This window comes from Anomalospiza imberbis, chromosome 13 (genome assembly GCF_031753505.1).
Source record: "Anomalospiza imberbis isolate Cuckoo-Finch-1a 21T00152 chromosome 13, ASM3175350v1, whole genome shotgun sequence".
NCBI classification, from domain to species: domain Eukaryota; kingdom Metazoa; phylum Chordata; class Aves; order Passeriformes; family Viduidae; genus Anomalospiza; species Anomalospiza imberbis.
This window is the reverse complement of record NC_089693.1, coordinates 8,730,965-8,868,167: the sequence shown is the minus strand read 5'-3', so window position 1 is coordinate 8,868,167 and position 137,203 is coordinate 8,730,965. Positions and strand designations below refer to the sequence as shown.

Sequence of the window (137,203 nt, the reverse complement as noted above, 5' to 3'; positions counted from 1 at the left end):
TAATGAAAGATATGAAATTGCTAACATTTGGATGGAACTTCTTTGCCAAGTATATTTATAAACCTCATATAAAATATGATATTTATAAAAAGAATAAAAGCTCCTTTCACTGTTAAAAGGCAGCACTCTGAATGCCTGATTTCCTTTTGCTCTAAAAATTCAACTGAACTGACTTTACTTCAACAAGTTTTCTACTGTGTATAAAAGAAGTGAAGTAATCTTTTACCTTTAATTCAAGACCTTACAGTGAAGCACAAGAGCTATAAATAGAACTCCCAGGGTGATGCTGCCCATGACTTCATGGTTGAAACATCTAAAATGATGAAAGTTTGTGCCCAAATGGTTCTCTTAGTAGACGTCAGGACCTGAAGCATTCTGACTGTTGATCTCGGCAATCTAATATCTTGTTATATTTACAGAAATAGCCCCAGAAAGGGCAGCCAGGGCAGGAGGTGATGGGCTAATTCTGGCACTGGAAGGCAGCTTGTTGTCTGTGGGGTCTCAGCTTCAAACAACTCTGGGCCTTTACAATTTGCTAAACTGGGAGTGCTACTTACCCAGAACCCTTTTCATCTGGCACTGATTATTTTTTTTCCACATATATTCTATAACACTTCTGTTTTTTATTATAACACTTCTGATTTTTTATTATAATTATTTCTGATTTTTTTCCACATATATTCTATTAACACTTCTGTATTTTATTATTTATTCTACTTTTTATTATTATTTTCTGTTTTATTCTGTTTTATTATTCTGTTTTTATTTTAAAAAGGTGGAGGAGAATAGTTGCCAAGGAGGAAATAATATTATTAAAATTGTGAATCACTACTTTTATTTTTTTGAAAGTTTGTTTCATTACCTTGCTCGCATGCTTTTTATTGTCCCTTTTTGGGGCAGTGGAAATCAGAGGATTGCATTGTAATTGCATTGCAATTATATAACATTAATGACACTTAACACTAAACTGAAGAGTAACTACTCTTGAACTGTAACATATTCATTGATAGCGGAGAATTTTTTTCAAGCAGGTGGACAAAATGCCCTAGAAGACTTTGGCAGTAAAGGAAAAGGAGGATAAGTTTGGGGCTTTATTACTTAGTTTTTGCCCTGTTCCTTCACTACAGAGGCTGCTAGATTTGACCTTTATCATCATAGAATTTCAGGGATATTACTAGGTTTCCCAGGTTGTCTGAGGTTCCTAGGGTTTCTTGTTCAAATTAAAAATATGCCAGTCTCCTTTCTTGCAGAGAAGAGCAATTTCAACATACAAACAAAGAAATCAAATTCTGCCCACACAATCTTCCTGGGTCCACCATGGAAGTCCAAACCACAGTATCCAGGGGAGTTGCTGAGATGTGATGTGTGAACAGCGTCCCTTTGTTTTCTTCATCTTTTAAGGTAGAATGAGGCTGCACTTTCCAAGTCAGTGAAAGAAAACATGAACATGTGGAAAGAGGAAGAGGATCTGGAAGAGCACATGGAAGTGGGTGAGCACTGACCCATTGAAAGGGGGTCTTTATCCAATGGCAAATGTCCGGAGCAACCCCTAGCAGAAACTACAGGAAAAAGGATGGTTACTAACTTTATTGTACTTGCCTAATTCAGAAGTACCTTGATGATGAATTTTTCTTTTCCACTTGCTAATTTTTATTAAAAAAAAAAAAAACAAACATACAAAACAAACAAACAAAACCAAACACAAAAAGAACTCCTGGAGCCCCTTTTTATTTACTGGTCAAATACTGATAAAGCAACATCTTTCATTTATCACAGAATCAGATGATTTGTTAAGTTGGAAGGGACCCACAAGGGTCATCCAGCCCAACCCCTGGCCGTACACAGGACCCCACACCATGTGCCTGGGAGCACTGTCCAAACACTTCTGGAACTCTGTCAGGCTGGTGCTGTGACCACTTCCCTGGGGAACCTGTTCAGTGCCCAACCACCCTCTGGGTGAGGAATATTTTTCTCATATCCAACCTAAACCTCCACTGACACAGCTTCAGGTCATTCCCTTGGGTCCTGTCCCTGGTTACCTGAGAGCAGAGATCAGTGCCTGTCCCTCCTCTTCCCCACACAAGGAAGTTGTAACTGCACCGAGATGCCCCCTCAGGCTCCTCTTGTCCAGGCTGGACAAACCAAGTGATCTCAGCTTCTCCTCACACAGCTTCACATCCAGACCCTTCACCACCTTCCTTACAGTCCTTTGGATACTCTCTAAGAGCCTAATGTCTTACATTGCAGTCAGAAAAACTGCACACAGTGTTGATGCTAAAATTCTAGTCTCCAAGTTGTAGACCATTGACTGCTGGTTTAAAACACAAGAATGTTTGATACAAAAATATAGTAAGCCTTGAGTCTTACAGGCAGGGCAGGACACAGTCAATCACGCAGGGGAGGGATGCAGTATTGTGTGATTTTAGGGAGGAATGTTTGACAGCTTCCATTCAATGAAATGATCTTTGCACCTTCAATTGTAGCTCTATCTTGGTGCTTTTACTGCCAGCTATGCAGCTATCCTCACGCCTGACGCCGAGAAATCTGTGCTGATGTTTGAGCAGCACTGAGTTGCTGCTTTTCCACCTCATGAATCTTTCTGTTGTCTCCTCCTTCCCAGATTGGAATGGCTAAGACACAGTGTGCTCATCCGCCCAAATGTTATCCCAAAGGACTGCAGTGAGGAGAGCCTTTTTGGAGTCTTGGCTGCTGTGTGGGCTTCATGAAGCTTCGATGAAACATCTTCAGTTTGGGATTTCTTCTCAGGTAGCACATTCCTGAGCCAGGCTATCTCTGGGGGAGGCTGGAAGCACTGAATCACCACCAACTTGGAAATATTTTAGGTAAGCATGGTCTGTCTCAATGTGAATGACATCCTTGGCTCACAAAACACTTCTGCTACTTGGAACAAGAATGTGATCTGCTTCCAGTCCTCTCCACTCTTTCTTCTGACATGGTTTTTCTCAGCCTCTTCCAACAAAATCTAGGGAGTTTATAATCTATAATAAAACATAGATATGTTGGTGTATTGTAACATGTTCATTAGTATAAAGGTAGGAAGTAAGAAAATCATGACAACTGCTTATGATTCCATCAAATAAGTCATTTTTTTGGTGAAAATTATATAATGATGGTTGTTTGTTATCACAGCAACTAGAAATTCCTATGCTATTTGACCCTTTCAGTATATTTTATATACATCTCAGAAGTTGTCATGCCAATTACTTTTCACCTCCAGGCTTTTAGTACTTGGTCATTTCATCTTTCATCTTTCTGGAGACTGAGTTCTGATTTGAGTTCCTATTTCTCATTTGCAGTGACAGGGAAAAATATTGGTCAGCCTCACTTGGAAGTGAAATTCATTATATACATGTCCAAGTTGTTTCTTTATTATTTAATTTTTTATATATTATATAAATGTCCATAGGCTCCTTAAAAAAACAGAACATTAAAAAAAAATCCCAAATGAATGAATAGCTGATACTATTTTAATAAAAGATAATATCAACACAACACTGACAAATATATCATTGGTTTAGTCAAAATGTTAGCAGCATCACTGGTGATGATACAGACACATGCAAATTACCAGAGAAAATGTCTGAATTTCACATCTATAGACATAGCACTGCAAAGCTAATACTTCTCTTCTTTCAATCACATTCCACCTGCTCAGGCAGCTGCAGATAGATTAGAAATGCTGATGAAATCTGTACAAGAAATTCTGTTACAGTGACATTAGCTGATTTCCCTTCTACTTATAGAAGCACAACCTTTTTTTTTTTGGTCTGCATTTGCATCATTATATGTTAAAAATAAATTAAACACATGATACCTGTATTATTAAGAATGCATTTTTTTATTAAGCTACAGAAAATTATTGGCACTGAAATTTCTTTTCACATACCATTCAAGAGGTTAAATCTTTTGAAAACTAAAGCACAAAACAAACACAACCAAGAAAAACCCAATCAAACAAAACCTACAGCAGTTTTACATAGAGATATCTGCATTTCTGGTCAACTAAAGAGTGCTGCCTCCACAATTCTATTGTATGCCATGCTTCCTTTCTTTTGACTTTCTCTTCAGTTAATCATTTGGTTTCCTAAATACAAATGCATTATGACAATAATCAGGTTTTAATTTAAATTTAAATGCATTCCTTAGTGTATCCAGTCAAGCTGTCTTCCTTCCTTCCTTCTGATGTGGCTTTTTGGGGGAAAGTGAATGCAACTCCATAGAATTTTTTTCTGCCTTTGTCATTGTTTAGTCAGTCATTCTTTCAGAGACAGACTTTGAACCTTTTACAGTCATTGGCATGGTAAGGCTGTTGTCACTGACTGGTCTCATGGCGTAAGTGGCAGTGGAAAAGGGTCATAGTATAATGAATTTGTGATTCTGCACAGAAGAGTTGGGAGAGCTGGGAAGGGAAGACATCTTGAAAAATATGAAGCTTGAGGTAATTTCTTGTCTTATGCTGTATGTTGCTATTTCAAGAAATAGCAGTCATCAGTTGTTTAAAAGAGTAAAAGGGAAGAAAATATTTATCCCAGTATTGCAGGCTTCTTGTGCTTGTTTTTGTTCATGACTAAAATTCTGTGACATACTACAGTATGGCCCTTCAATAGCTGAACAGCTGACAAAATAGAAAACCAGTCAAAGCAGCTTCTTTGCTGGGTTAGTTCTCACCATACAGGCATGTTCTTTCATCTAAATTTCAAAGGTAGTACAACATTTTTCTTTCAAACTGTTGGAGCAGGGCTAATCTATAGTTTGTATGGCCCTTTTTCTGTTGCATGTTATTTCCAGCAAGAGGGGTGACTTTGCTTAATGTCAGCTGCCAACCCAAGAAGTCAGGCTCTGGACAGCAACAAGCCTCTGTCTCTGCCAGAAATATCTGCTGTGTGGGGAAGGCATGAAGTGGGGAGTGTCTCACGTGTGCTGCTTATATCCAGTGGCCCGAGTTCAAATAAATAATGAATTTGTATTTCTTGCTTTGATTTCCGAGTGTGCTGTTACTTTGTTCCATCACCTTGCTCAGTTCAGTTCAATTTACCTGTTTGTAAAATGTGTTCCATAATATTTGCTTCATTTACTGTGATTAAATCCTCTGTTATTAGTTTAGGTCCACTTTCTTCTTGTTACTTTATACATCATAAGAAATCAACTTTTCTTCTTTGGAGGAAATATTACCTTCATACATAATGTAAACAGAATAGCACAGAATTCTAAGATGCATTAGGGGAAGCTGGGCAGCTGGGAACACAGAAAATAACATGGACATTCTTTGCAAAGAAAGCTGGAAGTGTTGGTGTTGAACCAATACCTGGAAATTCATCAATACATGGGTTATCTGCTATTTCTTCTAAAGGGGCTAACCTGATTTTTTTAACAATTTATTAAAGCATTTTAGGAAATCCTTGAAAGTGTCCAAAAATAATTATATAAACCACATATCTTTTGTGTGAATTGTACAAAGTGAGCCATAAAAATCAATATCTGGTGAGAGTGGATTTTTTTTAACATGTATTTTATCAAATTGACAAATGAAAAACTTTGGTTTTTAAATTAAAAGAACAGCCAATTTGTAATGAATTTTAATATAGACTAACTCCTGACCTTTCCTCCTTGCATGTCCTCACATAATTTCTGTAATTGGTTTTAGCAGTTATGTACATTTATTTAAATGCTGTATCTGGAATCAAATACTCCTTTGATTTGGATATAAATTAAAAATACAGACGTTCTTGATGTTAAGCCAGCCTATAACAAAGTTCAGTTGTTTGGCTCTTATGAGACAGCAGTGTAACACTGCTACACGTGGGTTGCTTGAAACCAGCTACGGAAAGGTGCGCTGTACACGACATTTTCCTGGATTTTTAAAAACTGTTTTAGCATCCTGACACAGTGCCTCGTTGGCATAAACTGCTGCCAACAGCAGATACAAATTTAGTGTGTCCCCAGCCTGCTTTGTGAAATTATGGCACAATGTTTTGAAATTATGCCAGTTTAAGATACAAGGAAAAGTGCTGCTAGCGCTGGCTTGCTACTGTAAATGTAAAACATTAAAATGATGATTAATGGGAAATTGATGGAATTCAGTCCTGCCCAGGAAGACCTAAGAGGGAAAGGAGACAGAAATAGGTATCACAGTTCTGCCACTTGATTTGTTTTCTTGGAACCTCATTCTCCTCTTCCTGAAATCTGCTAGAAGTTAGGGAAGATCAATAACATTTGTTTGTGAGACTCGGGCAGGAAGGGAGAGCTCTAGGTTGTGTTAACATGGGATAATTTGAATTTGGTGATATTTTTCTTCCCCTCTCTTTTCTCCTCTGCCAAATTCACTTTGCTTTGAATCTGTTTGTGACCTTTTCACCTAACTTGCTTCTGGGGTTTGTGAGTTATTTTCCTTCATTACCACCATCATCATCTAACCCAAGTGCCACTGCTCACACGTCCTTCTCCAAAGGTAGGAATCAGAATTCAAATCCAGGAGAAAGTGCTTGGACAGCATTAACAGCTGAATCCCAGCTGGGTAAAAGTTACCAACTGAAGAGTTGGTCACCACTCTTTCCCCAGTTTTTTAGCACAGTTATGTGGCAGCTTGGAGACCCCTCATGGCACCAGGAGACAGGAGAGAGAAGAAGGAAAAGAAGCCTCTTGAGAGCTCCACTTTAATGTCTGAAAAGCTGTGCTTACTCTTATTTTGTCCCTGTAACTATTTCATCCTCCTTCCAAATGCCTCTGTTGCTGCCACTTGCCATCCTCAGCTGTAAACCAACAACAGCACATTTGCTTACCTGGTGCTGAGGTGATTCTTGGTTTGAAATTCCTCTGAACACACAAAGCATGAGTATTGCTTATCTGTTATTGCTTAGCTATTATTATCCTAGCAAGATTCCACCATGGGCATTAATTTTAATTGCTCCATATGTTTATTCATCAGAAATCCTCTATCCCTTGTAGTTTGGAAATGTGGATGTATCTGAATGGCATACAAGCAAAATCTGACTGGAGAAATGCTGATATGGACTGAAGGTATATTGATTTGTCCCTTTAGTGCAATGTTTATGACAGGTGATGTCAAGAGAAGAGAACCGTTATGTCACCTATGCAGAATAGCCTTCAACAGGAAAAAAAATCTTCCCAAGAACTTCCAGAAATACCCACAATTTCATTCTGATCCCACTGAGGTAACGTAATCCTTCTGTATCTGGTACTTTTTGCTTTGTTGTTGTGTTACAGCTGTGCAACAAAATTGTAAAGAAATTACTAGTGTGCTTGAGGTGAATTTCGTATCACTAAATTGAAGCATATCATTTCCTTAAAAAAGTTAACATGGTAAGAGAGTTAAAATGTGTGTTAATTTTAATAGATACAAATTACTGTAATCACATCAAGAGATAAATTACTATAATCGTGTACCCTTAAATCTTTCAGTGATTATAATGCCCATGGATCAGTGTCATGTTTCTAACCAGATATTAATTTCTTGTCATGTGTGGTCTTTAATGGGTATAACCCCTGTATGTTAGAGCCCATTGCTCTTGGGTGGGACAGCTATCACTTGCAGTGGCAAAAAACAAGATGAGCAAAGGCAAGAGAAGTTACAGTAGGTGGATGTGCAAATAGGATAACTTTGAGTCCATCCTATCCTCTCTGCTGGAGTTCCAGGTCATGCCTCCTACTGTTTTGGAAACAGCTGCAGTGATGGCACAGGGATACTGGAATCCAAGGAGGCATCCAATGCCAACGCTGACTTCTCCCAGCTTCATCAACAGAGGTGTGGGGAAGGGAAAATCTCTCATCCTGGAGGGCCCTGAGGTCTGTGTGATTACAAGGAGTTTTTTTTTCCTCCACTGCTGTAGAAGCATCCTGGAATTCACCAGCACACACACTACGCAGAGATCCTCTGCAGAGAAACCTGTGCCCACGTTACTGTGGGTATTTATAATGACAAAAGAAAATAGCTACAATAGTGGAAAGCACTGGTTTTTTTAATACAAATTTAAGAGTAAAATCCTATACTATTTAGCTCCTGTTTTCATCAAAATCCATGTGGAATTCTGTAAGCCAAAACAAGGGAAAGGAATCTGTTTTGTAACATTTTTGGTATGGGAAAGGGAAAAGGAACTGTTTTGCACGTGAAGCTTCTGCAGCATAATCAGAGGGGTGTTTGTAATTTATAGATATTTCCTCTATCAGGGACTTTTTCTCCTCTTTCTTTTGGGTCAATTTTTAGGGGAAAAAATTTGAAAAAAAGGAAGTGACTTTCAAACTTCTGATTTGCTTTTCATCAACTCCTTGTTTGATAACAGCTTTGACAACCTATAATTTAAATTACTGTACGTTTGAGAAATATATTGTCCAATTAATAGGGTTAATTTCTGCCTTACTTCCTCTTAATGACTGGGGCTGTTCATTGAGAATAAATATGTAAATAATGTTTTTACCATGGAGCAGAGTTAATAGCTTCTAAAGGCTTAAAACCTGTGAACAATAATGCCCATGAGGAACTCCTTACACAAATAGTCCTGGTAAACTCAACAGGAGTCTTCATGTGGTAAAATTACTCATACAAGTGAGTGTTTGAGAGGAAAATGTCATTGTTCCTCTCCCACATTCCTCCTGTTCCTCCATGAAAGAAAGCCAGCATATGAACATCAGAAGGCATTTTTGGTCTAACATGTCTCAAATAAGGATTTAATCTAGACTAAACAACTGTTTTGAGTATTTGCTGTAACTATTATTGAAAATGTTTTGAATTTTTTTATTCACTTTCTAGGTTTTGGTTCTTGATTTAAATCATCTGCAGTGTTCCCTCAGTGTGTTCAGTTGGTATTTAATGTTTAGAATGTCTGTTTAACACACTTTAATAACCTCTGCAGTTCAGCTGCATTTTACTTAAAAAGCATTCATTACTCTGATAAAGTTTTGGAATGAGTGATTCATTAAAGAAGCTAAAATAGCTCAATCTTATGTCCTGCTAACAAGACACAAGATATTTGTTTAATTTTAAGTGCATATTCAAAGCATTTACAATTAGCTGTAGCATAGTTATGAAAGAAATACTGTCTAGAAGGAACTGTCATTTTTGTCTGACATGAGGTTACTTCAAAGGACACAATTCCCCTGCAGGTACTGAAGTTATCCAATTACACTTCTTGTTTGTTTATTATAATTAGTGTGTTTTGGTAGAGGTTTTTCATGGAGAAATGAAAAATAGCTGAAAAAACAGCTATTTTCCTGAACCGGGTAATAAAACTGATCAAAATAGACCCTTGAGTTCTGGGAGCAGGTGTGCAAAATTTCCTATGGTGATTTTAGGTGGTTTCGTTGTTTGGGTTTGTTTGGTTTGGTGTTATCTTTTTTTTTCCTACTGTATAATCCTTGTTCCTAAATGTAATATAGCAACTACCTGCTTTTCATTTAGGCTGATTTTGAGTCAAGTCTGTATCTGCTGAGGAAGTTAGCTGATGCACCCTCTAAGAAGGCTCTGCAGCACCTTCCTCCTACACAAATGGGCTGGTGGATTTCTGGTTCTGTTCCTGTGGCCACCCGTGCAACTGAGGGACCCGTCTGAGTGACAGCTACTTCCATCCATTTGGAATTTTTAATCACAGCTTAACACTTGTCAGCTTCAAAGTACGCACTGTAGGGAAATCAGTGTCACATCATGTGACGCAGCAGTTGTAGGGCTGCAAAGAAAACAGATAGTTTGATTATTTTTTTTCTTCCATGGCTAAGGTTAACTGTCTGGACAGCTGCGAGTGGAGCCTTCAAGGCACGCTGCTTTATCTGATTGGTCTCAGTCTTGATCTGGCACATGAAAGGGAATGTGAGGAAGTTTCCAGCAGAGATCATTTTACAAGTCCAAAGATAAGGGCAAGGTCAAGTTCACTTGTGTTTCCACAGTATCTGGTTACAAACACTACCCCAAGTGCCACGCAGACAACACGAGTTTAGTCTGGCAGTGGTTTGCACCTTCAGCAGATTTGCCTTGCTGGAGTATTTTTCATGTTCTGTTTACCAGCATCAAAAAGACCCACCACAGTGAAGCAAGAGCTGTTGCCTTTCTGAAAAAGTGACTTTTCCTTCTAGGGACCAAACACGTGGTGATTTCATCCAAGTTTGGATGTGTAACTTGCACAGGTGTGGCCAGTCTCTCATGGGGCTGCAGGGAAACGTTGGTGTTTAGTTAAGGAATAAGTTGTCATTACCTGTGTTACATTATTTTAGCCCATAAGGTTTCTCCTGTAGGAAACGATCATTTCTTCCATGCCTTCAGAACTGTGGGAGTTACTGCAGGAATACATGAGGTGGAAAAATAGAGCTGTTTTTTTTGGTTTTTTTTTTTTTTTTTTAATTTATTTTTTTAACTGTGTCCTTTATGGTTAGACTAGTGTGTGAAATTTGAAGCTGTGGCCTGAGGGTGGAAGGAGCTGTCTCTGCCCCATGAGGCTCACCAAAAACATTTCCCGAGTTATGGATGAGCATTGCCTTACAAAACCCAATCCTACACACTGCCCTCCCTCTCAAAACTTGTTCTGGTCTCAGTGCTGGCTCCTCAATTTGTAAAAGTTTATCCTAATTCCACCAAAGTCTTGGTGAGATTTCCTAACTACTTTTTAATTTATTAATTACGCGTATTGTTCTGCTGCAATGCTTTATGGCTTTATGTAATCGTTTTTTCTTATGGCAGAGCTGTTGGTTAGCAGTGCACTTCAGCAAAAACCACAATTCAAATTTTTCTCATAGCTGTTGCTACAAGCGGTAAATTCTGTGGTTAAAGGAAGGAGCATATTGAGTGAGCCTGTGCACTCTTCCATTCAATCACCTGAAATGCTGTTTTGTGTATGCTGTGCCTGAGGAACAGGTCTGCACACTTGTGACTGCAGTGTAATGTGAAGTTCTCAACATCTTCCACTGAGAAGCAGAAGCTGTGAGGGTTTTTCTGTCCCCCCCCTTTTTTTTTTTTTTTTCCTGAGGTCTGCATTTTTCTTCATTTCAAAAGGGAAAGTTGTCATCCCCCAACTTAAAAATCCATACAGTCAAATAAGTTTCCCTTCCTTCATGAAAATGTTTGCTCTCTCTACCATGAAAACAGAAGATTCCAAATTGGCTGTAGAATATCTTGATAGCTCTCATGTCAATTATTCTACCACTCACATCAATAAGCACAGTCAGTACACTGGGTAGAGAGATGCCTCTGTGAATCTTTTTGGGATCTGTTTTCAGAGAGACAATTACAGTGGTGCAAACTATAATATAATAGTGAAATTAAGGTGAAGTGAATGATGTGCTGCTACACAAAGCTTGAAAAGATAGAGCATTGATCTGTTAAAAATGAGTTACGGTTTTATTTTGTTGTAAATTCTCCAAGATTCTAGTCTGTTTTGGATTTTGGAATGGGTGGGTGGTGGTAGTTCTTTTGTCTTTGGAAAAGCATATTTTATAATTAAAGAGGCATCGTCCTGGGATGCTCTGGTCACTTGGATGGTTCTTAGGGAGAGCTGTGTGCAAGCTGGCACTAAATTAAACCCTCAGTCCAAACCCCCACTGTGCTCTGAGAGGAGGTTCATACCAAAAGGAGCATGTCACGTCCTCATGTCTCCTTTGCTGACATTATTAAGGGCTGGGATGATTTCCTAGGCAATAATGATGGGTCCATGTCCAGCTATCTTGCAGCAATCAATCCAGAAGTGCCCTCCCTGGGAGCAGTGTGCCCAAAAGGTTCAGTGCTAGGTGTTAAGGCAATTCCTGCACTATGTTTATCACTTCCTTCATTTACAAATTCTAACTGTCTCAAGGCATTTCTCTGCTTTTCTGTTCTGTTTTCATAATTTTTTCCCAATACCATGAAACCGTGTTTAACTTCACGTACTGCTTTCTTCCAGGGAGAGCTGAACTCCATACAAATTTATCCTGATCAGTCTGTGTCCAATCTGTTACTGGCTTGATCAGATAGAAATGGATGATATTAGTGAAGCTGGCACATTGCTCCTAACCTTTCCTGATGGTATATTCAATACTTGAAAATACCAAAGATCTAAATTTAAAGGAAGATCTATAGAATCACTGTCCCTTTTCCAAGAGATATATAATATGTATCTCATGTCTCTAAAAGTCCTAATTTGAAAGCATGTGGTCTTTATTCCCATTTAATGTCTAGGGTAAGACGTATTCCCCCAAAGTACACCCCTAGCTTTCAACTTTTCCTCATTATTTTTTATGCCTTTTAAATTAAAAGTAACATGCATTTGCCTTTTAGTGAACCTGTCTTTCATTTTCAAAGCAGTGATTTTTTATTATTGACTTTCAAAGAGCAAATCAATCCCACTAAACTGCCACACTTTTTATCCTAATTATTTTTTCAATTGCTGTGTTTCTTATTCTACATCTGAATTAGTATAACTTTGGTTTTTTTCCCCTTTAAACATAACATTAATACTCATTTATGTCTTTTTACTTTCCAGCTTTATGAAGGCACTATTGACTCTCACCTTTGTAAATTTCTGCCCTCAAAGTTTTAAATGTTTGCAATAAACACACAATTTTGCTGCTATCATTAGCAGCCATTAGCCATAAATTAGCTGCTTCATTTCAAGTTTAACTTCCATTTCTCCTAAAATGCCATCAAGAATCCTTCTCTCCTGGCCAGCCTTACACTGGTGGAGTAGGGAGATCAATTTCAAAATTTTAAGAACTACATCAGTGTAATTTTGACTGCAGTCAGGAATATACCCTCCTTAAGTATTTTCTTCCTTTTTCTTGGCTCGTGGAAATCCTTTGGATATTTCTGACAGTGTATGCCCTCTGGAATGTCTCTGCTAAAATATCCAGACATTCCAAGACGTTGGTGGCAAGATCCTGAATCATAACTGTAGTAAATTTCTGGTGGGTGCTGCTGCCTTTTTAGATCTCTGTGGGAGATCCTACCTTTAATCCATGCAACCAGACTCTGCTGTCCTGACTGTGACTGGGCACGTGAAGAGCCAGTTGTCCAGTAAGACAATTTATTTCAGTGATGTGTTCATGTGATGGCTAATTCTGAGGTGAGAGCACTGACATCAAGGAGAATCTGGATAGATATGGGCTCTTATTTTGGTCCTTAGATAAATATGGCAAGTGTGCTGTAAGCATGGGACGGACTAGATGAAAGACAACACTGTTTGTGTTTCTCTGATAATCTGCATTTTTAGGTTCTTCACTCAACTGTTTGAGTTTGAAAAGCAAAGACAGCCAAAAGGAGATTGTTTTGGAGAGAAGTGATAGCCAATCTGGGACAGCAGTCAAGAAAACCTCAGTGGTGTCATGATTCAATTGCAAGGAGGTAAAAATGTTCTGACAAGGTCTTCCATGGGAACCAAATTTATATTTTAGAAATTCTGCATGTTATGTTGTTGATTTGTAATTGATATGTAGCATCCACACACGTTTATACCAGGTGAAGAGCAGAGGCTGCCTAGGTCTCCTGCGAAAGCCCCTTGCACAGCATGTACAGCACCTTTACCTCCCTGTAATCAGACTTTCCATCCCTTTCCTCTCAGGTCCGTGTGGATTCCTCACGTGCTGATATTTGTGCTACAGCTGTGTATCTTTTTCCAAGGTTTGGGAAGAGAAGTGTTAGCACCTGTCTGAGTTGGCAAGGTGATCTCAAAGCTGCAGAATAAGATTTAAAAGTCTTGGTCAAAGGGACAGGCCAGAGCAATATCAAGTCATCTTAGAAGATTTGACTGTAGCTACAGAGACCTGCTACCCTCAAACACATTGGGAAACCACACTGATAAGCTTTGTCAGGGGCAGTCTGTGGGGAGGTGCTGTAATATAGGCTGCTTCAGAAATCCAAATGTTTTGTTCTCTGATTTTTAGGGTTTTTTTCTGCATTCTACCCAAATTAATAACTTCTTTGATAAAGTTCCTCCTGATTTACTCACAAATGTGCCAGTCCCCTTCTGTTCCTGTCCATCTTAGAAGCATGAGGAGTTCAGCTTTTCCTCACTCAGTTTTTAGTAAAGCACAATAATTATTTTTAAATAGAAAATAGACTCAGGCTAGGATTTTGCATTTTGAAAGGCACCATTTAAAAAACCAAAGACAGATGGTCTCTTGTACCCATAATTTCTTCTTTTAAAATGCAATTTTAATTATTCTCGGTGGATTCAGAATGTCTTTTTTTCTAGGCATGAGTCTAATTTTTTTCCCTCCAGCCTACAGAGGAATAAACACTAGATAATAAATACTTGATGCATAATTTGTTGTTCACTGTGAGATGCCTCTTAAATATTTTGTTTACATTGTTTACATGTGCATATATTGCAAGATAACAATAATGCAAGCTATATTGAAAACTCATGTACATTATTCAGGTATTTTAGTGTATAGAATCCAACAATTATTTTACAGAATTGACAGAAAAAATTTAAGGAGGCAAATTTCCCAGCAAATGAATCCTTCAATATTTCAATATATGCTAGAGTTAAGGCCAGTAGGAAGGATAAAATGCCCTACAGTGGCCCTATCCTGGTTCTAGGACAGCTGTTGTCTGTGCTCTGAAGGCTGCTACACATCCATATCTGTCCTCCTGCTTTTACAACATGTACAATCCCAATGTTGATGCTGAACTTGACTTTTCCATTTTAATAAGAGGCAAATGTGTTTTTAAACAGTGATTGTGTTCAAGGTTCTTCTATTTAAAGGGTTTTTTTTTCCTCTTCTCTGAAAGGGCTTTCTGGCCTCTGATTTCTCCAAGTCCTGGAAGCTTAAAGCTAAACGTTCCCATTGGGGTGGTTTAGGTGGATATGGACTTTCAGGAGGGACATTCAGATGTGTTTCATGTTCAGCAGTAAGGAAGGGACACAAAACTCATGTCTCTAAGCCAATGGAGCCAACAGGCTCTTCCTCAGCAGCCTCACATGGGCTGACTTCTGTGTGGGGTAAGGATGAATCCTGGGACTGGTCTTTCTGGTGACAACAGAAACGAATGTTGGGAAAATTAATTTACTGTATTTCCTCCTGGGTCTTTCTTACGTCTCTAAAGGAAGCTGGAGGAAGTCCATACATGAAAAATCTACCAAGGGATATTTAAAAAAGACAACATCTGACTTGAAGTCCCTGAGCCAGAAATTGCTGGGACTTGGGAGAGGACACATGGGGAAGTGTTGATTACTCTCCTATTACATTCTTCTGTGTTTATCTTTTATCACACAAGATCATTTGGCTTCAACTAGTACAGCTGTCTGTATGTCTTGCAACTCAGGTTTACATGGATGTATTGATACATAGTGGACATTCACATGCCCATTTTAACTACTGTGTTATGCAGTTCTTCCTAAATCCTCTTTAGAGCCAAAGGGGAGAAAAATATTCACATAGAAGGTGTTTCAGAGAAACCTTGGGTTCTTTTTGTCCAGGTAATCCTCTCTGCAATGATAGCAGAGGGAGATAAAACAGCTGAGCTGGCTGATATAAACTGCATGGTGTCGTGTGGTTTCCTCACCACCACTGAATGTACCCCCTTGACACAGGACATGCACAATCTGTGGCAAAGTCCTGTGTAATGAAAATTCATTTTGTGCTGCTTCAAAATACCACATCAGCTTTAACAGCTAGTAACAATCACAATGCAATTGCTCTGTTTCATGGCTACCAGGAGAACAAGACACAAAGGGGCTTTTTGCTGGGGGGTGTGTGGCTTTTTTATCACCGTTAAGATGCAGTGTAAAATTTGCTCTATGAGAGGCATCTCCTGACCCTCCCTGGTGCTCAGCAGCTCTTTGTCCCTGTGAGCAGCTGCCATCCTGGTGGCTTTGCCTTTGCTGCCTGCACAGAGCCCAGCAGAGGAACAGCAGGCAAAGATTCACCCGAGCAGGGTGGGGTGGGGGAGTGAGGTCCCACAGTTTGGCAGCTCTGCTGTAAATGTTTGTGACAGAAATTGCCCCTTGAGCTGTGCTGGAGCTGCCACAGATCCTGGTCCCATGGGCCTCCAGCCCCGCCTGTTTTCTCAGTGTATGAGAGAGAAGCAGTAGAATAACAAAAGAAAATTTCTGACACTTTTCACTGGTTTTTTCCCCCCTCTCTCTTTGTCTGGGATTATGCTGAATATAACTTAAACCCTAGTGCCCTCTTCTGATTTTGAAATAGGTGTCAGTTCTCAGCACACCTGTCCCTGCAGCTCTTGCTCAGCAGCCAATTGTTTGAAGTTAGGCAAGCATCTGGGGACACAGATACTTTAATTTGTAATCAGGTTTAAAGCTTTAAAGCTTTCAACATTTGCTCTGATCAGAAACAGCAGCTTAAGCATAAATTAGCCTTTTCTAGTTAAAAAAATAATTTATTTTTGTCTCCTGGCAGGGGCAGTCAGCTTGATGTAAAGTCCACAGAAGTGAAGGGATAAACCCTTATCAGCTCTGGCCCAGCCCTTCACCCAGCACGCAGAGTCACTTATGCTGAAAGAGGTAAACTGTTATAAGATCTTCAAGGAACAAAGACTGACTAAGGATAATCTTGTAGAAAATGTTACCTTTTTTGGGATGTATTTAACATGGTAAATTACTGGTACGTGACAATTATACAATTCCTAGGCTTTTCAGTGCTAGTAACCCAAATTTAGTTTGTGTCCTTATATCCAGACATATGTAATGTATATTAGGTATATCTCTGACACTCAGCTGCAGACTGTATGAATTAGTTCATTCATCATTTCCAGGCTGCCACCTCTGGGATGGAAGGCAGCAGCTGGCAGGGAGCACACAGCAGTTCTGCACAGCAGCCTCGAAGCCAAGCCCTGCATCCAGGCTGGGTTGTAGGGTGGTTCCACACACAGGGAACTAGAAACCTCCTCTTTACAAAAACACACGTTTGCTTTCTAAAATCATATTTTTTACTGATAGCCATTGGAAAAAAAATACAATATTTGCCCATAAGACATATGATATATCCAAAGTATGCTAAATGTTGCTAAATCTTCTAACACTAAATTTACTGCAAAATAAGGTTATGAATTAATTTTCACAGTCCTGGCTTTCCTAGATTGTGGCTGTTTGCTTATGTTTTATAATATTCTGCAAACTGAGAGCTGTGAAACTGCAAATAAACATTCTCTACTGACCAAACTACTTGTTGATAATTTTAGATGGGAATTTTTGAGAGACTGATGGGCAGATTAACACTAAAGGCCTCTCTAGCAAGTGGTTTAGTAACACATTAAGCAACAAAAGGGATATTTATAGCTCTTTGCTGGAATATGAGTTTTCCAGCTCTCTATTGCCATCTTGAGTCCCTGACTGCCTTACACAGAAAAAACAAATTGGGGCGTAACACCAACAGAGACAAAGGGAAGATACATTTCCAGTCCTCATGACCAGAGCCCTCTCCAGTTATCAGGTGAAAGTCATGAAGTGTCAGAGAAATAACATTATTTACTTCAATTGAGATGATACACATTGTGGCACACACAGGGAGAGCTGAAGGGAAATGCCAGGGCAGTGTGATGTCAGTGCAAATTTGTTCTAAGGGCTTGCAGAATGAGGTTCTTGGAAAGCAGCTGAGCTTAGGGTCCACGGGGAATTCTTGGACATTTGCATCCTGCAGACACCTCTGGCTGTCAGAGGAGCTAGTAAGAGTTTAGAGTGTACTTGCAGGTGGATTGTAAAATTCTGAAAGGTCTATTCTTCCTCCTATGCAGTTGTTTTGATACCATTCTCTTTGCACTATAATTGTCCTTCACAAATTTCTCACCTTCCTCTGAGAATCACTGGGGTGGCAACTGCAGTACCTGATCCATCCTATGATATTTTAGTATGTAGTTACTACATACTAAACAAAACCTATGGATTTCCAAGTTCTTTGGGATAGGTGCCATGAAAAGAAGCCCGAGGCCTTTCCTGTGTGGGCATTTCTCTAACAACTCCTGCTTTCTACCTCATAATGTTCAGACTCCTTTTTATTGGTTTATAACTTTCAGAAGTCCTTCTTTTTATTGTTATTATTCCCTATTCTCTCCCTCTGCCCTATTTCACGTTTGGTAGCAGTGTTTTCAGCCAGTGCTCAGAGCTCAGTATTTTATGAGTAACGAGCGTCCCAGGCAGAAGGAGATCATTGTTACTAATTGAATTCTTGGTTGGGGATCTCTTCCCCTCCACTGAGTGCTTGACACAGACTGAAAACAAGTTGCTAAAACTTAATTCTAATAAATCTACTGCCCATAGTCTGTTTTAGAGTCTTAAGTGTATTTGGGCATAATATCAGTAATCACAAGTACTTTCCTCTTCCAAACAAAGGATGCTGTTTGAAGGTGCCATTAAAACTCCTTTTAGTAAACCTCAGAGTAGCAGCTGACACTAACACAGTTTTAATTGTTCTAGCACAGGGGTAGATTAAACCCTGATGAAAACAGCTTGAGCTGGATTTCACCCCCCTGCTTGCTGCTGCTGCTGTACTGCAGCAAGTATTGGCCTCCCTCTTGGCTTGTTGTCCTGGGGGTTTCTGCAGTGCCAAGCTGGTCCAAAGGGCTCCTAGACCCCCCTGCCTGGGGCTGGGCTGAGATGCAAGTGCCATTCCTCAATGCCCAAATGCAAGTAAAACTCTGAAGGTGTCAGGCCTCTGAGCTGTTACTCCATAGAATAATTGGCACAAGGGAAAACTGAATGTTTTGTGAATATTTTGTGCTGGCTGCTTCTGAACAGATGGGTGTCTCCCCAGGCCTCTGGGAACCACAGGTTATGTGGTTTTGTGCTCATTTCAGAATTGCTTTGCCCTCCTAGGATCTGGGTGGCTCCTCAGATATTGGTTATGTATCAACCTTAGCATTTCTTCAAAATAATGGCCTCATTTATTGGATAGTGCCTTCTGTACTCTGCTGGCAATGGCCTTCCAAAGAGGTACTTTGGCACACCCATCCTGGGCTCCCAGAATTCATAGAGCTGATTATTTTTAATAACATTCTTGGAATAATCTCTGGATGGTGTATATTTGCATTTGTATTGATGTCATCACACTGCTGCAGTTCTGTCTTCAATACTCCTTTTTATATATTTCCTGCAAGTGCCACATTAAATGATCATGGGATTCTTGGAAAAGCAACAGGAAATTATATAATGGTGCCCACAAGTCTGTGTATTGACTTTTCCACAGACTTGCTGGTCTCTGAGCCTAAAAATTGTTGGTAAAACAAAGATATTTGATCTTATTTTCTGTTCTTGATTCTTTTTACTGTCTGAGAAGTCCTGGTGTTTTGCTGTTCTATTAGGAAAAAACAAAAAAGATTAAAAGAGCTAATTATAGAGATTATTGTGGGTTTGGTTATAGGGATACATGTTTAATGTAGTTGCTTTATATTCTTAAGTAACTATCAGCAGGAATTCAGATGGACACACTCTGTCACCTGCAAGTAAGCTACAACTGGCACTGAGATGAGCAGAAACGTCTGTAATAGAATCATAGCTCTGGTACAAAACTTGTAGGACATTGAAAGAAATAATTGGTTTTTAAGTCTACTTCAGTACATTCAAGCTATAAAGCATAACCTATAAAAATGGAGAAAGCTACAGGGAAAACTGTTGTCTGTGGCATTGTTTCTCAGTTACCTTACACAGGTCATAAGCTGTGAAGGACAAGGCAAAGGTTTCTGTGGAAAATTGTAGAAAAACACCTGATGCCAGTGTCACAGAAACAAGAATAGCTGTAAGGCCTGGGCTTTTGGCCATGTCTAAGGGGTTCTCAAAGTGCTTTGTGGAATATTTTGAATATTTATAGCTGAGAATTCAAATTCCTTCTGTTTGTTGGCCTGAAAATAGCTTTGCTTTGAAGATACAGTGACTCTTTCTGGTTTGTGGTGATTTTACCAAATAACTTCACCCTCTTATGGGTTTAGTCTTTATCTGAGGGATAATATATCCCCTAGATGCAGGAAATAACCAACATATTGCTTAGAGCCAACATATTGCTTAGAGCCTTCCAGTCTCATTTGGATAATTCCTTCAGTAAATTCCCTTCTCATCTGGGATGATTCCTTGATCAATTTCCCAGGCTAAGTTGGGTTTCCAGCAGATTCCTTTGAGAGTCTCATCCCTGGGTGAGTCCCCAGCCATGTGTCAGTGTGGCACTGTGGGGTGGTGGCACTGCCCCCAGAGCTGGCTGTCCCTTGTGCCCTGCCAGGAGCCCTCAGTGCTACCAATGAAGTGATAAACTGATAGCCATAAACCCAAAGAAAGCCAAAGAACAGCCAGCCTGCTCGGAAACCTGCAATGGAGCCTTTCTCTGTGTTGAAATAACTCTGGTACCAGGAACAGTCTAATCTTACCAGGGCGAGGTCAGAAAGTGCTGGTTTACCCTGCAGCAGCATACTTGACTCCAGCAGCAGATGAAATTAATCTCTCCTGATCTCTCCATTGGGACTGCTGGATGGCTTCCAAGGCTTGGGCAGGCCTGTGGAGCATCAGCTCGAGTACTTCAGGGCTCCTGGGGTCTGAAGAAAGACACATCCTGTAAATGCTGCTTCAGTTCTGTGCTCAGCGCTGGCAGAGAGCAGAGCACAGGAGGCAGGGCAGACATTGGAGATTGGCTTTACTGAGCCTCTCACAGGACTCAAACCAAGTGCAGCTGCCCTGGTTAGAGCTCAGCAGTCCCACATTTCACCCTCTAGAACAGAGACACTGACAGTTGTCCTAAAGCATTAAGCTCTTACATGGTAATTTAAACAAAACCCAAAGACATTTGGGGTGTGACTGCTGAGAGCATTTTAACTCCACAGCAGGAGATTCTCACACCTACTGTAATTCCTGAGATTCCTACTTCAGAGTTAATTGAAATTGGATATTAATTTGTATTTTCTGAATGAGAACAGCTTCTCTGGCATTTATTTTGTTAAGATACACAACTTTCAACACAAACTTGGAATAAAACTGACAATGGCTCAATGTAGTAATATGCTGAGCAGAAAGTTTACTGAAAAATTGTTAATTTCCCCCCCCTCCAGCACAGAACCACTGTTTTACTGTGATACACAAGCTATTTGCTTCCTACTGCTTGGGAGTTTAGCCTGTTTGGAGAAAACTGCAAGTGAAAACAAAAAGTATTGGAAACCTCTAGTGTATTTCCTGAAAAAGTAATCCTCTTTAGTTGTTTACCTAAATCTTTTCCCAAAGTAGATTTTTGTAGCTGCATTATACTACTATCAAAAAGATTTGATTCAGCTGAGGAGGCAAATGAGACAAATGTGTTTTGTGATGCTTGAGAATGAAGAAAAATTAAGTTTTTTCCATTGCAATATTTACATGTTGGGTAGTGTAAAAATTTACTTTGAGGTATTTACAGTGGGAACACTGACTGTGTTTTAAATAGCCATAATGTTCTGAATGTTCTTGCTAAAGCTTAGTTACTTTTTCTTCTTTATTTTCTGACAGATTGTATGATGAAATGTCAGGTAATACACTTTCAGAGCACGAACCATCATCCTGTTTTATTGGTTTAATCGGTGTGAAAGGAATGATTTAATTCACTATCCAATTACATTCCTGAGTATGTTCATTTTAATAGGCTCAGTATTTCCCTAATTTATCTGCTAATCATTAGAAATGCATTTGGCCTCAGCACAGAGACTGCTGTGTCCTGGGTTTCAGGCTGGGATTAGCACAGTTCTAAGAAATCCAGAGCAAGTCTGAGCAATGGAATTAGAGTATTTTGCACACACTCAGGTGAGAGCAAGCGGGGCTGATGATTTGTGTGCTGAGGGCTGTGTGTGCTCATCTCCACAGGCACCCACAAAGGTCAGCATTTTCCCTGGCTGATAGAACTTCCTTAGCAGGGTATAATTACCAGGAAAAGTGCATACAGTGACAGAAAATCAGTTTATCATGTAGTTAAACTGGCCTTGCACTTGTATGTTTTTGAGCTGGGTGAGTATTTGTAAGCACTTTGATTGCCGTGGCTGTACTGTAAATGGATCTCTGTGTCTTCTTGGAATAAAAAATGTTTTTCTTAAAATCTACCACCTGGTAGGAGTCAGTAAAGGGTGAGATTTACTTGCAGCACTTTCAAAAACTTGTTCAGCACAAATCTTAAAATTGAATTTATAAATCAGGGATTAGTTTTGCTAGGATACTTTCCGAACAGCAAATTAAATGCCTTGAAAACATTGCTCATTCCTCTTAACTAGCAGAAAATACTCTTTATTATTTATTTATGGGATTATGGATAGTATTGATTTCTAAATTGTTATCATAGAATGTTTATTAGAAATAGGCCAAGCCCAAGCAGTGAAATTAAAGAGATTTTTTTTAGATGTCTAAAATTTGATCATGATGTCATTTGGACCATATACTGACACCATATACTGCCATAAAAACAGTATCAAGAAGATTTCTAATTAAAGTCTCTTATACTGCTACATAAGAACTTCTCTCAAGTGTAACCTTTTTTAATATATGATTAGGTGATTCCATAAAACCTTGAGTCGTTATTTCCCTACAAAATGCAGTGTTTGGACATGATATAATGTTCTGTTTCCTGTTTCCAGAGCTCTCCGGAAATAGGCTAATTTCCAAAAAGAAAAACTGACAACAAGAGTTATTAATGTCCCCAAAAGCAAACTCCTACTCTGCAAGACAAATTGAAATAGTTCAGTCTTCTGCAATAGTGTCAGTAGAGTTAGATAAGTTATAGAAGAGTCAGATAAGGTCTGGGGTCAAGAAAAAAAAGATAAATAACGAAAAGTCACCCTATAGTCAATATATTATTTTGTTACAGCTACAATATTTAGTAAAGTCCATGTAGAAACAACACAGTTTTGATACACCTATGAGAGAAATGATATAATTTTAACAGAGCTCCTTTAAGTGAAATATCTGTTTTGATCCTCTCTTGGGGAAACACATTTTCATGTTCCAGGATAAAACACTTGTTGCTTTTAGCTTTTTATATTTCTAGTTCTGCAGTGAGAGTTGATTGACAAACAGCAAATGCCATATGGCTCCTCCTCACCCTGCAGCCAGAAGGTTGGGGTTAAAAGTGAGAGGGAAAAATGGGAAAAGAATAAATGAGAGCACAAGAAATTTGGCAGCATCAGAGATCTGTACATACAATTGCTGAATGACACATTGAGGCAAGTCAGCTTAATTATAAATTATATGTGGTAAATTTCAGGATAAAAGCATTTAAGAAACTAAATCCCATATTGGTATGTTGCATTATCCTGAAATGACCCTGGGCAGCCAAATGTTCTTGCAGTCTGTCCTTGGCTCCTTTTTGCATTATACAGGTTCCTAAGCCAAATTTGCAAAGTTAAACATCTGAGCTGTAAATAAAGATCCCTAAAGCCTACTGCGCTTTCCTTGTTCTAAGAGTCCCTTCACAGTATGGCCTCAATTCAACTAAGTACTTAATATGTACTTAAATCCCACTTAAATCAATGGGATTTAAACATTTGCTTAAATGCTTTGCTAAATCATGGCCTATTAAACTGTCTGTGTTGGAGATCAGACTGTAATTTATATTGCTGTGATTTCTTCTCCTAGTGTTAAACATGAGACCCCAAAATACATTTCACTGTAGTCTTGCTTGATTGAAGCTGAACAGTTTAATGAGAATGTGCAAAACCTGTACTCCTCATGTGCAAGAAACAGGTTTTATTTATTTTGGTCATCAGCGGTTGTAAACTTATGCTCCTGATAAAGTGAAGTCAAATAAGCTCCATTAAGAGGCTGAATGTTTCTCACACACCATCATTTTGAAGATGAATGGCATGAAATTTTTCTTTTTCAGTAATGAGTGCAACTCCTGGTTAAACATGGGAACATACAGTTATTTGTACAGAATGTAGATACATGAAAATATTTGTAGAGGAAGGGGGAAGATTTTTATTCTTTTGCTGATTTGTTGGCAATCTCTTTCTGGCTTTTTTTTTTTTTTTTCCTGCATATGCAACTAGGGTTGACAAGAAAAACAGCCCTTTGTAGCTGAGGAGGCAGCAAGAAAAGGAGTTGCCAAAAGAGCTGTCAAGACTCTCCAAGTAATTTGATGTGTGGAGAAAATATGTCAAAATTATTTCAACTGCATATAGTATAAGTTTTTTAGAAGCAAGTCAGATGTTCCACTATGCCTGGGATGCCCATAGAGATTACTCTGGCCTTATCACTGTTTTTTTGGAAAAGAGTGAAGATGAATGGTGGGAAAGTGAGGACACTTCTTGACTTCTACTCTTCTCTGCTTGTAGTGGAAATCAGCCAAAAATCCAGCTCATATGCCAAGAAAGCCCAAATGAAGAGATGAGTGGAAAATACCAGATGCTTAAATTTGTCTTGGATTTTCTCAAAACTGCTAAGACTGGTTTTCTCCTTAATTAGCCAAATAAGGGATGGAGTACATTTCTTTTTCATGTACAGATATTTCTTGGATCCTATGAGTTAACCACCTCTAGGACACTGCTGTCCCTGTCAGAGGAGGAGACAGATGTGGCTTTTTAGACAACATTAGCAGGAGATGAGTGCTGTAGAGGACATCCCATACTCCTCACCCATAACATGCTGCCCTGCCAGAATTCCCCCAAGACTGAGATCCCTGAGACTGCTGTTGTCTGGAAGTCAGGTTACATTTCTGTCCTGAGAAGGAATTGCTCTCAATGCTTTTTTTTTTTTTTTTTAACTAGACAAGATTTATTTTCAGTCCAAGAGTTGTCTTTTCTTCAGTGCTTAGTTTGTTGTGTCACTTGTAATGACTACTGTAATATCTGGAAAAAGAGATAACTAGAAAAGCCTACGGCACTTGATTAGTCTGCTCAGAATATCTGATACAGCCCTTTCACACAGCAGATGTAAGTGGTATGAATGCATACAATTTCATAGTAATCTTAATATTCCAGTTATTTCCATAATTTTAAATTATATATGAATGCATACAATTTCATAGTAATCTTAATATTCCAGTTATTTCCATAATTTTAAATTATATATGAATGCATACAATTTCATAGTAATCTTAATATTCCAGTTATTTCCATAATTTTAAATGATATGCAGAGATATTAATATTGATGTCACACTCAGAAGAATTAAATACGTGCAGGATAGTTTATGGTTTAAAACAAATGGATATAAATGTAACATTTTTATTCATATTATATTTTAATAATAATTTATTACTAATATTTAAAATCCATGTGTCATTATTTGGGAAAGAAATCCTACTTCAGAATCTAAAATATTCCAAAACTTTCAGGGTTCATTGCTGATTTGAAAATGCCTGTCATGTATTTTATATATATATGTATATATATTAAAATTGTTTCTTAGCAGTTTTTTTTGGTTTTTTTTTTTTTTTACAGTCAAGCACAACAGAACTTCAGTGAAAGGGAGAAAACAGTAATTTTTTGAGCAGGGGAAGTAACTCTTTTCTTATCCATCATCTGCTGTTACAATATCTTTATATCTGTCTGTTTACTGATAAATCTTTATTTTCCAGCTTCCTTTGTTCCCAAGCCTGGATAAAAAATTGTAACTGCCTTTAAAAATCTTAGAATGTTGCAGCACACTTTGTTTCACCTCAAAGGCTGATTTTTGAATTGCACATGAAAGTGTTCCATGTTTTCATGTTAGTTTAAGATTTAAAGTTTCCACAAATATTTACAACTACCCACTCTTTTCTCACAACTAAGAAGTATAGATATAAAAATCCACCCCCTCTGATTTTCACACTCTTTATCACATTGAATTAAATTAGAAGGGAAATTGGAAAAGAGATTAAATTGCAATTATATTACTTTCTTCAAATGATCATAATTTGATTTAATTTCAAATAAAATATTAATAAAGTGCTAACTTTTCTTGCTGGGAAATGCCATTAATGGAACAGTTTCCCAGGGAAACTGAAGCAAAGTGATTAACTGTCCTTTCTGCTTCAGTAATGAGATCTTGCTAAAATAAACAGTTTTGCCTGGTTTGGCATTTGTCTCATGTATTTATGCCCAGTTCTAGAACCTCAACAAATATGGCATGTTCTGGACCTTGTTTGAGGGTCTCTTAACTCTCTGTCTTAATTGTCACACTTTTTAGAAGTTGTAAATTGCAAGCAGCTACAAGAGAATCCTTTTTAGATTCTATAACTAGAAATAGGGAAAAAAAATCATATACATGTCTAATTTCAATGACACAATGACTGAAATTATTTTTAAAAAATAAATGTGAAAGATGTCCATATGCAAGTTCTCATGAAAAGATTCAGAGGTTCAAAATTAGATAATTTTAATGTACTCTTATTGTTGGTTTTCAGTTAGAAAATTGAACTCCAGAAATGTCCCCCTGGCTAAATGAGGCTTTTGTAATGTTGAAATTAATCAATCAACTCTCCAATAAGAGCCAAGCCTCAAATCCACAAGCATGAGACAACAGCTAGTAATGGCCATGTGAATTGATTTCAGAAGGTTAAATGTGCGCATTCAGGGCTTAGAACAAAGTCTTTGTGGCCTTATCCAAAGGGGATATCTGTGTGACTCACATACTTTGCATACACTGTAATAATGAAAATTAAGGGACTGGGTTTAGATGAGGCCATGAAGGTTTATTCATGGTCGAAATTTAGACCAGAGCTTTTTTTTTTCCTGATGAACAAGGTCCATGGAAGTCTGACACTGAATAATTTTGTTCCCTCTTGGGGCAGAAAAAAAAAGGATGTAAAAAACCCAAATGTACTAAATATATGTGTGATGGTAGATTTTCTTTTCTTTTTTTTTTTTTTAATTGGTTAATGGTTGGGCACATTTAAAGGATAAAATAGGTTGTTGGCTTCTATGCTGAGGTTGTGGCTAAGCCTGGCATCAATTGTTTGTTTAAACTTTAGAAGAATCAGTCTGAAAAATGGGTTCATGGTAAAAATGGGGATGTAAATCTGTAAGTAATCATGCCTAAAGCTGGGCTGGGTAGGCTTTGGTTTACTGTTTAGCCAAAGTTTGCTCCAATATAGGCATAATTAATGGATTTGAACAAGTGTAGCAATTCTGAACAGCAGAGAAACCTGACAAAGAGGCAGGGTTCAACCAAGAGTGGGATAGAGAGGGATTTTGGAGAAATCATATGTAGGTTTTCTCCGTGGGACTTTCCAAACTAAGGCTGTTATTAGATATAGGCTAAAAAAGGGATTCTGGGTTGTTTGACATTTAATACCCTTTACAAAAGAGGTTTCCGGGCTAAAATCAGCACTGTGTCCTCAGAAAATTACAATTATCATAAGGGCACGTAGCTGTCCCTGGACTAAAGTGTTTGTGTTACCCATGCTCAAACTGTTCCAGACAGATGAGGCAGAACTTGGATTTCAGCTGTTGACACTCGGAGGGAGTGGGAGTCCTTGGCTGAGGCTGCTGTTTAGGTGCTGTTGATCTTCCTTGTCAGGGTAACGTTTCCAGGGCTAGGTGACCAGCCAAGCTTTTCCTGCTCAAGCTTGTGTTTAGAATTATGCATATGTTCCTTGGCTGAATTGGAGCTTAAGACCCACAGCTGGTGTCAAGCTAGGAAATGGCATGGCCAGTTCTCAAAAAATTCAAAATGAAAAGGAATGGGTGGTGTAGTGAACAGGCACCGTGAGCAGTGGATGGCATCCAAGCATGGGAAAGATGGGTTTCACAATCAGTGTAATTAACACAAAAAGCCTAATTGCAGAAAACAGAGATGCAGGAGCTTCAAAAGATCTTCCCCAAAAAAGACTGATTTCAAAAAAGCAGAAAGAAAAAATAATCCGATGCTGATTATTTGAATTGTGTGGAGTATATAACCAAAAAATGGGCAGAACAAAATGCCAAACAGGAAAGGGAAAAAAAAAATCTTAAAACCAGGAGAATTATTAAATTCTGTTTTGTTAAAAAAATAATTTTTAATGATGTTTTGACAAATGTCGCAAGGATTTGCATTTTTGAAAGAAGGAACTTCTTGCAGTGGCCACATGCATTTGAGGTGCTTTGAGCCCTGGAGCTGAGGGCTCTGCGCGCTCGCTGCGATGCCACAGCCTCTGCAGCCATCTCGTGGGGACACTGTGCCTGGTCACCCAGGAGAGCCAGGCTGGGACACTGAGCTGGGCAGCAGCACAGCCTGCCTGGGAAAGGCTCATCTCTAGGCTTTGCTTCCTTGTCACAATGAATTTTTTCTGGGGCACAGTCCTACAGCACGTGCCAGTGAGTAGTGACTGCACATACTGGTAGGTGATTTCTCACCTACATTCAAATCCTGGGTGTTTTCCCCCTCTCTCATCATCATAGACTTACTACAGGAGTAAGCATGCAGAGCCCGGGGCACTGGCTGCAAAGCAGGAAAGGTCCCTTTCATGCTGAAGCTCCATCTCTCGTGTCCTGGCAGAGCACACGACTTCCCAAAGGAGCCTTGGAAGGGTTAGCTGTGTCTGACAGCAGCACCAATAGGCTGCAAGGCTGAACAATCTATTTCTGTTTCCTCCTCCCATCAACTCAGATGCATTCTGTTATTCTGTTCTCTCTGATTATACCCTTACTGATCCCATCCTGCCAACTCAACCAGCCAAATTCAACTTGGGGACGGTATTTTCTTTTTCATAACTGTTTGACTGTCTTTCTCTCTATGTCTTCTTGGCAGTTTTCTGCTTTGCAAATCAGTGAAAGAAAAGCTGCTCATTTCACTGGAAATAGCAACTGTTTTCCTGAGGGTTTTGTTTCTTCAGCTTACAGAAAGGCAGAGACCAAGCAAGGTGATTTGTCCTGACAGGATGAAGTGATGGAGGTACAGGCCATTCACTTCATGGGTTCTTCTCTAAGGACTATTAATGCCTTTTGACTATGCTTATCCCACTGCCAGCAGTCAGCCTTTTGCTCCAGCAGGTGCTGTTAAATACTCCAGGCGAAGCTTCCCTTTCTGCTTCCAGTGATTCACCATCAGTTTGGGACACAAAGGTATCACAGGCTGTTCACCCAGCCAGGTAGAAATACATTCACCACACTGAATACAATTTTTTGAATCCTTAGGGGAAGTTCCTGCAGATCCCTAACAAGATGGCCCACCACCACCATTCCCAGGTGAGCTGACCATGTTTAACCATCCAGTTGACAACTGGAGGATTCCACGCCTCAGGTTAGGTTCTTGATGATCTTGTTTCCTTGGCCTGGTGGGCAGAGTGGAAATGATTTCTTGGTGATAAATGCCTGTGTTCTAAATGTATGGGAGGTCATGGCAAAAGGCTTTGTGAAGAGCAGAAGCTGTAGCCTTTGTTGCCTTCTAAATTCTCTGCCTTTGGTCCCCCACTGAAGTTTTTCTCTCAGCTGTGCTTCAGTTGACACACAGGAAAGGATTAAAAAAAAAAACAAAAACAAAACTACTTTTCTTGCAGTTTGATCAGGGAATTGCAGTTTATTGTAGCACTCATTTAAATGCTCAGAGACTATTATCCCCAACAGATGCATGAAAATCATTAAATGGCCAAACCACCTATGTTTGTGTAAAAAGCATCATAAATTGACTAAGCACTTGTCAACCAGATCTGAGATCTGATGAGATATGAGAGCTAAATAGAATTGTAATTTCCAGAGGTATAGTAATTATTTATGTGGCTACCCAGGTTTTCAAAAATTTTTGTTACTAGAAAAAAATCTTCAGACATCTCAACATTCCCCCTATAAATTCTGTTCCTAGGAATCTCTCAAGAATTTTCCTAATCTGACAATTTCTCTTTATGTGTCACTCTTGTTATTTGCTGAAACACACATGGTCCATGAACAACCATTGAAACTCATTGCTAAACGATCTTTCACATATTCTGAGATCTGGACATGTAGACAACACCTGTTTATCCCAGCAGTGTCTCAGAAGAACTCCTTTCAGACTGGTTTGGACATGGTGTGACTCAGAGCATCCTGGGTTCCAGCACTTGGTCTGGTGAAACCTGTTCCCCTCCATCCTTCCTGTTGCTGTCTGGTTGCTGCCCTGCTACATTTCCCTCTTCTGTCAAGTTGTACTTTGCAGACACTTCCCCTCGACATGGGACAAATGTTTTAGGCTTTTCTTTCATGCCTTGACTTTTCTTTCCACTATGGAATTTCCTGTGAGGTGCTGCACTGGCCACAGGGAGGATGTGACCTTCAAGAATGGGTGCTTGAGAATTTTTACCTTGTAAAATTGAGATGACTTGAACCTTTCCCTTTCAGGTATTCTTGGTTTCTAATTGATCTACAGCAAATCACATTGATGTTAAATGCTCCAGAAAATCAGTGTATGTCATCTCAAATGCTAGAATCTTGTTTAGCTACATTCATCTCAGATTACAGTTGTTTTGTTTCTGTGCATGTCTGTGATTTATTCTGTTGGCTTTTTTTTTCCGTCAAAGAAGTACAGGTTCCTAATCTCACTGATTTGGTTTCTTCATTTTAGGTCATGTTACAAATTTCAAATCAGATTACAAGAAAATTGGATTAGTTCCTTGTCCTTAAACAGAACACTTAAGTGTCTGGACTTGGTACTTAAAAACTTATGTTTTTCAGAATTTATATGGTTTGGGTGTGCAGGAGGAGCAGAGCACTTAGTATTGAATGCACCACCCCTTAATTTTATTTCAAGGAGACTTTTCACAATAAGTAAACAGTGGATTGTACTAATAGTCTGAGAAAGCAATTTTCAGAAGTATGCTTTAGTAGTTGAAATATCAGTGCTGTTTCAACTGTTTTATTTACCTTCTTCAAAAACCACTATGAATGTGACAAATCGCATGTTCTGCACTCCAAGCTTGTTTTATGTTCTGACACTTTCAATATATTGATTTTATTATTCATCATTACAAGAAGAAATAAGTTAGTTTTCTGAAAATTAGACAGTGGCCTCACATTTCTGGGAAACATTACTCATTAGAATCAGATGCCTGCCTCTAGTATCAAAAACATCTAATTTCTTATGAGAGCTTCACCTTTCAGTAGAAGACGTTATTTCTCTAAATGGGAGCCCAACTACCCCTTCTTTTTATTGTTTTGTTGAGAAATGTTAATAACAATATTTATTTTTCTAGTCACCTGTGGATATTAAGCACTCAATGTTACACTGAATAGTTATGCTATATGGAAGAAGTAGTGCTTAAAAAGTTCACTGAAGAATTAAGCAAAAAGGTTAAAGTAAAAAACATTCCATTCTTAATGCTTCTTATATTAAAAAATAATAACGTCAACCCTAAGCGAAAAAGTGGTGCAGTTTATATATCTCAGAGAGTAAAAAAGATAATAAAAGCATTTTGCATAATATATAGGCGGGGTTTTCCTAATTAGTGTCTCACACCTTATTAACAAATGAAAAGAATGATCTTTGATTTTTAAACTCTGATATGGACTTCGAGTGGGGATTTAACTGTTTCTAGACTTTTACATCATTTTCCCGTGCCTTTATTGCTCTCGGGTTTATTGATGGCCATCCAATGCTCCGCAATTAAACCAGATACATGTGACTGTATCTGGAGAATTTATTGAAGATTTTTTTTTTTTTTTAGCTGAAAACACCTTCTTTCCGATGTTTTGCTTCTTTCCCAAGAGTTAATCTAAATTTTCTTGGAGGTAAAACACCTTTCCCAGAGGGACTCGTTGACTCAGAGCAGCCGCGTACGCGGGAGCAGCTTGGCCACAGGGTGGAGCGGTCGGATCTCTGCAGGGAAAAATCCAAAAGCTGCCTGCCTGCCAGGATCCTCCAGCAGAGAGGGGCGCTGCAAGTCCTCTAAGTTCTCCTGGGAGCACCGATCTTTATGGTGATTTATGTACATACGTGCAACAGGGGTTGGAATGGCTTTTGCCCCCGCCCAGGTCTGGTAACAACATCTAATGGTGAAATTAATTAGCAGGGCGTTTCATTCAGGGCAGCAATTCCAGTTTGCCTCCTCGTATCCTTCACATGGAGGTGAAGGGGTTCTCATCCTCCTGATCACCCCTGGATGCATCAAATTCTTCACACAAATGCATTTCTGGTACCGATAGGGGCAGAGTGGTCTCCTCACCCTGTTCCCCCTACACAGCTCATGATGTGCTTTGCCTTCCTCCCGGCTCATCCTGGGCAGTGCTTGACTTGGACCACACGGAAGGGAAAGGCTAAGGACCAGCAGCAGATGCAGGAACTTCACTTAATAAATTGCTAATATATCCTCATTAACATAGAAGGCTTTCCAGAGTGGATATTAAGACAAAGGGCTTTTGGCATTTGTGCAGATTTAAGGGAACATCTGTGTTTGTCATGGCAGAAGATTCATTGTGTGATAATAAAAACAGAGCCTCAAAGGAAAATATTTTTACTCATAAAAAGTAAGACTTTTTATAAGAACTTTCACTCATGTTCTTTTTATAAGAACTTTCACTCATGCTCTTTTTGTGGTTTTTTTTTTTCCCCAGATGTCACCACTTTCATAGCTTTTTCTTTCCTATTGATAGATATGTTATCTATTTAAAAACAAGAACACATCCTGAAAGGACTAATTAAACCATAAAGCAATATTTTCAGTAGTTCCGTTCTCTTGTTCACCTTTATGTGCTTTGAAATACAATACAAATCTAAAGGTCTGCACAGGCTGAATTAAATAGCTTCCTATGTTGGAGTTGGTTTAGTTTAGCTCTTTGAGCACTTAAACCTGTTACCCAATTAAACAAATCAGTATTAGTTACAACTAAGATGACTTACAAGTTGTGAAGAGATTGTACTCATTTCAATAAACCTAAAAAAAAATATTTAATTATTTTGATATGTTTTCTGCATTTAGGTGTCACCTTAGAAATATTTTAAAATTAAGAATTAAATTTAAGATGTGCAGCGAAGAACTGCACATCCTAAAACCTTGAGAAGAATATATGGTGTTGTTTAAAAGTGTGAAAATTAAATACTGTAATGAGAACTTAATGATTATACCATAAGCAGAAAATACAAGAAAGAGGAGTGAAAAAAAAATCAGACTTAGTTTGTTGTGTAATAATAATGAAAAGCTAAATATTAATGATAGGTTGTGAGTCATAATTTTCTTATTAAGATTTAAACTGTTTTGCTTGAGCTGAGCCTTAGAGGCTGCTCATATGCATCTTCATAGCACATCTCAAATCTTAGATGGGTTAATTTAGCAAAGCCCATGCTGGCTATTAAAGAGCTTTCTCAAAACATTCCACCTACAGAGGAAATAAAATGTACCATGAGACCAGTGAACACAATAGATGAACTTACAAAAAACCAGCATGTGTTTAATGTGTGCTGGCAGGAAGGAGATCATTACCACAGTGACTAAGAAAGTCTCTTCACTGCTTTATGATTTGAGGCTTTTCTTGTAACTTTTGGCCTCCAACACTTGATGTCCATAACCTCAGTGCTAATTAATTCAGCAGCAGATAAAGGTATTTGCATGGTGAGATCCTGGGAAGAAAGGACTATTTGAAATATACATATCAAGATTTTGTTAGTGTTTACCTAATGTTTGTAAACTGCATTTTGTATTGTTTTTTAATGCTTTTGCACTGAGGGTAGCACCCATAAAAGTCTTCCAAATGCAAGCAACAAAAAAGTCCAAGATCCTCACTTTAAAAAATGGGTTAAGAAGGGATCCTCCCTTGAAGATGCGAGTGTTCCATGTGGTCTCCTAGGACCTGGGCTATGAGCAGTTAATGCAAAGGCTGTGGGGCTGACTTACCATCCACTGAAGGCAGGAGAAAAAAATATTATTTTATTCATCATTGCAGTGTTCCCACTGTTCAGCTGAATCCCATCAATTCAGAACACACAGAAGTTCCATAGCTGGGTCTTTTCCCTTTGAGACTGAAAAGCTATTATGAGAAAACTTGTTATGTTGAAAAACCGAGGGTGCTAATGGATTATTAAGTGTCTGGGTTAACCTTACTAGAGATGTTTTCATTGGGATAACTCAATTTAATATAGCATAATAGAATTTTCTAGTATATGTGAAAGTCCAAATGGTGATGTGTAAAAGCAAAGATGAAAAGTCCCTCTGAGAAATCTGTTTGAAAGCTGATTATTTGAAATCGCTGTAACCTTATAACTGCTTGTTCTAGTGATGAGATAATGATATAATTTAGATGTGGGAGGCTTAGTGATGTATGTTTCATTTAGATTCTTTCTAATAGGTGACATTTGTTGAAAGCTGACTCTTGAACTGTGCTGCATGCCTTTGCTATCTATCTCCCTTGGAGCTGTTGGAGAATGTAATTGCATTTTGCTTCATTTCCTGTATAATTTATGTGAAAATCCCTCAGTGGTAGGAAAGTACAAAGTCCAGATAATGAGTACGTGACGATGTATAAGATTTAGGATGGTTGTTTCTAGGCTGCAGCTTGAACTGCCTGTGACTCAGGCACTTTCAAGGTCATTTGATATTTAGTAAGCTCAGGCAGCACAGTGCTTCTTAGACTGTATAAAATTAATAACATGTTCCCTACTTGTAATAAACATCAATCTGAATATCATTCTTTTTAGCTGTAGAGGTGTGTCATTGGGGTAGGGTAAGAAGAAATGACCAATTTTATTGCATTGAGTAATTGCAGTATTTATAGCACACTGTGTGAAGAATATTTAAAGTGATTTTCTGCAAGGGTGTAATATTTTGAAGTTTCCAAATCTTTACTTTTTTGTTCTGTTACACTTTCAGAGTTTCTCCTTCATAGTTTCTTGATCTATTTTCTTTTACTAATGTGTTAGGTGCTGAATTCAGGTGATCATGTAACCACAGTCTGGTAGCCCCAGCCTGTCCCAAGCACAGTGTTGATGCAATATCCTGGAGAGCAAGAGGAATAAGCTCTTCTCTTTGCAGACAGTAATTTGAGGAACTGCATTTGTGGTCTTTTCTTGGACAAATGATGATTACTGTTTGCTAATGAGTTAAGTACTGTGTACCTAAACAACCTCCTAGGTTGTAAGAATTACTAACATTCCTTATGCAATGAATTAAGCTCATCTAAATTTCCTTGCACATTTTTTATGAGCATCTCCTTTGTGAAGATGTTTGTCAATAAATGTAGGTGAACTAATCTTACTATTCCAATGCCAAAGCCTTTAAAATTAGGGTGGGATTTTAGCCTGGGAAATTGAATGGATGTTGCAAAACCCAAGGAAACCAGAAATAGATTTTTATGGATGTCTGCTCCAGAAACATCCCATCTCTTCCAGGCTTTTGACTAGCAAGGTTGTCCCAGATATCATCACTCTGGAAAGTCCTGGCTATTCAGTTACTTTCTGCCATTGTCAGTTCCTGGAATTCTTCCTCTCCTCATCTAAAATGAGAAATTTCTTTTTTTTTTTTTTTTTAATTAATTTATTAAATAGTCTAAAATTATCTTCTTCATTTTCACTGACTCCTAGGTCTGGCTTGTAACGACTCATGTAAGTCTGGAAAATAATTTGGTTACAGTGCTTTCAGAAAGGTCTCTGGTGAAATGCACACATCTGTGGGATGCACGTCAGACTGCTGGCAAAGAAAATGCTGATTTCATCATTAGGCAAAGAAAATACTGATTTCCTCATAGCAGAAGAAGCTGCAGCTTATGTATTCTTGAAAAGTCAGTTTTCTGATGGTGTCTAATTACTTTTTTGCCACCGGAAAGTAGAGAGCTACAAGTCCCAGGGACAGTGAGCCAGGCAGGCAAGGGCAGGGCTGCAAGCTCTGCTGAACTGGCTGTAAAAGCTTTAATGCCTGTTCTGCTCCTCCATGGGTGTTTGTCTTGGCATGGGGCTGTTTCTGTTTGTCTTCATCTCCTTTGCTTCCCTTGGTTTTCTTCCTTAGCCTCTGTCTTAGCACTGGTCTCTAAAATGCTCCTGAAAATTTTCTGATTTCAATATATTCTCTTTGGAGTTGTACTCTTACAGAAATGTGTATTTTAATAGTCATGAAACTCATCCAAGAATAAAAATAGTAATCTTATGATGCTGTAACATCAGTTAACTGCACAGGAGGAGCTTTTTAAATGGAGGGGGTTTTTTTATGTGGGATGTGAATTCACAAAGAAAATTGAACTACAGTGGGAGCATTCCCCTTGATCCAAGTGTGGTAAATGTTAGCAAGAGTTATGAACATGCTGAAATTGAAGAGCAGAACCTACTGTATGAAATTAGACTGTCCAAACAATCTTAGGACGAGAGAATGATTTACCAGAGCTCAGTAGACCAATTTTATTCTCAGTAAGTGAACGATGGCTTTGGCACTGTTACCTGGAAATCCCATAAGTGCTCTTATGTCCAGCTGCATATCTGTGTTACCTCTGGGGACTAAACAGGTGAATTGAGATTGCAATTTGAGAATTAAATGTCTGTCTTTGAACTCTGAGGTGTCTTTTGATCTTAGTTCTTTCAGCTCTACAAGTAAAGGTCCTCCAGCTATGAGGAACTTCAATGTTTTCACACAAACCTGGATGCTCTACAGCATCATTAGCTGTCACTGGAGTCTGTGAATGTTTTCAGCACTACTGATAATTAGTCCACTTAAAGATACACAAGCTGTCTTGGTCAGTGTCTCCAAATGCTTTCCCCCCCTTTGTTTTCTGTACTTAAGGATGTGAGGGATAATATTCTCTTTTTCTTACAAAGATGACTAGAAAACTTGTCCCTTTCTTAATTTTTTTACCTTGAAATTGAGATCAGCGGTGTTCTGAATCTCCCAAGCAAGGAGATTTTGAGAAGTCCTGAGTTCAACTGCAGTGCTGGAATGATGGTAAAATTTAAACTCTACCTCTATGGGAATAGAGCATATGGGAAAGAATAAAGCCTACTGTTTCCTTGAATTGTCAGTAAGCAGAATTCACCAGCCCAGCTCTTTCCTGGGTAAGTGTTTGAACATGCAAAATGATCCTGTGGATCAAATATGAGTCTTCCTATTACACACAGAGAGCTGAAAGTTTTGCAGTAAAAGGCTAATGTCCTGTTTTACATCCAGTTAATAGCAACTGAAATCAAATCTATAACCCCTGTAGTATTCACTCAGACTAAAACAAACCCAAGCAGGTTTCTGGATTCAATAGAGCATATTGAAATGGGCAGCTGGGTGCTCTGGTTGCTGAACTGCTGGCTGAGTTGAAAAGCAAAACCAAAACCCTCTTTGTGATCTGAGTTAACACTTGAATTCTTTAGAGGCTGTTGCAGGGATCATGGACAACAGAGAATATTGCCAACTTCAGGGCTAAGTCCTCGAAGCCTGCTTTCCATTTTCCCTGCATCCTTCTGTCAGATGGGCTTGGAATTCATAAGTCTCTTGCTGCTCATTGTGCTTTTAGTGTTTGGTAGTAACTTCACATGATGTATGTGCCTCCAGCACTGGCACTATTAGAGCTGTATAAATGTCAGCTTTAAATTGTCCCTTTGTTTTTTTAGACTCTCAGCTTTATTCTAACAAAGGGGAACAAAATTTGTCAGCCTCATTGACACATTATACACTAGCCAATTAAATCCATGTAAATCAGTAATGTTAGTGTTTTAATGGGTTTGGTAGTGCTGTAACACCATGACATTAAAGGATACTGCTTTATTTGTGAAATAGTCATCTCTAGGAACTATAGATGATGTTAGATTTTAATCTCTCCACTATGGTTCCTTCAGCTGAAAAGCAGGACATTTAAAATCTCAAGGAAAACTGAGGCAGGAATGGAATGGTAGTACAGAAGGAGAGATATCTGTGTTTCTCTCCTGCAGATTTTGGAGATCTAGCTTATGTCTTCTGGGGAATTCAGACTGTTACTGTGTCAAAACCTGCCTTTTGGGACATTTGGGTGAGTGTTTATCTGCAACATGAGATTAACATTTATGCACATAGCTGGAATAAGCAAGGAGCTGATGGACTGTGGTAGAGTGGCCTGAGCAGAGGGGCACTTGTCCTCATGAGCTCAGGCAGCAGAACCTGCCCCCAGTGCTGTGCCACTGGCTGTGATGCAAAGGAAAATAACTACAGCCAAGGAAGGACAGTTGAACTAACATATTCCTGCTTTTAAATTATATAATTGAAAATGTATCTTGTGACATGTCAAAAAAAGTGGTGATGTGGGTGTGTTTGCAGTTCTCTGAGCATCAAAGCTTTAAAGGGTGTTCCTGGCATCCAGAATAGTTCTTTTGTTTTTCCAGCTAGGAAGAAGTGATAAGACTTTTAGAGGAGATGTGCTTCTGGGCTGATATCTTTTCCTTTTAGCTGTTTGCTTTCACTTGATGAATGGTCTGACAGGGAGAGGAGAGTGGGATGTTTTCTTTGTCCTGTAAACTGGAAGCCAAATAGGAAAGCCATTCAGAGGTTTGTGGATTTAGGAATGGTACAGGAAGACTGAGATGTCAAAGCTCTAACAGCCTTTGTTTTACAGACTTCAGACGAAAAAAAAAAACAAACCAAAAAACCCAGAACAGAAAAAAGTAAATTTTTCTGTGATCCATCCATGATAAGCTGAAAACTGGAGTCCAAAGGCTTTAGTCTCTATTGGTGCTAAAGGAGGTGGGTGCAGGAGATGCTCAGATTGAAGGTGGGACTAGAGAGTTCAGTTCACCGAAAAAGCCCCACATAGTAAGTGAGTTTTAGCAGGCTTTAATAGTCATTCATGACACATTCTGTGGTGCAGAATACAGCTGAACTCTGAATAGGGGCATTTGTTTACCATTCTGATTTGTGCTAATGGAACTCCCAGATTTCTAGGGAAGATTCACCCAGCTAGCAATCTCTAGGCTTTATTGTAAGATACATTTTGGAAATGCAGAATCATATTTATCTGGTCATCTCAGAAATTCAGTGAATTACACCAAATGGATTTACTCTTGCAATACTGTAACAAAAGATAAGGCTTGTGACCACTTAACCCTTTAGTTATTTAACTAAATAAGTCTAGGACAATAGACGGTAAAAAAGTGAAAAGTCTCACCTAGTTGCAATATTTCAGATTAATTCAGGATGGAGAGAAAAAGTGGCCTGTGCTATTCTCTACAGGAAATTTAGAAGCAAGAACTAAATGTTCTTTTTGTGAGACACTGCAAACAAAAGTTAACTACAACAGACCATTGATTTATGCAATCAAAATTGTTGCTGCACTGTGTACAGAACTATTAAGGAGAGAAAATACCAAGTTAGGAACAAGTAAAAACTCTCTGCAAACTCTTCCTTTCACTCCCACTTTTTGAGCATCAAATTATGGTTGCAGGAACTATTAATATCTAGTATTTTTTTCTCTTTTGCTGTGTTTTGATAATAGCACCAGAATATCTGTAACCTCTGTGATGGAGAAAAGCCCTAAAAATTCACTTCCCTTGCCCCAGCAGAACCTGGAGCAGTTTATTCTATCCTGGCAACCAAGCCCAGCATCACAGAGATGCTGACAGAGAGGTTGTGTTGGTGCTGACCATAGAAAGGGTGTCAGGGGACTCTCTACCACTAAAACTGGAAGCCCTGTGGGAGAATGCCATTGCATGTTTGTCTGTTGCTGAAGTCCAAAACACAAACCATCATGCTTTTCCTGAGCAAGAAGCTCCTGTCAAGCACAGGAAGCAGAAATGTCAACCGCACCTATAGAGTGTTTGTTGGCAACACCACCCAGAGCAGGCCAGTGCAGTGAGCTGGGTGGCACTCAGAGGGACGTCCCTCATCCACAACGAGGCAAATTTGGCTGTGAATGAAGGGTTGAAGCTTTGAAATTTGCTTCTCACCTTGATCTGGCCTTCGAGGGGCAGTGGTGGGGCTGCCGTGTGCTGTGGCTTTAAGGCACTGCCAGGCAGCAGCAGTTTCTCCAGGCTGGAGCACCAGGCAGTGATCCTCTGCTCCACAGGGCTCGCAGCACTCGCTGCTCTCTGCTTAATAACATTTGGCTGCTGCTGAGACGCCTGAGCAGCGAGCTCCAAGCTGCCTGCCAGCCCTGCAGGGTCCCACCTGCCACCATGGCAGCAGCACAGGGCTCCCCTGCCCTCAGAGCTGCCAAGTCCTGCAAGAAGCAGCGCACGGTGAAGCGGCAGACTGGCATCTACACCTACCAGGAGCCTCCCCACAGGTAAGGGATCTACCCTCTCCTCGAGGGCCAGTCTGCTTTGTCTAGCACACAGGTGGGATCTTGTCTTTTCACTTTCATGCAGACAGAGTGTGTATCAGACTGGGGAAGGTAGTCTGGTTTGAGTAACAGTATGGTAGCATGGAAATGAGTATGAGAAAAATCCTTCTCTGTATTTTAAGATGTATTTCAAACATCTTTGTGGGTTTTTTTTTATTTTGTCAAAGTCACATTTCATACTGAAACATAAACACGGTACAGAAAGCAAAGTAACTCCAAAGAGTTCAGGGTATAGCATGGTACAAAGGCTCTTTTTCTTCTCCTGTGTAATTATAAATTTCCCTTGAATATCACCTGTGACTGAAGGGACAGGACTGCGGACTTACAGATTAGTGTTCTGATGAAGTATGTCCTCCATATATTCTTCCATGGCATGGTTTAGGTTATGATTTATTTCTGTGTGATTAAAAGGCTGCCTTTTCAGCAAAATTGCAGGGAACTTTCCCAGCAAGTACATAGCAATACAACTGGGAAACTTCTTGGCTGGTGGCTGCCGCAGTACTTCAGATCCCTTTGTGTCATTCAGGGAGAAACAGTCACCACAGGTTTTCAGACCTAAGCCTCTGTAAGAATGGATATTGCTGCTGTTTCATAGACCAACAGGAAATTGAAAGAGCTGTAGCTTAGCAAATGAGGTGCCAGCATCAAAAAAGATGATTTAATAATCATCTACAGAAATCTGCATCAAAGCACAGGAATCTTTTCACAGGGACAAGTAATTCTTGGTATGTGCGGTCCCAAACCCCTGTGCCCCTCAGCAGAGAATAGGAACAGACAGTGACCATGACTGAGTCAACTTCTGCCCTCATTCTAAAAATAAAATATTTTATCATTATTGAAATAAAAATAGTGGGTATGATTCTAAAATGAATGTTATCTGCTCTTTCTGGAAATGTTTAGACAGCACATTGTTCCAGAAAAATATACAGGCAGTCTTGCTAGCATGATGTACAAGCAGAATGGCTGGAAATGCTTGGATGAGAAAAACTGGGATTCATGGTCTGGAGTGGGGATAATTTATGACTGACCAGCAAGTGGTGGGGAAGGAAAGAGGTATGTCCTGGAGATGTAGAAACCATCCAAATTATTAATCAACTTTAAAACAAGAAGGTGTTGTGAGTTCCCTCGCTCCCTGTTCTTACAATGCTCCAAGAGCTGGATCCTGTGCAAATCAATGCTTTGCTGGGAATCTTACAGGAATAACTTGTCTCCTTTTTGCTCTTGTGGGGTGTGTGCTGGGCTGCCAGCAACTCGGATGACGACGCTGGTGAAGAGAAGGCTGAGAGCCATGACCCAGAGCAGGTCTTTCAGAACATCCAGTACCAGAAGGAGATTATGTCCAACATCCGCTGCCGGCCGTGGCCGATGAGGCAGAAGCTGAGGGCACTCAGGTAAAGGTGCCTGCACAGAGGTTTTCAGGCTCACTGACTGTGACAGTGCTTCCAGCCTCGGGAGTGTTTCAGTGTAACATGGGAGGGTTTGAGCACGGGAATGATTTAGAGCTGCTAGGAAAGTGTCCCATGAGGATGCTCTGGGAAGATCTGAGGGCTGGCTGAAGGCAGCAGCCTCTGGGTGGACAGTCTGTAAGTGAAGTTGTCTCTGGTGCATGCCTGTGTCTCTCTTTAGAAAGCCACAGCACAAAAGAGAGCAAGAAATCATGCTTTGGCTATTAACTGCTAAAAGAGACTGTCAGCTATTCACTGGTCTCAAGGAAGGCTGTTGGTAATGCTCCATAATATGCTTTTAAGTTAAATTGTTTCACTGTGTCCCAAAAAGGAGAACCAGCCTGCCTTTTTTAAGGTAATTACATGGTATGATGACAGAAGCTGGTCATAGCTTCAGGCAACATACTGTAAATGCAGTAAATACTGGACACTTGTAAGTTTAAAAAGTATGGTCAGTGTAGTAAAAATGTGTTTCACGGTCTAGGATTTCAATTATTATAATTCCAGATTTCCAATGAAAGTGCATGTGACTAACTCTTCAGTCCACCTGTCTAAACTGTGTCAGGTCTTTCACCTCATGATCTGTGTGATGCTTAGGGTTTTTTTTGCCCTTTTCATCTGGCATTTTCTCACAAAACCCTGTATGGTGCTCAGATGGCAATGTAGCCATGAGGAATCCCTACCCAACCAAGAACCCTTGTGTCATCTGGGAAACAAAGAGAGGTTTTTCTCTCCTAGGCAGAGCCTGTGACTTCCTGTTTTCCTGTTCCTTTTGATCAGATCTTGGTCACAATCCACCTTCTGCTGAGGTCAAAGACTGTATGACCAGATGAACATGCACCTCTTTGCATCTCACAAGATAGCTACTCCATGCCTGCAGAAGAGATGTCACTATCCACAGAAAATTACCAGACTGTAAAGGGGATCTTGCTATTTTACTCATTTGGGTTGTACCATTTTAAAAGAAAGACTTTGAAACAAAAGGACAGAGAAATAAATTAGAGGAACAGAAAACTCTCCCTGCTGTCAAACTCTTGAATGCCAAGTTCTCTCAGACAAAAGTCTGAGTGGTTTTAAAGTATCAGTAAAAAGCTCAATAGTCAGAGAAAAAATGCATTGCCTGGGTTAGGGGCTGATGGTGGGACAGCCCAAGGCTGTATTTCAGAGCATTGGACCCGTCTGGTGGATGCTGCCTGTGCAGAACAGGAGATGTGAGCAATGGGGTCCTGCAGAGACTGAACTCCCCCTGTTGCGCAGGCAGGCGAAGGAGATCGTGCTGAAGTACGAAGGGAGGCTCACGAGAACCAGGGGTTACCAGGCTGCTGGGGCAGAGGTATGGCTGCTTTCTCTCAAATCTCTGAAATTTCTTGTTCCCACCAATAGCCACTTGCAGTTCTGATTCAGAGAAGTGTGTGTTTGCTATGCACTCCTAATATTTCAGCTCAGGACTGTAGAGAGAGAAAAAAGCAGTTAAAAGCTTATTTATTTTTTTTTCTTCTTTTTTTTTTTTCCCATTGTAATTTTAGTAATTACATTTTTGCAGACTAATTTCATGTGTTGAGGGAAGAATATCTCTCCTCTAGTGACAAATATCCTTCTGTTAATGCAGTATAAGCTTTCTTTTCAGACAGCCTACAAATATTGATGCCTGTTAGAGGGGGTGATGAGAATGGGATAACAACAAACATGATGCAATATCCTCTGAAGAGCTATTTCAACAAACTGGGGCCACAGTTCAATAGATTAGTATGAAAAATGTGTCTAGCTTTTAGTTTGGAAGACAATCCTACAATAGCTTATGTTAAATACATTATTAAAGAAGGGGTTTTGCTTGCATTATACTCAGAGAATTTGAATCAAATCTTAGCAAATCTATTTACACCACTGAAAATAGACACAGGCCTGAGTTTCTGGAAATTTATAATATGCAGGAAATTGTATTTAATAAGCAACCAAGAGAAGACTTTACTCATCTAAGCAGTCAAGAATATTTTTGTCGTCATACCAAGTAGACATTTAATTACTAATTTATCTTAATTCAAAAAGGCAGGGTTAGGCCAATAGAACACCGTGCATTTTATTCATGAGAGCAAGTGAAGAGCTGCACATGTATCTGGTGCTCTGAGATGCTGGCCCCCAGAAGCACTTTCCAATGTAGAAAGAGTAAGTTTGCCTTGTTCTGCCTTTGCATGTGTGGCAAATGCAGTGGAAGTAAAAGTGCTGTTAAAATAAACACTATTTTTTGCCTTTGATATGAGTGGAACTAGGACTTTAGTTAGGAAGAGAAGTGCTACATCAGAATGTCAGTAAATCAGAGACTGGGCTCAGTGCTTGTTCATATAATTCTTCCTATACAAACCCAAAAGCTTTTATCTTAGAGTTCACACTGAATAAAAGTTTGTGTCTATTCTAATTGCCTCTGTTGTATTTCCTTGAGGACATTCAGCACAGGGGTGTAATTCAGCAGTTAATTAGTACCACTCATTATGTGTAGGGGATCTGTATTCTTTTATCCTAGCACAAATTAGGGGCTATAGCCTTTACATTCGGGCTAAATTCAGCAACAGCAACAGAATGAGCTGCCTTTTTTTGGTGTGGGTTTTTTTTTGTTTTGTTTTGTTTTTTTTTGGTTGGGTTTTTTTTCAACTGGAAGAGATTTTTTTTCCCCACATACATTCTTATAAAATAGCACGGTGACCAAGGAGATAAAAATTTTAGCACAACAAAACAAGCACTACATCATCAAAATTAAGAACTCAGTGGTTTAACATGCTAAGAACAAAATGCAGCCACTAGGTGTATATGTATTTACATAAGTTTTTCAAATTTGCAAAATATATAGTGTTCAGGATTGGACAGTCCACTCATAGTATTATTTACGAAAATTGAAGTTAAAATACATTTTTACAATCTTGACACTGAAAGCAATTTTTTTTTTCAATTCAATTGTTTTACACTTTCTTTGTAGCTGTTTTTTGGAGTTTTTTCCCCAGTTAAAGCCAGATGCCCATACTGGGGCTTCTAAGACTGTAAATTGCCCATTCAACTACCTAGTAGGGAGGAGAAGAGATGATAGCTATCAAATGATAATTTTAGTAAATTTTTCTTCCCTGTGGACAGCTTGTTATTCTTTATAAATTTGTAGTGCAGCTGGCACAAGGTGCTTGAGTCCTTTCTCAGCCCTGTGAACCCTGTACTGTAAATTGCAATCCCAGAAATTTCCATGCAGTTCCCAGCATCTAAATTTCTTTAATTAAAATACTTCCACTTCATGCAATGAAATGTCCATATAATCATAAATATTAATTAACTTTGGCCAAAGAGACTGTTTATATTTTCAGTAATTAAAATTTTATTTACTCTTAAATTTTAGGAGATTAACTTATGTGATAAATATAGACACTGATTTTTAAAATGCCTAAAATATATAAGAGATTTTAATATCTAACTGTGCTAAAAATACTTTAATGCCTGGAATACAATTTTTTTTTCTGCAGGTGTTGGCTACAATACATAAAACTGAGAATATAGTTAAATTTGCTGCTGTTGAATAAAAAAGTGTATTTTTCCTCTCAGAGAATTTCCTTTGAAGTACTATGCTCCTAGTAAGACCTTAATCACCAATGTTTATAACAATTCTTGTGATAAAAGATAAGACATGAGCAAAATACTCAGCACTTCATTTTTAAATTTTTTTTTTCATGTGAAGAAGTGTCATATTTTTCTTCTTTTTTCTCAGCTTTGGAAGAAGTTTATTCGACTTGCATACAATTTTGTGGTAATCTTTATTCCTTGGGAAATGAGAATAAAGAAAATCGAGAGTAAGTACAAAGATGTAATGGTATTAGTAAAGCACTTGTTAAAATGCTGAGTCTTATGGTATATTCTTTTAAATGTACTGAATTAAATCATATTTGAGAAGGAGTTAAATGCATATTTTCAGCAGTGAATTCTTTATTTAAAAACTTGCTTTTTCATCTTTTCCTGGTGCCTCAGCTCTCATTGATAGTCTTAGTTGGGGAGTAACTTTCAAAAATGTCTATTTTGTCCCTTTGGGATTCTGAAAATGAAAAAATTCTCTAGTTTGCTGAATGCCCTCCATAAGAGAGGTTTTTCTTTTTGGCCCATTATTCAAACACTTAATGGGTAAGTGATGCAATCTTTTATAGACTGTGCAGGTCACATAATGGTTTTTTGTGGTTTAAGGTCATTTTGGGTCTGGAGTTGCCTCTTACTTCATCTTCCTGAGATGGCTGTTTGGAATCAATATTGTCCTTACCATAATGACAGGAGCATTTGTAGTCCTACCAGAGGTAAGAAAACACTGTTGATATTTACAGAGAAGCACTTACTGTTGAACTTTCCTTTCTCAATGGAATAAACACCACAATTTAAGTCATGCATAAGTTTGAAATGTACACTGTAAAATGAATTATTTAAAATAAATTCCCCTATTAAGAGGTTTTTCTCTGCCAAAGGATAACAGACTTTTTCTATTAGCATTTCAGTTAGTATTTTGTCAACATGGTACTAATGTTTTTAGAGAATATGTTTTTATTTGATTACTAAAATAAAAAAGCCATTCTTAAAAGATGTAGTGGGTGTTGAGTACACTTAAGTCCTATTAGTGTCATTTACACTAATGAGAAGTGTAAATGACACTAAGAAAAACAAAACATCCCTCTCCAGACTCTGGATTATTGTCCATTAGAAAGCATTTCCTACAAGTTCTGAACAGCCATAACTTTGTTTAGTTCTTGCATATGAGTAAGGCAATTTGTGAACTTTGTTAAATTATTCACACATATTATTTTGCCTCACCTACCCTGTGCTTTAATAGTGTTATCAGAAAACATGGGAATACCTGATTTTATTCTCACTGCACAAAATAAAAAAATAAACATACCTCAAACAAATAAAAAGTAAACTGGAAAAAAATAGATATTCACATTCATCTTTTACTTTTTAAGGAAAAGTAATTTTAATCCTGAACTATCATTTTGAGATCAAACACTGCCCCATTTAATTTAAAAATGCTCACATTGAAAGCATGGCTTTTAAAGCTGGCACAGTGCTGACAGAGTACTTGCTACCCTGAGAGTACCACATATGTGGGCAGCTCCTGATGGGCTCCCCTGGCAGCCCTGGCTCAGATAGGCTCATGAAGCTCCTGAGACCTCCTCTCTCTTCCCCATCTCCTGAGACCTCCTCTCTCTTCCCCATCTCCTGAGACCTCCTCTCTCTTCCCCATCTCCTGAGACCTCCTCTCTCTTCCCCATCTCCTGAGACCTCCTCTCTCTTCCCCATCTCCTGAGACCTCCTCTCTCTCCCACAGCTCCTGGCCGGGGCCCCGTTTGGCAGCACGGTCAGCAAGACCATTCCCAAGGAGCACATTGCATCTGCTCAAGACCTGGACACCATCTGGTCCCTAGGGGCAAGACTCAAACCACTCCTTGTTATTTTGCTGTCACTGTTCTGTTGTAATTGTTGGTTACTGCTCTTACTGACAGGCTCTGGTCTTTGCAGGGCTACCTCCAGTACTCTGTTCTGTTTTATGGCTATTATGGTCGGGACAGGAAGATTGGGAAAGCTGGATACCGGCTGCCTCTTGCCTACTTCCTTGTTGGAATGGCTGTGTTTGCTTACAGCTTCATCATTCTTCTAAAAAAGTAAGACTGCCCATTTACTGCTGTTCATAAACTTGTGCATTCAGGCAATCAGCAATGGAATTTACTCCTCTTCGTGTTTATTCTGTGTAGTTCTATTAACATGCTCACCTCTGCTAGTATCATGGAGGCAGACTGAGTTCAACTCTAGATTGCCCTTTATCTTGCTGTAGTCCTCACTCCCTGCTCCATTGCCCAGCCTTGAAAAGGAGGGCAGCACAGATCATCTGCAGGCTTTGTCTTGGTGCAGTTTAAGGCCCGACACCCACGGAAGTCCTTTCCCCTCTTTTCTGTAATAAATATTGCTAATACAGAAATTTATATTTGAAGCGTGATGCTTTCAGCATTATTAATATTCCCCTCTATTGAAATACAAATATAAAAGTGCCATCCTAGATGTAAAATCATTTGCATTGCTTTAGTGGGTACGTGGCATCCCATTGGAATGTAAGCTTGATTTCTTTGCTGGGGAAGAGAAGGAGTAGGAGTTACTTAGCAGAGAGAGCAAGACTGCCTGAGCTGACCATAAATCCAGGGAGGTGCAATGCTTGGAGAAGGGGCAAGGTCACTCTATCCTCTCCTGATTTGCTTTCTCTTCCCTTCTGGATACCTATTCATCTGGCACAGTGCAGTCCAGGGATGATTTCAGTGCTGTCTGTAATAGCTCTCAGTATTAAGGTCAAACCTTCCCTTTTCATTTATTTTTAATCTACCTGCTGGTTTGTGCCAAGGGTCACTGGTATATTTGACACTGATCTACACATCTGCAATTTCTAGACATGATCAGCTTTTCTTCTGACTTAGCTCAGTGATCCTTTGCTTAGCTGGGTACAGCTCCCCTTTAATGTTGTCCTTTCAGATGCCCTTTCTTTCACAAGCTATTAATCTTCATTTCATTTCCTATGTTTTGCAATATTCTGCCACCTTGCTCACCTGACATGAGTAGGAGGGGTTTTCTTTCTTTTCCCCAAGGTCTGTAAAATGGCCCTGGGTTTCTATTTGACAATTATATATATTTTGAGGTTTAAAACAGTACAGCAAACAAACAGACCTTGTGCACAATCACTAGTTATGCCAAACTAGATTTAATTCCTGTAACAGTGATCTTAGTGATTATATATTTCAGCTGGATCCTAACTAGAGGTTGTAAAACTGAAATAGGTGTAAGCCCACAGTTAGTAAGATTTATTTGCTTTATTTGTCAGTTGTAAAGACTGTAAATATTGAAATGCCCGTCCACAGTGAGTCATTTCTCTCTAGATGTAAAGTCAAGTTCACGAGCTGCACCTCATCCTGTTTTATGTTCTTCAGAAAGCTGCCAACAGTGATACTAATTTCTGCAACCTTTGGTAGCTCTAAATGTATAAACATCTGAAAACCATGAACCAAACCAGTGACTTCCTTCATTGCCATCTTCACACACCAGAAGCAGTTAAATACCTGTTATTTTTTTACAGAATGGCAAAGAACTCAAGAATGAGTTTAGCAAGTGCCTCTGATGAAAATTACACTTTCTGCTGGAGACTGTTCTGTGCTTGGGACTATTTGATAGGAAACCCTGAGGCTGCAGAGAGCAAAGCTGCTGCCATAGTCAACAGCATCAGGGTGAGCAACTGACCTTTGAATAATTTCAAGTTGATTTACTTGTTAAACTGTAAGCCATGTAAGTTCTTCCACTCATGCCCTTGCACTTCCTATTGTTTTTTTGTATTTATTTGCATATCTCTTTGCCTAGGGGAGGGCTAGTATCACATCTGTGTGGTATTAGAGACACATAATATTTGCTGCCATCCCAGCAAGGCCATTGTGTCCTTCCTTGGAAGAGTTTTATTTAATGTGCCTGTATGTGTGACAAGAAGTTAGATAACCAGAAACAAATCTGCTAGTGATGAAATTTCATTAAGTGTTGGAATCAAATTCATGTTAACAATTGATCTGGCAGAAAAATAAACAAATCTGTACATTTATAGAATGTATAATTGTTTTTATGCAAAGAAAGAGTTTTATGCCTCAAGGCATCCATGTACAACAGCTCATATTTTACAAGATGATTTTTTACATGATAATAAGTTTTATATCTCTTTATTTCGTTTATAACTTTCTGCACACAATTAATTGTTCTTTCTTCTTTATTTTATCAGTTATTAATCAGGCTCCCCAGGGAAGTGGCCATGGCATCAAGCCTATTGGAGTCCAAGGAGCATCTGGATGATGCTTTTAGTGAAATGGTTTAGTTTTAAGTATTCCTCTAAGTATTAGGAAGTTGGACTCAATGGTCTTTATGGGTCCTCTCCTACTTGAGATATTATATGATTCTATAGTTTATTTCATATCTCCATAACAAATGGAGGGACATTTTACAGGTCTCTCAATATTAGAAAACTGTTAAAAATATAGATGTTTAGCATCTAGAATTTAAGAGCATATGTGCTTTTATCAAAATGAATTTATTAACCAAATTTGGTGTATTCTCATTATCATTACACAAAAATTACTTCAAACTGTGCCAAGAGCAAAATAATAAGTTATGTTATTTAGTTATTTCAATAAATGAAGATAACCTTTGACAGTACTGTATTATATTATTGACACCCAGATTTTAAAGGCACATTCTGCCAAAAAATCTGGAAGCGTAACCCTCATTTTGTATCTCCTTGAACATGCATGGCTGAAAGTGCCCGAGAATCTGATTACTGTGTATTTGTTTCTCAGAAATCTCCATCACTTTTTAATATAACATATCAGTGCTACAAATCAATGAGGACAGTGGTATTTATCTGTTTGCACCTCCAGGATGTGATGTTTTTTTTATTAGTATACTTTAATTTCTGTGAAAGATATGTGTATTATTTTTGCTGAACATTATTAAAATGGTAATGCTGTGTTTCTTTCAAGGAAGCTATATTGGAAGAACAGGAAAAGAAGAAAAGCAAAAACTTGTATGTATATGAGATAAGAGATACTTTTCAAGGCACTGTTTCAATGCAGATATCAGTGCTGATCTGCTTGTCTTGTACTTCCAAACCCTGTTAGAAATGACCCTGGTGCCGTAAGACAACCTGCTGTATTGGTTATATCTTCCTTTTTTCCCTAGGGCAGTGACCATAAGCTTAAGAATTATTGCAAACATCCTCGTGCTTCTGTCCCTTGCGGGAAGTATTTACATCATCTACTTTGTTGTGGATCGATCCCAAAGGTTAGAGCGCACCAAAAAGGAATTGACTCTTTGGGAAAAAAATGAGGTACTGTCTTTATGCCACCTGTGTTAGAAGCAGGATGGTTGTCTGGTGGCTTTCTGTAGCACTATAGTGCACAGAGGTGTAAATAGCAAGAGATGAGCCAGGAGAAATGAGGAATTAGTGGGCAGACCTGGGTCTGCCTTGGTGCACTTGCTCGCTCAGCTCTGCAGCCAGGTGTTAGTGCAGCTGAACTGGGTAGAGTGGGGTGCAGGTGCTCATTTCACAGACAATGCAGTTCTAGCAGGTCCCTATTTTGTGAGCACAAAGCTTAATCTCTCCTGTCACTTGTAAATCTACTTTTACACCCAGGTCTGAGCTGAGCAAACATGGGGCTGATGGACTAGAAAGGAACTGACTTTGATAACAGTGACTGATTCAGTATCAGGGGATACTGAAAGTTCTGTGACTATTTCATTCTGTGACTGTTTCATTCAGAGGAATGAGCGAGAGTAGAAAGTGAATAGTCATGAAGAAGCCACTCACCCATTCCAGAGGAAGATGCTAGCACCATATTTCCTACATGATAACTTTTAATTTCAATTATTAAAGTAGAACTTTGAAGCTACAATATCTGGAGTAAGGATTCCTGAGTGGTATTCCAAATCTATAATTTTTGATCATAACTACTGTTATTACTAATGTCAATAATAACTTTTTTAAGCATCTCCTCCAAGAAAAGCAATCACCAAAGCATGTGCCTGAGCAGTATTTCAATCAGCCCAAGATTCCACAGAAGACCTTCATCAAACACTGCATGTTTCTGATCCACAGGTCAGTGTAGTTGTGTCACTGATCACAATGATTGCACCCTCTGCTTTTGAACTTGTGGCAGCTCTGGAGATGTATCATCCAAGGACCACTCTTCGCTTCCAGCTTGCCAGGTATGGGCATTATTCAGTGTAAAAAATAGGTGGAGAGAAAAGGAGGAAAGAAGTGTGTTCTGGTTCATGTTTTAGTACAGCCAAACCAGAGAACGTATGAGAAGTCAATGGTTACCAGTGCTGGTAATCCATATTTTATTCTCTTTTCAGGGTTCTTGTCCTATACCTGGGAAATCTCTACAGTTTAATCATTGCCCTCCTGGATAAAGTGGACAGTATGAGTGTCACTGTAAGTTTAACTTGGTGTTTTCTGATGTGTAAAGCTAGTAGACTTCATAGAAGAATTCTGTTTATTGTGAAGTATATGAAGTTAGAATTGTTTGAAATTGATTCTGTTTGAAATTGATTAAAATATTATGGGTTGATAGGATTGTAACGTTAAGTTTAGATAGTAATGTTTATTTACAACTACTTATAGAGTCTTTTAAATTAGTTTTTAAGGATAACTGGATCCATTTGATTGCTGATGTAATGAGATAAATAGATTTCTGTGCATTGCTGAACTATTAAAAAAAACCTCATCACTGTAGGTCAAATATTTCCACCTTTAAGCTCTGCCCTTTGGTGTTCCATCTGACCCTGTCCAATGACAGCTGTTTAACAGTTACCTAACTGCTGCTTGGAAATATATGAAAAAATGTCTGTGTGTGTGCGTGTATGCTATAGAAGGTGCAGACATCTGCACCTATGTACGGTCAAAAAGTAGCTTTTGGGACACTTATTATTTCAGGACTCTGATGTGAACAACAATGCAAGTAATTCTACCATCTCCTTAGCAAGCAACACTCTTTCTAAGGACGACAACTTAACCATTCCTAAGGTACAAATTAAGAGAAATGGCTTTGCCACATTGGAAGAGCATCGCACCCAAGGCCTGACAGACTCACTGGTTAACCAAACAATTTCTTTTAACACCCAGAACCCACAGGATCAGTGCTGGGAGACATATGTTGGTCAAGTACGTAATTGTTTTATTGTCATCAACTTACTCCACTTAATTCACATTTGACAAAAAATTAAAATCGTGTTGTGTTGTATTTAATTTTAGAACTTTTCTTTGTATAAATTCCAGAATTCAGCTAAGAATGATGCAGGAAGAGTAAAGACTGTGCTACGGCCACAGAGAGAAGCTTTGGGTTTTGTTCAGTATGTTTAGTGCTGTTCAAATGTTCTTTTGCCAGGTTTCATCTGTCTTCAGCTCTGCACAGGCAGATCTGTACAGATCTGTGATATGGATCCTATTTTAACAGGGTACATCCTTCTAACCCCTACAGAGAAACAAGGCTATAAACACATATTAGCAGCAACATGCACTGTGTGCAGATTCAGACTGCTGCCTCAAGAGATGGAGATGCAGACCTGAAACAAGCAGGAGACTGTGCTCTTGGTCATTTGTACCGTATCAGAAATCTCTATTCATTCTGCCTCAATAAATCTCTAGACAATCAAGTGCTCTTCACTTTTTCAGAGGGAGAGAGAACAATAACAAAAGGTTTCAAACTCCCATCAGTTTGTAGGAATGGGGACACTTGGACAGCAGTGCCATGTTCCCACCTTTGGGGTGCAGAAAATCTGCAGATTTAGTATGACACCTCTTGATTCCCTACATGTGAATGGTACATTGCTTATGACTTCCAGGGGCACTAATACATTCAGAGAGAAATTTTAACCACAAAAATGCAGATGTCACTGATCCATTTGAGATTGTGGTCTCTGACAGTGTCACACACATGTCTAGGCCACTGGATTAAGAACCATGTTAGTGTGCTTCTCATTTTCTGAGCTTCTTGTTGCAGAATGAGGAATATTAAAGGTTTTGTTTGAACATCAGGTGGAAAAGACCCCTCTGAGGTTTATTAGCCTGATTTCTATTCTTGTATATCCCTTCTGCACAATCTCATAAAAAATAGAGACTTTGAATGTTTGCTTTTTTCCCCAGAATGGCCTAGAGATGTATAGAACTGAATCTTTCCTATTTTAATTGTATATTTTTAAAGCTCAATTAAATACAGGATAACCACATTCTTTTGTAAGCACTAAACAACTATTATTATGGCTCAATGATACTATGCCATTGGGTTGTGGTTTTGTCTGAATAAGATTTTCTCATTGTGAAACACTTTGCAAACACGTATTACAAGAGTCAGCTTAATGAAAGAATGGGTGCAATAGAAAAAACAACCCATTTCAGTTTAGCTAGATACATTTTTAGAACATAAAAAAGAACGTCATTAAAAAGGAATTCTGATACCATCATGACCAGAATTTTACTGCTGCAAGCAATAAAAGGCACCCTGGAAGCTTGATTATATTTATTCTCTTTAACAGAACAAAGACAAGTAAGGGAAATGTCAAACAGGAAAATTTTAAAAGGAAATTATTCATATATTCAATTCATATTTTATCAGAATACTGAGTTTGAGCCAAAAATACAATTACAAATGCAAAAGAGCCATATGCAGTCCATTTGCTTTCAGAATGACTCAGTATGTATGAACAATGTGTATTTCAGGAGATGCTCAAGCTTTCAATTATCGACATGATTTTCACAGTTGCAAGCATCCTGCTAATTGATTTTTTCCGTGGACTGTGTGTCCGGTATTTGAGTGATTGCTGGTGCTGGGATCTAGAAAGCAAGTTTGTAAGTACATCCCTTATTTTATCAAGCTAAGATCTTGAAGATGGGTAGGCTCCTTCCCTCAGTACTAAATGTCCTTAAAGTCTTTCCGCAGAGGAGTAATTTCTTGGTAGCGCACATCTAGAAAGGCACAGCTCACACTGAGCTTAAATTGGAGGGTACAGGATAAATATTGAGATTAATGTTTTTCTCAAGCCTACTCACATGGCTCTGATGCAAAAATTTTTGGTTTTCACAAAATAATATCATAGAGCAGTTGTCACAGTCTAATGTGACACAGAGGGCATGTAGTTGTTCCCCACATCCTCTTTTCTGCAGCTGTAACATCTTTATCTAATGTAGGCAGTGGTCCAAGAAACAGTAACCAACAGCACACAGCCCTCTAAGAAAATTGCAGTGGGTAATACTTGGTTAGCAAGAAGCTGTTGGCGTGAAATGCTGTGGACTGTTTGTTCTTAAAGATGAGAAGTAAACTAAAACTTGGTTAGCAAGAAGCTGTTGGCGTGAAATGCTGTGGACTGTTTGTTCTTAAAGACGAGAAGTAAACTAAAACTTGGTTAGCAAGAAGCTGTTGGTGTGAAATGCTGTGAACTGTTTGTTCTTAAAGATGAGAAGTAAACTAAAGTGGAAAAAGTTTGTTTAATCCCTGGGTGTGCTCCCACTGCCTGCCAGCAGCTGGTATTTGATCTGGATGTTTCAGGCCATGTACTGTCTGCAAACTGATTCAGTCAAATGCACCTAATAAATGGCCTGAAAACAAGACTAAGACAAAGGTATTCTTCTTACACTGTGTTTCTTGTAGCCAGAATATGGAGAATTCAAAATTGCAGAGAATGTATTGCATTTGGTCTACAACCAAGGAATGATCTGGTATGTAGTCCTTATGTGTTTCTTCTTGTCCTTTGTTGGCTGATTGCTAAGTCAATCCGATTATTTAAATGAAAACTATTTAATTAGAATATTGACAGTGTAGTCTTTTATATTAAGAGATCATCTGTAAATAGTGAGCTATTATTCTGTTTACCTGGTGTGAGATTTGAGGGTTTTTTTAGTCTATTCTATTGCTACCAAAATGGCTTCTGGCAACACTGAGCACTGACATGATAAGATATGATATGATTTTTCCAGGATGGGAGCTTTCTTTTCACCTTGCTTACCAGCATTCAACGTACTCAAGTTGATTGGACTCATGTACCTGAGGAGCTGGGCTGTGCTGACGTGCAATGTACCACACCAGCAGGTTTTCAGAGCATCTCGGTGAGTCAAAATGAGAACAAAAGATAAGGAAAAAATCAAATGCAGGCAATGGAAATCTCTTTCATCAATATGAAATTACGGGAGATTTTAGCTCTAAAAGTTGACAATCAAATTTCACACTAACAGTGAAAGCAAAGGTCTGAGGAAAAAAGATATAGTTACTGAGAAAGTGGAGGGTTTGTGAAGGATGGTAGTTGAAGATGTGCAAGAACTAAAACATATGTCAGAGAATGTTCCTAGATAGTTATTATGGCCTAACATAAATGCTTTAATTGCCTACAAATCTGACAGAGCACAATAACCTATATGTGTTAACTGCTGCAAGTCTATTTCTTGATGTTTCTCTCTTCAAGAGCTATGCAATATCTGCTTTTGTCCATTGCATTGCACAACACATTTCCTCATTTTTTTTTATCATGATGAATATTTTAATTGTTTTTTCAAAATGGAAATAATTCTGGGCATCTTTAATTCTTAATAAGCAGTCATTTCTAACATTTTCTTAAGATTAATTGGCTTCTGATGACGTCCTTTTTCTCCCCCAACACAACGGGGCAGTAAGGGCGGCTTTTGTCAAAGGGTGCAGTAACCAGTTCTCTGTCTGCAACAGTGGTATCTGGAAAGCAGTGCAAATAGAATTTTGATCATTAAGAGTCTGTTTAAACCATTTCTGTTCAGACTTTCTAATTATAGCAGAATGATTTTAATCTTTCAGACATGTTGATCTTGAACTGGATAGGTAGATTCAGACTTGCACCTTTTATGTTGCCTCTGGCGTTCTCTCTGACAAGTATAATCTGAAACATGTTACACTTTCTTGCAGATCCAATAATTTCTACTTGGCCATGTTGCTGTTTATGCTGTTCTTGTGCATGTTACCAACCATTTTTGCTATTGCCCGATATAAGCCATCCTTAAGCTGCGGCCCCTTCAGGTAAGGTATAATGGACCAATGAAAATAGCAAAGATTTTACTTCCCCCTCTTACAATAAACTTATCGTGTTTCATAATACACAAATTACAAATTTTGAATTTTTTGAATTTACAAATTAGATGTAAATTCAAAACAAGTTGAGAGGACAATGCTTTTCTGCTACCAATATTTTATTGTTTATGGTTTAATGAGGTGAATAGGTCAAAGTTCTGTGTTGATTTGCTTTATATACATAATTTAGTTTGTTTATATTTACATAATGTAATGTGCCACTGAGAAATCAGCCAAACATCACTGTCTTGTGTCTTCATTCAAGCACCCTCCAAGCTTGTTTATTATGCAGTGCAACACTGCTTAACAAATATACTCAGGATTCCTTACAACTTAATTTTACTTTTTTTTCCTCCCACACCTCCTATAGTGGTCAAGAAAAAATATATGATATTGTTTCTGAAACGATTCAAAATGATTTTCCCACATGGTTCAACACAGTGATTACTTACATCAGCAGTCCTGTGGTTGTCCTCCCTGCACTACTACTGTTATTGTAAGTACTTTGGTTTTTGTAGGCAGGTTGAATGGATTGCTTTAATACTGGCCTTATCTCTGGAGAGTCAAATGTAGATACTGAGGAACAAACATTGCACTGTTGTAGTTTCATTAAGCATAACTGAAAAAAAAAATTCCAGCACCTCACAGAACGTGTGGTATATGGACCAGACAGGAATGAAAGTATGTTAAAAAGACTGTCAAAAGGAATTTCTCCTTCTGGGATACTTTGTTAGAGCATGTTCACTGCATTGTGTCAAGGCTTGCAGTGCTGATGGTTCCAGGAAGTTTCGGAACCTTTTTCCTCTTAAGAGCTTCTCAGAAATAAATTTTCCATTTCTCCATGGTCATTAGTTCAGGTTCTGACAGTGAGTAGGGCTCAGTCTGTTGTTTAAAGACGCTACTCAGTCATCCTGATTTATGACAAGATAAAGCAATTATGAAGGTCTGCTCTTAAGTGTTAATGTAATATAACTTGCTGCAGACTCTCCAGTGGAAGTCTTTTCTTATTTGGGTTATAAATAATTATTCACAGTTGGGAAAAAATATTGATTTTGACCTGTTTGAAATTCACTTTGCTTCTCTGAAAAGTTCTATTTTGTTTTGCTTGTATCTGTACCATTTTCTTCCTGTGTAAATTGCAGACAAAGGCAGAGTTTGTCCCACCAGTGGCTTTTCAAATCAGAAAGACCAAAGCAACACTTCTTATTTGTAACTTTTTCCTCTAAGGTCCCAGCCATGTAATATTTACAAATTTAAGCATTCCTTTTGATGCTTCAAACTGACACGTAAGCACATATGTAATTGTTTGTGGTATGAAATTTAGCTATAAGACTTTGTCTGAAAGCCAGTGCAGTCCATTATGTCAGGCCATAATCTGCCAGGAGCTGATCTCATCTGTGCCAGGGTAAACAAGGTGTTATTTCTGCCAGCCAACAAAATTGCATTGGTATGGTTGTGCAAACTCAGCTGTAACTATGGTGTGTCTGTTCTGTAACCTTGGACTGGGAAAAAAAAGACAAAACAATATCTGTCAAAATTATTTGTCTAGAATTAAAAAAATCAAAACAAAACCAATTGGAAATGCATCCCAGGTTACACACATCTGCAAAAAACTAAGGTCAAATTATAACTGCTGTTAAATCTGTTTTCAGTGTCATTTCTTTCATCTATGTTTGCTTGAAAGAAGGCTGTAATCCATTTTTACAATATAAGTAAATGCTACAGAGCAGTAGCTGAACTTGTACATCATTTTGACCAACAAACCCTCAAAAGAAAACTGTCAAGAATGTCTGAAGTGACTCATATCACCCCTTTCATTTCTAGCATGCTAATCTACTACCTACAAAGTATTGCAAGATCATTAAAATTCACCAACAATCAACTGAGAATGAAGATACAAACAGTACGTATGGTGAAAAGCACTTTTACATGTAATTTGAGGGGTCTTCAGTAAAGCATAAGCCTAATTAAATCTCTAAAGTCATTTCTAGTGTTTCACAACATAAAACAAATCTTGTATTTTTCATCCTTACAGAACAGGGGATTTATTCTCTAATCCATAATAATTTACAAATTCTCATTCTTCTGAATGTATTTTAGGAAAGAACTGAAGATAAGAAAAAGGTGGTTCAGATGGCAGTAGGTAAGTTGACGACCTTAGAAATGCCACAATTAATAAAGCATTTGGACCTAAACCCATTTTGATTTCTCATACATATAGGGAAGTAAAATTACATTTTTAAAATTTTATATCCTGTAGAATCCTCCTTTTAGATGGTTTCTGAGCTCAGTTTGACTTAATTTTGGCAACACTGAAAGATATTGTGCCTAGTTTAAACCTGAATTCACCTAGAATCTTTGGAATGGGTATTTTCCTGCTTTTATCACCAACAGGGAAGAACCTGGGATGCATCTTTGATAATTCAAATAATCTCAGACTTTGCATGCAATTCAGAGGCTGGTAGGCAGAAGAAAAATTGGCTTGTTGCCCCTTTTGGAATCCTACAGTGCAACATTCAGAGTTTTTTCTGTGTCCCCAGTACTCCATCTGCTATGTACTGCAGTATGAACATCTACCCCTTTATCACCAAGTCTCCCAGCGTGACACCAGTTTCTCTTTTCTGAACATTGGGGATTCTGTCGGCCTTGGATCCCTGACTGAAGGGGGAATTTGAGCCACTGAATTTGCACAGCAGTTTCTAAATGTCGAGACCTGGAAAGTTCCTATAATATTTTTTTTTTCCTAGCCAGAATCCAAAATCTGGATGCTAATGACAAAAGACCAGAGCAAGAAACTGATATTATCAGCCAGGAGTCTTCTGTTCGGTCCTCAACACCCCGAAAGAATGGCAGTGTCTTGAACTTTGAATCTCCCGTGAGCAAAGGCACCAGAATACAAACCATTTCCCAGTCTGTGCCCCAAGCTGTGCCAACAACTGATGTTGTGAGACCTGCCAACGCAACTCCCACAACTTCGACCTCTTTAACACCAGCTCCCTCTGTGTCAAGTGTACAGAAACCAAGAAATGATCATATCACAAACAGGTAAGACTGCTTTGGTTTTGAAATGGCATTTATTCCAGCAGCTCCATGCCATACCTGTTCATTTACAAAACAGCTGTGCATTCAGACTGTCTGGAGCTATAAGACTGCAGAGGAATTTTTTAAAAGCAGATTCATTCACGGGTACTATTGATATTGCTGGTGACACCACAGCCTTAATTCTCCCTTAACAGAGATGGGATTAAAAACCTTTTGAAATTATGTAGCTGATGGAGTTTACACACAGCTCAAGCAAAGGTAAATACTAGACTTGCCCTCAGGCACATAACTAAAATACTTTGTGCAGGGTACCATCTCCATGAACAAAACAAATACAGAGTGAAGGAACTCTCTGCAGAATGTCTGTGCAGCTTTAGTTGTAAAACAACCAGTCTGGCATATCAGTAGATGCATGCTTTAAACTACCTGTTGGGTTTTTTCCAAGTGGATAAAAAAGAATTCTCAGAACAATAAGAAAACAGACAGGGAATATAACTTGAGAGGACAATTGTGTTACCTCTTCCTAAAGAACAAATATATCTCCTAATTTCTAGGATATGTTTCTCAAAATGGTTCTAAAAGTTTGGAGCAATGGAGATATGATAATCTCCACTTTTTCAACCTAGTCTTTGACTTCCAGAGCAGTGAATTCTTTTATATGTTTCAATTCCATTAATTGATAAGTGTGTATATCAATATTTCCTCTCTCTTCCTTCCTTCCTAAAGATACCCAAGTGTTGTTCATAGGAGTGCGAGTGAGCTGTGCAAAACAAAGCCCTACGCACCAGTGACTTTCAAAAAGCACACTGAAGATGTTCATTCTGACCCTCTCTTCAGAAAAGCGATTCGGCAGGTAAATTCGGATGCCCTTGGGGCACGGGCTCCTGTATTTTTGGGATGTAGACCATATGCCACCAGGTATTTTTTGGTTAATGAAAACGAGTCCCGCAAAAAATCGCTCCGTTCTACCTCCCGACTCCAAAGGCATTTCAGAAAGGAGGAATCAGGAGACATTATTGAGTTGTATCCACGCCACGTCAGAAGATACGTGGTCCGAACACCACACCAGATGTATTCCCCTCATCCCAGTGAAGATGAGGAGGACGAAGAAGAACTTGAGAAAGAATTAATGAACAGATCCCATCGCCCTCGTTCACTGTCTGACCTTCGTCCAGCGTCACGGTTTTACATTGGAGATCGTGCTGATGGCCACATTCTAATGAGCAAAGATCTAGGCAGAGTGCATTACAAATCCTGGGATGATGGTTTTGAGCTGGACCTGGACAGGCCTCCATATGCTTACAAGAAAGTACACCTGAACTATCCTGAACCACGTGTGAAACCAAAATCAAAGCAAAAGCTGGAGCAATCTCTAACAGAGTCTGATTCCATTTCCATTGAATCCAGCAGTGATCCGCAGAACAGCAGCAATGACCAGTACATCCAGGTCATTCATACCAAGGACAAGTACCCAAAAACCGGGGCAAAACTCACCAAAAAGAAATCTAAAAACAGTGTGGATCTAAGAATGTCTGAGCCTAGTGAACTGGTGTGCTCAAATGTCTGAGAAAGAGCCCCAGCCTCGCTGTGTTTTGAGCTGGTGTATGTGCAGTTGTACTTTACTTGCTGTTGGAGGTCTGTCAGAGTAACTGCAACGTAGTTTTTGTAAGAATGGTGGATGCAGCCACTTGAGGTGGGGAAATTCTTGTGTTTTACTCTTTATTGTACCTTGCTTTAACATCACAACTGTGATATGTCGTGAATTTTAGAAAAGAAGGTTATTCCAATTTATTCCCTACTGTTACGCTGTCAAAACCCCAAATCTCTGCCTAGTGGAAAATCAAAATCCATGTATTTGGGACACTTCAATTAAAACAGTACAGAAATACATCAAATGAGGCTCTTTTTATCCAACGCAGCCAGAGCTGAAGATGCTTCCTGAATAAATTCAGCAGGGAATCAGCTTCCTGTGAACGGAGTTGCTACTTAAGTAGATCTTGATGTGCCTTGTTTGAATATGCTGTGGCCCAAACAAATCAGGAAAAATATTAACTAGAGAAAATAGTGAGTTTCTTTAGAGTGTATCACATGGGCAGGGGAGTTATTTGACAACACAACTCAGACTTCTAGATTAAATCCTAGACCCTTCTATTAATTTTCTGGTGAACCTCAGACCAGCCTGGTAAACTTCAGAGTGGTAAACTTTCGATCCGTGGCCCCTAAAAGACTCACTTCATTACTCGTAGTTTCCAAATTCTATCCCGTCTTTCATACACCACTGCAATTTCGCACTTCCTTTAGATACTGAAGATTGCTTGGTTGGTTTTTCGCTTGTTTCTCTCCGCGTCGCTGGGACTGGGATTACACCAGCGACGAGCACGGGGAGGGCCCATCTCCGAGGAAGCACTGTTCCGCCTCCGATCCCACACACGTTACCACATTCCCGCTGAGCCTTCCCCGCAGCCCGGGCTCTGCCGCTCCCCAGCCCCGCGCTCGCTGTCCCGTGAGGCGCGGCTAGGCCGGGCCGGGCCGGGCCGGGCCGGCGTCACCCTCAGGTGAGGGGCGGTGCCGCCATCGGCCCAGGGGCGGCGCGGCGCGGGCGCTCAAAGCGGCCCCGCAGCGGCCCCGCCCGCCCGCCATGGACCGCGCGGGGCGCGCTGAGGCGGCGGCCGAGCAGCTGCGGCTCTACCGCCGGGACCCCGACGGCTGGCGGGGCTGCCGCAGCACGGTGGGTCGGGGGCCGGCGGGGCTGCCGCAGCACGGTGGGTCAGGGGCCGGCGGGGCTGCCGCAGCACGGTGGGTCGGGGGCCGGCGGGGCTGCCGCAGCACGCCGGGTCGGGGGCCGGCGGGGCTGCCGCAGCACGGTGGGTCGGGGCCGGCGGGGCTGCCGCAGCACGCCGGGTCGGGCGGCTGCGGCGAGGAGGGGTTGGGAGCCGGCCCGGCGCGGGGACTGAACGCTTCCCGTCCCGCAGAGTGAGGTCGCGGTGTCCTGGAGACCCTCGGCGGAGTTCGCTGGCAATCTGTGAGTACGGCTCGTTCCGGGGCGCGGGGTCCTGCCCGCGGTGCTGCCGGGGCCAGGCAGGGTAGAGCAGCGCCGTTGGGTTTCGTTTCGTCCCCCGCAGGTACAAGGGAGAGGGCATCCTGCCCGCCAGCCCGCAGAATGTCTGGGAGTGCATAAAGCCGGTGGCCGGCGGGCTCAGGACCAAGTGGGACCAAAACGTGAAGGACTTCGAGGTCATCGAAGCCATCAGTGATGTAAGTTCCTTAAAAACTGTTCTGGCGACATTTATGCAGCACTGGGCCTTATGAGACAGCCGATGTTGTGTGCAGGGAGGTAGCAAGTCTTAAACTGTACTGTGTTTCTGGGTGGATCAGCTGAACGACGCTGGGTTAAGAAACCTTTTTTCCTTTGGGTTTTTTCTTGGGTTTTTGTTTTTGTTTTGTTTTTTTTTTCCTTTTATCCTTCTCCATACATTTTTATTAACATAGATATGTGTATGTACAATAGCTTATCATTCTGAAAGGAAAGGAAGATAATTCTTGGCTAAATACTGTGTAGTTAAAATATGCAAATGTATAACATATAAAAATATGTATAACATTAAATATATAACATTAAAGATTCCTGCACTACATTGTTGTTAATGCTGCAAATCAAGCTAAGCATGATTGTTTTTAGCAAGCTCAGTGTGAGGGAAGAGGAGGTTTAGAGAGTACACTGACTTAGCTAAGCAGTGAAGCATTCACGTCATCAGCCATCAATTCAGGCCCCATCTTTCACCATGGCAGCAGTGACGCTGCTCTGCACATCACACCCTGCCTTTAGCTGGCCTCAGCAGCCAGTGCTTTGCATCTGTCATTAAAATGGAGATGCTGCACTCTGAGCAGTCAGATAAGCAGGGCTGTGTGTGAGCAGCAGCTTCTGCTGCCACACTTGGACTAATTCCTTGTTTTTTAAAGCATGTGGGAAAATTAAAAGGGCATTAGATTTAGATCCCCAATCTGAAGTGGTTGTATGTGCTCGGAGGCAGCCAGGTGCAAACACAACCAGTCCCAGGAATGGTTGTGGAAGTTCCAAGAAGTTTATTTTTCTTGGGGGAATCCTGTAGGCATTTAGTATTCACTATAGACAATTTCAGGAATGCTGCAGCCTGCCACTTGAAATTCACAGACTTGCCAGCACCTACCAGTGTGGTAGAAACTCCTTTTTGGGAGCCAGTCAGGGAAGCAGATGGTACCATTAATGTTTGTGCAGTGTAACAAACTGGGTTATCAAGTTGTATCCTGTGTGTACTACACAAAGAAGTTACCTTTGCTACCATCCTAGGGAGGACAAGGGTTTTAACTGCCCTAGGAGCACAGATGTGCCAGATTTGCATTTCAGCATCCCTTGTGGCATCTGTCCCCTCTGAACATGGAAGCAAGGCCTCGTCACTCTGGTATTTTCTTGTCCTTGATTGATCATGGTAGTGCCTTTTGACTGTGCTGATTTACATTTTGTTCAACAAAGGATGTAGAACAACACCTTGACAGAGTTTGGAAAGTATAACTAAAAGAGTGCCAGAAAGTACAGGGATTTTTCTGCTGTACTTTTGAAAACATCAACTGACATAACTCTGTTCTGTGATTTCCAGACTGTCTCTATATGCAGAACCACGACCCCTTCAGCTTGCATGAGGATTATTTCACCGAGGGAGTTTGTGGATGTAGTAGTGATGAAGCAATACGAAGATGGGACGATGCTGTCTGCTGGTGAGGCACTTGTGTTCTGAACAGGTTCATGTTACATTTGGAGATAACCAACAGCTACTGGAAACAGCTATAAAATAAAGCTACCAAAAATAAACATAAAATTAAAATTCAGTAACAAGCTGTTCAGTAGTTGTTTACCTGATCTTGATCAGAAGAGAAAATAGTAACCTCTCTACACTGTTGTTCCTAGAATATATAAATCATCTTAACACTCAATCATAAGACTGGTCTATGCTTTGTTCCCTTGCTATGCTTTTGAGATTGAATAAGTATTTAATGTACTGTTAAATTCTGGGATATTTTGTGTGTGGTTTTTTTTTGTTGTTTTAAGAGTTTACAGAACTTTCAAAAAGGAGTCTCATTTAGTCTAAATCCTGTTTTAACATTTTCTGCACAGGTTTCAGTAAAGCCATTGAATAAAGGTACCACTCCTGTATGTGAAAATAATTGGTTTTATGAAAAAAAAATAGTGCTGATTTTTAAGGGGCTGCTACTGTATAGAAGGATGTTTCTTTGGTTTTTCACTTTCATTCTGTTGTTTAACTGTTACAAGTCTGAGCTTTTATTGCTCAACTGTTCAGGTGTCCCATTTTTCTATCCTGTTCAGAAAAGCCTTATCAGGAATTTATATACTTGCTAGAGTGCAGCTTTTCAGCAGCTAAGTGATGTATCTGTGTGATGTGGATATATTGGAAGCAGCCCAAATGACCTCACACAACATGGGCTTGATGAAACTGTGTCAAATGTCAATGCTTCTTCCTTCAGAGCTCAGTAACAACTGCTTCTAAATCAGCACTTCTTTGATTTCCCTATTCTAAGTCCAGAGTGGTTCCTTCTAATGGTCTTTTCTGACCACTTGTCAGCCCCACACTGAAGAGGTTTTACTGCAGTTCTTTTTAAATACATTTTGAATAGTGAGCTTGCTTCCCATCTGGAGTTTTGCCTACCAAGGACTCTTTCCTGTGTTCTGGAAGAATGACACTTTCCTTCAATGCTTTTTCTTTCAGCCACCAATGTGGAACACCCACTATGTCCTCCTCAACCAAATTTTGTGAGAGGCTTTAATTATCCTTGTGGCTGTTTCTGCATACCTGTTCCAGGGTAAGAAACAACCTGCTTGAATGTTATAAATTCTAAAGCTCTCCTTATCCATTTTGTGGTGTATTTATGTGTATGTGGCCACATGTGACCTGCAACCATTTGTCAATGGTATGTTTCTGCCTTCCCAGTAATCATTATGACTGAGTGCCCTTCTTGTTCTCATTTTTGTGCAACAAATTAGTTTATCTTCATTACTTAGATGATGTCTTCAATGTTACAGAAACTGTTACCATAGTGCAATTCTCCCTGACCTCTTGACAATCAGAAATTCAGCAAAACATACAAGTATGGTCTTAATTTTTGGTAAATGATTATCTGGTTGATTTGCCATAATTTATAGACAGTCATGTAGGTTATTAGGGCCTAGATAAACTTTATTTTGTAGCTACATTCACTGAAATTTGTCTGTTTTGCTTAAAAAAAGAAAAGCTTTTGGAAGTATCTGTTCTAATACAACTAAGAGTCACTGAAAAGTTCCTAATGCTCTTAAACCACTGTCTATAAAATCACTTTCATTGTCTTTGCAGGGAGCCAGACAGGACCGAGCTCCTCACTTTCTTTCAGACAGATCTTGGTGGCTATCTTCCCCAGACAGTGGTGGATTCCTTTTTTCCATCTAGCATATCTGGATTTTACAGCAACCTGACCAAAGCTCTTAAGGCATTAAAAGCATGATAGGATGAGCTGCTGACATCACCAGCTGAGGGTAGGAAACAACCTGTCAGCTCAACAAAATACAAAGTTGGTCTCAGGGCTTTTCTATCTGCTAAGATAGAAAAAAAGATGACGTGAAACAACGAACTGAGTACAATACATTTTTAAAACAGCATTTTCTGTCTGACTCCATGCAGAACAATTAATTCTTATGTAATATGAAAATCTTCACTTTAATGATTAGAAAAATACCACACCCAAGGCTGGAAGAATCCTGGAGGCAGCGGTGGTAACCACAGGGAGGAGACAGATAGATCTGTTCATGCCCATTCTTTGTCAGTGTCTGTGTGGTGAAGCATTGCTAAAATCCACTTAGCACCACAGCCAGGTGCAGGTCAGCTCTGTTTGGTCTCTGAATCTCCCTGTAGATTCCTGTGGAAAAATGTTTCTCCCCCAAAAGATGTATCCCTCCTGCTGCCAGCACTCCTAGAGCTGCTAGGATGCCTCAGTGAGTCCAGCCAGCACATTGTGAAAGCCAGAACAAATGGGATTATGTAGAGGATTTCACTTGTTTGTTCCAACAGACATCAATACTGATGGTAAATATGCCGTAAGTGCTTTTTTTTTCAAGTCGAGGTCCAGCAGTGCTAATCAATGCACAGGTGTGTGGGCTGGCAGACACTCGCCCTTTCCCCTCTCTGGTACCAAAACCAGTGGTTTCAGAGTGTCATGACACAAACTGAACCAACATAGAGGCAATAAAATAAGAAGATTAAGCACTTTACTTGCCATTTTTTAAAAGGCATATGAAATGACCATTTTGAACTGTATTTGAATGTTTTTTTGGTTTCCTGTGGGGAGAGGTTTTAACGGGTAAATAATCTTTTCATTAGCTTTGCCTTGACAGGGATAAGGACGATGCTTTTTTCTAAGACTGGTTTGCCTCCCAACATTACATTGGGAAATCAGCACCTGGTTTTGTGTGCCAAAGTGTGTCCATTTTAAGAGATGTCTGTGGTGCTGGTTGCTGCAGGAATGTCAGACATTACTATGGATTATAATTACAAAAGTAAAAATAATTGGTGAGTGAGGAAGTTAAATGCAGGTTGTGATTTTACTGTGGTGACTCAATTATTTAACAAGGTTTATATGCTCTGCTTTCTGCCCCTGTATTTTTTTATATTTGGTATAGGGCATGGACTTGCACAATAAGTTTCCCACTGTAAACCTCACCCTATGGACTAGTTTTTCAAGGAAACAGTTTTTAGTCCAGTTTCCTTTGTATACAAAGATGTAAAAACCTGTGTGAGTGTGGTGAAATAAATATTTTTTGTGCTACATCTTTCTGGTTTTCCTGAATCATCCTTTGAAATGGTTCCTCATACACCTGTTCTACCATCAGGGAAGCCAAACAGCTGCTTAGACCTCCAGCATCTCTCTGAATTTAACGCAAAGAGAGGGGAAAAGGGGACATCCCTGATGATGCCTACTACCTAGGGAAGAGGTGTTTTAGTGAGAACACTTATCCTCAAGGTTCTCTGCCCTTTGTTGGTCTTTATTTCCAATTGCTGCTTTCTATACTTAGGAGGAATAACAAGTTCACTGAGAAATGATGTGGGCCTTGATACTACAGAGGCTTATACATATTTTTGTAAGTGTACTGAAGTTTTTAGGCATGAATTATAATATCTTTGCAAGTCTTGCCAGGATTATCTTGCATTTAATTAGCAGAAAGTTCAAGAAGCGCAGCTGAGATCGCTGCTCAGTATTTTTGCAAGTAATGCAAATTATTTTTGCAGATAATACGGCTTCCTATTACCTATTTATATTTTTTTTATTGCTTTGAGCAAGAAGGCGGTGAGACACTTCATGGAATAACTTAAGAACCCCTTTTCTAAGGGCTCCAGAAATTAGGGGTCCTTCATATTCAGACTTCTGCCCTTCCAAATTGGAGTTGGAAATGTTTTGGCAAAGACTTTTATTTGGATACTAGTATAAAAAAAAGTATAAGAAGATTTGCTCTCACATTTTTCTCTTACTTTGGTTGCTACTCAACTAATAACATTTTTGGTGTGAGATGTTATTTTTTGGGAAAGAGAGCTTAGCTGAGTAAGTGTTTGGAAGTGTGGAGACAGATGGTTTGTCAAGAATCTTCTTTCAAGGATTAATTTACAGTTGCCTTGTGAGAAAAGGCCACAGCAAGTTCAATGCCTGGATTTAATTAATAACTTCTTCTGCCTATACTCCATCTCTTTCTCTTAAAAGGTTTTGAGGCATTTTGAGGCTGCTTTTGAGACATTGTCTTAAGTATATGGAAAACAGCCCTGAGCTCCTTTACTTCTTCCTGGTGAAATTAGGTAACTGAAGAAGGGTACACAAAATTCCCATCTCCAGGAAGGTGAGCAGCCAAGGATAATAACCAGATCAGCCATCTGGCTTTCAGGGAGTCACTTCTTCCACCCTGCCCTTGCATCTCTCTCTCCCTTTTTTGAAGCAGGTCAGAGAAGAAAATGTGGGTGTATGAGACACCATCTTGCGGTAGGTACCTGTGCTGCTGGTAGAATTCCATGCAGTGCATATAGGAAGCAGTGTTTGAAGCATAGATTTGTCTCCCAAGTTATTTAGCCTTTCCAGAATAAACATTTCAGTTCAGAAGTACTTGGATTCACAATTACTCTCGCTGGTACTTACCCTTGCAAAATTAACACAGACATTTAAAAGAAAAAAGTGATGTTAGAAAGTAAGATTTTGTTTTGAATGGCCTTGTTATTCTCCTGCTGTAGTCCTCTTGAGACCTCTGGCCAGAGGAAGGCTAGGAAAACTTCCACTACATTACACTCAGCTTCCTGCCTGGCCCTGAGAACTCCTTTCCACCCTGTGTTTGCCTGCTGCAGTTGAGATGGCTCTGTCAGCTGCTAGTAGAAAGTCACTTTTACAGGTTTTGGCTGTCTTGAATGTTCTGTGTTTTTAATAGGAAAGCTGGAATTTTCTAGGGAATGTTGTTTTGACACACAAAACTGCAACTTTCCTTTCTCTGCCATACCCATTCTCTAAGGCAGTGTTTAGTTGTAGGCTCATAGACACATTTCTTGTTGCTGGGAAAGGAAGGTAGGGAACAGGACTTGGAGAGCAGCACTGAAAATTTAGCACAGGATCTGCTTGTGATACTTGTTAAGTTAATAGCTTAAAATAGGAGAGTACTACAGCTGTCATGTATTTTATTACAACCATTATATTATTAACAAAGCCATTGTTTTATAATTATACACTTTTTGACATCTGTTTCTGAAGATTGAAATAAGAATCATGCCCATTTCCTGCACGCTTTAGTTAATCCCAGACAGATTTCTCTGTAACTGGCAGTAAGATCCAGTGTACTCCTCGTGAGTGCTTTCTGAGTATCTTGCTGTGCCAGCCAAGTGCCTGCAAGTAATGAAATCGTTTGTTTGAATTTTGGCAGTAGTCTAATCCCTCCTCTTACAAAGTTTTGGATGACTTGCTGGTAACAGAGCTGCCATTCTTCCTCTTGATGATGGCTGTGATGGGCCCATCAGGTAATGCCTTGATTACATTCCATGCCTCAAAACGAGTGAGTCCTTGCATGGTAGTTGTGTGCACTTGTAGGAGCTCATCGCCAGGCTGAACTGGGCTGCTCTGTTCCAGTGCAGTCCCTGGGGACAGAAAATGAATTTCCTTTAATTCTTTCTGTGGAGGAAACTTTAATGGATCTTTTTCACTTACTAGTGAATGGATCACCAGCATGTTTGCTGTAAACCACCTGGTCCCAGCAGGCAACAAATTACTGGCACTGAACAATATAATGCTGCATTTGTAAAAATAACATTCCATAGTTATAAATCAGCAGTCAGTTATGAGCCCCACAGGTCAGCCTGAGTTGGGAACATGTTAAGTGTGTTTACCTTTAAATATCCTGTTGATGATGATGGGTTTATCTCCCTGAATAGAGCCTTTCCCTCCTTCCAGACTGAATCCTAAACCAGCAGATGTTTTTTCTAGAGTTACAGTACAGATTGTATCTCCAGTGGCTGGAAACAAATGGAAAGTTACCACATGGACGGCACACAGTCTAAAAAGCTCAAACATCTGTTACAAAAAATTAACTTTTGGATTGTTTGTAAAAGTCCTATAAACTGCCAAATGAAAGAGAAAACTAAAGCTTTTAATTTCTCATTTTGTCATTTTAAGGCACTCTGGGAAGCTCGGGAAAGAAAGTTATGTTTGAATTAATGGGAGAATGGAAATGTATGACATTTACTGGAATTATAAAAATCTGTTAAATGAACAAAACCTAAGGGATATATTCAACTTCATATTAGTTATGAAGTTGTTATTGACTACAAAGCTGCTAATTTGCAGTATGGAAATAAAGCTACAGATCTCCAGATCATGCTTTAGGAAAAAACAAAACCAAATCAAAACACAAAACTATTCTGAAAGTGAAATATTCTGCAAAACTCTGGCCTTGCTGTGTTTCAGATGTAGCCACCTGCTATATCAAACAATAGTGTATTGTTTGTTCAAACTGAAATTCTCTTTCATTGAGAACAAGTCTTGTAACAATATTAGAATAAAGAATCACTGTTCACTGAGTTGTCATTATACCTTCAATTAGATGGTGTGCTACAATAGCCATCTTTGTACATCTACAGAAATCCACATAGAAAATCATGCTTGGGTTTTTTAAGGTGTTCTTTTATTTTAGAAATCCATTAATTCTTTCCAATAAAGTTATTTTATATATTTCAATATCTATTTCAGGAATATTTTATTAACTGTGCTGTCTTTAATCAGGGTTCACAGATTTATGCAGCTACTGATAGTTTTATGAACACCTTGATTTCAGGTGATGAGTAAACACTTATCAAGTGGGGGCTGTAAGATAATGCCACTAAACTTACCAGACTCTTGTGAGGCATCACTTGCTACTGATGATGTACTAGAGTTGATTGAAACGTTGAGATTTTTTTCTCCATCTTTGGATTTCCTGGTGACAACAACAGCTTGTCTGGCTTGCCGGGCCTGTCGCATGATTGCTGAGGCATCACTGTGAGTCGCACCTTTCAGAGACTTCCCATTAATGGAGAGTACTTCATCTCCTTTCTGAATAGTTCCTTCCTGACAGGCCAGTCCATTGGGAAATACTTTGTGAACCTATTGAAGAGCCCAGCCACCACACACACACAAGGGAAGAGGGAAAAAGGACATCACTAAATCCCTTAGTTAACACTTTACTCCATGTGCATTCTTTATTCTTTGCCAGAAATAAGTTGCTTCTATCACATTTCAGGACAGAGAATGAATAAATTTGCACAGAGAAGTTTTCCTGTGCACATCCCTCCTCAAGCAACCAGGAGAGCAGTTTGGCTCTGGTACCAGATGGCTAAAGCCATGCTACCTGTGCTATGTACCTTGCATATTCTACTTCCTGACCCTCTTGCTGCTCGTGAGAGGAAGGTGTAACACTTATCTCTAACTTCCAGACCCCTGACATGTTTTCACCCATCCCGTTCCTCCAGACCATCCTGCGTGGTCTTCTATAAGCACGTGAGTAAGGTGTTGGTTATTTCCTGCTGAGGGCTGTGTGTTCTGCCTCAGCTTTCAGAGCTGTTAGGGAGGAGGTGCCCAAGCAAGCAGGACACTGCAACCAGACACCTGGAGAGGCAGCTCTGTGCAGAAGGAACCTGTTTTCACCCACTATGATCCTTCCAACCCTATCAATACAGCTGCCTGCTTTGATTATCTAAAAGCCAAAAACTGTAGTAGAAAACCAGTAAGGTACATTATTTTTAGATGGAGAGTTGATTTGAGAGTATTTTTTAAGATGCTACTTACTGTTACCACTTTGTTTTCTAGATCAATGCCCCCTGCCAGGCTGAATCCAAGTCCAGTATCATCTTCTTTATGCAAAACTGTAACATGAATATCATCAAGTTCCTAGGCAGAGAAAAGAATAAAGTCAAGAACTTCCCAGAAGATATGTCACAATGATTGGAAAGTCTGTTGTGCATTTTTTAATGAGACTTAGTGGCATAAGCATAACATTAAGTTTCAAAGTTTACCAGACAAATTCACTCTACAGCTTTCTGAAAATCATGCACAAAAAAAACAAAACAAAACAAAACAAAAAAAAACCCAAAAAACAACAGGTTTACCTTTAAGGTTTCTTCGTCTAGAGCTTTGACTTCCTCTATAAGCTTTGCCAGCTCTTCAGGGGAAAGCAGAGAGATGACTGACTGCCCCAACACACCGGATGCTTGAGGTGAGTCCTGTTCCTGTTTGTCTTCCTTCTTCCCTTTGTCTGCCAGGCTCGCCGTGTATTCTCTCAGCTCTGAGAGGCTGTCCCATTGTGACAAGAACAAAAAAGAAACATTGAGCTATGAGAGAACATACCCACTAAAAGGCAGTTTTGGAGCAAGTTCACTTAAAGGAAGTAGAATTCATTGCATAAAAGAATAAGAATAATTTAATGGCCTCAGGCAAAGGCACTTAAATGTGCTTTATCATCGAGATACTAGAAATAATGCTCCTCAAATAGGAGGATGTTTGAAATGTGCATGTACAGATATAATACAAATTAAAACCAAAATTAACAGTCATGAGTCATTTAACGTTTGTGCTCTAAAATGTTCTTAACTTCGTCTGTGCTTTACTTCTGTGTGCTGCTACCTTAGAACTTTAATCTGTCAGTGAATCAGTGCAGCTGCTCACCAATGCTGATGTGTAAATCTGAGCTTTAAATATGGTATCTTACTTTAGTGAAAACCCAGTGTCCAGGCGATGGTTCTCACTCGCAAGTGAGGTGGAAGCCCCATCCTCCTCCATGGAGTACTGAGACACTGTGTCCAGAGTTTCCCATGCACTGTTTCCAGAAGAGGCTGGGGACTGAGGAAGGCAAAGCAATGATTTCATTAAAGCAGATGACACCTGGCTGCTGATGGAATAGATTTTGCTACACTTCTCATCATAGGGCTTCATTATCTCACAAGCCTGGGCAGCAGTGAGAGGGAAGCTTCGTGACCTTAGGCTGTGCGCTTTCGCTACGGACACAAGATGGGAGTTAACGGCTCCTGGAGTTAAGAGACTCGATGAATGTTCAGTGCTGGCATTGCTGCTTTTCTCTGAGCTGGTTTTCTCTGGTCTGGAAATACTCTCCCTGCGAGAGGAAGATCTATCCAGGCTTTTTGTAGCCATGGCCACGGGTGGCTGTTGGTGGCTGTTTCCACTATGTGGGAGGAGGGGGTGGTTTGAACAGGCTGGAGCTGCCTCTGCCCCAGCTGCAGGGCGAGAAGGTTCTTTCTGCACCGATGGTTTTAGGCTCAACCTTCTGGGGTTTTTTTCAGGTGACTGTGGAGCACTCAAGGATTCAAATGAGCTTATTCTTTGTTTTATTGATGATCCTCCAGGAGACACACGAGATAAGCTGGATTGCAGTTTTTTGCTGGAAATACTGTCATGGTTGGGAGGACTTTGATCTGCCTGTGGTTTTAGATCTGAATTTGCTTTCCTCAATCCTTTCAGACTTTGGCGGAACCAGGTGGGCTTTGGTGCAACAGGTGGACCCTTTTTCACATTGTCATTTTCATCTGATTTTAGCACTTTGGAACCAACTAATTCAGATTCTGATTTCTTCAGAACTGTCTCTGAGCTGCTTCGATTTTGAGTCTCTTTTTTTTTGTCTATGCCAGGTTGCAAATCTAAGTGGACGTTGTTTTCAGTCATGGTAGGATTAAATAAGCTTTTTATGCAGTCAGAAATTTTAACCCAGGGGTCTTCTGTTGTATCAAGACTATAATCTACCCGTGCTTGTCTTTTAAGTACAGGCTTTTGTATTGATGAAAGTGGAGTCCCTGTAATAGAGAGACATTGATTATAAACAACCATCCATCTATTTCTCCATTCCTTCTCGCTGCATCATTAATTCAATAACCTTGAATTTCATTCAAGCCTCTGATAATTTTTTTTGAAATTTCTAAAAAGTTTAAATTTTTAAAAATTCATAATTCTTGATCCATAAGTTCTGAATCCAGACACTGAAAGTAACTGAAAAACAAGGCTCTCACACACTTAAATACAAGATTGCTTTTTTAGAGGGTTTACAAATAATTATGGGGTGCTGAAATCTTGATACAGGCTGCAACAACTAAAATAGAAAGTTAAAATTGCAATGTTGTTTGCAGCCTAGAGAAAAAGCTTGTGTTACAGTAAATTATTTTAAAAAACATTTATTTTCTACATTTATAACTATATCCTACTCTAAAAAGATTTTCATAGTTAGATCTTCTACATTTATGCTTCCTCAAATTTCCTCAGGCATTTCCAGTTGATTTTTCTGATACGTAAAAACTTGATTTTAATATGGGAGTATTTTTTACTTCAGAGAGCAATTAAGCATTTTAATGTTAGATATGGTGGAGCAAACTTCTGTTTGTGCAGCTGCACAGGTACTGTTTTCTGCTTCAGCATGAACTGTTTTAAGGCAACATTTTTACCTTTTTTAATGATCTGAGCCATAACTTACAGAATTACACAAGCTTGTATGTTGTAAGAGAGCTCTTGAGATTGTCTTGTTCCCTTAACACTAAATTTCCTTAATTCTAACTAGCACAGCAGAAAAGTAACTTATCAGTGGTTTGTACCATTGCAACACTAGGATCTTGAAATTGTGCATAAAAATATCCTTTAGAAATCCTAAAACTAAGTGTTAATATGAGATATTCAGTATAACTAAGCAGTTTCATCTGAAGCAATACAGAAACACTGTACCTGTCCATTAATATTTTTTACAATAAATCATCTCTTATGCTGCTTTTGATCTACTTTCTTTTTACAAAGATTAATCAATATATTTTTTAAATTACAATAAATCATCTCTTATGCTTATTTTGATCTACTTTCCCTTTCTTTACAGATTAATCAATAATTTGAAATTTCATCTGTTCATCCCAAAATTTAGAGATATGGTTTGAAGACTACATTTAAAGAGAAAGTGAAGTCAGCTCAATACCCATTTTGGAATCCAAACTAAATACTATATATTTAGCTGGGGGGGAAAAAGTACATGGAATTGAACATACCTGATTTTTCTTTTCTTTCTTGATCTCTGCCCACTGGAGCAGCAGCTGTGTGTTCCTTATCATATGCAGTAGCAGAAGTGTTGAAGACACTGTGGGTTACATCGGTTTGATGTCCTTCTAGCATTGCTTCTCCAACTTCCTGCTGAACAAACAGGAAAGAGAAGTGTGTCAGAATGCAATTATGCAAACCACACTATATATGAATCTGAAACAATATATGAATCTGGAAAAAACCAGAAACCTCATTTAAAATTGTGGTATGCAGGCCTCAGACTGACTAATACAAAATTTCTGACGAATAAAGTTTAAAAAAAATGTAAAAGCACTAATAAAACCTTCTCTTAATGATCTGAAATACATTCTGACAAGAAACTTTCTCTCCTGGGTATATACAGATATACAGACTGTCTTAATAGAGGAAGTTGTCTTCCTGAACAGACCTTGATTTTTCATGGAATTTATTGATCTTAAGATTTAGGTTTTTCTCACTGTCATTTAGAATGACTAAGTACAAAGAATAAGAAGTTGCAGGGAGTGGTAAGTTCAACAAATACTTATTGCCCTTAATTTTACTTCTGAAAGTTGATTTTTTAGCAGTGGTTTCTACTTAGGGATGGTAAAAATGACCTTACCTCAGATGCTTAACTTAAATTTTCTTGGATATTAGGATTACATGTGGACTTCAGTTTTCTCTATGTAATTTGTATTGATCTTTGCAGCTTGGGAACTGGTTGGAGGGGAGGGGTTGTGTTTTTTTGTGTTTGGTTTGGTTATTTGTTGTTTTGTTTTAGTTTTTTTCTGTGTTTTGGGTTTTTTTATTTTTCCTTTGCATTGCATTGAGAACAGTTCATTTCTACTGCCATATTACTAAACCTGAGGAAAAGAAGTTTCGGTTTTAAACAAACCACAATTTTGTTTCAACATGCAGATCTCACAATCCTTCACGCTCATGCAAAAGTGAAACACTCTCTGTTGTCCTAGATAAGAGAGGGAACTGAAATTTAGTAATGTACAAATGTACACCGTGTTCAAATACTGTAGCTCATCAACAAAGATGTATGTGCACCACAATTTAAATGGTTTTATTTAATACCTCCTGGTCTCAAGACATATATCTGAGTGCAAGATTCCCTGCTGCACACAATGTTAGTGCTTTCTTCCAATAAAAACCACTACTGAAACAAAGAAATTATTGTTTCATGACTAATTCATAAATGATATGACTTTGTGACACAGGTGGGGTGAGCCACACCAAGCTGGCATCAGAGGCTGTGTAGACCCCTCCAGTCCTAGCCTAGGGCATAACCCTGGAACCAGAGCATGCCTGATGGCACACGCTTGTGAGGAAAGGCAGGGACTCAGATTTGTTCTTGCAGCTGCTCTCACTGGGATTTTAGCTCAGATACTTTAGTATGGAAGATTTTCTTCAGACAATTCTCTGCCTTCTGACCTTACTTTGAACATAACATCTTGTGCTAAACTGGCTTCACTAAGACACACACCTTATTTTCAAAACAGAAGAGCCTCATCTTCTTCCCCCAATTCTCATGTGTATATACATTTTCTCTTTCTTTCCTACCCTTCTTCCTGTTGCCATGCAAAGCCACTTTGCCTTCCTCCTTCCCCTGCCTCACAAATATGCAGACACAAGAAAAATGTTGTAAATTTTACTTTACCTGCACACTTGCAGAAGGTGAGGCAGCCACTTCTGATACAAGCTTTTCTTTCCTGTCTGCATTACCCTGATCATCACACATGCAGTCCTGCTTGAAGTATTTCCTTGGTGGAGGTTTGGGCTTTGATGATTTAGGTTTTCGAACAAGGATCTCTGATGACTTCTTAGTGTTTTGCAAGGCTCGACCACCTTCACTACAGGTGGGAGGAGAATTTCTCCCTGTATTATTGGCAGAGAATGAGTACAGCAGCCCAGGCTGCTGGGTGATTGGTACATCCACACTGTGTACTCTTGCTTTCAGGTCCGTGAGCTCGTGCACAGCAGCAGTGGCACAGGAGGCCCGGGGGTTGTAGCTGCTGTCGCTGCTGGAGCGGGTCATGAGCCGCTGTGCCCTGCGGCTGCAGCAGCCCACGCTCCTGTCCATGTGCTTCTCGCAGGGCTGCCTCCCGTGCCAGCTCATTTCCAGCCTCTTAACACCTGTACCGGGAACAGGGTCAAAATGTCTGTTCAGTACATGCAAAGCGCTCGCTTCTAAGAATCAGCTGGTGAAATCTGCAGCTAAATATCATCCTCAGTGGATGCAAAGGTGTCATTTATGCATTGAAGGCTTGTAGGGTCAAGAGTCAACAGCCAGGTTCCCGAGCAACCAAATAGCATTTTCCTTATATATGTCAGCACTATAGTTTTACTGATGATGACTGTTACCTATTGGTTCTTTAGAAGACACTCAAAGGAGTATCATTACTGGGAGAGGATGTCATACCTGAGCTGGGCAAATAGCTCCAGCCATGACTGCATTTCCTCACAAGAAAAGGAATTAACAAGGTTTACCCCTAGGACATCACCTTCATAGTTCCTTGTTGTCATAGTCCTGTCACCTACAGACAGTGGTTTGAAAAGCTCTAAGCAGAGCTTGTGAATTGGAGAGGATGAGCAACTCTAAGAGGAAGTTTGCACAAAAATTTTTGTTGATAATCAGACAGTCTTGCTCTGTTCTCATTACCCTGGTAACATATCATTGGAGACATGTTAGGAGGGCTGTCCTGTGAGGTTTCCTCCTCTTTCTTTCTTTCTGCTCTGGGTTACTTGACTGTTTTCAAGGATTCTAATACAGCATGTACTCATCCTCAACATCTTTTAAGTCAAAATTACCATGTCTCAGTGAATGCATTTATTCCCTTACCTTCGGTACCCCACTGGTGTCTCTCCTTTCCAAATCTGCTGCTTTCCACAGCTTGTGCAACAGCTTCTTTTAGCTGTTGCTCAGACACCTAGGAAATATCATGCCATTTTACTCTCATGAGCTGAGTTTATTGCACACCATTATATTTGTATATTTCCCAGTATATATGAAGTATATCTATGGATGTGCTCTATTTAGTGGCTGTTTAGGTAAAATGGGACCTTTCAAAGACAAACATTCTTTTGCAGATTTCCCTAGAAGTGGAGTCCTGGATTTACTAGTATAAGGTAACTCAATACAGCATGCTTTATGTAACACTTTAAACTTAATAATAATTTATACAGTATTTGGTGTTATGAAGCATTTTGTTTAACAACCTTGCAAGAATAAGAGATTGTACTTCAATACTAATTTAATTATAAATATTGGCAGGACAAGACTTCCGTTTTAATTACTGAAAGAGAAGTGTATAAATACTTATTTCTTTTTGGGGAGGTATGTTCCCTCTTTCAAATTATTTACTTATTATTGTCAATTCTTTCTTACATAAGATCTATGTTTTGGGTTATTCCTTAAACGTTATTTCTGTCATTTCCTTATTCACTGCACAGAACCTCATGTAAGACTATCACCAGTGATCTTCAAATCTTAAATGATTCTACTTGAGACAGTGCATATCTCAGATTTTTTTTGTGTGCAGTGATGATCATAAAGAGATAAGCTTCTTTGTAGTCAACATTTTTCCACCTGTATTAGATGCTCCCTCTTAGTTGTCAATACGTGCTATATTGAAATTCAGAAAGAATACAGACTGTGATACCTGTGGTTCAGGGTGTCTGCTAACAATGATTTGTACTGCACCAGGATCACAATGGCTCAACACAGCATAAACTTCATTAAGGGTTGTATTTTGTACTGAAGTTTCGTTAATTTCAAGAATTTCATCTCCACACCTAGAGAGATATTTAAAAACAAAAAGAGAGATGATGTGAACCAGAGATTTTCTCCTGACCTCGTCTCCCCCATGTGAAAACATGCAAAAAGCAAATTCATTAGGCCAACCTCTAACTGTCTTAGATATTAAATCTGTCTTTCTGTCCTTTTACAGAAAATGGAATGGGAATGAGTTGGATGTCAAGGGCTTTTGATCTGCCATGTTGCATGCAACCTCTGAGCTTTCTGCATGCTCAGCTGTGCACACTTGGTGTTCTTTCTGCTGTCTGCAGCTCAGCTGCTGCTTCCACCTACACTTTCCTTCCTTCCTTTCTAGTTAACACCTCACTTTTCATGTCTTTATATTATGTTAGAGCTATTTAAGGTCAGAAAGGGTGTTATGTTCCTGCTACATATGTGAATAACTCATTAAAAAAATCCCAATGACAAACTATCAAAATCTGCTAAACTGGATTTTTCTAGATGAAATCCAGATTTGGCTCACATGGAAACTGAGATTGCCTTGCTCTGCTCTAGTTCTCACACACATTAAGAGCCTGACTGAAGGCACTGATTTGTATCATTCAAATATTCAAATAATTTAAGACTATAGTTCTTTCAGCTAAAGTATTAGAGAGGAGGATTACAGAACACCTAAACTGAAATCAAAAAGACTTCACTGAAACTCCTGTGTTCTGTTCAATTCTCAATATGTTCAACATTACTAGCTGGTCAAAAACCTTTGAAAGTGAATTTCTACATTCTCACTAAAGCTCATTTCAGCAAATCTGTTTTTCTATTGGGTAAGAAGTAATAGAATTTGAGGAGCTTGTATCAGAAAAAATCTAGTGCTCAAACAAGCCAAGTTATTTGATATGCTTAGGGTTTTCTAACTACTTTCTCATTTTGAGATCTCCTCCAGTAGCAATGCTACAAGCTTGTCTAAGACTTTCAAAGTCAGCCCAGCTTGGGCAAGAGGCAGAGATTTCAGTGGGTTGCTGTATTTCTGGAAATCCCACATATCCTGAAGACACATGCTCCAACCCTGAGAATAGCACGTGTGCTCTAAACCCCAAATTCCCAGAAACCAGTATTTCTTCCTGTCCAAATAGGTCAAAAATAAACCCATAAAACAGATCAATGAGAAACTTGTGGCATAAGACAGGCAGCCTTTCTCATCCTACCTGAGTCTCCCATCCATATGTGCCACTGAGCCTGGCGAGAGGGTGTGAATAAAGATCCCTGAAATACACTGGAAGTAAGGGATGCTACATAACCCAATTCCAAGGCCAACACCTGGCTCTGAAAGAATCAATAATAATTAAAAAAACCCTTAAGAGATAGTCAAAGCAAACCATTTAATAATCTTTTTAAAAATTAATTACATTTAATTATTTTTTCTGCACAAACCAGAACCAAAGTCTCATATTCATGAATGTTGCACATTCAGTATTTGGTGCTGCTTCCACTGCATTTTTCTATACCTTTCTATTGTTTTATTGTGGGGTTGTTATGGGGGCTGTTCCCCCCCTCATTATTAAAGTGTTACAGATACAATGGAATGCAGGTTTATTTTGCAAAATATCTGTCAGTACAGAAGAATTCAAATAACTTTACAAGGAGACAGAATAGAAAAAAATTTAAAGAGCAAAAATTAAGAGGGAAAAGAAGCTAAAATTAAGGATATATGGCTACTGTTAGCTATATCATTTCAGTCCTCCCTGTGTGTTATATAATACAGCTGAAGACTTCTGTGTGTTTACCCTCTTTGCTCTGGACAGTCACTGATGTCAGATTCCATCCTGTGTGTTTGGTAAGTCACTGGTAGCTCACAGAGGCTTTGCTTTGTTTGGTGCTCTGATGTTCCCATATTTAAAAGTTTATTTCATTGTGCCAGTGGTTGTTTATAAATAGAAGAGGATGACAGTTTGAGAGGAGGTGAAAGAATTAGAGGAAGATATAGATATTTTATTTGGTTTTAAGCCTTTTCAAGAGTGAAATTAACTGCTTGCATAATTATGGGTAAGAGTTGCACAGTCTGCTTAATAAGAGGCATTTGTTGACAAGACCGTTACCTTTTCACATGAAGGATATGAATGTGACTCTAATGTTTGAGAGCAAAAAAAACCCTCAATGATTGGCTCTTGAGGACAGATGGTGTTCAAAATCCTGCTGTTGACAGACACTTGTTAGCACTGACAAGCACCAAGATCTAATTAGTGTATTAAAAAAACTTAGTTCAGGAAAAAAATCAGGTTAGTGAAGAAAGACAGAGAGCAAATGAACAGTGGTTTGTCAGTCAATGCTTTGTAAGCAGTGCTCAGTTAATGTCAACACTCACCTTTGTTTAGGGTAACTTCCATTATGACCCTGTCATTGGGCTTTGTAGGATTTAAGGAGAATGATGCATTTTCTGAACTGAAAGAACTGTTTTCCTTGGTTATGCATGTACTGGAGCCCAATGACTGACACAGGAGGGGTGACTGACAGCTGGAAGCAAAATGTGGTGTGCTGAAGCTTGTCCTGACTGTAAGTGTCAGAAGACCCTTTTTGGCCTGCTGGAAAGAACAGACAGTGAGTGAATGGGTTGAGCTCACATGCACATTATGTCTAAAACCAGAGGTTGTTCTGGAAGGAGAGTACATAACCTTAAATTTCTGTAAAGCATCATAATGTGTTAATCCATGCATGGATTCTCCATTCAGTTCCAGGATTTCATCACCTGTTTTGAAAGAGAAAAAATTATATTACTATTACCGTATTCTGCAATAAGTTACATGATAACATACATGCACTTCAAAGGATTCTTGCAAATGCAAAAAAGAATGCAGATGTAAAAGTCACTTATGGCTCATTTCAGCCTCAATCTGTCTTTCAGTGTCATTTTTTGGGAAGTGGGAAAAGGGAGAGAAGAGGTATTTTCCACCTTCTTGTAGCCTTCCATCAGCAGCAGCAGCTCCACCAGGAAAGATGGTTTTGACATAGATGCCTATTGGTCCATAAATGCTGTCTTTACCACCAACGATACTGAAGCCCAAACCCTAATTTATGGAAGAAAAAGTGTGTGAGAACCCATGTTCAGTCCTCATAACACTTCATTTGCAGTTTCTTCTGCATTACCTACATGGGCAGTATTGTCAGTGGAGTAGTATAAAACATGAAAAAATAGTCAATCACATTCCTGTAGTAAGCGGGAATTTCAGCGGAATCCTCTCATGTTTTGCTTTTTGTTTGTTCCAATCAATTCACTATTATATGCACATAGAAAGGTATCTAAATGATTTTTTTTTTCTTGGATATGAATTGGCAGCCCAAAGTAGCAACCTGCAGTCACTTCTCTGCACTTTGCAGATCACATTTGTGAGATGAAATAAAACTCAACAGAGCCAGTCTTACCTTCCCTTGTCCTTTCATCAATACAATGTTTGAAATTACTGAAGCCTGTGAGCCACAGGATGTGTGCACTAGTTGTGCTGTACTTAGGGATCTAGATGGCCTCGAAATTGCCTGTGAATTTAAAAAAAAACAACAAAACCCACATTTTTTTAATGCATAAGCAGGAATTCTGGGACATACATTGCAGCAACTTGTTTATTTGAAATTTTCTTCCTTATAACTGATGGTACTAAAAATTCTTTTTAAAAAAAAAAATCTTTCTAATTTTCATAAGCCATTTGTTATTCAGAAAATTGCTGCTCACTGAATTTGTCCTGTACAGACTAAACTGGAGAAAAATTAGGATGTTGGTCCTTGAAGTGGTGCAATGGTGTAGAAAGATAAATTTGTGCTCTGGCTTGAGTCCCCATGCCAAAACCCCATTTGTGGTCATTAGGGAACATAAACAAGTATTATCATTTTTGCCTTCAAGAACTGAACTAGAATCAAGACATTCAAAATTTTTCCTTCATCTAATGACTAAAAACTTTATCTTGGGACATACCAAAACTTTTTAAAGCATTTTCCCCAAAATATGAATTTGTGCTGGATTTCCTAAGTTCAGCCTCTGAGATTTGTCCCATTTTAATGAACCTTTAATGACATATTTAGTGAAATGTTTAATGAAAACCTCCTATTTCAACATGGATATGGGTATTTCAAGATAATTTAAGCACTGACAGAAGTCATTACCCAAAGCTAACTATGCATGAAGTTCAGCAGGGTCAGAGTTAATTGCACTCATTATACATCTGAGAGAGTTCAGCACTTTTTTTTGCTTTTTTTTTAATGCAGCAAAGTGAAACTAGCAGGTGTTGAAAAGTGGAAGATCAGCCAAAATTTTGGCTTCTGCATATGCAAGACTCTCAATTTTGACATTAAAACCAGATTATCTATTCAACACAGGATTGGGAATGGGATTAAGAGATGAACAGGTATGCAACACCAAAAACACACTCTCCAAAATGTATTTCTCTGTCAGACCAGGGTGATTGTTTATTTTGGGTCTTCTGAGTCTGAAATGGGAAATTTTCTTTTTTTTTTGCTTCTGTGTGAGAAGGTGTATTTTAAATTCTGTTTGTGGTGGGTAGCAATACCCAAAGCCAGGATGCTGCCAAAGAGCATCTTGAAATGGGCAGCACATGCCACGCAGGAGCTTTGAGGAGAAGGAAACCCAGGGAATCCTTGAGGATCTGTTTGTGCCCTCAGGTGTGGTTTGGTTGGGTTTCATGCTCTGGTTTGCAGCCTCCTTGTTCCTGTTAAAGCCCTGGGTCCCCCCGGGTGGGCCAGGAGAAGGCAGGGAGCCACAGGGAGGGAGGTGGGAGCTGAGTGTGAGGAGCTTTGCCTCCATCTCCCTCTCCAGGTCTGAGCCTGGGGGCCTTTGGCCATAAATACCCCAACCATCTCCCAGCCTCTGAGGTCCCTTATCATCCATCTGGAGAGCACAGGAGCCAGTCTCCAGCCTCCTTTAACAGGGTGTTTAAATCTGTCTCTTTCAGCAGGGACCATGGTGATTCTGTACCCACTTGTGGCCATGGCTGGGCAGCGCTGGGGACACTGGTGGCACTGGGGCTCAGAGCAGGGTGGTGTAAACCACCCTTGGGAATTTAGCCACACCATAGAACCTGCTGGGCAGTGGGAAGGAGAACCTGGAGAAATGGAGGTTTGCTGGCAGGGCCTTTGCTGCTCTCCCACCCGTCACAGAGAAAATGCTGGGGGCAGAAAGCAGAGGAGGCAGAGTGACCATCGCCCCGGCTGGGCCTGCGGGGCAGAGGGGATCAGGCAGGAAAGCGGCTGCAGAGAGCCCTGATGGGGACATCTGAGTGTTTCTCAGGTGGCTCCGCGGCACTCACCGGGGCTCTCCCCGCAGGGCAGTCCAGCTGCTGCGACAGCGATTTTCGGCTGGCGTGGAGGGCGTGGGGCTGGCGGTCCCTGAGCGGCGCCGCTCTGCGGGGCGCCGGGCCCTCCAGAGCCCCGGCCCCGGGCGGGCCCGCACCTGCCGGGCGGGCAGAGAGGCGAGTTACTGCACAGGGCTTGCGGCGCTGGCACAGGCCTGTCAGGCGAATGTTACTCAGAAATGGCTTTCCCTTTGTACGAGAAGGGATTGATGTTTCCAGCTGTCTCTTAGGCAGCAGCAATTAGTGTTAAATATAGTAAAAAGCATGCATTCCCTACCAAAACAGTGTTGGCCTATTTAGAATACACCATTAAAAAAAGCCCCAAACCGTAAAATGCAAACCAAACTGGGATGCAGGATGTTGTGAACACAGCAGCTGATGATTTTATGCATCAGCAATTCTTAGCTAAGGATCCCAGAATAAATTTGGACAACATTCAACATTTCTTCTAGCACCATAGTACCATCACACAATGGGGGCCTGTGAGCTGCACTCCCTGAGCGTTACAAGAAAACAGATTATTGCTCTGCAACTTACTGGTGGAGTTCCTGCGAGTGCGCTGACATGCAGCCTTACCGTGCAGAAATCCATTCTGTATTTCCAAAGGCCTTTCCTTACGTGTTGGTGTTTCCTAAAACAAAACAGACAAAAACCCAACAAACAAAAGCCTTTGCTATGCAAGAAATTTCCAAAGTGATCTAGTCTTAAAAAACAAATTTCTTCTCATTTGGCTCGCACAGATTTCAACCTGAATTAAAAAAAAAAAAAAAAAAGGGAAAAAAAAAAAAAAAAGCCACCATAACTATGGAGCAAAATTCATTATTTAAAATAAATAGGAGGATAAAGGGGAATAGGAGGATAAAGCTCAAAATTTTGCTATAAAAATAATTATAACAAGGTAATAAGATAGAAATAGATTCAGGTCCTTAGACAAAATGAACAGAAAATTAATCAGACACCCCCAGCTGGTCCAGACAGATTGATGGATGGGTAAGATATAGCCATGCTTATCTAATTTCTGGAGGTAGCTCATACTTTTCAGGTACTCAAGCACCTTAGGGAGATGTTAAATTCAAGAGGAAAATTCTTCATCCCATCTATGCAATGGTGGATAGGTGTCTAACTTCTGATTCAGAGGGATGTCTTTTAGTCAAAATACAATCTGAGCATTTAAAAACCTCTGAGGACTAAGTTTAAGAGTTTCGAAAAAAAAATTGGTACCTTCCAGTTGGAATCTCCTGTTGCTTTTGAAAATATGGTCCCTAATTCTAGCATTTAAAAACCTGTGGATTAAATATTCAGCTTTCTAAATGCAGGTTTTTAGAACTGTTGGAAAATAAGTACATGATCACATCTGAATAACAGTTGATTTTAGGAATAATTTCTGGGTGGTTCTTGCCTGATTCTGATTCTGATCCTGCTTCTGTGAGGCAATTATTTTGATCCTGAGGGAATCCTGGTTAAAGGAAGAACATTACTAAATACAGACACCATATGGAAAGTGATATAAATAAAACAAAATGCCAAATTTTTGCTCAGTGTTATTCTGCAGGAGCTGAGACAGGAGCAGTGTCAGAGCACGAGCTGTATGTGCTAATCTAACTGGAGCCAGCCAGGACAAACACTGTTTCAGAATCCTGATTTCAGGAGTTCTGTTTCGAGATACAAGACCTATGGGATGCTAATTTTCCTTTTGGACAGCAGGTGGGGGTATTGCCAAGTAGCAAAATCCTACTAGGGCTTTCCAGTCCTATTCCCTTTGGGAGCTCTTCAGAATAAGAAATACGGAGAAGATCTTTAAAGATGAATTTTGAAAATTATTTTGCAGCGTTTCTCTTGCCAAGCTAGCTAGCTTGAAAAGTCTTTGCTATTAACTATAGATCCTAGATTCACCGAATTACTTTGTTACAGGGGCTGCTCTCTGGCTTCTCTGGGATTCGTGGATCTTCCCTTAAATCCATTTCTGCCTTTCTTCAACTCCTAAATGGAAAATTAACATTGGCAAGCTGTGTGTTTCTAAAAGAAGGGTTTAAACAGCCCTTGCTAGAGTTTCCCAGAGACTTGGCCTCCCCACAGCCTCTGTTTATCTGGGAAAAAGCTATGCTGAAAGTCACCAGAGTCTGACCACAAGAGGTTTTGGGTTTTGTCACGAAAGGCAAAACCATCTTCAAATGTCTGATGAACAAATTCCCCTCCTCTCTAAAGTAAATGTCCAATCACCCCACAGTTGCTCACGCTTACTTTGTGAGCCATCATGTTCACCAGATGTGTTGTTGGGGGAATGAGAGACTCAGCCTCCTTTCTGGACAGGTCTTTCAGTGATTGTACATTTAGTGTTAACAGTTCATCCCTTGGGCTCAGGCAACCATCCCTTAAAGGAAAAAAAGAAACATTTGTATATTATTTCACACAGAATAATATGTCCCTGTTCCATTTGCTACCTTTCTCGCTATCTGAGGAGTCAGCTGCAGTTCTCCCTTTGCCTTGACCAGAGCTGCCATGGAGTGCCTAGGTGTGTGATACACCCCATCCCCTGCTAGGATTTTTCCCCATTGCTGCTCTCTTCTGCTTAGTCCTGGTGATCACTGGCTGCCTGGTGATCACACAGCTGACATTCAGGCATGATATTCCTCCCTTCTCACCATCTTGCACTCAAAAATTGATCAAAGACTACATTTACTTCCTGTCAGGAACCTTGGCTCACATTGCTTTCCAGTGGCCTTGTGGGACTGATGCCACCCTACACTACCCTTTAACAAGGCATCACCGTCTGAAAACCTGATGTTATGTACACTCTCTCATTCTTCCAGGTTTTATTTCTTGGTGTAATTGAGCAGCACAGGTCCCTGAGTGGCCACGGTTTTATTTTTCTACAATCTTGACCTGTGTTTCCAACAGGAAGCAATGTAAGCATTGATTCCCAGACATCCCTTCTTTTGACTGGAACTGAGCTTCAAGGCATAGCTTGTCACAAAAAGCTGGTTGTGCAAAATCCATGCAAACAAATGTCTCAGTAATAACTTGCTACCTCCACATGTACTGTACCTGTTTGCTGGGCCTTCAGCAGGCACGTGGCTGCCTGTTAACCCTTTCCAGAAAGATGCACATCTTGGGCTCCTGGAGAGCTTGGTTCCTGAGCTGCTGTTCCCTGGTGTTGAACACAGCCTGCAGATGCAGCTGTCCTGATCCACAAGATGAAAGGTTGCATGAACAAAAATGTACTAAAGCTGTTAAAAGTTACTTACACTTATTTTTAAGAAAGGCTTAGAACCAGGATGCCTCCCTGGAGAGCAGGAGCCTTTAACACTGTCCATTTGAGGAAAAACAATGGTATTATAGAGTCAGTGCTTTACAGAAGTTATTTTTCTTAGGACTTCAGTGGCTTCTGGCTGAAGGGAGAAGAATTACAATATAGTGTCCCTTTGCATGAGGGGAAGAGAACAGAAAACAGACATTTCATAGTATCTGGGTAAACTTTGCCTATGCTAACTATTGTAAGAAAAGACAGGGAGGAAAATAAACACACGCTAGAAGATTAAATACTCTGGAAAACAGAAGAGGTCTAAATGGAAAATAAGTAAAATAAGGGTATACAAAACACTAGAAGCTCCACCCCTGCTGCTGACTTGTTAAGTGGGGGCAACGGACCAGAGAGGTCTGCAGCAATGGAAAATTCTTTGTCCACTCCAGACTGGTTGAAGTTGCTGCAGTCTGCATTGCATCTGGAGGACTAATTTTTAGCATATCTTTAATGCAGTTATGAATCATTAACACAGGGCCATTCAGAAGGAGAAGTAGTGCTTTGAGACATATATGGAAAGCAAAGAATGGAGCAACTAAGCACAGGAAGCACAACACATTTGACTGGGAAATACACTCCTGTGGCACAAATGTGAACACCTAGACATTTTAAAGGGACGAGGAAAGCTGGAAAGCTAACACACAATTCCTTTTTCATTTGCTTAGTATTTCTCCTGATTCAAGAGAATCATTCATTTCTCACTTATTCTGCTCCCAACTGAACCCACCTCCTCTGCCCTCGCCAGCCTCTCCATACTCCACAAAGTGAAGAGGGCTCTCAGTGTATCCTGGATCCAGGCTTGTTCCCAAGAGATTTGTATGACTGAGGTATAGATTTCTGAAGGGGAGGCAAATTTCATATGTTAGGACAGGCCACAAAATGTAACAGTGGTCAACTGTCTGTGTTGCTTCCAGGGCCCCTGGTCAAAGTGGCATCAACTATTTCCAGTCATCTGTAGACCTCTGAGAGCACAAGGAAAGCTGTGTAGCCATTTTCACCATCAGTAGGGCTTCATTTCTGCCCTAGGCAGAGTTCATCCAGCCCTGATGATGAGAATCATTGTTCTTCTTCACCAAAAATTAATAGTTATTGCATCATTCCTGACTGGCAGCAAACACAAAATGCAAGTTTACAGCAATGTCAATAAAGTTCATTATCTTTCAGGCTGACTGCTGAAGCCTGGCTCCCATTCTGAAACCTGCCAGAGTAAATCTAAGGCTGTGAATTAATGAAATATTTAACTTGGGGCCCTGGGCTCACTGTAGGCTGAATTCAGCAGGTAATGGCTAAGTGCTATACTTGTATTGACTGACTCGTTAACTCTGTGGGTTTGCTTGCATTCCAGATTGTCTGCCTTGGATGAGGAGCGTCTGAATTTTACGAAGCCTTTTTTGTTCATGAAGAATTCTTCTAGTGAGTAATATGTTGGTAAGGATATAAGCATGGACAGAATTACAGAATTCTATCTTAACCAGTTGGCTTGAACTCTAATATTAGTTTTGGAGCTTTTTATTTACTTTTGACCCAAGATAAATATCTTGGAAAATACTTACTTGAAATCAGGATTACATTATGTTCTTCTTTTTTTTTTTTTTTTTTTTTTTAATCTTATGGCAGTTCTTTGAAGTCTTTGGCACAGTAACAAAATAAAGGTTAACATTCAGATGCCTTAAAATTTGAGATCTTGAGTAGCAAAAAATGTGAGTTCCCTTTTCTGTTTGTTTGCACTGTCCTTTATTTCAGGTATGATTATGACATTACAGGTCAGATTCTGCATACATGGAGCATCCATTGAAACTCACATGGTTTTCAATAAGGTGGTGTGCTTGTAAAACACGAAAAATGTAAGATAGATGTTAAAGGTAGGAAATTATTCTGCCATTTGGCTGAGTATTTCTGAGATCTTAGCTGCTTGTGGACTGGGGCTGTTGTGAGAGAATAATGGTATTTAAAACTCATTGTTTAAAAAAGAAATTTTCTTTCTTTTTCCTGTAGTCAGAATTCAAGTTTGGACTTGCCAACTTCTCTTCTTAGGAGTCCCTACTCTTGTGAAATGTTCCCTTGAAAGATACACATATCTTCTCACAGACACCTGTCAGACACACACACACACAACTTTCCAGAACTGTTCTCCACACTTCATTTTCTTATTGATTTTCATAGGCCTTTTCAGACTGTCCCCAACTCATCTCTGTTAAAAGCTGAGTCCTATAGCTTGTTCACAGTCTATAGCTACTGCGCTCATCATGTTTATAAACATCCTCCTAATTAATTGTCCAAAAGTGTTGTGTCTCTGCCCAGTTTCACAGGACATCACAGAGAGCAGTGGGTTTGGCTCTGAGGTTTTTCATTGCAGCACCATGTAAGTCTTTTGGGGAAGAGATTGTGTTTTGTACAATGGGACACGTGCCAGGCTGGAAATTCTGGGTTGTATTGGGACATCCATGTGAAACATCACCAAATCCAAACTGATATGAAGATCCTTCCAGGAACAGTAAGTTGCATGCACTTAGTCACTAGAAAAGTAGATGTTAAATCCCTTGAACACAGCAGAAAAGTCCTGGGAACAATTTTTGTTTAGATTTGTAGTCATATTACCCATTTGGGCTACATTTCAAATTAGCTCTGTGTCTCAATCATTGCTGCAATTCATTTAGGTGAATTACTTTAAAAAAATAAGTTTTTATTGGTCTGTGGACATGTGGCAAATATCTGTATGTTGTCAACATTTTTATTTTTTGGGGCGTGGATATAGATCATTCTATTCATATCCAAGTTATTGCAACATGACAGAAAATTAATAAAAGCTGTTCTTCAGAAAAATAAATGTTTGACCAATTCTTGTGCCCATAGTCAATTTGCTTTGGGTTTAGTTCTTTAATATTTTTTTCCTGTCTCTGATTATTTTATGCGTAGAAATACTGCTGATGGTTCCAAGAGTAAAGACAGTATTTATTTTTACATCCTTTTCCTTTGTAAAGCGTCCTGTTTGTTTTGAAAGGTGATTTGTAGGTCTGAATATAGTGAGTACTGAAAATTTGCTAAAAGAAGTTGTCAGGTTTGAGGTGGGGGCAGGTGGATCCTAGACCAACCTTGTCTCTTCATTATTAGAACATATATTTAAACATATATTTTCTGCCAGTGAATAAACTCTCTGCTTTTTCTTCCAGCATTTCAGGACTCTGAGGAAACTTTTATCTGCATTGCAAGTTCCACTCAAAGCAAAAATTGCATTTAAACTGAGTGTGCTTGGCTGAAAGATAAAAATTAAAGGAGTTTAAAAGCCTTCTTGAATTTTCCACAGGTGAGAATAGATTAACTTTTCTTGTGTTTTGTTCTGGAAAAGTAATTTGTACATCCAGGCCAACTCCTTCTTCCCATTTTTTGTCATCTGAAATGCAAATCTTCTGAGTATGTTTTTTATCTGCCATTTAAAAGATTCCTTTTTCCTTCATGCTTTCATTAGACATTTCTAACCCAGAGTCCCATCTCAAAACATCTAATTCCAGATGTTGTTTAGAAATAAGGGTAACCATGGCATCTGTGGAAAACTGAAAAACTTTTGTGCACTCTTAAAGTAAGACACAGTAATTAGATTGTCTGAATTGAAATGTTATAAAAGGCTAGTTCAAGTAAGGTCTTGGACTCAGTTAACCAAGTGCCTGACAATGAGCTAATTGACTGCTGGTTTAAAAAAAAAAATAAAAAAAAAATAAAAGGAAAAAATATATCCAACAGCAGTACAATAATGTAATAAAATATTTAGTTTTTCTGGTCTTTCACAGCCTTATGACTGTGAAATGGCTGGGATTTCTGAGACAATATGTTCTTGGGGATTTTCTTCAAGGAGCAATTTTTTCTGCATCAGTTCTAACAGAAAGGGCCAGAGTGTCTCTGGCATAAACTCACTCCACTGGCTCTGACATACCCTAGCCCAATGCCTTGGTCTTTTAAAAATATTTATCGTAGATGTAATACATTTTCCCAGCAGCATATTCCCTTTGAAACCAGTAAAATGGCAGAAGCTGGAAAGCCAGGCTGATGCAAGGAGCAGGGCATGAGACCAAGCTTTGCCCTAGACTGACAATTCAGCACATCAGATGTTACAGAAGGACCTTTCCCCCATCATCTGCCCTTTGGTGTGTTTTCCTGGGAGCCTTTGCTGGCCTGCATTTTGCAGCACACGCTGTATTAATGGAACAGCTCCTCTCCCAGCTTGCTCTGAGGATGACCAGGGTGATGTGCAGCAAAAGCAAGAAGGCTGGGCAGACAGAAAGAGAGAAGTATAAAAATTGAGGAGAACACATAAATATCTAAATAAATGCAGTCTCTTCTCTTGGCTTTGGTTTTCCATCCTGCCCGTGGGCTTGTGTTTGAGACATTACAGTCTGTTGCCATAGCACTTGTCCTGGTACCAAAGGGCCAGCTAACTGGTGTTTGCATCAAGGCAAGTTAATAAAATTATATCCTGCTGATTACCAAAGGAGAAAAAATACCTTTTGCCTTTTCTCTCCTTCAAGCAGAGGGTCAAGGACCAAAGGAAGAAAGGGTGCAGAAGTTTCTAGAAACAAGTAGAGCCATGCAGTCAGGTCAGCTTAGTTCCCATATTTATTTCATCAGAATTCAGTCCTTTTTTATTCTATTTTATTCTAGATGCTATTTCAACCCTGCTACCAGCCCCACTGGTAGCTCTCAGTGCTTCCCAGGGTTTTGGGAGTGTTGGGAAGATGTAATGGAATGCTTTTTGGAGCAGTAGAAGTGCTTCTTGCAGCAGCTCTCACACTCAGCAGAGCCTGCTGTTCTCTGAAGGAGCTGATATCATCAATTCCTGCCCAGTTCTCCAACAACTGGAGTGATTTCAGTCTGAGCAGGCAAAGACATCTTCCGCAGTGTTTGCTGTGTTCATGCTCAGGGTATCAGATACTGCTTACCATTTCTTTGGTTTCTTTTCTTTCGGGCTATATGAAAATTGCTGATTTTGTGAGAAGCAAACTGTAAAGAAGATCTGTTTGTTTATACATAGACCAGCTGGCAGTCCACCATACCACACCAAGTACACCTCATCTCAGAAACTGTCTGAACAAGTGACACCAGGGTAACCCTGGGCCTCTAGACACAGCAAGGAATAGTCAGTATAAGTGAATAGTGGGTCACAGAAGCCAGATTAATTAAAAGACAGTTCATCTGCTCTCATTGCTGACAGAATTTTAGAGAAGGGGAAAAAAAACTCTGTTATGTAGTCCTGCAACACTGATTTGCTAATCATTTATTGCTTATGGTGAATCCCATGCAGTCAGCAGAGTATGGCTCAGAGAGTCACTTAAGTTTTTCAACAGAAAAAAAGGAATTTGCATTTTGAATACTGGTGTTGCAGGTTCCCCCTTACTCTGGAGAAGAAATGCACAGGGAGCATTAAATCGTGCAGCACTTTTAAGCATTCTTCTCTCCGTCCTTGTGACAGCAATATTAAGTTGTTCAGTTCTGTGGGAGTTATTAACACCTTCAGAGTCACGCTTAGGGCTGGAGGTGCTGGAAAGCAGAAGAATAATGGAATATCCTCAAGAACACCACAGAAAGAATGGAATCAATTTTCTTGAACAAAGACAAGGATTCTTCAGCTCTGAGTCACACATCATGAATTTCTGAAGTGTCACATTTAGATGGAGAGAGAATTACACTGGGACATGAAAAAATGCCTGTTTGACTTCTTAAAGAGAGAAGGCTTAAGCTTTGTAAGACATGTGGTACAGGAAGATTGTTCTGACAGGCTTGTGCCTTATGGAAGGTAGAGATCACTGCTTTCATACTCCATACTTCCATACATGATGGGGAAAGCCTTAGCAGCAGCAGCACAGGACAGGGTTGGTGTGGCTGTTGCCAATGTTCATCCTACTTAGCAAGCCAAGATAAGACTTCAGAATCACTCATTGATCCATGACTCTGAAAGTTATGGAAGATTAGCAAGTAGCATTTGAAGAGGTTTAGATTGCTATGAGAGCTCTGGAGTGGGAATTTAATGGTACTCATAGTGTACAGCAGCACTAAGCGACCCAAATGCTGCTGTGAGGGACTGAGCTGCTAATTCATGTCAGCATCTGACACATGTTCTTCAGCAACACTGATGCTTCAGCCTAAGAGTGGATTTATATCCTTAGCAGTTCTATTTTATGTGTGCAAAGGCATTGTGGGACTTACTCTGTTCCAGATCCCTGTTCCCCAGATCCCTGTTTTAGCTGCTTGCTAAAGCAAGCAGTAATTAAACCAAACTATCTAAACTTCCAGTCTGAGATAAGATACTGAGGAGTTGCATGTGGATATGGATCACAGCAGTTATTGGAGCCCTGCACACTCAGGAGATGTGCAAGGAAATAAACTGTGGCAGCTGACACACACCTAAGGGCTTTAACTTTTGAAAAGATGGGGGAGTGCACAGAGGCCAGCTCCTTCACTCATAGAGACATCAGCAGGGTGCCTAAGGACTGTTTCCAAACAGGAGGAGTTGGCATGGTTTTGCAGGAGACAGAGTAAGTTTTGGGACTTGGGTCTTGTTTTCTGTCAGAATGCCACAGCAAATTGGTTTGGTTTTGTCTTCCTGCTGGGACTTTGCCAAGGGTGGAAACACCTTTCCTCATCCTGCTGCAGTCTTTGTGATGCTGGGCATGCTGTGGTCATTATCAAGGGTAAGGGGAGATTCTGATTTTCAGTAGCACTTGTGCCACTGTGTGTTTAGACATAGATGTCTAATTTTAGCCAATATATATTTTATTTTATATAAAGTAAAATAAAATATACAAGAACAACTATTTTGGTGAAAGAATCAGTTCTTTCACATAAGCATGTATCTGCACAGATAAAAGGCATGTAATAAAGGAGGTGCCAGGATGCCTCAGGTGCCTCAGTTGCAGGGAGGTCCCTATTACACATCACAGCAACAGGTAGAGAGAAAGTGGAAAAATTAGGCTATCCTACTGATAGGATTTTCTAAATCCATCTTAATTTTCTAAAGCCATCTAAAATATATTGCTCAGACAGAAAATTGTTCAGATTTTTAAGATTCACATAGCTGATTAAAGAATAACATTGAAATATGAGGCTCTTAGACTTTTCACATCTCTAGGAAATATGACATCTCTGGTGGTTTTAGAGGCATCACTGCCTTCTTCCTGAATCAGAGGGAAAGAGCATCTGCCTACTGAATCTCCTGTATCTGACACAGTATTAATATAATTCATGCTTGCATGGCTTGTGAGATAATCATGATATCACACTACAAGAGCACTTTGCTACAATGACAGGTTTATATTTTGAGCTGAAGAGTCTCTTGTAGATAGAACACGCCAGCTGTACTTGTCTGAGCACTGACAATGGCCTAGAGGCACTAATTTCAGCAGACTGTGCATCAGCAGAGTGCAACAGCACAGCAGGGAAGCCAGTATATTTTCATGCCTTTTATGCAGAGCAGGAACACTGCAGGTTCAAAGGCTCTGAAAAAGCCAAGCAGAACCCTAAGTTCCTGAGAAATATTAATTAATCCATTTAGGAGCTACTGCAGTGGGAAACATTGCAATACACGAGTTGCCTACCTTGGTGAGGAACTTTCTTCTCGTGTTGTTGCAGTTCTCATTTGCTGCAGCTTTGGACTGGAGAATGCTGGTGACCACACGTGGAGGATCAGGTGGGCTGTCCTCTGCCTCTGATGTGCATGGCAGCTGTGTTCTGGGACAGCATTCAAAATCCTCTTGACCCCAGCTGGTAGAGATCTCAAAGGGATCAGGACATTTCTCGTCGGGACTTGACCCATCATCGCTGGTTTTGGCATTGCAAAGTATAAGTGATCTTGAAATGGAGCGAAACTTTCTGGACTTCCTGTTCCCAGCATTGTTCTTCTGATCCATCTTCAGAGAGCTGCTGCTCTTTTTCCTATCATTCTCCCATTTATGTGGCATGATACTTTCAATAATTTTCTCTGCTTCTGTGGTGCTAAATATCCTCCAGGAAAGGAAATATAAAAGTAAGTTGTAATATACCCCACTTTCTCCCACTTAATAACCTACGCTACTGGAAAGCCCTAATGAATAAATCGAATCAACAGAGCCTTTCAGTCTGAGAACAGCCACGTGATATCTCATGACTTGCTAATTCTGCTTCTGTGCAGAGCTCTCCTAGATCCTCCTTCACCTTTTCATTCTCTTACCATGTTACCCAAGCAGAGTGGAGTGCTTTTAATAAATGTTTCTGATGCTGCCATTGTCTGCTTGCTTTGGGCATCTGCTGAATTTGCATGTTGAAATCCCAAATTGAAAAGGGAGATACTTTAAAAGCATTACTCTATCCTCCTAATTTTATTTGGAAAGAAGAAGCTCCTTCTGAAGTTTGATTCATGAAACCACTATAATTCAAAGAAGATTAATCAAATTGTCAACTCTAAATTCTCTGCCTGGCACATCCGAGTTGTAAGTGGTTTAGCAAAAGTCAGTCTTAGCCTTGAGAGAGTAAGGAATGTAAGGCTGCCATAAAACTTCCACCTTTGCAAACCAGAACTCACTTAAGACTGTGCATTTAAGAGTAACAGAGAGATCCAGTGAAGCACTTAAGACGTGAATATCTGATTAGGAATTGAATTCAATAAAGGAATACAGCTCTAGTACATCAATCAAAAAGTGTCCTATTACAGAAATGGTTTGTTTCAGCTCATTGATTCAACATATAAAATTAAGATAAATTGAAAAAATATATGTAATCAAAATATAGCAAAATTTGGAGCTTTTGTGAAATGAGTAATGTAATGAGCATTTTAAGATAACAAAGGGGTTAAAACTCTCTCAGAAAATGCTTTCTAGAAATGCTTTGGTAGGTATGTGTCAGCACTGAAAATTCAACAAGAGTATGTCTAAATTAATTACTTTGACTCTCTCACCTAAGTTTTATCATCATATTTACTACACAAACTTTTCTCCTCACAGAACCTAACGGATACCAATGTTGTCATTCTAGAGAAAATAGCAATTGAAACGTAAGTATTTGCATAAATCAAAGACACTGTAGGTGTTATACACAAAACTGAAAATCAATGTAATTTGGAAAGCACATTTCAGGTATCCTATTGAGAGAAAAAGATTGTCCATTGTGTTCTAAACTGGATTGTTGTGTTTGGTTTGGGTTTTTTTTCCCTTGTTTCTGTGCAGAATTAGGTAGATATATATGTACTTTGTACCTGAAGTTCCACTGATGATACAGAAAGAAAGATTTTATAAAGGCTCCTTACAGCCACAACAATAAACACAGGCCTACAAACTCAGACCAAGCCAGATTTGGATAATAAATACAAGTCAGCATTGTAATAAAGCTGCAGGATTGTTTTTCTTGGTATTTTTTTCTTATACAATTAAACAGGAAAAACAAAAGTAGATGATAAACACTATGCCACTGAGCACCTGCCTAAAGGAACTCTATGACATTGCTGGAGAAATCCACAGTTCAGCATGAATCTGAATTTGCTTGAATTTGTAAAATTAAAACAATTTTCAGGTGCAGCAGAGATGTCCCAGGGAGAAGGATGTTTATTTGTGCAGTCTTTTTGGTGTTTTTGAAAGGTAATGCTTTTACATCTTTCCATCATTACTTATTTTCTATCACATCACTCCTATTATTGCTCTGCTCCCTTATGTCTCTTTTTCCAAAACAAAATCCCTAACACTTCAAAAACTCATGCCCTGATTATTGGAACTCCAGGGATTTCCTAGCAAGACACTATTTCAGGTCAAACTTTGAAAGTAGCCAGAATATGTGAAGTTCCCCAAAGCTGGTGTGCTTTCTGTCCCTCTCTGTGTGTCCTGGGGATCCTCTCTGCTCCTGTGGGAGGCTCACCCTGCTGGATTGGAACAGGGGAATGGAAGTCACTGGGCTCCCAGCCTCCCTGGCATTGGCAGGAGGGAAGCTGTCAGGGTCAAACTGGACTTGCATATTCTCCATCCCCTTCAATTCACAGAACATTCTACTTTTTTCTTTTTTTCAGAGTAGCCTCTCTTATGACAAGTTTGGTGTGATTGAGAACTGCCCAGCAGCACAGCCACTCTCTCTTCCTGTGACACAGAGCACATGAATGTAAGGTTTGGAGATCTTGTTTGTGAAATTTTAGAAATGCACTTTTTAGTGTTTTGATAAGCCTAAAGCCTTAGTCTACCGTCATATACATGAACTAAATTTTTGAACTCTTAAATCCCTGTTAGCATCTTCACTGTATTAGAAAATTAATCTTGTTAAAGCCTATGATGTTGTGGATCCTGTATGTCTAAATGTAAAAATGCAGTCTGGCCCATTAGACCAGAATGTGGAGTTGAAAAAGAAAGAATGGCTGGGATAGAGAGAATTTCTGCAAGTCTCTACTCTCAGCACCTGGGTAGGAAGCAACAGAGCTGGAGGTGAGTGGAATGTGCATCACTGGAAATCTGCTATAGGGATCAGTGCCCCTTCTGTGGTACTGGCAATTGCTATTAGACACTGGTAACACCGTCACTAATGTACTCAAGCTGCACATTCACACCTAAACAATCCTGCCTATGTGGGGAAACTAAAAGAAAGAACACTTTTCATTCAAATATTTCAATTTTGTACAAACATTAAACACACTCTTACTTTTCTCAAAGAGGAAGAATTTTAAAAGAGCTATTAAGCATTTGGATAAGCAGACAACTTGATATCTTAATGGTCAGAATGCAGCTCTCTGGAGACTGGCATGCTAGAATGAAGTCCTTTCTTGCTCTGCCTGAAGCTAGTGGGCTTAAGGGAGCCTTCAGTACTAAATGTCCAAGAGGTGCCTCTCTGACTCTGCTAAACATCTGGGATGCAGGGATGATGGAAGCACCTGTTGAAACAGTGAAGGAAACACGGGTCTAAGTGCATCCTGCTTTCCCATCCCCCTGTAATGCTCCTGAGGAATTTTATCTTATGCAAAGAGAGCTCTTTGCCCTGCTCCATCAGCTGTTTCCTCCTCCCCCACCCCCATGAGAGCTCCATCCATTCAAAGAGCAAGTTTAACCCTGAATGACTTACCCAATCCCACAGTGAGACAGGGCCTGACGTGAAAATAAACCCACTAGACCTGAAGACTTCCAGTTAAATACTTGCTCTTGCTATAAGTATTAGATCACAAGTCCTAACTAAGGCAACATTCTTTCCAGAGCTGCTGATTCAGGGTTGCATAAGTGACAGAAATACAGGAGGTATCAAAAACGTAATTTATAAGTTTTCCAATAAAAATATCCAGAAATGTTATTTAACACAGCATACAATATCGCAAGTACCAGAGAAGCTTTATGATTCATTGCCATCTTCCACCAAATTTAATTTGAGATATTGATGGCATGGACAATTACTTCAAAGTCAATTCTCCAAACCATTCATCTTTTTCTCCAGTGCACTCACTGCTTGTCATTTTCTTTTGCCATTCTTATACCTCCAGCTTGCCTGATGGAAGCTGTCTGTGGTTTGTAATGCAAACCAAATGTTCCTTCTCTGTTTCATTTTTTTTCCCCCAAGCTTTATTTTTCCAGCCTTAAATCTTAAAAGCCCAAACTCAGACTGTCTTCTGCAAACAAAATACATGATCTGAGCTGTAGCCATTTGGTTCAAATTTTTGGTTGGATATTAAACCAAGCATTTACAAGATACAAATAATTTGGTGTAGCTCCCAGATTGAATGCGAATGCTCTGCTGTTAACCAGACAGTAGGAAATAAAGGACTTTACTAGCAAGAACAAGATGAGTTTTACATTACCAAGTGCTAGCAGCATCCTCTTTTAATCTAGATATTGCATCCTAATTTAATCTAGATCTTGTGATCTTATTCAGATTCATTCCTGCGCAGTACTGTTAGCACTGAAGTATTGCAGATGTCTAGGGTTTCCCCACAGTAGGTAGAGCTAAAGATGTGGAAGTTTTCTAATAAAGATTAAGAAACTCTCAGAGAGTAGAATTAAAAAATTATAATTAAAAACCCTAATGGTAAAATAAAAATTTAAAAGGAGGAACTTACAACAGCGAGGCAGACAAACCTGACTCCTGCAGAAGGCTGTTCCTCTTCATAGGCCTGGCAAAAATAGACAGAGTGAATAATTGAAAACACACTCTCCTGGTGCCACGTGACTCAGTTTCAGTAATTGTGCTCAGTACATTGGAACGGAGCTATTGTTTCCTAATTGAAGAAAATGTCAGCAAGGCTAGATAAACAAAAGCAATGGGATGCAGTACTGGGGAAGCTGTTTCCAGTAGGCTCTCAGCTACCTGGACATGGCAGGACCATTTAAGGAGTTTGTGTCATTTGTTTTCACCCAACACTCTCTGCTCCAAGGTTTGATGGGGTTCAGGCATGTTAAACCCACCTGAGGGGAGCTGGGGCAACAGCAGAGTCTGTGCTAATCCAGTGAAGGTTTTCTGTTGGAGGCTGAGATGGCAAACATACTTCTTGTATTTTTCAGCTGATATTTTAACATTAAAAAACCATTAAGCTAGTAAGAGTTAACATTAAGCTAGTAAGAGTTTCATAGACAAATTCTGTTCCAGGAGCAAAACATAAGAGGTGCCACTTTTGAATGCCAGACCCCTGTATTGTTCATCATGAGCACAATTTCTTTAACCTACCAGTTCTTAAATACTTTCCCCTTTATGGGCTAGACTGCAACTTTGTGATCCGACCTGATCAAGGACTCAGAAAACTGTTGTTTATCACACAGATCATGTCAGTCCTCACCTGTTGATCCTCATTTGTGCTCAGACAGGTAACAAAATTGCTGCAAAAACCTGCGTGCTTTCAATAAAATTGTGTGATAAGATTCATAGGGTGTTTGTTAATTTAAAAAAAAAAATCCCTAAAAGAAAGCATTGTATCTGAAACAGTTAATGTTAGTTTATTGAAATAGTCAGGCCTCTTTAGAGTGTTCTCACAAACCATAAATCTCATGCTTTTCAGGAAAATGTAATCATAAACCTGGCCCTGTCTGGTCATGGAAATGGTCATTATGAGAGTGCTTAGACACCTGCTGCCCTCTGTGTTCTGTATCTTAAAGGTTCTGGTTTTATTGCTCTGTCAGTGACCTTGTAAAGGAGGGAGAGGAATTATAGAAGAGGTTTAAAGTATTGCACAGATAGGGGCTCATGTTTAGTGATCCTATCACTTCTAGGTAAAACATGGACTGTAAAGACAAACATCAGTCCAATGAGAATGATTCCATACTGGGAGAAAAAGGGAAGATGAAATCTCTGCTCTGTACAGTGTCTACAGGAGTCCTGGAAAACGCTGTCCATGATAATACAATTGCGGGCATTCTGTATTTTAAACGTTTATTGAGAGAATTTGACATTATTTTCCTAACATCTGTTATTAGGATATTTGTTCCCCAAAGGAAATCTTCTCTAAAGAACAGAGGTTTTACCTGACTCACTGGTTAACAAATGACATGGAGCATTATCCAACTCTTTCAGAAGAACCAAGGCTTGGCACTGAGTAGTGATCAACAGTTATGAAGCAGCTTTCCTGGAAAGGAGGAGAAACAGGGAGCTGACTTTGTATTTTGGCAAAGAGTTTGTCACTGTATTTGAAGAGAGAGTACAGTGGCCTTGTACATAAAATGGGGTTTTATATGTAGTGCTAGTACTGTAAAAGAGAAATATCAACAAGGAAGCAAAGCCACAGACTGTTTACCACTTTACTGTCTTTCACTACCACACACACATGTTTTTGTTTAGCAATAGAGAACTCATTCACACAAAATCTCAACAGTCCCTGAGTTCTGATCCAAGGTGATTGAGCTGAAAGCTCAAAAGCATCGGAAAACTTGCTTTATTTCTTCCCATTGTCACATGCTTTTGCATTTCCTGACTATGCGCTGAATAATGTAGTCCCTAAGCCATTGGGAGTTTTGTTCATTCCAAGTCTGGACTTCTGCCAGAGCCAGCAGCAGAAACATAAATATCACAAGGAGGGGCTGTTTTTTCATGTTGCTTTACTCTAACCTTTTGCAGTTTTTTTCATCTTCTCTGTACAGTAGTTGTTCAGTGCCCAGTGGTGAACAGAAAAGCAGGTTTTTAGAAGCCATGAGGAAAAGGAGAGGGAGAACCAGTGCCTGCCACTTGCATTAATGGTATGCTTTGATATTGGATACTGTGGTCAGTCTTCATTACTTAGCTCAAAGGTATTGTAGCAGGAAAAGGGCAATGAACACTGATCAGAGGCTGGAAATTTGTATTAAAAGATTGAAATTATGTGGACTCTCTATGCAGAAAGGAACTACAATGATAAAAGTTTAGGAGATAATAGGAAATATAAGACAAATCAGTGTTGTTCCTTTATTTCCTTCTCATGTGAGGGACAGGAAAAGAATGTGGTAAAATAAAGAGTGTTCAAACAAATAAAATGAAATACTTAAAATCTAAAGCATAATGAATGTGTGGAACACGAAGGCAGCAGAAATCATGAGCACTTTGATGTTAGCTGTTTTGTCTTTGATTTCAGTCAGACAGAGATTTCACCTCAGGAGGTGAATTGATGAAAATATATATCTGTAGATAAAGGGAATAGCATGCAGAAGAGGCAGCAACTCCCACTCCAGAATGAAAGTCAAACAATGCAGTTTACAGATAGAGTGATCCTCCAGCCATGGGATAGTTACCATAAAATAGAGTAACTCTTCTGATGTCTGGAGTTAGTATCTATTGGCAGTGGGTAAAGCAAAGAGAAGAGCCACTGCACTTATTAGTTACAGCAATTCTTCTCTTTTGCATGACTAAAATCAGGATGTGTCTGGAACTATAGCAGATACAGGAGCTGATCCCTCTTTTTTCCAAATTGTTTTCCACATACACAGGTCTGGATTCTAGAGGACAAATATGCAGACTATTCAGTACTAAATATTTTGCCTGTTGCTACTGGTGATAACCTTTTCCAAAAAGGAACGTATAAATTTAAACAGGACATTAGTACTGAGCAAAGCAGATCTAAGTAATGATGGAACAGCCTCAGTCCTGATCTCCACCCAACCCCAAATACTGCTTGTGTTCATATGAAAGAAAGCCAATAATTTGGAGTGTTCAAGTTTTTATCCCGTCCTTACATTGTTCAGCTAACTGATAATTTACTTTTGCCCTAAATACAGCCACAATTTTCACATTTGCCATGTTCCAGACTACAGTTATGTTGCACAGGACAATCCATGCCTTCAATGCTGCTAAGCCAGGCTGGATTAGTCATCTCTGTCTTGGGTTTCATGACTTTCACACTGCCCTTCCATCCATGAAAACATAGCTACATGGCATGCTGAGTCACCATATCAGCCCAGCTAATCCAGTATCCTTCTCCAGCAATAACTGACAGCAATTGTTTTAAAGGGATTAACTTAAAAAAAAAAAAAATCAAGATAGAGTTTGCTTTCAGGAAGACTTTCTGAGTACCTTGGTAGAGTAGACTGGTAGGATGCGGTTTTGTATATTATTCCAAAATGCTTGGACATATCATGTTATGACATGACATGACATGACATGACATGACATGACATGACATGACATGACAGTCTTGTTTTAGCAGAAGTTACAGCTGCTCCATCTTGGATAAGTGTTTCATAATGTCAAATTAGGTATATCCCTTTTTAATTCCTTTCATTACTTAGTACCTAACTTATGCCTGGAAACACAAAGATATTTTTTACCTTCTACACATGAAATGAATCCTGTGTTATAGAACTGTAATTTATCCATTTTTGGCTCCCATTAAGCTTTTCATTTCAAGAGTATGCACAGGCAATTAGTTTCATGTGTTACATATAAATGTACTTCCTTGAAATTGTTTGAAATTTGTTGCCTCTAAGATTTGTTCAGTTCTTGTACTAGGAAAAATATTCAGATCTTCACATCTTGTGGAATACTTTTCTCATTGATCTCTGTACTGATGTCATCCTCTATCTTCTGCATACTTTTATCTATTTGTCTTCTGTCCCTCCTTTCAGCTTCACACTGCTTTCATATGTTTGGAACTCCTCCTTTTGCTTCAGATCCTTTTTGAAAAAATTCACTTCCTTTTGTGAACTTTATTACCTGACTATTTTATGAAGGTATCCAGCTCTGCAACCTCCTAGACTATTTTCAAGTGAATTGCTTTCTTGTGAATTAATAAAAGTTCCTAGACCTTGTCTTGCCAGAAACATTGGTGTTTCATGACTTTCACTCCCACTCTGTGATTACTAACCTCTCTTGCTGAAGTGCCCCAGAGACGAGCAGTAAAATACTGCTTATGTAGTTCCACGCAAGAGGGTCTAATTCTAAGTGTACACCCATACAAAGTATTTTTACCTCATCTTAAGAACATATCCTTGAACTCCATGAAGAATATGTTTACAAAGTAGCCCATGTGATTTTCATAAGTGATTGTGTTAAGAGTGTGTGATTGAAAAAGTACAGCACTTTTGTGTAAGTGTAAAGTGTAAAGTTTGTTGGCTGTAGCCATGGAGGGGTGCATGAAGCAAGAATGGTACCCTTTCAGCTAAGTGTTGTGTGCTGTATTTTTATTTTAATATTTTTATAGTGTGTATATAGGCTATGTGTGACATTATGCTGGGCTTTGAGAAACACTAAATATTTATGTCAGCTATGAAGTTGCTAAATATCTGGTAATGAAGGAAACGTCCATCTCTTTATTTTTTAAACCATCGACCAATACACAGTTTATAACTTAATGCAGCACCAGAGTAGTAAGAGCATTATGTGAGCTCTCCTGTATAGTGTCATTCAAGTTTAAAGAAATATTTTAAAAAGTTATGACTTTACCTTCGTTCCACATAATGCTCCTTTTTCATCTGACTTAATATTTCCTTTAATTTATAGTTCCCTAAACTGTAGGCAGACATAAGGGCCCTTTAGGCTGAATGAAAGGAGAATTATCAATAGCCAAACTATGATTTATAGGGAAAGAAACATAAATGGCAAAAGAAAACTGAATTGACTCTACCTTCAAAAATGATATGAAAATTTTCTCTGTATTTTTCATGAGTTCAGTTAAAAGGTGTCTTTAGACCTGTCCTTTTTTTCAGCCTGTTACTGTGAATCCATATTGGATTTTGTCATAATTGTTGCTGCTGCCTCCTTTACTTCTTGAACAGCCAGATGTGAATGAATGGAAGTACTGAAAAGGTGAATATACTTAGTCCACCTGAGAACCAGTGGCAGAATTTGCTCCATATTTCACACTCTGGTCCAGGCACCACTTGCTCCAGCAGCCTGATCTCAGGTTACCAGAGTCAGGGGCTTGTCGTCCCCTAGCATTTCACAGGTAACATGCATGGTCCTCTCTGGGTGGCTGGGTTGTTTGTGAGGGCTTTTTGAGGGCGAGAAGGTATTGCAGAGTGTTTTGGGGTGTTGTTACGGTTTGGTTTGGGCTTGCTTTGTTTGTTTATTTCTTTGGGTTTTTTTCAGTTAGCTTTGTCAGTGATTGGTGATGAATTACACAACCTCTTCTCTTGGATATTAGTGTCTGAATAAAATGACTTTACCACATTTGTAGAGTTGTCATTTTAAGCACAAGGTTTAAGCAGTAGCTATTTCTGAGTATTTGTCATCCCTGGAGCTTGGCAGAGGCAAAGCTACTTAACACAGGCTTTTTAAGTCTGCATTAGAAAAGTCTTGAGGACCCTTCACATTTCTGCTGCTGTACCTTATCTCTAAGGCTATGACAATCAGAATGAAGTTGAGCGGACAGGTTTTGTGGTGTTGAAGATAACAGTATAAAATTCCAATGGCAGCTCTCTTGTTTTCTGGCAATTCTGTAGCTTTTAACACTGACTTTAGTTGAAGTGCAAACCACATATGTCACTCACCAGCATTACAGAAAAATCAGTTTATTTTACAGGTTTCCCATGAGGGAAACAGTATAATCTGTCACATAAATAGGTCCCTGGTAAGGCACAAAACATAATGCTTCTGGTGCTTCATGAGATCTGATGATACCTTGGTCATAGGTATGATAAATGGTGCTGGGGTCAGCTGCAGCATCCCAATCAGTCTAGGATTTAGTGTCTGTTGGAATTTACTTTTCTTCCACATTTTGAAATCAGCCTACACCTCCAGAGCAGAGCTTATCTAATGTTAAGCAGTTTAGAGCTAGTGGCTGAGAGATCTCAGCTGAGGATTCCTGATTTTGGGTTTTGATTTTACTACAGAATCAGTTCTCAAGCCCAGAAGTTGTTGTTCTAATTAACTAGTATGATTAACCTGTTGAAGAGAAAATTTTAACCTGTAATTTCTGTACTGATGAAAATAATTCCTGTTCCAGCTAAAGCTTATCTTTTAAAATAAGCACTAAATCTGAATGTAAAGACATTATTACACCAGTCTTGAAAACTTGCTATAAACTTTGATTGTTATGCTGCTTAGTTACCATTTCTTTTAAACATCACTGTGTCCTCATTTGCCTTTATTCTATGTTGGCCCAAAAGAGCTTGACTATTGCTGTTATGGCACAGTAAATACTTATGATCACTTCCCCAGAATTTTTTATGAACATCAGTAGGAGGACCATGGAGCGAGAGGTGTCATGGAAGAGCAGCAATAAACTGGGTTGTGGGACAGATGTTCTGCCTCCGGACCCGGGGCTGACTTGTGAACTGACTCTCTGGAAAGGCAGGAGACACTCAAAGAGCTGGTGTGAAACAGCGTGCTGAGGTTCAGCACAGTGCCATCTCCTAGAGCAGGCTTGGTGCACCTGGCCACTGAATGCCCCTGACCCTGCAGCAGAAATGGGTTCAGGAAACTCAAATTTTCCAGTATCCTTTCTTATGCATGCTCAGTTTTGATCCAGAGAATACCTAATACTGATTTCCATAAGAACTGTATGTATATAAATGTATATTCTTTGCCTCAGTTGGATTTCCCAAAAGAGGCAGCCTATTCTGGGATGTAACTTCCAAGTAATTGTCCAAAATCATGTTCCAAGACAAAAATATGACCACCAATATTACCCAGGATTTTCTTTCTCTGGTTCTTTCTTTTTTATTTCAGCACCTTTTAAAGTGATTATAAATGTTGTCTTTTTATTCATTTACTGAATCTTTAAAGACTTGACTCAAATAAACACTCAAGAATACCCAGACCTTTGAGGGTTGCCTAAGCTGAGGAGCTTTTCTCTTATTTCTGTCATAAGGAAAGGACCCTAAATAAATAAAATTAGTATCTGAAAAATGTTAAGACTTTGATAATATCAGTTTAGGCTAAGCATTAATCTTGGGCAAAGAAGTAAACTACCCATAACTGAATCTTACCAACCACATCTAATGCACTATAAAGCAATTAAAAATCTGCCCCAGCTCATTTTTGACGGAACACTCTAATTGAGTCTGGAGATCTCCTTCCAGCTCTGATGGTGACCTGCTGGTTTGATCCAAGGCTTGCTTTCCTCACTTCTGAATCCTTGTTCTCACCAAAGAAAGAGGGTTATGGCCTTGTGGTCACCTTTTTTCCTGGGCATGTGGGGTGAGAATTTCTCTGATGAAAAGTACTGAAAGATAATTAAATGCTCGTTGTTTGTTTTTTTTTTAATGGGACAACGGACAAAATAATTAACAGCTACTCTTAGAAAACAACAAGAATTTGCTGTTGTCAAGTAATAATATCCTTGCAACCCATCTCCTATTAAGCAGAATCTATTGCATACAAAGCTTATCCTTATGATAAGGCATGCACAGGGTGCAGTATGTGCCCCACTGTAATACATAGAGCAGAAATATTATAACAGCAGGGGGCAAATAAAGCAGCAGATCTCAGCCCTGGTGCTCTCTAAGAGCAAGGAGCTGTAAAAGCAACAGAGCCCTCGCCTGCCAGGTCAGTCCTTCAGCACAAATCGGGGCAATTTGACAGCCACACAGCTTTATGTCATCTGTTCCCAGGCTGCTGCAGTGGGGGAAGAGGGGAGGTTTTGTCCCCAGCTCCACCCTGGGAGCAATCCCCCTGCAGAGAAGCAGCAGGCGATGCCCCAAAGCCCCTGCAGTGTCCCAGGGCTCTGCTGGCCAGGAGCTGAGTGCCCAAGTCTGGGCTCCCCAGCTCCACCAGCCAGGCTGCACTGGCAGCTGGGACAGCACAGCACCAATACCCTGTGCTGCACCAGCCTGCACCTCTTTCTGTGGGCTCACACTGCTTGAATCAGTTATGAATGAGGTGCAAAATAACAGATACTGTTAAGTGAACACTGCATTAATAATGCTGGCAAGGTTTCAAGTCTACAGATGTTATTTATAATACATGACTAAACAAATATGTATCCCCTTTGAGACTCAGACTCAGGAGCAATTTACTGATTTCCTGTACAGGCTAGTTCATACAGAGATTTGAGTAAATACTGCATTTGAATGTCTTGCTTGGATCTAAGCTCTGAAAATGTAATAGTATTCATATTAATGTTTAATTTTAAAATTGTTTGAAAATTTATTTTCAGATTATTGGATACTGGCCCTATCTAGTTCTCATGGAGGAATGTATTTTTCTGTATTGCTTCTTTAAAGAAAAAAAAATATTCAAAGAATATAGCCTTCAGTTACACAGCACAGTGGAAATGAGTAGAAAGGTTAGAGAAAATTCTAGGAAAAAATGCACTTAGCAGAAGCTAAAAAAAAAAAAAGAATTAAAACTCCATATCCTCTCCTTTCCATCTGGTTTTGAAATTAATTAATCTTATTTATGATGTTTATGAATGAACTTATTTAATTGCCAATTAGATATTTTGTAGTTTTAAAAATGTTTCTTTGTAACAAATCATTTGATCTTGATATGATTTTGTTTCTTTTCTACCTCCTATAATATTATAGGTATACAGGGGCCTTCAAAACTGAAGAAAGCTGTGAACTCACAAAGGTCTCTGGTCTCTGCAGGCTTTTACATACATCAAGAGAAAGAGGAGAAATATTTTACAGCAAGCCAGAAGTGTCCTAAATTAAGGTACTCCATGAAGAGAATCTTTGTTCAATTCATAATGCTGATCATTGAACAATAATAATTTGCTTCAAATATGTCAGACAATGAAAAGCAGTGATAACAGTGAATAGACAGACAAAAACGTAATTTGTGACATACCTCTTATCTGCTTAGTCTTCTCTTTCAAATTCTGAAATTAAAGCAGTTGAAAATAATACATACTGGCATGTAAAAAGAGCTGACTGCATGATGCCTAAATAATTTGCTATAAAAATATCACTTACCATTGACATTGCCAATTATCTTCTTATTTAAATCTGCTGTTATCATGCCTTTTTGGATATGAAATACGCAGCATAGTCCATTCCCAGTGTGTTCAATACTTGAGAAAATAATAAATGCAGTGTAACTCCACAGTGTTTGGATATTTGACCGTAACTCCTAAGCATTCAAAGTGACTACTCAATATAACAACTTTCCTCTGCAGAAAATGCCTTGCTATTTGCCAGCAAATCTTTAATGCTTTAGATTGGGTATTTCCAACTACCGCCCTACTTGCTAGGCAGATGTGTATAAAAGAGATGTTATTTCACTGAATCAACCACTGAGATCGTAACCCTTTTCCTGTACCACAAACAGAAATATAAAACCTCAGACTTTCCTTTTGGACTTTTACTGACTTGTGTCTGTTGTAAGAAAGCAAAACACAACTAATCCGAGCGCTAGTATATGGAAAATGTGTTAAAACATTTTAGATCATCTCACTGCTTCTCATTCCTGCAACACATTGGTTAACTGGCTCCTTCTGTGTTTATGTAGTTGCATGGTACAAATACAACACCTAAACTTCTCGCCCAAAGTTGAAATGATTCATTTATTACTATTTATGCCACCCCCAGGAAAAAAAAAAAGAAGGAAGAAAGAAAACACACAGTGCTCATTTAACCCAAGTGAGTGAAAACGTCTTTCATAAGGTCTGTAAGGGCTTTGGGAGGTTTTTCTTTGGTGAATAAAGTCTGTGTAGTGGAGGGAAGAGTTTTGTCTGAGGATGGTAGAATTTAGGCTACAGCAATCAGACAAACTAGAATCCTTTTGCTGTGAGAAAATAAGATAATAGTAAAGGAGGTGCAAATGTTATTTAATCATTAGATCTATTGAGATGGAGTCATTGTTTTGAGTGGAGGCAGGACTGAGAGAGGAGGTATTTTTGTGAGGGTAGTGAGTGCCTTGCTCTCTGGAATTATATCAGTATTTATTTAGGTCCTTTAGTGAGGTAATTACCCTAAATAGATAATACATAGGCCCTCCATCTTCTGGGTGCCTTTAAATATTAGTTAACCACATTAATTATAACCACAATGGGGAAAGCACAAGCAAAACAATAAATGAGGGCCATACTAAGAAGTGGAAAACAGGATTAAATGAAGACATTTCCTCTGCTACTTTTTCTATAATGCAGAGAATGGGGCTATGTGATAAGGCACTCTTCCATAGGATGCACCACCCTGATTTCTGATAGTGCCTGTGGATCCAGCCACTGTCAGACAGAAGGGATTACCGTGGGTAACCCTTGCTCTCCCAACAGCTCTGATGGGACAGTTACTCTTCCTTCATTCATCATCCTCTGCAGATGGACATTACAATTAATCAGGTTCTAGCCCTAACAGCTTGTTTCAGGACCACAGCTGGAATCAGCATGTCTAGACTGATTTATTCCTGGCTCTCAGACCTACGTGCATGCTACTATTCCATATGCTTCCTGTTAGAGAGGTAATAGTGCCATTTCACAGTATAACTTCAGTTTTTCTTTCTTCCTCCCCTTTTTATTATAATTAGATATTATTTTCCTTATGTAGGAAAATGTCCTGCCCCTGCTCTGAAACAGATCAAACTTCCAGACAAACAAAATAAAGTTCACAAAGGAAACAGTTAAATTTTCTGACTGCCTTCACTGTCACAGAAAATGCTAAACACATTTGTAAGTTATATAAAACTGTGTAAGTTCATATTTTCCTCTCCTGGTTTCACAGCCCAGAACAGCAAAAGGACCTTGTGACATCTCTAGGCTCTCTAGAGTTTAGTAATAAAAATAAAAATAATCCTCAGCAGAAAACAACACTCCACACCCTGCTACTACTGAGCAAATGAGTTTCCCATTTTCCTCACTTATCCTCAGACTAAACAATGTTAAATTTACAATTCTAACATCTATTTATAGCAGGCACTCTACCCTAAGAACCACAGAGGTTGGTGTATATCCTTGTCCTTAATCCACAGGCCAGCTTTCAACTTGGCATGTCACGTAATTAGGAGGGAAATCTGCCTTAATTAATATCTAAGCAATTTATGCACTGAAGCATGTTAATGTGGGTGGTGTGTGTAGGGGTGGAAGGGGACGTTCATCTGCTGTGAATTAACCTCTGATTGTAGTATTTCATGTTTACTGTGAATAGTAACTGATAACATCAACAGCACCTTGGCTTCTGCCGGGGGTCTGCAGAGCCTGGGAAGTTCCTGTGGGTACTGCAGGGGAGGGAATTCCTGGGGGTCTGACAGTGCTGATAATCCTGACAGCACACACTGGGGGAACTCAGCTGGGAATGTGCCTGCAGGAGGGGAAAGTGGGCTAAAAAGCCATGGGGGGAGCAGGGGGTAACTGGTGTGAGACTGTGGAAGCGGCAGAGGGTGATTTGGGGATGTAAGTTCAGGGGCTGAGGGGAAGGAAGGGATTAAAGGAGGAAAGAATTCAGGTTAGGGTGCTAGGTTGGATTTCAGCAAGTGGGTAAAAACTGAACACAAGTTTCTGGGTATAGACATCAGCTGAGCCTAATCTGGATAAGATCCAGAACTGGATTGGGCTCTGCAGACTGGGTTTAGCAGGGCAGGGAGGTTCCGTGAGGAGCTGACCCTTTCCATTTTTCCCTAGAGCAGCACAGAAATTACATTCAGGCCTCGTGCTCAAAAGAAGCTCATCCATAATCTTTATGTCACTTATCTCAGTAGACATGACAAAGGGACAGATATGCTCCTGCTAACATTTTTGCAAACTCAAGGATTGAGAAATAGAGAAGTTGTTTAGGAAAAAAAACCTTGATTTGAAGTATGTCATAATTTTGATACCTTTTAAATATCTTTCACTTTGTACTTTATCAACACCCCTAAATCTCATTTAATTTCTTTTTCTAGGTGATTCCAATTTCATATAATGAAAGCAAAATAAGCTAATCTTAAAATGAATACTTTGTTGATGTATTTGGTGGTATTGTTTTTCTTTCCAGTGTTATTCTTCAGTCCATCTTTAATATAGCTTGACATTTTGTTTGCTTTTTTTGACCACTACTGTGCCCTGAGTAGAAGTTTCCATTAAGCTGTCTACAGTAACGCCTAGATCTTTTTCTTGAGTGATTTTGCAAACCATCAAGTGTATATGAGTAGTTCAAGTTGTTCCTTTTAGTACACGTTACCTCATGCTAGCCTACACTGAATTTCAGCTACCATCTTTTTTGGTCCCTTCTTTTAGGCTTTTGTTTGTTTTGTTTGCTCTTGGCACTTTTTTTAAGTTATGGCTTTTTTTAATGATCACATCATTCCCAATTATGGTGTCTCTGCTACTGTATGCTTCCTTTCCAGATGACTAGCAAATAGATTAAATTAACCTCATTTTTGGTGTAGGTCTTAGGATCTCTACTTGTTAATATGCTTTCCAGCTCAAAATAACCATTGATTTGTATTTTTTTATTTAGTCTTCACAGCTTTCTGAGTCATAATATATTTCTTAGTCCTCTGCTATTCTTTACCCTTAGACATTTTATGACATTTAAAATAAACACCTAGGTTATACCCCTAAAATTATACTTTTATCCATTATTCTAATGTCTTTTAAAAATAATTTAATCACAATTGGCTGTTAAAACTTGCCAGGGACAAGTACAGCCAGAGCAGCTAAAGTCAAAGCTAGAGTTTACCTAGATGAGCAGAATGGCAGGACAGAGGAAGTCAAAAATCTCATTTTGCAAGAAGAGTCTATTTCAGTCTTTCCAGAGCAGTGTGGAATAATCCTCTCACAGCTGAATTCAGAAAAGCAGCTCCCAGGTGCTCTTAGTCTAACTTGTGAGCTCAAGCCTGCTCTTCTGTGTCCCAAATGTCACTTCTCCATCCTCCCCTCCCTGCCTCGTTGGCCGCAGCGGAACAGCTTGTTCTGCTCTCAAACTGCTCAAGCAAAAAGAAATGGGAACAGGAGTGGGGTTTGAGGAGGTAACTCTTTTCTCCAGATATCCCCAGGCCACCCACCCTCACTGAGGTCTTGGATGCAGCCTTGAAAATGGATGCACGTGCCAAAAAGCATCAAGGAAGAACAGGATCCTTACTACTGAATAAAGCATTAAATGAGCACTCCATGTCCAATTCTGGCATCCACTCATTTTAGCACAGATGGCAACAAGGTGGGAAGAGTTCAGAAAACCATTATAAGAAGTCTGAGGACTGTGTTTTGCAGTAAGAGACCAAAGAATTTGTTTTATTTTCTTCCAGCAGATTGTTGCAATGTGATGTCTTTGCAGTCTGTGCACATAACAGCATGAGGCAGAATTCAGAGACTGGAACATGAAGGCAGATGCATTTGAATCACAAATATGGTTACATAAAAGTTCATAATTAAGGTAATTAGAACTTCCTGGAATGTTTATTCTGCTCTATGCAATATATCACAGCAGTGATATACTGGTTTTGGCAAAGTGGCTGATCTCATCTCAACATTTAATACCCTCCTAATCAATTTGGGGAGCTATGTTTCTGTTTAGATATTTTTTCAAAAGCCTGCTCAGTCATTCAAATTTTGCATTAATAACTGGAAGAATGCAATGTAGTAATTGGGAAGATCAGGTGAAATGAATTCACCTCACTAATGGTTTGTTTTCTTTACCTAGGTGAAGTTATTAATTGTAACATACTATGAATTGTCCTGATTGTACTCAACATACAAATGTTACATAGCTTAATGAAGGGTGAAACTTAAACCAAATACACTTTTCTTCCATAACCAGTGACTTTATCATACTAGAATATTTTTTGCAGTAACAGGAACTGTATGAGACAAACTGTTTTTAACTGTGGCAAAGGTGAATCCTCTTTGATCTCTAAAATGCTCTTCCAAGCAAACCTTTTAGCTTCAGTGAACAAGAGAGAAATATATCAACACAAAACTTTGTAGACTGTTTTTGAAGAATATAACTGTGGCTGTATTTGTCTACTAAATTGTAATGATATTTTTTATTTCTGTGGGGAAAATAACCTGGGTTCACCTGTAGAAGCTTAATACCATATTGGATTCTCCACAGGGAGAGGTGCTTCTGCAAGTTGAAATATATTTTGAAGAGCTTTAGTTTGTTTTCTTTTTCTTTCTCTTTCTCTGTAAATTTGGTTTAATGGATGGTTTCTGAACTCTTTAAGAACTCCTTTCTTGCTTATTATTTCAGTTTCAACTTCATTGTCCCACCCTCAGGAAACCTACCAAACATGCTGTTATGTTGAAGCACATAGAATTCCAGGTGATGAATACTCCCTTTATGACAGTTACACAGGAGGACTGTTCTCATTTAATTACACTCCTCATTTGCAAAAATTGCTGACCTACCCAGGCATGATAAAAAGTTCTCTTCTGTGTAATACCTTCAAATATATTTGAAAAATTATTATTGTGCATTAATACCAATTCTGACATATTTTGTTATAGCAATAACCTGATATTATTGCAAAAAACCTAAGATTATTACAGATTACATGGACTGACCAAAAAACCTTCACCACTTGTTGGATTATATGTAGTGCTTAACTTCTAAAACCAAACAGCAAATGGTTGTGTCATGTAACAGGCCAAATGTGTGGTATAAATTGACTTTGCCTCAATTCTTTCCGTGATGAATGAACATTCTGTTCTCAGAAATAATTGCTTGGATGAAAAGGTCGCACACATCAGCCATGGAGTGCAAATGGTTAGTCCCCAAATCCTTGTTAAGTTAATTTCATAGGAAGCAGGAATTTGTGTTGGTGTTTCTGAATGCTGTATAAAGCCCAGTGTTCAGAAGAAACCATTCAGTAGTCCCAAAGTGTGGCACTGTTTAAAATCAGCACTTACAGACAAAATTCCATAACCACCCAACACAGCAGAATCAGTTGATATAGGGTTAGATATTAATTAGCAAGGGGCAGATAAAAATGTTGAATTTCAAGTACTTCTGAAAGCACCAAAATTTTCAACAAGCAATGAGAACAATAAGGTATGTTGTATCAAAGGTCATGCATGTGATGCCATACAGGGGTCATGTAATTATTGAGATAGCTACATGCATTCCTTTTAAACAAATTGTAATCCATTTCTGAAAAACAAATGTGGAGAAAAAAAGACAAGATACAGGGAACTTGTGTCTGGATAAATTTATAATTTAATAAAAATTATTAATTTGATTAATTCAACCAGTGGAATTTGGTGCCATTTGAGAGCAACTATATGCAGACATATTTTATAAAAAACTTTGGAATGCCAACATACTTAAGAACAATGAAAAAATTTTCTTTGCAGTATTTCTTTGTTTTTCTTATTAGCACCTAATAAACATCCACAATCTACTTCTTAATACCTTTATGAAATAGCTATGCCCAGGAGGGTAGTGGTGCACAGATAGAGTAAATGAAGGGAGGACACATGATACACACATGAGGAAATGTAGAGCACTACACATTACCTGGGACAGACAGGGAAATGGAAAGGCTTGTCTTCCTGTGAAACAGTGACTGGATATACAGAGCTCAAGCAGAGGGGATTTTTGGCTTGGCTGCTCTATGATTTATACCTCTACCATTACCACTGAGTTCCAGTGTTGCCATAAAAACAGAAGAAAAAGTTAACTACTCCTTACCTCAGCTACAGCAATTTACCATCTATGTAAGAAATGAGCCCAGCCCCCATATTTGTAATTATTATCTATTAGACAATTTACTTCACAACAGGGATAAACATGAATTTGTAATGCCATGCAGCTGTGAGTGGGTGTCTGGGTGATTACCATGCCTGACTGCTGCCTTCAAGGTCTTGCCAGGCCAAAGCTAACTGCATTAAGACTCTTAAGATTTGCAGTTTCATACCCTTCCCTTCTATCCTGATTGGCTTCCCCTTCCAAGGCAACAAAGCAGGAGGCATTCTTCAGTTGCTTTCAAGCTGCCCATTCCGCCCAAGAGCTTGAATGCTGATGGTTTCAACTGTGCCTGCTTGGGACTCCCAAAATGCATTCAACTAATACCACAGCAACCTGATTAAATTTTTAATATAAGTTAGTTTGATTCAAGAACTAAAAATGTTTTATTGTTCATAAATTTTTTTCCAATATGGTGACTTCTGGCAGAATTCCTGATTTGATCCAAAGCTGGTGTTTCAATAAGAAAGTCTTAAAAGTAAATTTCAACTGTCGTTTTGGCAGCACATTCACAAAACAGAGTAAAATAAATTGGGAGCTTATCACAGAAATTACGCCAACAAGGTTAAAAGTTGCTTTTGTTTTAATTATGAATTATTGACCACAAAGTGATCTAGGTCCTCTGCTCTATATGCTCTGGAGAGAATTGTCACCCTGACTGGCTTGGGATGAACAAAGAGCACAGCTCAATATTCTGGGCCATCTTTAGGCAAATTTTTAGTTTCTCTGTAAGACCGTGAGTAGAACCTAAGGTCAGCTGGATTTGAGGACATGTGCAGAAAGCAGAAAAGGGAATGAAGACAGAAAAGAAAAAAGGTACATGGTGAAACAATATCTAGAATGTTATTCTGGATCACCACGTGATGCCATTCATAATCAGACCTGAATATGCTCTTGACCACTATAGATTACACTGAAAGAACTGATTATTTCAGGTAGCTTCCAAAGAAACCAGTAAATTCTCTTATATGAGGAAAGATTTTTCTTCTGCCTATGCTGAACTGGATGTGATTTCCCTGTTAGCATAAAAGTTTCCAGAGTGTGTATGTGTATATAGCAGCAATTCATTTAAATTTCTCTCTATGTGTTTATTTTCATGGCATAGATACATTAACTGGTTATTTTTGAGACTATAATACATCTTGGGTGTTCTGGCTAAACTGATGCTGCCAAAATTGTCAGCAAAAAGACCGGAAAAGCTGAAGAACCTTAAACTTTACCCCAAACAACTGCTCAGTTGTTTCTTCAGGATATGGAAGAGGCAGAAAGTCCAAGCAAGAGGAGTGGTAGGAAACCAGGGAGGAAGGATAGAAATTTGTCTGATGTGGATTTCACAAACCTCTGTGTTTGATCTCTTAGAGACCCTAAAACAATTATCGACAGTTATTAGCGTTTTTGGAGTTATGAGAGATTTGAATATAAAGGAAAGGTAATTCAAACTTCAGTTCAGTGCTCTGCTTTTTCTCTAGTTTTGTGCTTTCATTTTGCATAGGAATTTAATATCTTTATAAATTGTACTGGTAATGTTTTCAGGAACATCTAAACATGATTTTTGAAAATTATCTTTTAGACTAAGATCTCCAAGAGTATGTGCAACATAATTCCTGACAATTTTAACATGAACAAACTGAAGAAACAGCTCTTCAGTTTCTCAGGACTAGTGTCTCTTTTGCAAATGGGACTTGTGCTAAGAGCTGGTTAGGTATTTTTAACTTGTATGCCATATAATTAAAAAACTAAATGCATAAAAATAAATCCTACCATGGATAATTCTTATTCCCCTCTGTGGGTTTGTCAGACCCACAGGAACAGCACTGTGGTTTGTGGGATGTTCTCCTAGCAACTTCTACTAACATCAGAATTACTTGGGCAGCTGAATCTTCATACCCCACACTAAGAGTTTGGTCCTTGGCACTACTTTATGTGCAGATTTCATATGCCCATATCTCTGGATATTCACACCAGGTTTACTTGTTTCTTGTCATCATACAAACACTTTTAATAACAGCTTTATGCTATTACTTGCTGAGCTTCTCTGCTGTAAAATACAAATACAAATTCTTTGTATTTGGAAAAAAATGATGAAGATGAAGATATGGTCCCTCCCCCAAGGAGGCTATAATTAAAACAAGACCAGCATTATAGAAACATATATTCTAGCTGGCCTCTAACTGGATGGTCTGTTTAGTTTTGTTTTGACGTATTGTATGAAGCAGCATTCAACAGATGTGGGGAAATTAGCCCTCTGAGCTTCTTGTATAAACTTAAAGCAGAGATTCATGTGTATGAATTAATTTCATCACTGAATGTGGGTATTAATGTCAGCAGGCGTTTTTAAATGTTTGTGCCTATTCTGCTGTACTTTGAGTCCTCCTTGCCAGAAAATATAGAAACTTCTCAAGAGAAAGTGCCTCAGTTGTAGCAATACTTTCTAGCACCGTACTGACAATTTTCTTCTGTTGAGTGAATGTTGCCTTGGACAAGCCCAGCAGTGTTAAAAAAAAAAAAAAAAAATTGTTTCCTTACATACCCTCTGCACACAGTGTTGACCAAAAACAATCCCCCAAAACCTCAAAGTGGAAGGGTGTCCCTGTGTCTTTATGCCAAGTTATCCCTCTTCTTGTCAGTAATGTTAATTTATCATGCAAATCCTGCAGTTTATATCATTATGGCTGCTCATATCCCTGCTGACACAGCACACACCCAGCAAGGTGACAGATTTTCCCACTGCTCCTTTTTGCCAGGAGAATCGAGTGTTGAGGATTAGATTCCCTTTTACAGCTTCCAGGGCAAAGTCAAACCAGCACGAAGTGGGGAGCTGACAGAGCAAGGCTTGTCCCTCTGTGCTGTACAGGCAAGGAGACAAGGCAGGTCAGGCAGAGAGTGGATACAGGACCTGGGACAAAGCCTAAAGCAGAATATAGTTAGAAGAGAAGTGTAGCTGACAAACTGACACAGAGATTTCATAATTTCCTCCTGTATTTAATGTATTTTGCATATCACCTCTGTATTTTTTTTTATTTTGTGGCCTCCTTAGTTTAGTTTTCATACACTGAAGTCTTAAGTGTTTCTAAAACAACAGCTATGCTTTTAAAAGATCATTTCACACCCACCCCACTCAAATTACAACAGACATGCAATATTAATTTAGGGTGAGTGGGCACAGATGTTATCAAAATCACCCTCTTACCTGCCAACTCCACCACATTTTCCAGTGCTTGGATATTTTCTTCCACTGATGTGTAGAATTTTATTGTAATGTTCTCTGTGCCTTTTTTCCCCCTCAGATGTTTTATTCCATTATTAAACCTGTGTATGGCTTCCTCCTCTATCAGCTGTCTGAGCTAAAACAATACTTCATGACAATCACTGAACTGAAAAACAGCTCTGAAGATACTAATGTGATCAGGTGTGAGGCCAAGAACTTGTGCTGAGTGCTAGAAGAGCACTTTATAACCACAGTAAATCAGTACATTTGGGCTAGACAACATGGCAGAGAAGTGATGTGATGTGAAATATGAGCTGGGGAAGAATGCATAAGAGAGGGACGTAAAAAGGCATATTTAAAGTGGATTTTCGTTTTCCAGTGTTAAGTGTGAGTTAACCAGTCAGCTTTTCTTTGCTGACTCTGAGTTCTCTACTTCAGTATTGTGCTGCTAACACACAACTGCACAGCAAAACGTGCAGATACGAGCACTCTCTGTGCCTCAGGCCTGTGAGAAGCTATTGTAACACAGCACTAAATTTGGACTAATGCCCCCTGGCCCTCAGCAAGGACCAATAGCTCAGGATCACCTTCATGCTAACAGCTTTTGAGCTGTCTGGAATGGAGGCAAAGTGAGTTTCATCTTCCCACAATGTACTTTGTGGAGCTATCCATATTGGGTCGAATTTGGAAGAAGCATTGAAAGCTTTTTAAATACATGATTGTGCCATACACCTACAAAAAGCAAAGTGCATTGCAAAGGAGGGAAACATCACAGCCCATATTTCATGATATGCTGTATTAGGACAAGAAAAAGCAACACAATGTCAGTCTGGGGTTGTGGTTCAGGTCTCCATTGCCTTATCCACCAGAAATATTGTGACTCAAACTGGCAATAGCAGGATTGTTCATATTCTGCACTAATATTCAATCCCATAATTCTTTATAATAAATCCCGTGTTTATCAGCATGTAAATGGATAAATTACAAACCCCACAGTGCACTCTACAGAGCCAGATTTTTCCTAGTTTAATGCCTACAGAATCAAATCAGAATTATGTCAATCTGTTGTGAAACTGGAAATAATTTTAATTTTTGTAAATTGGCAAAAAAATAACAGTACCCCTATAAAAATATGCATTGCTTGTCACACATCAAGTTTCATATCTGTACATAAAAAGTGAAAGAGAAAGCTTCTAAGTTCCTCTAATTATGCTTTGGTTACAAATGACTTAATGTTCTAATTAATATAAAGAAGTTGATTGTATGCAATAAACAATGTCCTGCGTCGCTCTGTCTACCTTTGTGCTTAACTTTATTTTCCAAAAACATGATATAACATTAATGACATATCCTAGCCTAGAATTCAAGTCTGTTTTAACTCAGTTTCCTTCTGTGGCATTGTTTCAGGGACTCATTTGGCTTTAAACATCTCAGGCTGTTTTACAGACACGGTAGGAATTGTGCTGTTTAGAAACATGTGCTGCCATCGTGTGGGCATAAGAAGAATATAATATTAATAATAGAATATTAATATAATTATAACAATATAATATTAAGATAATACAATATTAATATAATTAATATAATAATATAATATTATTATAGTAGACTATAATAATAATGTAATATTAAGAAGTGCAAAAAACCAGCTTATTAAAAAACTTGCAAAACAGGTAAGTATCTGTATTTGTTATTGTAAATTAGATTATAAATATATATGATATAAGAGCTATGCACAAATCTGTGGGTTTAACACTGCTAATGTAATCAGGAACATTGATTCAATCTTGTTTATTTTCAGCTCAAGAAATCCTTTCCAATGAGCACAAAATGACCAAAACACACCAAATTAATCAGCACCAAATTCCAACATTACCTATTTTTTTACTCATTTCCATATCTGTTTATCTCTTTGTTTTTCCTCTAAGTCTTTGCAAAACTTGTTTTGTACAGGGTGCATTGCTTTCCTTCCACTCACACACAAACACTCCTACCCAAAACATCAGCCAGCCCAGGCACCCTGCCCACACAGTCCCCATTCCTGCATGAGTTCACACGAAGCTTTGTTTCAGAAATGGTTTAAATCCTCTTCTTGTTTCCCATTTTTGACCCAGAGTTAAGAGACTTAGAGTCGAAATAGCTGCATCTAATGCCAGTAAAAGTCCACAATGGCCAAATTAGAAACACTACGGTGCATTCATGCAGTTTAAGTCTTCCTAAACTTAAATGCCTACAAAACTTTATCTACTAAACTCTAATGTCTACAAAATATAAGCAGACTTATGTCAATCCATTGTGAAAATCTGCAAGTTTTTACCTGTGAATGTTGGACTATTAACAGACCCTCTAGAAAAACATCACACATCATGGTAATTATGCTTACATAGAAAATGAAAGGAAAAAGTGAAAGAAGTTCCTGAAGATAATTTCCTCTGTAACAGCACATCTGTAATAGGTCTGTAAAGGTTTGCACACAAGGAGTGTGATTGTAAAGCTGTCCTCTGCAGTACAGTCCCTCAAAGCAAACCTGCATGTCACAGCAGCATGATCTGCCTGCTGCTCTGAGATCCTGTATGCCAAATGCCAGTTAGCTGAGGCTGCAGGCTGCTGACTTAATTTGGCATTTACTTTCATGAAATTTGTGGGTGCCCAATTTTCTTTGATAATTTTACCTTACTCTCAAACTTGTTAGAAATTACTATGGATTGAAAAATGCTGTGCGAGATAGGTAAATGGGACATGGTGATACATGGAAAAGGCTGTTGTAAGTCTCTAGTCTGTATCACTGTGCTCAAGGTCTTGATTACTTGATATTAAAGTGTTTAGAATACATGGACAAACATTAAAAACTCAATTTATATCCATGAATTAGAAGATAATATCAAGATAAAAATGTCTCACTTGTGATTTAATAATTGGCAATGTTGTGCTAGATGGAGGGTGGAACAAACTCAACAACCAACTTTCTTTCAGATGAACTTTAAATGTCAAGGCATCCCATGATGTTTGGTTTTCAGTGTTTGGTTTTCAGTATTTTGGAAACTGTCATCTCACCCTTTTAAAAATTGTGACACTGGTTTGGCTTTGGAAAAATTGGTTAAATGTACTCTGAGAGCCAGTAATTTAATGAGAATCTATTAGGTTTCTTGAGTTCTGACAACTTTTGTCATCCGTAAATGTGAAAATGGGAAAAAGAGCCTTTCCTGATTTGCAGTTTTTGAAGTGTTGTTCATCAAATTTTAAGAGTTTTTTGCCCATTATAACCTTGATGAGTTAATGAGATTATGCAATATTATTAATGGCAGACTTTAATTTCCATTTTTAAAATAAACATCTCTAAAACTAAAATATAAACAGAAAGAAACAATAATCAGTCTCATCAGCCTCTCCTGGCTGTGGTCTTGGGCTTTTATATCCTCTGTCTTTTCATGAAACTAATTTATTCTCATACCCTTCTGGGAGAGCTTTGGGTCTCTCAAGCATTGTACCATCTTCAGGACCAGGATTTCCTGTAATTATCTCCCAGTAATTCTTATCTTCTTCAACTTTGTGGGAGTCCAGATAATTGTGACAAATGACTTCAAATTCTCTTCCAAAATAAGACCTGTAAAGTCAAAAGAGATGGGATAGGCAAGGAGAATTATCATATATACAAATTCAGCAAATCTTCATTACTCGTGAATTGTTCAAGATTTTCTCTTTTTCCTTTTGGTATACTCAGAAATATCACCATGCACTTTCAAATACCAGACCCTTACAAGAAACACAATAACCCACTTTGTTTCCTATGAATAATTTAGGAATTTGAAATCCAAAATAAATGCCACATTTCTAGCCTCAGAGCTAGAAGGAGCCCCAGCAGAAGAAATCCCTAATACACCAACTCAATTTGTAAAAGCTGGTTAGGCCCTCATCCCCACTTCTCTCTGACTGAGGAGGATTCTGGCTACTTAATAACTTACACAGCCTCAAACTTTCAGACCTTTCATCCTCAAAAACCTTACACAAATACTCAGTCAGGTCTTGCTAAGAAGTTAAGGGAAAACATGGGTGTATTCCTTAGCAGTACCTAATCAATATTAATTTAATGCATGTATATTAACTGAATTGAGAGATTAACTTCAATTTGTTAAGACATTGATTCAGATGGATATAAGCATCTAGAGTTTTATGCACTGTGGTTTTATTTAGTTCCCTTGTTCTTTACGCTTCTTAGGATATAATGTTCTTCCTTCAAAAGTAACCCAAACAACTGACATTGCTCAAGATATTCAAAGGGAGAACCACCAAGAAACTAGAAAACACTAAAAGCATGATATGATCATGAAAAATGAAAAAAAAAATCCAAACTAAGACTGATCCAACTGTCTGCAGCAACACAGCAGCACATGTTGCTGCCAAGAAGTAAAATAAGGGAAAGGAGAATGGCATTTTCCATTATTTTCCATTTCCTCAGTGCATTCCTACACCACCTCTCTTGCTCCTCACAGTAATTCTTGCTGTTGGCCCATCACTGTGCACACCCCTGCCAGTTGTAAGTTACTCTTACCACACACAGAAGGTCCTTGGAACAGCTAAGTTGCGATTGGTGTAGCAATGAGTAATAATAATTTTAGTTTCTGCCTGGAAAAAAAAGAGCAAGGGAAGACACTTGACAAACATTTTTTAACCAATACTGTGAAAAAAGACTGTCTTTAACAATTAGTTAATTTTGACTGTGTTTATTAGTGAGCTTATTCATGTAAATGAGTCTTAGTTCAAGGTTGTGAAGGAACAATTGTATTTGTGATACTCTGTTGTACACCAGCTCTTCAGGAAGCCTAGCAGTTATCTGGTACAGGAAAATACTGTATTTACAAAAGGTTTAAAACATTTGGAAAATCATCCACTTATTCAGACGCCTTGAGAATTTTATTAGACATTTAATGTACAGGACCTCTTATTTAATCACATCTTCAAATATTGGAAATTGAATTTACTGTCTCAAAAGGCCTGAAAAACAGGCAAGTAATGCAACCTCACAACACTATAATGTAAACCTTTGAAAATTTCTGATGAGAAAAACTGAACAAGTCAACCTCAAAATGAACAATAGAAACAAATATGTGTATAAGCAGATTCCTAACTAAAGAGATTGTTCCTTCCCTCTCCCCCTTCCTAAAAGTAGGGCTCAGAACTGGCATAAGAGAAATATGTGAGTAAAATCGACATAACACTTTTTTCTCAGTAGTCTAACTGTTTCAATAAATTTTCATAACATTTCCTACAGTTTTAGTTTCTTACAGGAACTGGAAATCCTTCATGTTCAAGACGCAGTTGTGGATCCAAGGACTTTGCTTGCCAGAAAGTCAAATAGGAAAGCTCAGCTGTCAAAAATACTTTCTGAAGGCGAGATTTTTTAGCAAAATCTCTAAATGTTTTGTGGTCACTTGCCAGATAAAACTGTAAATAAAAATATGTATTAAGATCAGTATTAATGTCAAAGAAACAAGATATGTAATTTTGAAACATATTTTTGAATAAAAGAACTTTTGGCTCCTGACAGACAAGTCTTTCCAGCTAAATCTATGCAGGCAAAACCCATAGAACAGATTCTATACTGTTGATAAACTCATTAAGTAGTTATTCTATATGCAGATTTGTGAATACTAATTTAAAATTGAATTTACATTCCAAATATTTTTGTCTCACCAAAGTGATTGTTGAGAAGGAAAACTTTCTCAAAGTTGTGGTGATTTGAGTGCATATGTATGTGTAATGCCTTATTTGCTTTTAATTTGCAGAGTGAAAGAATGTTACCATTTAATAGAAATCGGCTTCCTCAGAATGATAGAATAGTGCATGACTATCTTCATAAGAAAGGAAATCTTCTCATTTTGTAGTTTCACAGAATATTCTGAGTTGGAAGGGACCCACGAGGATCAAGTCCAATACCTAAGTGAGTTGTTCAAAGTGAAAAAACCCTAAAATCTCCTTGAAGAATTCTATCATTATTCACAATCTAATTGTGATTTCTTTTTCTTTCCTTTTTTAGCTTTTCTTTATTCAGTCATTCTGGATAACAGCCTGCACGCCTGACTCAGGTTAAGTAGCATAAACTTTCTAATTAGGTATTACTTATCTTGGTCTATGCATGACTCTGAGCCTGTTCTGTAGAACTAAGATGTTGCACCAGTGTACAGCCTTATATATCCATTCTTAGAGAGGGATTCAATGCACATCACCAGTACATGCTGCCACTGCCATTTGTAACTTTGTTGCCTTACCAGTTTGTCAGAAACCCCTCCTTTTGTCCCCAGAAGAAAGTTTTGCCCGTATCTAAGTGGTTCACCCACTGCACTTCCATCAACACTGTTAAAATTGTAAAAAGGAATAAAGGTACATTCAAATCATCAGTTTTACTGTTGTTTAGGTATTTTGTCTGTTTTCATCTGCAGCTAGATGTTGCTTTGTGACAAAATTTCGTATTGTTTACCTTTTAAAATAGGTAAAATATCTTAACCTAAGGCAGAGCCTTTCACTAGAGAGCAGAACCCTGTTCTGTTTCATCTCCAACAAACAGCAGCAATTAAATATATATTTGAGAGAGAGAATATGCTGGGTTTTTTACAACAGAACCATGTCCACTTCGTGGAAAGCAAAAGCAATGACACATATTTCTGCTTGCAGGAGAGTGAATATTAATACTAGTGCTATTTGGGCACGGTTTGTCTGCAACTGGAATAAAAACAGCTGCAGAATTTACCAAATGATACAGTGAACTTGATCCTGTCTTCACACCTAAGCTGATTTAGAGGTCCTTGGAATTAATCAGAGTAATATGCAGCATAGAATCAAGCTTAATGCATGACTGAAGACTCTTAAATAAATTAAATTTACTCATAGTCCTTTGTATATTAGCAAACTTCGTTGCATATGTCTCAAAGCAAGATACCTAAAGCTAAAATAATAATTGAAAACAACTCAGAATAAAGTAGCAGACCTTACAATACAGAAAGCATTTCGACCTATGGGGTCCACCCTCTTGACTGCAGTAAGTCCATGTGAGATCTGCAGGGGCTCATCTGAGTACAGGGACACTTCTTCCATGTCAACAGCCAGAGTCACATCACCACACATTTTGGGGTCCCTCTCCTTCGAGGTCCCTCCCAAATCCGAGGATTTGCTGCCTGGGTTCATAAGCAACACGGTGTCTCCAAAGTGAACAAATCCATCAGAAGATACTGACAGCTCTACCTAAATTAGAATTTACACGGTACTTTACAGAATTATATCAACCTAACATCAGAAGTATTTTAGTATATAAATTCTGTATCATTCTTAGTGCATGCAGACCAATAATAGGAGCTAGTTGTGCCACTCTGTGGGGGACATGGGGAGGTGGACACAACCCTCTTTAAAAATTACCTTCTTGAAAATATTCTCTTGAAGTCTGGCTAACCTCTGTCCTAAAAGCTGTCCTTTCTCTCTCTTACGGATAAAATCGCTCAGGAGGTCCTGTTGGCAAAGGAGAGAGGAGGAGATATGTTAACCGGCACCCACAGTCTCGCGTGTAAAGTGGATTTAGAGAGCCGGGGGGCAGCCCCCAGCGGGGGAGGCGGCGGTGCCCGGCGATGGCGGTGCCGGGCGATGGCGGTGCCCGGCGATGGCGGTGCCCGGCGATGGCCGTGCCCGGCGATGGCGGTGCCGGGCGATGGCGGTGCCCGGCGATGGCCGTGCCCGGCGATGGCCGTGCCCGGCGATGGCGGTGCCCGGCGATGGCGGTGCCCGGCGATGGCCGTGCCGGGCGATGGCGGTGCCCGGCGATGGCCGTGCCCGGCGATGGCCGTGCCCGGCGATGGCGGTGCCCGGCGATGGCGGTGCCCGGCGATGGCCGTGCCGGGCGATGGCGGTGCCCGGCGATGGCGGTGCCCGGCGATGGCGGTGCCCGGCGATGGCGGTACCTGCTGCGCGTACTCGTCCTCCAGCCAGTTCCCGACGCGGACCCCGAGGCGGTAGGAAGCCATGGCCGGGCCGGCCGCGTCCCGCGTCGCCATAGCGACCACGCCGCGCCGCGATTGGCCAGCCCGGGGAGGGCGGGGCCGCGATTGGCCAGGCTGGGAAGTGCGGGGCCGCGATTGGCCGGGCTGGGAAGGGCGGGGCCGCGATTGGCCAGGCTGGGAAGGGCGGGGCCGCGATTGGCCAGGCTGGGAAGGGCGGGGTCGCGATTGGCCAGGCTGGGAAGGGCGGGGCCGCGATTGGCCAGACTGGGAAGGGCGGGGCCGCGATTGGCCAGGCTGGGAAGGGCGGGGCCGCGATTGGCCAGGCCGGGAAGGGCAGGGTCGCGATTGGCCAGCCCGCGGCGGGCAGGGCGGGGCCAGGGCGGGGCCGCAGCGGCGCTGAGGGCGGAGCGGGCCCGTGAGGGGCCGTGGGGCCGTGGAGAGTTGACGGGGCGAAGCCGAGTTTAGGTGGTCCCGTCCCACTGTAAATCCAACACTGCCAGCCTCTCCCGAAACCGTGTCCCCAAGTGCACGCGTCTTTTAAATTCCTCCGGGGCCGGGGACTCCAGCACTGCCCTGGGCAGCTTGTTCCAGTGCTTGCCAATCCTTTCGGTGGAGCAGATCCCAGTCTGACCTCCCCCCGAGCAGCCTGAGGCTGTTGGCTCGTGTTCCACCCCTGACCGTGCCGCTCTGTTCTCCAGAGCAGTAAGAGCCGCTCAGGTCAGTGCCTCCTCGGGCACCTGCCTTTTACACTCCCGATCGGACAGAGAGCTGCATCAGTTGAACACAACAAATGGCTTCACTCCATTATCACCGCACTGTTGGTGAATGCTGCCAATCATAGAATAGTTTGGGTTGAAAGCGACCCTTAAAATCATCTCGTTTCAGCCCTCCCCTGCTGTGGACAGGGACACCTTCACCAGACGTGGTTGCTCCAAGCCTCATCCAACCTGAGCTTGAGCCTTTCTGGGGATGGGGCAGCCACGACCTCTCTGAGCAACATGTGCGGGTGTTTTACCGCCCTCATTGTGCAAAACTTCCTAATGTTTAGTGGGAGTGAATGTACCAGGTGAGCGTTTTGATTGTAAATGTTTTGCTTTGTTATTATCTTGGTTTGAAAGCTACATGGCAAATTGAGCTAAGTGACTATGCCATGTGTTTATTTTCCATTATAAGACAATGATTTCAGAGAATGTGTAGATCCTTGCACAACACATTTAATCCCTTTATGACTGTCATGGTTTTCTTGCAAGCTTGCTATCATAAGGTTTTGATGCTGGACAACTTACAAAGATTAAAAGAAAATGTTTTTTTGTATGCATACCTGGGCTACATGTTATCATCAGGCAGTTTTGACAGTAATTCACGTGAAACTTGGCTCTTTTCTGTTTGTTTTTTAACCCAAAATTTATTACTCAGAAAAGTTACTTAGCTCATCCGAAATGTCTAAAGATCAAATACTATCCATTTTTGTTCAAATAGCACCACTCAGTGTTCAGTTCTGGTAAGTGACACTTCCCTGCACATAGCTCTGTTGTCAGCAATACTGAAACTGTGTAATTAAAGTAAGGAAGAAACTTTGTTCATCTTAACCGAATGTTAAAAGCCAAACACCTCTTCCTTGTTTCAGAATTAAACCCCTTAAATCAATATTCAGTAATAAATCATTATTATAAAATCATTTATTATACTTTCCCGTGTCATTAAGAGCAGGTGCACTGTCTTGCTGTAGCATGTAGCTAGTATATAGAATTCACAGCAAGCTCCCAAAGTTTTGCAGCCTTATGCACTCTCTATACTTATTTACTTAACACATTCTGATGCAGAGAGAAGTATTTGTACCAGGATGTAACTGTGTACAGAAATATCTCCAAGCATCTCTTAGCAGGATTATGCTGAGCATCCTTGTCACCTGGAAGGATTTAATTTCTGATTATATAGTATTTCCTGTAAACAAACAAAAAGAGCTCCCTCTAAAGATGTTTGAAAATTGAACATCTTCCCTGCAGGAGAGGTTACAGTAGTTCAGCTCAGTTTCCTTATGTGCAGAAAAAATCTGTGTTTACTCCTAACAGTTGTTTGCTTTATTAAATGGTGTGAAGACAAGCAGTACTTGTGAAAGAATTGATCTATGTTTTGTGTGTCAAATTATGCCAGAATACAAATTGACCAGAAATAAAGGTCTATGTGATTGACTGAATACCATAATATTGTGGGGGGTTTTGTGTTTATTTGTTTGGGTTTTTTAAGTCATTGTTAAGTAAACTTTTAGCCAGCTACTTTCAGAGACTATACTACTGCCTGGAGTCGCAGATCTTTTACTCTTTTTATCTTCACTTTTTGTTTTTTTAATGAAAGATAACTAGGTGATTGAGAAGACCCCAAATAGCACATAGAGCTGTCTAAGCCATTAGTTTACATAAAAGGCTGGGCTGATTTGACTTTTAATTGCCTTAAGCCTGTCAGAAATGTGTGAGCTAGAACATGTTTTAAATACTTGAAATTTTAAATGCATTGGTATATACCAGTACTACAAATTATCGTGTATGGTCCAGTCTGGCTACAGGACAAGGTCTGAAAGGGTGTGAACATATATTAAGTCCATGAATGATGAATGTGATCTTACTTAGAGAAAGTGGCAGAGCAAAAAATATGAATAATTAGTCATCAAATCAGACACATGTGGGATGAGAATGATTTTAATACCTGCCTTTTCTGCCTTGGGAGTGTGTCCATGGTTTTTTTTTCTTGTTTTCTTTTTCCTTTTGAAAATTGTGAGTATGCCAAATTTGATTAAGAACACAGACTAAATAATACTGCACAAGAGTAAAACGTTCTCTGGGACAATTTGTCTCCTTTCATGTTATTGTTTTACACTAGCATTATTTCGACACATGCTATGAATCAGTTTTCTTTGCTGTTATTAGGTTTCTGACTATTAAAGTGATTAATCTCCTTGTTAATAATATAATGACAGTTTCTTATTTTAGCCTGTGCCCCAAACACTCCTCTGTTCACAGAACAAAAGGAATGACGTAGTTCATGTGATATGATTTAAGGATTGCTGTTTTGTCACTTGTGGGGATGCCTCCCATTTTGGCTGTGAATTCAGTGTGGAGTTTTCCTGTAATGATTTTTGCTGGGAAGCAGTGAACCTGTTCACGGTACATTATTTTCTGAAATGTAGCAATCCATTAAACTGACCTTTCAGTCTACCTTTTACAAGGAAAAAGAGCAGGATTCCTGTGTGCCATATTGGCAATAAGTTTGCTGATACAGGTACATGAGCGGAAATTTATCCTATGTGGAATCTGGTCAAAGACATCCAAAATTGATATTATTGTTCATTTGGTGTTTTCTAACCAAAAGATTCTGCTGGAGAAGGAGGGAAGGGGAAGGGAATAATTTACAATGTGTCTAAGACCACAGAATACTTGCCAGTTAATTTGGATTGAGTTATCCACATCTCCATGGTGTTTTCTATTGGTTTCTAATTTAGACTTGTACAGGGCTTTCCCTTTAGAGAAATTGTATAATGAATATTTTCAAATTGAGCTGTTCCATCATGACTGACTGTGCCAACTATTTGAAGATTTGCTCCTCTGCCTTGCTGAATTCCGTTCAGCAGATGGATTTGAAAAACCACTAGAGTTCTGTGTCTCTCAGAAAAATATTGTCATTCCAGAAGCAGTAATTTATGAAAAGAATATATAAATTTTAAAGTATGTCTCCAAGAAAAAACACTGTATTTTTCAGAGATCTATATTAACTCTGAATCAGCTAAAATGCTTTCATCAGCAATAAATAGTTTAGTGTGAGCAGAAACACTATTAACAAAGCTCCATTGCTTCTTACATTTATCTCTTCAGAGGACTGTGCATTATGTATGCCTACCCTTAGGCAATTTAAAAATGCCTATTTTCCAAGGTGTGGAGTATTTCTCCAAGGTGTCTGACCAGAACAATGAGATTGGCCATGTCATTGGCTAAGAAAAAGTCTCAGCTGACTTCCTTTAAGAACTGCTTGTTTGGAACCTACTTGAAGAGACTTGTGATGTTCACCCACTTTCAAGGTATGGAGTGCATTGCACGTGCTGAACTGCAGGGCTCTGTCATCAGAACAGGCACTGACACAAAATCACTCTGGATGAGGTGTGGTCCTATTTATAATGAGTGGAAACCAAGTCACTGTCTCTCGTGGTCACTGATCTGTTTAAACTTTAGTTTCCATGAGTACTCATGTTTGAGATTTTGAAATTTGTTTTTTGTTAGAAATTTTTGTATGTAAAAAGCAATAGCATGGTTATCTATAGAAAAAAAAAATAGCCCTGAGCTCCATGACTTAAGCTGACTTTGACTGTGTGGGTTGTTCAGGCATAAAGTCCTGCCAGTGTGAATATACTGCTCCTGAAACTGGAAGTCAACATTTCTGCATGACCTCTTGTGACCCAGACCATTCTGTTTGTTCCCACGTTAGGGCTATCTATAGATAGTGCTCAGGGTTGTCTTCGCTTCCCTTTTTAGCCTTGCCTGCAGCATGATTCCTCTCCTTTATTGTGAATTGCCTATTGGATCAGTCATTGCCCTGTGATGTCATTTCACACAAGTGATGTCACTTTCCTCCTTTTGGATTTTACTTCCCCATGAGGGTAGCGTTAAAAAAGACACCAGTCTGTTCCCTTCATTTTTCATTTTCCATGGTGCAAACATATGCTCCAGTCCTGAAGCAAAGTAATGATGTACACAAACACTGGAGATACGGGTCAGTCTATCTTCAAACCTTCCCTAAATTTGTTCGATAGGAACTGTATCCCACTGGCCCCCATTAGAAGCTTATTTGTGGTAGTTAAGGTTTAGAGATAAGGAAATTCTAGAGATCAGAATACTTTGGTTCACATGAATCTGTTACATAAAATGAACTGTCTAGAAGCAGGAACAGAAACTGATTTATGTATTAATACCACAAAACATGAATCAGTTAAATATTTCTGGCAGAGCAAAAAGGAGCGTGATGAGACTCTTTTGTCCTAAGGGGGAAAGAACATGTGTATTGTAATTGTTTTTAGCATTTTCTGCCACCATTCTGCTATTTATGGCTTTGAATTGGCTGACCCTACTCTGGCAGTGTATTTATGTCAGACATCACAGCCTACAGAAAATATTTTATATGTCTGAAGACCCTGGCAACTGTTCTAATTTGAGGCTCAGAATATTTTGCCATTTCTGTGTAACAATGGGCTTGTAAATTAGCGCTGCTTAGCTGGTGGCTTTCATTTGAGCTGTGGGAATGAAACTGTGTTGCAATGTAATGCTGAGGATGCAACAAATGGATGGAGCACAAATAATGGAATAAATAAGAAAATTACTAAAATGGTCATTGCAATGTACAATAATATACAAAGTTTATCTGCTAGTCCAAACTGAAAAATTAGACCATTCATTCCATGAACACCTGTTCTGCAGAGAAATAACTTTCTTGCTGAAATAACTTTTAATTATTAGAAATAGTCATCCTATATGTACTTTTCAGTGGACTGGAATGATACAGAATAGGCCATTTTTAAACTGAGTTTTAACTGAAGCCTCATAAAAGCAAACAAGTAAAATGGATTAGTGTAAAAGCAAGGGCTGAGCTTTTTACAAAGGAGGCAGAGTATCTGGTCTGTGTGCAGGAACAGTATTTATGTGCTGTTCCCCTGGGGTCTCTGTGATCACACAGGGCACTGGGGAGTCTGTGCTCCCCTCTTAGTCAGGGGAGATCCTGGAGGCAGCTCAGAATTGCACTGGCATCTCATAGGTTTAGGGAACTCTTGGTTAACGTTCAGAATAAATTGTGTTTAAAATGTGTTTTTTATGTTAATTGAGCTAATCAAAAAGTAGCTTTCCATTCTCCCTGCTTCTGGCAGCAGGATGTATTTTCAGTAATATGTCAGAACTAGTTATGAAGATCACCAGGCCATAAGCATTACTATTATTTAAACTTGAGAATCCATCTTGGAGGGAGGAAGCAAACACACAAAACAATGCATAGAGTCATCATAATCCATATAATTTGTTCATATCTTACTCCCTAAGAAAGTTTCTGATACTCCCTATCATCTTGATAGGAGTTACTGAGGAGCAAGGAATATCAAATACATGTCAAGGTTATTTAACTTTTTAACTAGGGCTTTCACATGGAAAGAGAAACCCCAAATACAACATTTGAGCAATCTTAAGCAGTAGTAGCCTTTTGAGTAATCTTTTGAGTAATTTGAGTAGTCTTAAGCAGCAAAGAAGAAATGAAAGAAAAAACTAATGATATAAAAAACTAATGAGTTATATTCAATAAGAGAAAAGCTGATAGATTTTCTTCTTGTTGCAGGGTACACCACTCATCTAAGTGGACTGATATTTGCATAAGATGATTATCAAAGAGGAAATGTATTTGCATTTATGTCAGTTTTGTGTAGTCTTTTGGCATCAAAACTGTTCTCTCTCTTAAAAAATTCATGTGGTGATAGAGTTCTCTGTGGAGAACAATCACTAAATCCACAAAGAACTTTTTAATCTCTGTTGATCCTGGCAGCAGTCTTTGGCAAAACTTAAAGCAGCAGTGGTGTCTTAGAGAAGACTTGCTTGATTTCCCATGATGTAACAGGGTATGTAAATGATTCAGTAGAGTCAACTTTAAGATAAAAAATTCTGAATGGAGATGGTCATGCAGGGACTCAAGTTTCAAGGCTTAAGAGTATAAATGTGCAATTAGTGCGACAATGCAGGATTTTATGTCAAAATATTAGTGAAAATGTAAAATAAGAAACATCAGGAAACTGGTTACATTAGCAAAGAAGTTTCACGTGGAAATTTAGGCCACTTGTATATTGTATGACTTAGGAAAACAGAGAATAATTTCAGAAAGGAGAAAGGTGAGTTAACCTTGGGCAATCCAGCTGGTTGCCTCTTAGTAGCTGGATGGAGGAATAAGTGGCATTCTCCTGATTCTTTCAGACGTGGAGCATGAAGAAAGAGTCAAAGCTGACCACCAGGTTCTGGTTGATATGGAATGCAACGGTGACATCATGGCAGAGAAGGAATCATAAAATCAGAATAACCTGAGTTGGAAGAGTTCCACTGGGATCATTGAGTCCAGCTCCTAGCCCTGCACTCTGAAATCACACCATGTGCCCAAGGGTTTTTTCCAAGTGCTTCTTGAGCTATGTCAGGCTTGGTGCTGTGACCAGTTACCTGGGCAGGCTGTTCCAGTGTCCAGACACCCTCTGGTGGACTGCCCAACCACCTTTTCCCTTATATTCAACCTGAGCCTCCTCTGACTCAGCCTCACGCTGCTCCCTCAGGTCCTGTCACTGTCACCAGAGAGAACAGTGCCAGCCCTTTTCCCCTTGTGAGGAAGCTGTAGACAGCTGCATTTTAAAGGAAGCTTTAGAATGAACATAATTTTTTTCCTTCTCCTACTCTTTTATCTTTCATGGTCCTGCACCTCTCAAATTCTCTTTACTTTTGCTACCTCTCAAGTTGTTTTCTTCATTCATTTTGGGGTTTTCTTTTCCCGATCCTCTAGCTCATAGAATCTGTCAAGGCTGCTTGGTCCTTTGGGAATTCATAGGCACTTCTGATGAGACTCTACTGTTAGAGATATTTTTGCTGATATGAATACCTGTAGGTACTTTTTGAGTATCATAGATATTGTGTGTTAATTTATCCATTATTTTTTTGTAACCACCTGTCTCTTTTCTTCTCTTCTGTTTGTTTGTTAAATCCTGAGTAAAACGTACACCACAATATAATTGAAGGGCAGCACCTTGATCTGTTCTGAAAGTTACATTGAAAATCCTATGGCTTCTTACATAATTTTAAAACTGTATCTTATTTGGGGGTGCTTTTATAACACTATTTCTGTAGCAAGCATCTTCTGTTGTTTGCATCTTCCATATTATAGAGTATGAAAGACACTAAAAGCAACAATGATTTGTGGAAATGAGATGCAGCCTTTCCCAAGTTGCAGGTTTGTGGCATGGTTGTGTGAAGTTTGGCTAGTTTTATCCATAACAAGATTATATGCTTTCCCACTTTCATTAAAAGTCTTTCTATTATACAGTCTTGCATTGACTTATAATAATGATTTTTAAATATGTCTTTCCTCCTCAGAAATGTGTGTGAAATCTTGCCAAGGGATAAAAAAAATAGGAGAAAGCAAACAAACTGAATAAGCATGTATCTGACAGAAGAAATGGCTGCAATTGAGAATGGCTGATTCTTCTCTCTCTGAAATGTCAAACCAAGTCCTACAAAACAATTTGTTAGAAATAGACCTGCTATTGCAAACTCATAGCCTAAGCTGATCAAAGTATTGAGCTTCAGTCTGTAAACTCATGAGGGATGATTCTGTTTCCTACAGCAGGAAAATATGCTGGAAGCCTGGCAATATCTGGTGCTTCTTAATTTTTATTGTATGGCATTTTTTGTGCTGTTATGAATCCTGCACAATCCTAGTTAAATTTGGAAAGATGGAGGACAGCTTTGCTGCTTTAATAACTTCTGCTGCTCCTGTAAGAGGTTTATATTTGCATACCAATTTAGCATGCTTAATGTTCTGCTAAGGTTCACTGTTCTCATTGTTTCACATATCCTGGCATGAACTCTTTTAATTTATTCCTTTGTTAGCATGTGTCCAGCTGATGAACTGCTAATCCTAGCAAAGGTTATCAAATGTAACAAAAATTGAACTAGATTTTTTTTCAGGAAGTACTAAAGGAGATATTTGACTATGATATCCTTCTCACTGAAACGGCAGATAAATGCAACCATAATCTGGTTATAGTGCATAGCTGTGCTTACTTCAAAGAAATTAAATTAGAAAATATCATCCTTGTAGTTCTTTTTGTGGTGCAGAATGCATCTCTACCAAACTCCAATAAATGTTCTTGTAGCTTTCATCCAGGAGAAGATGAAAGCTAAGAGACCTGTCCTATGAGGATAGGCTGAGAGAATTGGGATTGTTCAGCCTGGAAAAGAGAAGCCTTTCAGGGTCCCCTTCCAACCCAAACCATTCTATGATTCTGTGATTTTGATTTTTCCAACCGAGGCTGGGCAGCATAGAGGACCAATTCTGGATTGTCATGTGTGCATTATAATGTCAGCTCTTAGAGCTTCAGAGTTCTTCACATCTTAGACAAAACCAGAGTGATGGGTACGCTAGATAGCACATGATATCCCTGGGAGACATTTGAAAAGATTCACTTTACTGATTTTTGTTGGCAATTATTACAATATTTGTTGAGACAAGCCAGTAAAATTTTCATTTTTTTGCCAGGTATAATAAATTCAATTCTATGTTACAACTTTCAGCACTAGGATTACTTGCAGGCTTGGAAAGAGAAATGAATGTCTGAGAGAAAAAAAAAGATTTTAAGGACAGTTTTCTTTGAGTAGAATTCATAATCAGTGCATGATTTAAGACAGGCATTTCAGTGCAGTATGGATAGGTGCTATCCAGAGCTGTCCAGATATTTTCTGCTTAACTGAAATAAGATTGCTTATATGCTTATGGCCAGTCATTAGTACAAAAAGGAAAAAAGGCAATTCAAAGCTCTGAAATGAAAAACATCCTTATGGTAGCTCTTCTTGTCCAAACTCTTATCTGTAGTGTTTTCTATGCTTGTCACTAGAAGCAGCTTGTTGGTAGCAGATGGAATCTTTTGGTGGCCTTACCATTCTTTTCAGCAGCAAGTTATTCTCATGTATTTCTGTGTTGTCCTAATCCTCGGGCTTTGCCACAGTAGTATCCTGAATAATGTATTTGTATATATGTTTTTAAAAAGTACTGAGGTGCAGTTTTTACCTCAGCTATCTGGAAAGCACAAGGATCCAGAGTCAGAGCAGGCACTGGAGGTGATGTTGTGTAGACATAAAAAGTAAAGACAGGAGGTTTGGAGGAGGGAGTTGAAATCTGTAAATGAGATTCAGGGAAGGAATGAAACATGATGAGTGTCAGGCAAAGCAAATGATAATTCCAGCAACCTTGTGGATACAATGGAGAGCAAGGCTGGGACTTCAGGAAGGAAGAGGGGGCAGTGAGACAGAATGATTTTTCTCAATGTGGTCAAGAGCAAATAGTGCCTCAGTGCTTTTTTCTTTTTAGTGGTAGATATTCCAAAGTACTCTGACCCTTGGAAATTGATTTCTTCTGCTTGTTACACTGATTATTTCTAGAAATTTGCTGAAGGTAGGAACAGGAAAATGTTTTTTCAGTGGCAGCCAGTCCGGCAAATAAGTGTTATGGCACCACAATGTAATTAATGCCAAATGTGTCATCATGCCTTAGTCTGAAAGGAATTTAAGATACATGCCTGTTTTCTTAGTGAATAAAATACCATTTCACCCCAATTAGACTCATTTTTTACTGGGTACAGTGGTTAAATTGTATTAGCTATACCTCTCTCTTCAATATTACTGCAGTCTGTACCAGTGACTGATCCTTTGGCTGATGTAAAATTGTGCATGTGGGAGACATTTAATCTGGGGGCAGGACTAAATCTAGTCTGAAGAGAAACACTAGAAAAGTACATTGTGTAAGCATAAAGGCCTGATAATAAATTGTTTTGATGTACGGATACATTCCTGTTGTGCCCAAATTACTAATGTAGACCTAACATATGTTGACAAACTGACAATTATTCAAATCTATTTTTATCTTTTATTCTGAGAATTACTCCAAACCTTTATTTTAGTACTTTCTAGTAGAGAATAAATAGCTACTTTTATTTTTGCAAACTGGATTTATTCTTTTGCAGAAAGTCACCAGTAGAAAGATTTCTGAATCCTCACCCAACCATAGATTCAGAGAACGACATACCAAACCTGCCTAAAAGCCTGAACTGAACTGTTTTGTAACCTTACAGCTGGAAAGATTTA

At 39.3% G+C, this 137,203-nt stretch overlaps 4 protein-coding genes and 3 long non-coding RNA genes across 15 annotated transcripts; 5 read left to right on the top strand and 2 right to left on the bottom strand.

Annotated features, from left to right (window-relative positions):
* Nucleotides 1–16,119: 16,119 nt before the first annotated feature.
* LOC137481851 (uncharacterized) lies at nucleotides 16,120–30,119 on the top strand. Its single transcript, XR_011003718.1, has 3 exons — nucleotides 16,120–16,457; nucleotides 28,973–29,036; nucleotides 30,051–30,119. It is a non-coding gene; the product is annotated as an uncharacterized lncRNA (long non-coding RNA).
* A 9,434-nt stretch (nucleotides 30,120–39,553) lies between these two features.
* Nucleotides 39,554–60,914, top strand: TMC3 (transmembrane channel like 3). 2 transcript variants are annotated; one of them, XM_068203794.1, is made up of 22 exons: nucleotides 39,554–39,955; nucleotides 41,260–41,403; nucleotides 42,715–42,790; nucleotides 45,197–45,278; nucleotides 45,664–45,770; nucleotides 46,793–46,891; nucleotides 46,984–47,126; nucleotides 48,581–48,728; nucleotides 50,019–50,062; nucleotides 50,218–50,365; nucleotides 51,134–51,243; nucleotides 51,394–51,472; nucleotides 51,974–52,201; nucleotides 53,756–53,884; nucleotides 54,684–54,751; nucleotides 55,010–55,138; nucleotides 55,962–56,072; nucleotides 56,494–56,619; nucleotides 57,948–58,026; nucleotides 58,224–58,266; nucleotides 58,871–59,168; nucleotides 59,892–60,914. In XM_068203794.1, the coding sequence occupies exons 1-22, from the start codon at nucleotides 39,846–39,848 to the stop codon at nucleotides 60,730–60,732; spliced, it is 3,342 nt and encodes a 1,113-aa protein (XP_068059895.1). In that variant the 5' UTR covers nucleotides 39,554–39,845; the 3' UTR covers nucleotides 60,733–60,914. The 2 variants fall into 2 exon arrangements, with proteins under 2 accessions (XP_068059895.1, XP_068059893.1); XM_068203792.1 differs by lacking the exon at nucleotides 46,793–46,891 and having other exon boundaries at nucleotides 39,555–39,955.
* An 814-nt stretch (nucleotides 60,915–61,728) lies between these two features.
* STARD5 (StAR related lipid transfer domain containing 5) lies at nucleotides 61,729–67,012 on the top strand. Its single transcript, XM_068203795.1, has 6 exons — nucleotides 61,729–61,893; nucleotides 62,138–62,187; nucleotides 62,288–62,420; nucleotides 63,800–63,917; nucleotides 64,925–65,018; nucleotides 65,546–67,012. The coding sequence occupies exons 1-6, from the start codon at nucleotides 61,804–61,806 to the stop codon at nucleotides 65,691–65,693; spliced, it is 633 nt and encodes a 210-aa protein (XP_068059896.1). The 5' UTR covers nucleotides 61,729–61,803; the 3' UTR covers nucleotides 65,694–67,012.
* Nucleotides 67,013–68,876: 1,864 nt separating this feature from the next.
* On the bottom strand, nucleotides 68,877–99,291 carry IL16 (interleukin 16). 4 transcript variants are annotated; one of them, XM_068203785.1, is made up of 22 exons: nucleotides 99,227–99,258; nucleotides 97,828–98,056; nucleotides 94,776–95,181; nucleotides 86,937–87,073; nucleotides 86,133–86,262; nucleotides 84,429–84,522; nucleotides 83,847–83,989; nucleotides 81,955–82,065; nucleotides 81,485–81,599; nucleotides 81,207–81,280; nucleotides 80,900–81,113; nucleotides 79,743–79,860; nucleotides 78,446–78,578; nucleotides 77,626–77,713; nucleotides 76,444–76,919; nucleotides 74,768–74,906; nucleotides 72,445–73,540; nucleotides 71,846–72,029; nucleotides 71,526–71,627; nucleotides 70,592–70,844; nucleotides 69,593–69,718; nucleotides 68,877–69,343 (listed from the first exon to the last, which is right to left on the bottom strand). In XM_068203785.1, exons 3-22 carry the CDS (start codon nucleotides 95,136–95,138, stop codon nucleotides 69,150–69,152), a joined length of 4,290 nt encoding a protein of 1,429 aa, XP_068059886.1. In that variant the 5' UTR covers nucleotides 95,139–95,181; nucleotides 97,828–98,056; nucleotides 99,227–99,258; the 3' UTR covers nucleotides 68,877–69,149. The 4 variants fall into 4 exon arrangements, with proteins under 4 accessions (XP_068059886.1, XP_068059885.1, XP_068059887.1 ...); XM_068203784.1 differs by lacking the exon at nucleotides 97,828–98,056 and having other exon boundaries at nucleotides 99,227–99,291; XM_068203786.1 differs by lacking the exons at nucleotides 97,828–98,056; nucleotides 99,227–99,258 and having other exon boundaries at nucleotides 86,937–87,068; nucleotides 94,776–94,992.
* Nucleotides 84,702–92,997, top strand: LOC137481857 (uncharacterized). The gene is made up of 5 exons (XR_011003724.1): nucleotides 84,702–85,481; nucleotides 85,542–86,797; nucleotides 88,538–88,605; nucleotides 88,810–89,686; nucleotides 90,363–92,997. It is a non-coding gene; the product is annotated as an uncharacterized lncRNA (long non-coding RNA).
* On the top strand, nucleotides 97,058–116,802 carry LOC137481858 (uncharacterized). Of its 5 annotated transcripts, none has more exons than XR_011003726.1 (5): nucleotides 97,058–97,296; nucleotides 97,515–97,613; nucleotides 108,030–108,159; nucleotides 112,666–112,793; nucleotides 116,637–116,802. It is a non-coding gene; the product is annotated as an uncharacterized lncRNA (long non-coding RNA). The 5 variants fall into 5 exon arrangements; XR_011003727.1 differs by having other exon boundaries at nucleotides 97,058–97,301; nucleotides 112,669–112,793; XR_011003725.1 differs by having other exon boundaries at nucleotides 97,058–97,301.
* Nucleotides 116,803–121,705: 4,903 nt separating this feature from the next.
* CFAP161 (cilia and flagella associated protein 161) lies at nucleotides 121,706–126,323 on the bottom strand. The gene is made up of 7 exons (XM_068203782.1): nucleotides 126,255–126,323; nucleotides 125,719–125,808; nucleotides 125,294–125,547; nucleotides 124,578–124,662; nucleotides 123,595–123,753; nucleotides 122,861–122,934; nucleotides 121,706–121,915 (listed from the first exon to the last, which is right to left on the bottom strand). The coding sequence occupies exons 1-7, from the start codon at nucleotides 126,315–126,317 to the stop codon at nucleotides 121,738–121,740; spliced, it is 903 nt and encodes a 300-aa protein (XP_068059883.1). The 5' UTR covers nucleotides 126,318–126,323; the 3' UTR covers nucleotides 121,706–121,737.
* Nucleotides 126,324–137,203: the final 10,880 nt, after the last annotated feature.

Excerpts from the sequence above, each read along its gene's own strand:
- TMC3 (XM_068203794.1), top strand. The coding sequence starts at position 39,846 with ATGGCAGCAGCACAGGGCTCCCCTGCCCTCAGAGCTGCCAAGTCCTGC. Across the intron at positions 41,404-42,714 it reads CAGAAGCTGAGGGCACTCAG|GCAGGCGAAGGAGATCGTGC; the intron begins GTAAAGGTGCCT and ends CCTGTTGCGCAG. Across the intron at positions 56,620-57,947 it reads CCTGCACTACTACTGTTATT|CATGCTAATCTACTACCTAC; the intron begins GTAAGTACTTTG and ends TTTCATTTCTAG.
- STARD5 (XM_068203795.1), top strand. The coding sequence starts at position 61,804 with ATGGACCGCGCGGGGCGCGCTGAGGCGGCGGCCGAGCAGCTGCGGCTC. Across the intron at positions 63,918-64,924 it reads TGGGACGATGCTGTCTGCTG|CCACCAATGTGGAACACCCA; the intron begins GTGAGGCACTTG and ends TTTTTCTTTCAG. Across the intron at positions 65,019-65,545 it reads TTCTGCATACCTGTTCCAGG|GGAGCCAGACAGGACCGAGC; the intron begins GTAAGAAACAAC and ends TTGTCTTTGCAG.
- IL16 (XM_068203784.1), bottom strand. The coding sequence starts at position 99,276 with ATGAAGAGGAACAGCCTTCTGCAGGAGTCAGGTTTGTCTGCCTCGCTG. Across the intron at positions 73,541-74,767 it reads AGAAAGAAAAGAAAAATCAG|GGACTCCACTTTCATCAATA; the intron begins GTATGTTCAATT and ends TCTCTATTACAG. Across the intron at positions 69,344-69,592 it reads CATCAACAGGATATTTAAAG|GGACTGCACTGGAACAGAGC; the intron begins GTAAACACACTT and ends TTCTGTCCCCAG.
- CFAP161 (XM_068203782.1), bottom strand. The coding sequence starts at position 126,317 with ATGGCTTCCTACCGCCTCGGGGTCCGCGTCGGGAACTGGCTGGAGGAC. Across the intron at positions 125,809-126,254 it reads AGGACGAGTACGCGCAGCAG|GACCTCCTGAGCGATTTTAT; the intron begins GTACCGCCATCG and ends CTTTGCCAACAG. Across the intron at positions 124,663-125,293 it reads AATGCTTTCTGTATTGTAAG|TGTTGATGGAAGTGCAGTGG; the intron begins GTCTGCTACTTT and ends CAATTTTAACAG.